The 144179-nt window shown below is 44.0% G+C and overlaps 1 protein-coding gene across 3 annotated transcripts; it reads left to right on the top strand.

Annotated features, from left to right (window-relative positions):
• The first annotated feature begins 46228 nt into the window (after window positions 1-46228).
• On the top strand, window positions 46229-138442 carry LOC147427500 (uncharacterized). Of its 3 annotated transcripts, XR_015185977.1 has the most exons (7): window positions 46229-46363; window positions 73809-73904; window positions 74519-74601; window positions 74685-74762; window positions 102956-103011; window positions 137133-137284; window positions 137632-137762. XR_015185977.1 is itself a non-coding variant. In XM_086496901.1 (6 exons), exons 2-6 carry the CDS (start codon window positions 73865-73867, stop codon window positions 137867-137869), a joined length of 495 nt encoding a protein of 164 aa, XP_086353027.1. In that variant the 5' UTR covers window positions 46229-46363; window positions 73809-73864; the 3' UTR covers window positions 137870-138442. The 3 variants fall into 3 exon arrangements, 2 of the variants coding, with proteins under 2 accessions (XP_086353027.1, XP_086353026.1); XM_086496901.1 differs by lacking the exon at window positions 137133-137284 and having other exon boundaries at window positions 137632-138442; XM_086496900.1 differs by lacking the exons at window positions 46229-46363; window positions 73809-73904; window positions 74519-74601; window positions 74685-74762; window positions 137133-137284 and adding an exon at window positions 102050-102622 and having other exon boundaries at window positions 137632-138442.
• Window positions 138443-144179: the final 5737 nt, after the last annotated feature.

Below are 144179 nucleotides of genomic sequence, written 5' to 3'. Positions count from 1 at the left end.
CACCGTTTGTTTCCGAATGCAATGTTGTGACCTTCATCGTCCAATTGTCATGTAGAGATCAAATTTTGCGAAGAGAAGGAACATGCCTAACATCTTTAAGCTTCCATTCATTTCCGTTAGCAGTTTTGACAGAAACTGTACCTTTGCCGACAATCTCACAAGCTTCATCATCTCCCAAGTATACATACCCAAAATTACCTTTGGTGTAGTCTTGGAAATGTTGCTTGTGTGGTGTCGCATGGAATGAAGCCCCGGAATCTACTATCCAGGAATTAGACACATTGTCTAATGAGAGAATTAGAGCATCTTGCTCTACTTTACGTGCCACATTGGCCTCCGATGTTGGCTTGTTATCTTGAGACTCTGTCTTCTTCTTCTTCTTGGACCAACAATCCTTCTTGACGTGGCCCTTCTTGCTGCAGTTCCAACATTCAAGAACTGACTTTGTGCGTGACTTGCTCCGCCTTGAGCGATCACGACCCTTTTGGTTTTTTGAACCTCTCCTTAAGCCTTCCTCTTGTTTCCACTAATAGTGCAGCACTTGATGATTCTCCTATGCTTCTCCTTCGCATTTCCTCGCTTAGGAGAACACCCATAACATCATCAAACTTAAGAGTATTTGTGCCAGAGATAGAATTACTTACTGCCATCACAACGCTGTCCCAACTATCCGGTAGAGATGATAGTATAAGGAGAGCTTGCACTTCGTCATCGAAATTGATTTTCACTAATCGAAGTTGACTTATGTTTGTGTTAAAGTCATTTAGGTGTTCTGCAACTGAACCATTCTCTGCCATCTTTAGATTGAACAAGCGCTTCATAAGAAATACCTTATTGGATGCCGATGGTTTCTCGTAGAAGTCGTCAAGTGACTTCATCAAGTCCTCCGTGGTCTTCATCTCCGAAACATTGAAGGCCACCGTTGACGCCAAGCTTAACCGGATTGTTCCCAGTGCCTTTCGATCAAGGACAATCCATGCTTCATCTGCCATTGTTGCGGGCTTCTTCGCAAGACCGCCTAGTGGCAAATAGAGGTCCTTCTGGTAGAGATAGTCTTCAATCTGCATCTTCCAATGTTGGTAGTTTTTGCCGTTGAACTTCTCAATCTTGAGCTTCCCTTCCTCCGCCATAACTCCCACTCAATTCAAGGAATCCTTTCCTTGAGATAATTTAGCTACGAGCAAACCTTGCTCTGATACCAGTTGTTAGGAAATAAGACGTAGCTAAATAGATAATTGAGTAGATTACTTAAATGGAGAGAGACAGATTTATATACACGAGATTATAGAGTAGAGAGAGAGAGAGAGAGAGAGAGAGAGAGAGAGAGAGAGAGAGAGAGAGAGAGAGAAAGTACACACGATATACCTGGTTCACCCAATGTGGGCTACGTCCACGGGAAAGCAGCCACTCAATGGCTTTAGTACTTCAAAACAAGAAGTAGTTTACAAAGGGATTATACCCTTAATGGAGCTCCCGCTTTGCTTCACTCTCACCACCTCACACTCACCTTGTTGCATCAACTTCACACTATGAAATGTGTGTAGAAATGGCCTCCTTTTATAGGCCAAAAGGGCTGCCCTCTCTTATGAGAGACAACCATGTGTAGCCGCCCTTGTGCGAATAAGTCCAAATTGGACCCTCCAATCCGCCCATGTGTGGCCGCCCTTGAGAAGACAAGTCCGCTTTTGAATTCGGCCACCGGCCACCGGCCATTGACTTCCGACCACCGGCCACCGGCCATTGAATTCCGACCACCGGCCATTGACTACCGGCCACCGGCCAACCGACCGGTTGTTTTCCGACCACTTTCCGGCCGCCGTCCGGCCATAATATTCTGGCGAAAAAGAATATTCCGACGGAAAAAAAGTATCAGGGGGCCTCCGCCCCCGAGGCCTTTAAAGTTGCCCCTGATTCTTGTCCGTGAAAATTTTGGTTTTTGGTGAGTGATTTTCCTTCACGCACGATGGCTTCTGCTCATAATGGGGGCCTTACAAATGTGCGCTTTTACCACAGAATATTACAAGGGTAAATCAGGCTCCATACTTAACAGGCTTGGTCGGTCATCACGCTTCCTTGTTCTCAGGGAGGGCTTGGGATCATTGATCCAACACAGTAGAGCAGAGCCCTTCTTGGGAAGTTCATAGTCAGAGGACTTCTTCTAGGTGAGGAGCCCTGGAAGGAGTTCTTGTTGCAGAGGCTGCGTGCCAGGGTGCTTCAGTCAGGAGTCCCTTGGCAAACTTCGACCAGATGGATTTTTAAGAGATGCGCCGAGTTGGTTTGAGCAGGAGACTGGAGGACCGCTTCGCTGTGAGTTTGCTTCGTTCTTGGGAGCTCTTACGGCGTGGCCTGGAGCAGCGACAACCGATGTGCACGGAGGAGCGCCTACGGCATCCCCTCGTCTGGAACCCCATCGTTAGCACTCAGAGAGGCCACTGGGTTGGTAGTCGGACTCATGTTTCCTGGGGTCGCATGACAGCAGGTCTAGCGCGCTCTCTAGGTTATTGGCTAGAGTTCACAGGTTTGTCAGAGGAGGTGCAGGGTTTCTAGCTGCAGGGCATGAGAGGGGTGCAGAGCATGTGTCAGGACATCTCAGAGTCAGTTCCAGCTGAGTGGCTCATGCCTCTCTAGCCAGTAGCACCCCGATGGATGGGAGCCTTCAGACGACTGGAGGTTCTCATTTCAGTCAGGGCCTGCTCAGAGACTGTCCCAGTCCTGTTCTTCGAGCTTCAGGGTGGGGGACGATTACAACGAGTTGTAGTAAAGGCCCCGGAGGTAGCAGAGTGCTGTTTCCAGAGGATCCGAGTTGTGGGCATCTGTGGGAGGTCTTGCATCATAGACCCTGACCTAGTAGCTCTTCAGACTGGACACTGGAGGCTATGGGCTTGGGAGTGTTGTCCACTGGCACGAGTACAGTGGGATCCTGGTGAGTGGCTATGGAAGGACCCCTTCTCTTCTGCAGACCACCCAAGAGTCCCCTTCTTTCAGTACACTGTTCGAATTGGACATCATATACTTGCAGCACAGAGAGAGGCCCGCCCCGCTGCAACACGTCATTGGCAGGAGGAGGGCCTCACAGTAGAGTTCTTGGCAACCTTTTGGCAGAGGCTGTGGGACTCCAGACAGCCAAGGCGCGTCACTTTGTTTCAGTGGCTGGTTGCACACAGAGCTACAACAGTAGGAAGCTGGCTTGTGCACAGTGGTCTCTCGGCTGCATGTGCAGCCTGTGACCAGTTGGTGAAGAGTCAGCGTCATTGTCTTTGGGACTACCCCTCGGCCCATCAGGTGTGGCTACAAGTTCTTTAGCTGATGCCTACTCTCTCCACGGCTAGACAATACAATTGGGGGGCAGCGGCTTGGTCCACTCTCACGGGCCCGGCACTTCAGTTTGAGCTATCTTCCACCAGCAGGATGATAGTGATACAGGGGGGGCAACCTACACTCCAGCCTGCTATAGAGCTTACTCCACAAGAGTGGTGTAGTGAGAGAGAGAAGTGTTGGGAGCTCATCAGTGGCCTGACACTTTGGTTCATCTGGCCGGCCCGCTGTTTCCGCATTTTTGAGGCTCGCTCTGTGCCACCAGCAGAGACTGTTCGTGACTTTTGGCTAGAGCTGATCCATACTCTCAGAGGATAGCTTGAGGGACTACATGGTAGCTCCCACCGCATGCGGGAGCGCCGCAAGGCTTTCTGTGAGGGCCATACCAAGACTCGACCCTACTCACCTCCCTCAGTCCTCCAGACCATTCCAGGGAGTGACGTAGATCTATCTGCAGGTATCCCTCCCACTTAGGACCTACACTCAGACATGACTCCAGTCTATCTCGAACGCCAACCCAATGTGAGGGCCATACCTAGACTCGACCCTACTCAGCTGCCTCAGTCCTCCAGACCATTCCAGGGAATGATGTAGATCTATATGCAGGTATCCCTCCCACTTGGGACCGACACTCAGACAGGACTCCGACCTATCTCGATTGCCAACCCAAGGGGGTACATCCCTTCATTCAATGATTCTATCCGCTTCTCATAATCAATCTGTCCTTGACAGCTTTCCGCACTCAAAATCGTGGTCCTTAGTCTTGATTCTCTTTATCTTTAACTTGAGGATCTGCTCTTGCTTTCTTTTTCTCCCTTGGTTCATGGTGATAACCCCTTTTTCCCGACAAGCAGGCACGGCAGTTATCACTTTCCCCTAAGAAGAGGGATCTTGCAATCCTACCTGGTCTCGCTCGTCCCCGATTACCCATTTTTATCCCGCGTAGTTCTAGCGTTTAACATAAAAGTTCTAAATCAACATCCGGCCATCTGACCCTCCGGATCCGTCCACCCACCGAACCATTTCATGAAAATCCAATCTCGAGGTAGTACTTAACTACTACGAAATCAAGAAGACAACAGTCTATCAGACATCATAAAACAACAAGCAGCATGCAATCTGTTGCATACACTCGTTTAGGAAAATTCATCTGGTTGTTCCCACTAGATCTTTATTTAGAAACTTTTAATTCATTTCTTTCCTTTATTTGCTATAATTAGCTTGTAACTAGTTTTATTACTAATCATGCAACACATTTAGTTTCAACCAATTCATCTTACCTCCCCATTTAGGCCAAGATAATCGGTTACAGCCATCAAAATGGCAACACCTTCACAATATTCCCAGAATTAAGTGTTTGAGAAAGGCTCATCAAGTAATTTAATCATTCCTTCCTAAGAATTTTATTTCGAGAGGTATAGCACCATTTGGTGATAGATGCACAAGATAGCCCCTATATTCCTAGCCTTTCCAATTCCTTTTTAAGCAACCATGTCGAACAAATTTCCTTAATTAAATTCACATCATCCTCCCTGAGTATATACTTCTCATCCAACCATTGGCATCAAGCCATACCCAGATTATGGCCGATTTCCAATAAGATACCGCGGGTACTTCACCCGGCCGGGCAAAAATAGAACAAACCCATTCATCCCTTATCCCTCGGGCATGAATGACCTAGGTATAACAACTTGCCGCTTACGCTGCCCTAGCCGAAAATGGACCAATCTCCGACAAGTTCCCCAAGAGAATCCTCTCAATGGGCTGGCTTTTCAATCAAATTGACCCCAAGAAGATCCATCTTGGTTCCCGGTCATTTCCAGACAATCTTCAAAACTCCTAGTTGAATCTATGTTTTGCAATGGGCTATCCCTATCACCTCTCGAAATTCCTTTTAACTCCTAGTTGGTAATTTCCAGGTTCATTCATTTATCAACCTTAATTTCTACTTTCCTTAATTATCTACCAGCCAAGTTTATTTAGAAAATACAAGCGAGTTTTTGCCATAGGCATTTGATGGTTAATGTCTCTTCGAAAATGCTAACTTTTTAAGTTCAATCCCCGTTTTTGTCGATTCCCATGTTTTTTTGCAATCCTTTCCCATCCAGGGGCATCTCCATGGAAGCTGGTAGAGTTTTCGGTTCAAATAACACGGAGATCAATTCCGCGAAGTTATCCCCTATCTCCCCCATCCCGTATTTGCAAACAAACTTGAAATTGAAAACTTTAGAAATACTCTTCAATACCAAAAATTGAACTACGTCTATCGAGCTTAGACAACTACTCTTTTCTTATGGTGCCTAGCTTTCTATTTTAGGAATCTAGAAGGTTATCCTATAATTTATGAGTTTTCGAGCTTTCCATTAAAGCTTAAACCTAAAATGCAAGGTAATCACTAAAGCTTACATCTAAGTGCAAAGTTACCATTAAAGTTTAGCTTACGAGAGCAAATCTACCTTTGAAGCTTAACTTTATGATCCGTAGATACTCTTATCACTTAATCCTAATTGGAAGGTTTCCATTAAAGCTTAAAACCTAAAAATGCAAGGTAATCACTAAAGCTTACATCTAAGTGCAAAGTTACCATTAAAGATTAGCTTACGAGTGCAAATCTACCTTTGAAGCTTAACTTTATGATGCGTAGATACTTTTATGACTTACCCTAATTGCAAGGTTTCCATTAAAGCTTAAAACCTAAAAATGCAAGGTAATTGCTAAAGCTTACAATTAAGTGCAAAGTTACCATTAAAGCTTAGCTTACGAGTGCAAATCTACCTTTGAAGCTTAGCTTTATGATGCCTAGATACTCTTATCACTTACCCTAATTGCAAGGTTTCCATTAAAGCTTAAAACTTAAAAATGCAAGGTAATTGTTAAAGCTTACATCTAAGTGCAAAGTTACCATTAAAGCTTAGCTTACGAGTGCAAATCTACCTTTGAATCTTAGCTTTATGATGCATAGATACTCTTATCACTTACCCTAATTGCAAGGTTTCCATTAAAGCTTAAAACTTAAAATGATGCACATAAACCTTCCAAGTATTAAAACACATTTAATTAATCCTAATAGAATGAACATTACCTTCTTCTAAGCAAGAGGGATGTAGTGTTGAAGTCCTTCTTGAAGAGATGTGAGGCTCAAGGAGGAAGGAAAGAGATTTATGGTGAAGAGGAAGGAGAGAGGAGCTTCTTCACAAAACCCTCAAGGGTTTGGCCTTCAAGAGAGGGAGAGAGCAAGCGCAAGGTTTAATGGAAACCTTGAGTTACTTAAGCATAGTCTTGAGCATGGCAAGTATGCAAGTAGCTTAGCAATATGTGCGTCAAAAATACAAAGGAGAGGGGGTGTTTATATAGGAAAAAAGTGGGTGTAATTTTCTTCTCAATTCCTATTGGACCCCAATTCTCTTCTCAATTCTTATTGGACCCCAAATTTTCCTCTCAAATGCTATTGGACCCCAATTTCTCTTCTCAAATGCTATTGGATCCCAATTTTCTTCTTAGTTCTTATCTCTTAACTTTACCTTTCAATTAAGTTAGTCCCTTTTTCTCCTAGTTCTCGATCTAGATCAGTTTTCACTCGGATTTTCACGAGGAAGTATAAGAATATAGGGACGACGTAATTTTTTTATCCAAAGTATCATTTTCTTTTCATTCTGGAGTAAAGTCTCATTGTCCGTATAACTTCTTTGTCGGTCTTACTTTTTCTAAATTATTTTCTAGGCCGAAAAATTTCTGAATGGATCTAGGGTTTAGGGAGGGACCTTACAAACTCCCCAACAAAAAGAAAGAGCTGTCCTCAGCTTGGGACAGGCTTTAGAGAGTAGACTGACTCCATCTTTGGTCAACTTATGATTTAGGATGGTCAGTAACTTTAGGGTATTTAGATTAAAGGACAGCTGGTATGGACCTTGAATAATACACTTTTCTTCCGTTTTTAGCGCTGACTCAAAAGTCTTAATCATAAACAAGTCTTAATGACTCGGGGTTACTTTAATTACTGAATGTGATCTTACTCAACTAGGTACTTTTCCTTTGGTGTGACCGGATTGTCTTTCTCTTGTGATGTCTGAAGATCATTTCTTCACTTTACTCTCTATATGCTTTGTAAAAATCTTACCATTCTTACCTAGACTTTAACTTTTTCTGTTTTGAGTGTTGACTCACTTCTCTATTGATATCATCCAACTTAGACCATGTTCTTGACAGTTAAGGATTTCATACTGATCTTTCAATTAAATCTTGCAATATCTTCTCCCTTGTGTACCCAATTTATTTCATCCATCCTTATTTCTCTTATGTCTATAGCTTATTACCCCATCTTTCACTTGGTAATCAGGTATTTCGCGTATCATAACAATTTAGACTTGTAAAACACCATGGACGATTTGAATCTCAAAAGAATTGACTGACTAGAGATGCTTAAATTGGCTGACTAGAGATGCTTGAATTCCCTGAATCTGATGATTGATTACATTCGCATAAAAATTACATCAAAAGTGCCATCGACATCTTAAAGAATAATTATAAGTTGTCCCGAAGATTCAACCAAAAATATGATGAAGGGTTTGGACAAAAGGGAGATATTGATTTGATTCCAAAAGGTCCACAATATCTGAATGCAAGCTTACAAAATTTCCCTAGTTTTAAGAGCTATGTTTGAGTTTGACTCTGAGGAAAACTTGTTCACCTTCGCTAAAGCTTCTAACGGATGCGGTGAAGATCAGCATAGCTCTTCTGCCTATCACTAGCTCCCTTCACGTTGTCTCTAATGACTAGAAGTTGATGATCTATCTCTTCTAGGGTAGACTAGCGGCAGGAACATGAAGAGCTGGGTCAGCTAATCGAAGAGGGATTAAACATTCCTGACCATACAAGGCTTTAAAGGGTGACATTCCGAGGCTGCGATGGTGAGAAGAGTTGTAAGTAAACTCAACTAGGGGAAGGAACTTGATCCATTGTTGGGGCTGTTGGTTGCAATATGCTCGAAGCTATCTTCAATGACTTGATTCACTCGCTCAGTTTGACCATCAGTCTCTGGATGATATGCTGAGCTAAGATTCAGTGGGGTACTCAGAGATTGAAACATGGCTTGCCAAAACTTAGAATTAAAGTTGGCATCCCGATCACTGATGATTCTTGTAGGGATTCCATGTAATCTTACTATCTCTTTGACAAATACTTGGGCTATGTACTTGATGACGGTGGCTGTCTGCTTGACTGAAATTAGTTGAGCCACCCTAGTGAGCTTATCTACTACGACAAAAATAGAATCATAGTTTTCAATTGTCTTTGGAATACCAGTGACAAAGTCCATACTCAGACAATCCCCACTTTATCTGAGGGATATCTAGGGGCTGAAGCTTTCCAGGTAGTAAAGAAAACCATCAGCTAAGGTATAGTCAGTTAAGTGTTCCCTCGGGATCTAAGCTTGAATCTCTTGCAGAAGAGATCTAAAATAGGGGTCTACCTGAATTTCTTGTTGAACTCCTCTAGTAAAGAAGAGCTAAGGAGTGAAATTAGTCAAGTTTGATGAGGACAAAACTGCTAGTCAAGAGGTTTTTGAGTCTATTGAAGGCCGCATCTCTCCCCAACAAAAAAAGAAAGAGATTTCCTCAACTCAAATAAAATACAGAATTGATGAAGCTTCTTGGATACGTCTTGCGACTTAACTTCTTGTTAACGCTTTCAACTTGACTTCTCTCTTACACTTCTTCATCCCCAAAAATCTTGCTAATATAATATTGGAGTCATGGAAAATCTTTCTTAATAAGACATCTTCTTGAATAAGTCATCGTGTTTTTGGCTTCTTCGATACGCTACTTCTTCTTTATAAGCTACTGGTAATCTCTTCTTTATCAGCACTTGTTATCCTCTTATTTTTGCGATCTTCACTCTCTTGTAACTTAGTAATTTTCTTGTCTGATGGCGTCTTGGCAAGAAGACTTGGTTCTTCCTGTATGCATCTCTCACTTGCAGAGTGCAAATGAGGCAGCTAAAAGACAGTTTTTAGAGCGATACAAAGATCTCCTCTTTCCTCAGCCAGATTCTTGTGTCGGCCAGATGATATGGAAGGCATGGAGACATCTCACAAGAGTGACTCTCTGGGGTAGAGATCATTTCCGCAACAATACCCGACTTGCTAAAGTTACAGAAGCTCTGGGACTTGGCCCTCAATACTACTGCGTCAAAAGGACACAAGATCCTGGGTTCTCCGCAAGGTTATTCTTACTTGTGCAGTTCATCCCCCATTCCAATATTTGTCTAGATACCATCTAGAGTCTTTCTCTTAGAGGTACCTTTCTTTTCTCAATTCATACCTGAGAAATTGCTCAAGTTATTTCTCGTAGAAGCATTCCATAGGGTGAGAGTCCTAACATGTGCGGCACTTGTGATACTTGGTTATGTGACCATATGTTAGAGGATCTTCATGAGTTGTAAACTTTCTTGCCTCTCTTTGTAATTACTTCCTGCCTCCCTTGTAATCCTCTTTGGTTTTAATTGAAGAAATAACCTTTTTTGAAAAAAATTGAGTATTGTCAGTATTTCCTTTTCTTCAAATGTCAGTCTCTCTTCTTCAATTGCCAATGAGTTTTTAATGACTTCTCTTTACTGTGTACTTTTAATTTTTGCAAATGGTCTTTCGCCTACAATAGTCTTGATAAAGATTTCCACTTTAAAGTTCTTGGCTAACTTATAAGTTTGCTTTCTTATTTCTTCTCAAGTTTTTGAATGATCCACAGAATTTGTGAGCTTATCTCTTGCACTTTCCCAAGGGATTTCTTTTGGTTGGACTTAAAAAAAACACTTGGTCATCACTTGTACTCTTAAGATTCTTTCTTATGACTTGCAATTTGGCAATCCAATTCTTCACTTGATCAAAAAAATCCTTCAGCCTGAAGATTATCTTGGTACGATTTACAGTAATTTTGAATTCTCATGAAGTCCTAACAATAGAAAACTTGAAAAATCCGTAACTCTTGTGCTCAACAAGACTTCTTCAATTCAGTGGATAAGTACTCAATTTTCCATTGTATTGATGTAAACAAAAATGCCATCCTTGCCATTACATGTAATCTTTCAATCCTGATTAATTCCAACCTTCATAAATCTCTCATTTATGAGCTTCTTAAAATGTTCCAGCATAGCGAGCCTTTGCTCTAGCATGGCAATTTCCATCCTCTCATAGATAATCCGTTGAATTTCTTCTCGCAGATCCCAAGCCATCTTAATATTTTTTGAATAATTTATGGAACATCAAGACTTCATTTGGTAATATAATTGAAATATGGGTGCTACACTGAGTTGTTTTTCTCTCATGCATTAATCTTAAATCCAAAATTTCAAGGTCCAAGATTCAAAATTAGGCTTTGATACCACTTGTGAGGGCCATACCCAGACTCGACCCTACTCACCTCCCTCAGTCCTCCAGACCGTTCCAGGGAGTGACGTAGATCTATCTGCAGGTATCCTTCCCACTTGGGACCGAAACTCAGACAAGACTCCGGTCTATCTCGAACGCCAACCCAATGTGAGGGCCATACCCAGACTCGACCCTACTCAGCTCCCTCAGTCCTCCAGACCGTTCCAGGGAATGATGTAGATCTATCTGCAGGTATCCCTCCCACTTGGGACCGACACTCAGACAGGACTCCGACCTATCTCGATTGCCAACCCAAGGGGGTACATCCCTTAATTCAATGATTCTATCCGCTTCTCATAATCATCTGTCCTTGACAGCTTTCGGCACCCAAAATCGTGGTCCTTAATCTTGATTCTCTTTAGCTTTAACTTGAGGATCTGCTCTTGCTTTCTTGTTCTACCTTGGTTCATGGTGATAACCCCTTTTTCCTTACAAGCAAGCACGACAATTATCACTTTCCCCTAAGAAGAGGGATCTTGCAATCCTACCTGGTCTCGCTCGTCCCCGATTACCCATTTTTATCCCGCGTAGTTCTAGCGTTTAACATAAAAGTTCTAAATCAACATCCGGCCATCTGACCCTCCGGATCCGTCCACCCACCGAACCATTTCATGAAAATCCCATCTCGAGGTAGTACTTAACTACTACGAAATCAAGAAGACAACAGTCTATCAGACATCATAAAACAACAAGCAGCATGCAATCTGTTGCATACCCTCGTTCAGGGAAATTCATCTGGTTGTTCCCACCAGATCTTTATTTAGAAACTTTTAATTCATTTTCTTTCTTTTATTTGCTATAATTAGCTTGTAACTAATTTTATTTCTAATCATGCAACACATTTAGTTTCAACCAATTCATCTTACCTCCCCATTCAGGCCAAGATAATCGGTTACAGCCATCAAAATGGCAACACCTTCATAATATTCCCAGAATTAAGTGTTTGGGAAAGGCTCATCAAGTAATTTAATCATTCCTTCCTAAGAATTTTATTTCGAGAGGTATAGCACCATCTGGTGATAGATGCACAAGATAGCCCTTATATTCCTAGCCTTTCCATTTCCTTTTTAAGCAACCATGTCGAACAAATTTCCTTAATTAAATTCACATCATCCTCCCTGAGTATATACTTCTCATCCAACCATTGGCATCAAGCCATACCCAGATTATGGCCGATTTCCAATAAGATACCGCGGGTACTTCACCCGGCCGGGCAAAAATAGAACAAACCCATTCATCCCTTATCCCTCGGGCATGAATGACCTAGGTATAACAACTTGCCGCTTACGCTGCCCTAGCCGAAAATGGACCAATCTCCGACAAGTTCCCCAAGAGAATCCTCTCAATGGGCTGGCTTTTCAATCAAATTGACCCCAAGAAGATCCATCTTGGTTCCCGGTCATTTCCAGACAATCTTCAAAACTCCTAGTTGAATCTATGTTTTGCAATGGGCTATCCCTATCACCTCTCGAAATTCCTTTTAACTCCTAGTTGGTAATTTCCAGGTTCATTCATTTATCAACCTTAATTTCTACTTTCCTTAATTATCTACCAGCCAAGTTTATTTAGAAAATACAAGCGAGTTTTTGCCATAGGCATTTGATGGTTAATGTCTCTTCGAAAATGCTAACTTTTTAAGTTCAATCCCCGTTTTTGTCGATTCCCAGGTTTTTTTGCAATCCTTTGCCATCCAGGGGCATCTGCATGGAAGCTTGTAGAGTTTTCGGTTCAAACAACACGGAGATCAATTCCGCGAAGTTATCCCCTATCTCCCCCATCCCGTATTTGCAAACAAACTTGAAATTGAAAACTTTAGAAATACTCTTCAATACCAAAAATTGAACTACGTCTATCGAGCTTAGACAACTACTCTTTTCTTATGGTGCCTAGCTTTCTATTTTAGGAATCTAGAAGGTTATCCTATAATTTATGAGTTTTCGAGCTTTCCATTAAAGCTTAAACCTAAAATGCAAGGTAATCACTAAAGCTTACATCTAAGTGCAAAGTTACCATTAAAGTTTAGCTTACGAGAGCAAATCTACCTTTGAAGCTTAACTTTATGATCCGTAGATACTCTTATCACTTAATCCTAATTGGAAGGTTTCCATTAAAGCTTAAAACCTAAAAATGCAAGGTAATCACTAAAGCTTACATCTAAGTGCAAAGTTACCATTAAAGATTAGCTTACGAGTGCAAATCTACCTTTGAAGCTTAACTTTATGATGCGTAGATACTTTTATGACTTACCCTAATTGCAAGGTTTCCATTAAAGCTTAAAACCTAAAAATGCAAGGTAATTGCTAAAGCTTACAATTAAGTGCAAAGTTACCATTAAAGCTTAGCTTACGAGTGCAAATCTACCTTTGAAGCTTAGCTTTATGATGCATAGATACTCTTATCACTTACCCTAATTGCAAGGTTTCCATTAAAGCTTAAAACCTAAAAATGCAAGGTAATCGTTAAAGCTTACATCTAAGTGCAAAGTTACCATTAAAGCTTAGCTTAGGAGTGAAAATATACCTTTGGAGCTTAGCTTTATGATGCATAGATACTCTTGTCACTTACCCTAATTGCAAGGTTTCCATTAAAGCTTAAAACCTAAAAATGCAAGGTAATCGTTAAAGCTTACATTTAAGTGCAAAGTTACCATTAAAGCTTAGCTTACGAGTGCAAATCTACCTTTGAAGCTTAGCTTTATGATGCATAGATACTCTTATCACTTACTCTAATTGCAAGGTTTCCATTAAAGCTTAAAACTTAAAATGATGCACATAAACCTTCCAAGTATTAAAACACATTTAATTAATCCTACTAGAATGAAGATTACCTCCTCTAAGCAAGAGGGATGTGGTGTTGAAGTCCTTCTTGAAGAGATGTGAGGCTCAAGGAGGAAGGAAAGAGATTTATGGTGAAGAGGAAGGAGAGAGGAGCTTCTTCACAAAACCCTCAAGGGTTTGGCCTTCAAGAGAGGAAGAGAGTTGAGGGTTTGGCCTTCAAGAGAGGGAGACATCAAGAGCAAGGTTTAATGGAAACCTTGAGTTACTTAAGCATAGTCTTGAGCATGGCAAGTATGCAAGTAGCTTAGCAATATGTGCGTCAAAAATACAAAGGAGAGGGGGTGTTTATATAGGAAAAAAGTGGGTGTAATTCTCTTATCAATTCCTATTGGACCCAAATTCTCTTCTCAATTCCTATTGGACCCCAAATTCTCCTCTCAAATGCTATTGGACCCCAATTTCTCTTCTCAAATGCTATTGGACCCCAATTTTCTTCTTAGTTCTTATCTCTTAACTTTACCTTTCAATTAAGTTAGTCCCTTTTTCTCCTAGTTCTCGATCTAGATCAGTTCCCAAATGCTATTGGACCCCAATTTCTCAAATGCTATTTCTCTTCTCAAATGCTATTGGACCCCAATTTTCTTCTTAGTTCTTATCTCTTAACTTTACCTTTCAATTAAGTTAGTCCCTTTTTCTCCTAGTTCTGGATCTAAATCAGTTCGCACGCGGATTTTCACGAGGAAGTATAAAAATATAGGGACGACGTAATTTCTTATCCAAAGTATCCTTGTCTTTTCATTCTGGAGTAAAGTCTCGTTGTCCGTATAACTTCTTTGTCGGTCTTACTTTTTCTAAATTATTTTCTAGGCCGAAAATTTTTTGAATGGCTCTAGGGTTTAGGGAGGGACCTTAAACATTCCTTCGACTCTGGCGCCCTGGGCCTTTCTGCAACATTGTCTATGGTGTGCTCAGATGGCACTACCGACCACCTATGTGGCTCTTCCATCCTCCCATCCCTTGATTTAGCCTCATTGTATATATGTTGTTCTTTCATTGGGAGAGTCCTCATCATGTTTGTTGTAGCCCTCTCTTGTAGAGGTGGTTGTAGCCTACGGGCAGCTTTCATTAACTAATAGAAGGATTTTTTTCTCGAAAAAAAAGTAGATAGATATATAATTGTAATATATATGCACATAAGTAATAGATACATGAACAAACAAAACAACACATAAAAAAAGATAAATCATATGAAAATATGGCAGTAGAGTCAACTAAATAAATAGATTCAATCAAAATGCATAGATAGACATAGTGATAAAAATAAAAATCAAAATTAGCTAGTGGCTTAGTGTTTTCTTTTCCTTTATCAATGTTATGTAAAAATAAATTAGTGATGTTTGCAATATCACCATAAAGATCTTTATAGCAACTGATTTTTATCACTTTAAGGAAGGTAAAGGCATCGAAATTTTACTAGCATGAAATGGAGTAGACTAATAGTTCATCATCCCAAAGATTGTTATATAGATGAAAGAAGGATAGACAGGCATTTAGATAGATGCAATCAATAGATAGATCGACATGCATCCCACATGCATAGGCATAGATATATATCTAATTAGATAGATAGATAAATAAGATGCCAATAAATGAATAAATTTTTTTTTAGAACAAAAGATAGAGAAATAGATTACATCCTAAAAATTATGTGATTTGCATACAATTAAATGGTATTTACTTGAATAGTATTTTTACGAATGATTTGGTCAAATAGTTGACTATTCAGGTATTATTCAAGAAAATGCAAACTTTTATCAAATATCTCTCTAAATATGATCTTTTGGGAGCAACATATCTACGTAGCCTTAGCATAGTTGATCGCTTGCAGGTTTTTAAGTACCTTCATTTCCTTCTCCAAGATCCCCCCCCCCCCCCCCCCCGCCCTTCTCTCTCTACTCCATCTCAAGCACAACATCAAAGGCGGTTTTATCGAAGGGGGTTTTTCGCCATCGTCTTTGGAAGCACAACATGGAAGGGGGTTTTCCGCCATCGTCTTTGGAAGCACAACATCGAAAGAGGTTTTTCACCATCGTCTTTGGAAGCTCGACCTAGGCGACAACCGTGCTACAAGAAAAGAGGTAAAAAAAAAAACAACGCTCGTCCCCCCTCTTTCCCTATTGTTCTCTACTACACACACACACACACACACGCACACACATGCATAAACCCTAAAAAAATTAAAAAAAAAAGAGAATTCATAACATACCTCGTTCATTTGGTAAATGGTTGCTTTGCTCGGCTTATTTGGAAATGATTGCTTTGCTTGGCTTGTTTGGATAGAATGTTAGATAGAAATGTTAAGTTTGTTAGATAGAAATAAAAAGAAGGAGAGAGAGAGAGAGAGAAATTTAAAGAGAGGGAGATAAATGGAGAGGGATGTATAGAGAGAGAGATAGATGGAGAGGAGAAGGGAAATAGATAGAGAGAAAGAGAAAGAGAGAGAGAGAGAGAGAGAGAGAGAGAGAGAGATAGATAGATAAAGAGAGTGAGAGAGAAAGAGGGATAGATAAAGAGAGAGAGATAATTAAAGAGAGGGAGATAAATAGAGAGAGAGATAGATAAAGAGAGAATGAGAGAGAGAGAGAGAGAGAGAGAGAGAGAGAGGGATAGATAAAGAGAGAGAGATAATTAAAGAGAGGGATAAATAGAGAGAGAGATAGATAAAGAGAGAATGAGAAAAAGAGCGAGAGAAATAGAGAAAGAGAGAGAATGAGGAATAGAGAGAGAGAGAGAGAGAGAGAGAGAGAGAGAGAGAGATAGTTCTATTATCGTCCTCGGAGGTCAAATATGACCTATGGGACCAAATGAACATGTCACATGGTGTGAGTGGAGGTCATAAGTGACTCTCGATGCTCAAAAATGGCTGAAACGAGCGTCGCAATAGAGAGTCCACATCGTGGTTAGGCGAGGAAGGTATGTAGGGAGAGCTCATGGCTCAATATATGGAAAAAGGAGGACCTAATGTGGTCAAAAGCTGAGCACTCAAGTAGTGTGTGGTACTCACTTTCTCGCACTTGACGAGGGCATAAGGTGCAAAGTCCATGAGACTCCTTGCCAATGTCCCAACATCCTGTCTCGCAGCGTAGAGAATGGGAGCTAAGACAAATGGAGGCAATGGTGCAGATCGCACTCAAAGGGCAGATCGCAATAAAAGGGATGGGCTCAAGGATGTAGGGATGGGTTTGGTTGCTGCGCTCGGAGAAGAAGAGAGATTTGTAGTTTGGGGCAATGTGTGTGGTGTAATGGTTGAAGCGAGAACCTCCGGATTTCTCCTAAGCCGTGATACATTGGCGATGTAAGAAGGCTTCATTAACTTGGGACTCAATCGACGCATCCTTGACCAAGTGACATGCATCCCATCTTCCAAACCATTTCTTGATGTCAAGCATCCACCCCAAACTTAGTATTTTGTTGTTGCATGTCTTTTGGACCTTTTGACTTGCTTCATATGCGATTCTAGGAAGTCGATACAAAGGGCTATGTTGTGTCTTAAGCATGTACTCCACAACCCTTTGCATGCCCAAAACCTCAATGGGAAGCGATCCGGACACAAGAAGTAAGAGCATGTAGGGTGTTTGTGTCTTGACTTGGAGAAAGTTGGTGAGAAAACGCTTTTGGACATTCTCAAACTCTTTCCAAGTAGACTTCCCGATGCGACCACCCCACACCTCCACTCCATAAAGAAGCACCGGTGTCACCAATGTGTGAAAGAGGTATTTTTTGAGAGCCCAACACTTGATCTCTCGAGGATTGCACATGTTCTCAAATGCATAATAAGCCCTCTTTCCAGCCTCCAAGTGACGCATTGCGTAATCCTTCCATCTATGATTGGATGGAACCTCAAGGCCAAGGTACTTGAAGCTATCTACCACTTCAAGCTGCTCATTGTTGTATATAATGCATGGATTTTCATCATTGAGGGTCTTTACAAGCATACCTTGGTTTTGGATCCGGTTTTGGATCCATTCACGATCAGCCCGCTATGTAGGCAAAAAGCGTTCCAAGACACTCATAAGCTTTTGTGCATCTATTAAGGTATGTGCCAATAGCACTACATCATCGGCATAAAGCAAAAGCATGATCACCGCATTTCCAATCTTAACCTCTTCTATGCCTTCTTGTTGCATAAAATCAAGAACTATGCATTCCAATACATCAATGAGTAGCCCAAAGAGGGTTGGGGAAAGTGGGCATCCTTGTTTGACACCAATAGTGCTTGCAAAAAATTCTGAAATTCCATCTCCCATACGTAGTCGACATATCACTTTTTGGTAGATGCAAAAGACTACATGCATAAATTCTCTTGGCACTTGAAGGCTTTGCATAAGTTTCCAAAGATTTCCTCGCGGTACCATGTCAAAAGCTTTCTTGAAATCCACAAAGCAACATACAAATTTTTTCCTTTCAATCGAGACGCTTCCATAAGAACTCGAAGAGTGACAAGGCGATCAATAGTGCTATGATGCTTTCGAAAACCTGCTTGGCCTAACGCATGTTTGCCTTTCTTTTGAGACCATTCACTTATCTTCATCTCCATGATACATCCAAATAACTTTGCCATCAAAGAACCAACCATTATAGTGCGATAGTTGTTCACATTGTTTACATCTCCTCCTTTGTGCAAAGGTTTGATCCAATTTTCACTCCAATCATGAGGCATGCCATGATGAAATGCAAGGTTAAACATATCGCATTTTCAATATCGTGTTTTCTTGCTTGTCCATTTAATCATTTCAGCCTTGACACCTTGAAGGTACCCTGCTTTGCGGGTAGTAAGTTTCTCAAGCGTGCAACATACGTCTTCAATGGTAAAGAAGGGAGGCATAAACGGAAGGGAGCTACAACACTCCATCTTATTAACATTGGGTTGCTCATAGAAGTTCTTGCAATGCGTATACGTATCCTCAAGAGTCAAGTCAAACAAAGCTCTCAATACGCTTGCCTTTTAGATTTTGCCAAAACTTGCCACATGCACGTGCTTTCTCTTGCGCTAAAAGAAGTTGTTTTTTGACTTACCACCTTCTCCTCTTTTTTTGAACAAGTGCTTTGTATGTGTGTGAATGTTCCAAGTAACCTTCCTTGTCTTTGCTTGCATCCAAGCTTAGCAAGTGTTTTCGGGCTTGACTACATTCCATGTCGAACCCTTTCTTCTTGGTGCTACCTTTCTTAGATCTTTTGCAAAACATGTGTTTCATCGAAAAGCATTCCCTCACACAAGAGCAAATTACTTCTTTGAAAACTTTCCACTTGCATTCTAATGTTGGGCTCTCTTGATGCTTTGCCATGCTTAATATTTGGTCCACCATATCAGCATATATAAGTGCTCGTTTGAAGTCTAGACGTAGGTACAAATGATTCACATCATGATTGGAGGCTACATGCTCGGGTCTTTTACCACACTTGAGGTCAATACATAGCATCCTATGATCCGATTCCGGATTCCATTCACCAAGTGTAAAGCTTTGTATGTATTCTAGAGTGGCTTCCAAAAACAACATATAGTCGATCACACTATCAGCATTGTGCTTTCTACATGTAAAGTCAATGGTGCCTTGCCATAAAGATACACCATTTGCAATGAACATTCCGGGACTATTGCACATATGTAGAAGTGACTTTTCATAGTGATCCGATTCTTTTGCATCATTAGAACTTCAATTATACATGTATAAGTCATCCATTCTTCTTGAGACATGCGGCATGTCAACTTATTGTGTGTCGTGTTGTAACATATTTGTGCGAGCATTCATGTCTCCAAAGACAATGACTTCACCTTGGTCCTTGTAATGAGAAATGTCTTCCTCTAATTCAAGAAAGGGCTGATCTCTATCCATATCCAAGCCAGCATAAAAGTTGGAGTCATAGTGAGGAATGTAGCAACCAACCACAAACATGACTTGACCATTGGGTGGGCTGATTTTCAGCCATAAGTAGCGTTTATACTTATCTTCTTTGACAATGGAAACATTTTTCAAACCCTTTTTTATCATACATGCTACGCCTCCTTGGCCTCTACGTTGCTTTGCATTTTTGGTCCACATCAAAGAATGCACATCATATTTGTCAAATCCAAGAATTTGTTACGCATCATGCTCCCATGTTTCGACAAGAAGTATCACATCGGAGTTATTGGTAAGCTCACAATGCCAATTTCCGCATTCCATGGATAGCCGTTACAATTCCAAAAGCTTATTCGCAAGCGTGATTTGGTCTCATAGATCATGTATCCCTATTTGTGGGGTGGACTTGCATCCTCCTCGAGTGACCATTCTTCTTAAGATGACACCTTGACCTTCTTAGTTCTTTTCTCATATGCTTTGCGACGTACATTTCGTTGCATAAGAGTGCGATCCTCATATACATTAGAACCCGTTCCTTTGAGGTAGATCCAACTAATATTGTGCAGGATGATCTTTCTCTTTACCTCATCAGCCATGGTACATACAATAGGTCTTTCCCCTGAGCGAGGTATTACTTGTTTTCCAACTCGAATATGCACACCATAAGCCATGATTCCAGACATGCCAAAGTGTGTAGCAAAAAACTCTTCAATAGCAACCGCAAGAGGTTAGGGTGTTTCCATGCTTTCTTCCTTGATTCCACGAATCACGATGTTCTTTAAGCGTTTTTGCCGTTCTTGCAATTCTTGAGTGTCCACATTCTCTACATTCTTTGCTAGGACAACGGCTTGTGTGATAGGAGATGTAGTAACCACATTATCCTTACATATATGAGCCCATGCTTTGGATGCATTTCTCATCTCACATACATCATGTCGTATTGTATCTATTGTTTCCTCTTTCAATACGTGATCACTCTCAACTTTGCTCAAGTGCTCTTTCAATACATTCATGTCCACAAGAGAACGCTTACATTCTTGAACTTCATTCTCAAGATGCACCAAGCGTGTTGCTTGCATTTCAAAAACCTTCTTGAGGTGCTTATTGTCCATAACAAGAACTCTTAAAGTACCATTGTCCATTGCAAGTGCGCGCAACTCTTCAGCTTTCTTGTTGACGGTTTCTTGTAATGAAATCAAGTAAGCCCTGATCATTGCTTCTGTGATTGTAGACGATGTGGTTGGATTAGCATCCAAATTCCTTGGAGATTTTGCATCATTCTCCGTGGCGAGTGTGGATTTTCCACCCTTGCAAGTGTTGTCCGACAATGCCTTTATGTTGGCAACAAAAACGCAAAGTTTTGACAGTTTTTTAAGTTCTGAAATGCTGTTACAGCAAAACCTTCCATTGCTCAAAAAAAATCTATCTTTACAACGATGCGTAGAGGGCTTTGTGCTCTTCGGTTGAGGCTATAGATCACGTAAATCGAAGTTCAAATGAAGAAGTTATGATCAAAAGAGAGAGAGAGAGAGAGAGAGAGAGAGAGAGAGAGAGGGGTAAAGAGGGAGAGAAGAAAGAGGAAGAGAGAGAGAGAGGGAGAGAGAGAGAGAGAGGGAAATAGAGAAAGAGAGAGAGAGGGAGAGGGAGATAGAAATAGAAAAAGAGAGAGAATGAGATATATATATATATATATATATATATATATATATATATATATATAAGAGAGAGAGAGAGAGAGAGAGAGAGAGAGAGGGAGATAGAAAGAGAAAGAGAGAGAGAGAAAGAGAGGAATAGAGAGAGAGGGAGATAGAGATCTAACATTGCTAAATTTAGTAATCCACTAAAGCATCAAGATGTACAATACATCCCTCTGACATGTGCATTGCGATTATCCATCCCATGTCGGTGCGGAAGAATTAAGAGTAGCGTCCCAAATGCATTAAGGTAAAAGATTGACATGAAAATTTATAAATAAGGCTGCATTGCCCATTGAATGTATGCACTAGTTCTCCGTCCTTCAACATCCTGTGCCGGCGCGGAAGGATTTGGAGCATCGGCTCCTTTCTGAGGCTACATAAAGCTATGCATTCGGACATGGTCCTTAAACATACCGCGCCGGCACGGAAGGGTTTACAACAGATTCATCACCCGAGCGGGGGGGGGGGGGGGGTGGGGTTTGCAGTTGACGCAATGATGAAGAAGGTCGCATACATGGTCCTTAAACATACCGCGTCGGCGCAGAAGGGTTTACAGAAGAGTCCTCACCGGGGGGTTGCAGCTGACGCAACGACGAAGAAGGTCGCGTACTGAACAAAAGAAGGTTGTATAGTAAAGTATGGAACTTGTGAGTAGGTGAAAAGGGACCTGCAGATAGATTCAGGGGATGTCCCAAGTAGGAGGATTGAGAAGGGGGCTCGGCCCAAGGATGATTGATTAGCTCCCATCTCAGGAAATGACTAGCAGAGTCAGAGTCGACATTACTCTTTGATGTTGTGTAGAACGAGTCGCTCCTTTTGTTGTGTGCCTTGCTTTAGCTCGATATTGTCTAACCTATGTTGCTTTCCCCTGCAGTACTTGGAAAATCCTAGAAGACTTCGGACTATGCTGCTTGCCCTTCTGCGCCGGCGCGGGATGTTGAAGGGCTAAAACGGGTGCATACGTTCAATGGGAATTGCATGCACTTGCTGATGCAGCTGCTCCACTAAAATTGCAGTATCTTTGCTTAATTACCGTTTTATGAGTTGCAACCTACTTGATACCAGGTTTCCTAGGTTTAGTAGGATAGTCGACATGCACGACTAGAGGCTCCAACTGCATGCCCGCACAACACTCTAATTGCAGCACTGAGTAGAACTTGGAGCAGCCGAGGAGCTTCAATTGCAGCGGCTATGGCGGTGACAACTATGGAAGACAGGAGCAGACTGCGTATTGAAAATGAGTGAAGATGTATTGGGGCTGCAGCAAGCCATGAAGAAGACGGAACAGAGCGGGCAGCAGCAGCAGGGCTAGAAAAAAATCATAAGTTGCAAGGCGGTGGCAGAAACGATCAGGAAGGGTTGAATGGGCCGATGTTGATGATCTGCAGGTAAATGGGAGACATGGAATGATTGAAGAGGTGAATGTTGTACATCCCCATGATAGAAGGCTTTGAAATAAATGGAGAAAGTGTTGTCTATATAATACAATGAAGTATTAACACTTGCAAGAAGCTGATCGCAGCAGAGAAGGCCGAAGCTTGCTGCAACGGAGGTCGAACCGAGCGCGGCAAGGTGGGATTTGAGGTGCCTCTTTGTGAAAACGAGGGGTAGAATGTCTAGCACTCTTGTCATCTCCATATCTGGTGTGAGACACCAGTTATCTCGCCACCCCTCTGAACAAAACCCATGCATGTACGTCGCATGATTACTCGCCGTCACTGATCAGCATTCTGCTCTCTCTCTCTCTCTCTCTCTCACTCACTCACACACACACACACACACACACACATTTTCTCTCGTTACGCCCCCTCTCTACCCCCGCTTCCAGCTCTCGCACACAGACACTGCCCTGCTTTCTTCTCTTGCCCATAAACCATTGATCTTCACCAGAACCTCTTTGCATTCCTCTCTGCAAACGTAGCCACTTCCAAGTAATTGAGATTTTGGTGTGGAGTAGATCAGCAACGCTACATGAAGCAAACCTATTAACCTAATTCACAAAATGGCCTTCAATCCTGCCAAAATACCCCTAATGAACCTCATAAACATCTCTAAAAACAATTTTTTTGCAAATCTTCATAGGAGGATTGGTTTTCCTCAATAGAAGATGATAGAAGTAGGATTTAAATGGTATTAATTGCTCCTCATATGAAATCGTTCATCATTTGTGAAAACAGATGCCTCTATTTGTGAGCTCATTGGCGAAGAATTTTGTCTAAGATGCTAAAAGATAGATCTCTATTTTGTTATAAACATTAGACTACATAGAAAATGGGGCAAATCCATCCCAAAATAATGCAAGGGTATGTTGGGAACTTTAAAAATTTGAGGGGTATTCTGGGAATTTTTTGTTTATTTTATCCCCCTGCATGGTCAAGTTAAAACATGGTTTTCTCATCCGTGTCTTCTCATGTGCACCCCTAACAACGCTTCTCAGTGCCTTCAGAGAGATGGTGTGAGGAGGTGGGGTGGCGATGTTATAGCAACAACAGCAATTGTCCATGGTCGTATTCACACCTAGTTAGCTCCAAGAGTTGCAGTTCCACTCTCTGATCTATCTACTGATCTACAAAGACATGGTTTGCGGTGTGAATCCCCTGAGCTTGTTCTTCTCGTACATACAAGCGTGAACTCTCTCGATGGCATGATGATAGTTGGTTTTTGATTCCAAGGATTGGGTGGGCCCAAAGTTTCATCATAGCTACGGGATAAGGTTTATGGTCCTCTATGGATTGTCCATTTTTTTGGATTCCCTGCAATTTCCATCATAGGAGGGGTGCTCGGAGTTTTGATAGCTTATATTACTTAATCAAAACGAATTTATATTGTAGCAATGATCACCTTCATGTGTTGAAGTTTTCAATCCTCTACTGAACGACCATTTTGTTAGACTGCATGCACTTAATATTATGGCAGGCTAGCTTAAATAATAAAAAAGCAATGTTTGTTACATGAATTCTCTTTACTTTTGCTCGAAAAAATGGTGCGCTTGGTTTTTTTTACTCGGTGTATGGATTTCCTCCTTTTGAGCAAGTGCAAGCTTTATTGGAGAATTAGTCCTTCTAGAGAAATAGTGGTTGCAAGACAACCTAATAAATGAAACCATCTATAAAGGGGCTCCTCAACACCTTTGCATTGATAGCACCTACTACCCCATTGAAGAACACAAATATGGAACACCTTTAGACATGGAAGGAAAGGAGGAAGATGGTTCTCTTGGTCCACAACCATGCATAATGCCCAAGAAACACTATATGTTGACCATTTTGAAGCAAACCATCGAGAGATGCTCAAGGATGTGGTGTATTTGGAGTGTCAGATGCTTTGCAAAAAGTCACATATGCTAGTCACTATAATAGAATCTTTTAGAGATGCTGACCAAATTGGCCATCCTTGGATAGTGTTCTTGGAGGGTAGCAAAGGAATTTGCTATGATCTAAAGGATACCCTCACTCACAACCTACTCCTGGGTATATATGCAAGAGTCATGTTACTCCCATCCCACTAAATGCAGACCTTTGCGGAATGCTTTATTACAGGTTTTTAAAGGTCAACATCACAATCTTCCATCAAACGTCAAAAAATTTGTAAGCTAAACATTCTTGTTATCAAAGCATAATGCAAGAGCACCCACTGTAATTTATTGCCAGCTTGGTTCAGTATCAGGCGCACACATCATGCACAAGTGTGCCACCCCAACCCGGTTCTGGATTAACTTGCAGCCTACTACCACTCTAAACAACACAATAGGAGGGGGGATGTTGAGGGTTGGAAACTCAAGGAGAAACCTTGCCAATTTTTTTTTAAAGGCATCTATTTTTACAGTAGAGAATAAGAAACACAGTAGTCGTAATTTTACAATTACGTGTAATTACTCACTTGTAAACCATATTTTCAAGGGAAATTGGGGTAATTGCACTACAAGAGGCTATTCATATTAGCGACGCTCACACAGCGACGCTCAAAAAAAAATTCCCGACGTCGCTATGAGCGTCGCAAATTTACAAATTTCTTTGTAAATTTGCGACGCTCATAGCGACGCCGACTGGGCTAAAAAAATAACAGAGAGCGCCCAAAAACTCAGATCTCAAATCTGAGTTTTTCGGCGCCCTCAAGCAAGGAGCAGGTAACGCTCTCCCTCTCTCTCTCTCTCTCTCTCTCTCTCTTTCTTCTCCACACACACACACACACACACGAGGAGAGGAAGGAGAGCCAGGTATGCTCCTTCCCTCTCCTCACTCTCATGTTCCCTTCCCCTCTTTCTCTCTCCCTCTCTCTCTCTCACACACACACACATACACACACACACATAGTGTTTTTGAGAGAGAGAGAGAGAGAGAGAGAGAGAGAGAGAGAGAGAGAGAGTACAAACATAAACAAAAACGCACACACACATACATAAACAAAGAATGCACCCACACATTGAGAGAGGAAAAGAGAGAGAGAGCATGCATAAACAAAAAACGCACACATTGAGAGAGGAAAAGAGAGAGAGAACATGCATAAACAAAAAACGCACACATTGAGAGAGGAAAAGAGAGAGAAAACATGCATAAACAAAAAAACGCACACACATTGAGAGAGAAAGAGAGAGAAACTAATTTAACGTCGTAGGAAACTAATTAAAATTAAAAGACCTAAAGATCTAGCCGACGAGGAGTTGAACTCAAGACCTATTATTCAAGAGGGAAATGGCATAACCAATCTATCATACTTGGCATGGGTGATAGAAAGGTTATACCATTTATCTCTTTTTATTGGCACACACATCCACACACGCGCACACACACACAAGAAGAAGAGAGTTATAACGTCGTAGGAAACTATCCTAAAATACGTTAAAGATTAGGTTAGATGTAGACTTACGTTAAATTAGATTTAGGTTTATTTAAGTTAAATTAGATTAGATTTATGTTTATTTTTAATTAGATTTACGTTTATTTACGCTAGATTTACATTTACGTTATATTAGATTAGATTTAGGTCTCCATAGACTACGATGCCTGCATGAAGCGGGTGAAGAAAGCCCTCAATGGAATATAGGGTATTGCTGCCTTCACTCATGGTGGGCTCCGTCGATCCAAAAGTACTGGTGAAATGTCTTCAGAAGATAGGGAAGAAGGTGGATCTTCAGGGCGGCAAGTGTCACTACATCCCCGACACAATGACCATCTAGGCAACCTCTAGTCATTCAACAACAACTTCAAAGTTAGTAACAAGAGCAAGAACGGTCTAAAGGGCCAATTGCTGTCGTCAGATGTGGATGGAGATGAGGCAGCATCACCGCCGGAAGTTAACTCTCACATCTTTAGTGATGAGAATGCCAACTCTTGCCGAGTTATGTGAAAAATTATGTGTTAAATCAGTTTTAAGGTTCATATAATCCCTGTTAGTTTAGTTCTTTGTTTTTAATATAACATAATTTACGTTAGATTTAGAATTATGTTATATTAGATTAGACTTAGGTTTATTTAGGTTTACCCACACACACACACACACACACACACACACACACACACACACACACACACAAGAAGAAGAGAGTTTTAACGTCGTAGGAAACTATTCCAAAAGACGTTAAAGATTAGGTTAGATGTAGATTTACGTTAAATTAGATTTAGGTTTATTTTTAGTTAGATTTACGTTTATTTAGATTTACATTTATTTACGTTAGATCGAGTCCACGCAAGAATTACTTACGGTTTAGGGTTTAGAGTTAGACGAACAGTGAAAAGATCTACTGTGAAAGATGTTAAGATGCTGTGAAGTGCTACAGCTAGAGAAGAGGCAAAGGGGTTTTGTCCACTACATGCAGTATCATGTAGACGTGGGTCTGTAGATTTCTTGTACCCACAAATATAGGTATTGACCAATAAAGACGAGATTATAACCCGGTGGTTCTGATCTCTATGCACCTCTAGACCGAGGTGTGTGGGGATTGGACATGACTAGAGAATGCGAGGTAAAGAGAGAGAGAGAGAGAGAGAGAGAGAGAGAGAGAGAGAGAGAGAGAGAGAGAGAGAGAGATAAGACGAAGAATTCCAATAGAATATTAAATTTGTTGTCCAGGTTATTAGATTTAGGTTTATCCTCATTATGAGTAGTGACGAGGATGTGGGACCGTCCAACCGAAACACCTATCTCTCAACGAGGGTCTTATGTCCTTGTAATCAATGCAAGCATGCTGTGCGACAGACAAGACGTGTTTCTTTGCAGCACGTTCGCAAATTTGGCGAGTTCGATCCATCTATTATAGATCGAGTTGTTGCCAATTATAACTCATCGGACTCTGACGCTGGCCAACAAGCAGCAATCTTGCAACCCAATAGACGTGTTCGCAGGCGCTTTGGTCAAGCAGCATATGTGAGGCCACAAGATGTAGCCTCTGACAGCTCGGGGGATGATCATGTAGAGCACATTCCCAACGAGGCAATGTTTGAGCCCGAGATTGATGAAATGATCGAGACGATCATGGATTCAGAAAGGCTTATCTATGATGATATGAAAAGTGAAGCCGATACGCCATTGTATAATGGAGCACGTATGTCTAGATTGAAAGCACTCCTGGTTCTTCTCAACATGCAGGCAAAGTTTGGATGGAGTGACACTAGCGTCACAGCGCTTTTCAGGTGATCTATTACAATTAGTTTACTTTAATAAAACTCTAAATGTATAATGATCTGATAGATTTTTACACAACTGTATCGTATTTTTATGTTGTGTAGATTGCTTAAAGAGCACATACTACCAGCTGACAATGTGATGCCAGATTCCCGAGATGAAGCAAGAAAGATTTTGCGAAACTTGGGGATGGATTACAATTCTATCCACGCTTGTCCTAATGACTGCATTCTTTTCAGAGGGGAATACATAGACATGGAGAAGTGTCCGAAATGTGATTCCGAAAGATATCGAGTAGATCTCCACGGGACAAAATTAAAATTCCACAAAAGGTTTTGCAACATTTTCCTCTGCTTCCTCGCATCAAGCATTTCTTCGAATGTAAGTCCATGGCCGCCCTAGCATCATGGCATGAGGAGAATAAATCTTCGGATGGTGTGCTACGAATTCCTGCAGATTGCGCAGCCTGGAAACATATAGATGGAACATGGTCGGATTTTGCCAGGGAAGCTCGAAATTTGCGCTTAGGCCTGGCTATGGATGGCGTAAATCCATTTGGTCAAAGATCAACATCTTACAGTGTATGGCCCGTTGTCATCGTCAACTACAACATTCCCCCGTGGTTGACTACGAAGAAGGGGCACCTATGGCTAAGCTTGATTGTTTCAGGGCGATATAAAGTGGGGAATATGGATGTGTATCTTCGTCCACTATTGGAAGAGCTACAACAATTGTGGAAGAGCTCCAAACGTGTTTTACTAAAGAAGGAAAGCTTACCGGTTTGAAGTCACACGATTGGCATAAAATGTGTCAGGTACGTTCATAGTGGACTTTAATATCATTGCATAAAATGTGGACTTTAATATCATTGCTGCACATACTTTACAGTTTATTTTACCGGTTGCCATTGAGGGATGTTTGTCTCTCGACATCCGTAACACAATCTACAAACTTGCAAAGCTAGTGCAATGGATCTCACAAAAGGAGATCAACGTAGACTCCATACCCTTCGCCAAACTAAATGCTGCGGAGCTTGTGTGCATGTTTGAGAAACATTTTCCTACTACCATGCTAACCATTCAGGTGCATCTTCTTGTTCACATAGTTGATGAGGTGGAAATAGCTGGCACAGTTCATTCCAGATGGATGTTCTTCTTAGAACGTTTCATGAAAACGCTTAAGGGATATGTGCGTCAAAAGGCACGTCGGGAGGGTAGCATGGCAGAAGGTTGGTTGGTATCAGAGTCCCTAGTGTACATTGGAGAGTGGCTAGACGGATTTGATAAAGCCCGGGACACGCTATGGCGAACCATAGATGATGAGCGCATATCTGGGATTGTCATGTGCAATCTCGGTGTTGAGAAGAAGATGACGGAAGATCTAGAGGCTAAAATCAACCGATTTTGCATGCTTCACAATCCAGTGATGCAAAAGTGGATTTCACAATATGAGGATGCAAAGCAAGAGCGACAAAGGGCACGAATCGAGTGGAGACGGGGAAGACGACAACCGATGCACTATCCGACGGTTCTGGAGAGCCTACCAACCTTCATGAGCTTAAGATGGTTGCACAATCAATTGAAAAGCGCACAACAATGCGGTGACGAAGTGACTGAGGAAGAGTGGGAGTACTCTCGGGGTTGCGCGACCGAGGTAAGTTTGCAATGTACGACTAGCTAGTGACTTTATTTCTAAACGTTTGAACGGCCACTCATAATCTTTGTTCGTTGTAGTATAAGTCATACACAGCAGCATGGTGTAAAGGTCGAAATTGTAGGGTGGAACGAATCGACAAAAAGCGTTTTACTCAAGATTGTGGAATCATGGCAAAATTTGAACAGTCTAGTCGACGACGTTCCTCTGATGCAGATCCTGTGGTGGCGGAACTCACTTACTTCGGCACGCTGCAAGAGATTTTGAGGATCGATTAAAGAGGATTTTTTGTCGACTTGTTCGACGTGCAATGGTTCAAGATAATCATGGAGGGTCGCAACGCTCCTGTGCGTAGAGGAGAGTCTGGTTTTCTTGAGGTGGATTCTACTAAGAAATGGACCGACCTAAGAGACACTTTCGTACTACCCGAGCATTGTGAACAAGTAAGTATGTAAATAGTTAACATCCCCCTTTTACAAGTTATGTGCTTGAAAGCTCTCATGTAAGTTATGTGGCTCTGGAAGGTAATATTTCATCCTACAAAGTCTACATCAAACTGGTGGTACGTCATAGAGGTAGCCCCTCGTAGTGCAAGGACGTATGAAGGCTACCATGTGCCAATCACAACGGCATCAATGGAGGAGATCAGAGAAGATGCTCAATCAGAAGCGGCTGCGATGGTGCCAGACGAGCATCAAGATGCTACTACTCTATATGGGGTGCATGCAGAGGAGCTACAAAATGAAACAGAGGATATGTGTTTAAACAGAGAGCTCTATATAGATATAGGAAGTTATGATGAGTTATGCGAGGATGAGAGAGAGATCTCTTAAAGCCACAAATATTGTATTTGAACAATTTTGCTCCGTGTTGTAAAAGCTCTGGCTCTCTAAGTACCTTCCATGGTGTATAACGCTCTTTTCTACGCGCGCTCACATCTTTTGATTGAAAATTCTGAGTTTTCGACTTGCCTCTTCTATCACTCAATTCATTGCGTCATTGTATTTATATGCGTCATTACGTCATTGTATTTAATGGTCTTTGCGTCATTGTCTACTCTATTCATTCAATATTAAGTTTAAATATTTGTGTGTTTAATGCAGGTATGGATGATGAGGAGTTTCTTTCTTCTTTGGAGACAGTGGTACGTGGAGCGTCATCGCTCTGGCGCATCATCGCGCGTTCCTAATCCATCCGCATCTCCCTCTATTTCGGAGCATTCGGCGCGCTCCGAAGCTTCGGCGTCGACGAGACGAGCTTCACACTCGTCTAGACACCGGCGCTCTAGTGGTGGCGGTGGCGGTTGTTGTGGGGATTCCGCCACCGATGCCTCCACACCGCCTCGTGTTCGACGAGGCTCTTTACCCTCCCCTTCTTTGCCCGCCCCCACATCAGCCACAGCATCGCCATCTACGCCAGGTTTTGCACGACTGACTGTTCCTAGCAGCTACACACCTCTACCTACTCCGCCAGGAGCCACCCCACTCGACACTCTTCGCTTCGAAGCCCAGACGCCGGTGGAGACACCTGACGTCCGTACCCCCATAGACACGCCGCTAGAGACCCCTGTCGGGACACCCAGGTTCACGCGTCACCGGCCAGAGGGCTTGCCTTACTCCGTCGACTTCAGCGGCGGCATCATCATGGATGATGACGGCAAGAAGGTGATCTTGCGCATGCGTGGTCTTTGCTCTCAGCTGTTTAGACACTACATACTAAACAAATGGAGTGAAGTACCAAGTGATTTAAAAAACAGAGTCATCAGCATACTTCATGATGAGTTTCCCGTTCCAACACGGGATCAGCGCTTCAATGAAGACCTGATGAAGATTCGAATGCGCACAAGCGTTCCGAAGTGCAAAAAGCAATCAAGCATGGGTGGAACAGGCCAGATTGGCTGGCCAAAGAAGATTGGAAGAATGCGAAGAAAGCAGCGCGCGAGAATCCCGACAAGTAGAAGCAACAAAAGGATGCAGCCAGAGCGCGAGTAGAGGCAGGGAGCTCGCACCACTTGGGGAGCGGTGGATGGGCATCATTTGAGGCCGATTTTGTAAGTGTTTTCGCATTGCTCTTTATGTTCGATAGTTTAGGATTTATGAGTTTTTTAATTCTAACATAATGAATTCTTTGTATGTTTTGACAGTGGTCGATGACAGGACGTGATCCCACACCGTACGAGCGCGAGTACGCAGGCAGGAAGGGCTTAAACGCCCTGATGGACATTCTCAGTTCTTGTGGCGGCATGGTTAGTATTAGGGTTTACTCTTTTCTATTTTTTGTATTGTTTTATAAATGTCGTTATATGTTTATACTTACTGAAAGCTGTCTGATTGTATTTTTTTGCAGAATCCGACAGATACGCCGCTTGGACGCGATGAGACGTCTGACTAGACGACGTCAGTTTAGCCGTAGCTAGATAGCATTAGTTTAGGGTTTCTCATAGCTTATGTATCATGAGACGGATTTTATACGTCTTTTTGAACCATATATATTATTACATTTGTCACCGCAGTTCATTTTGTCAATCAATTCTTTATGCCTATGATGTTGTACAATTGTCATTATTACATTTGCCAATCAATTCATTTTGCCTATGATGTGTACAATTGTCAATTTTACGCTTGTCAATTTTGCAAACAATGCGTCTTGTGGGTGACTATTTTGGGTCTATTATCTACCCTTGCACTTTTTTAAAAAAGTGAATCAAGTACAATATGGTTGATGGGTGGCAGGGCATTCAATGCCCTGTCACCCAAAAAAAAATTCTCTCGGTCGTCGCTATAACCGTCGCTATTTATGGCTCTGGAGCGTCGCTATAGACTTCTGTGTAAACGTCGCTATGACCGTCGCTATGAGCGTCTCTATATAGCGACGCTCTCGTAGCGACGCTATTAGCGACGGTTCTAGCGACGCCGGGGGTTATGAAAACCCAGTGTATTTCCATCGCTAACAACGTCACAAGAGCACACAACCTCTTGTAGTGTTGGACTTTTAGCTTGGAAATGTTTTAGCTCTTTATGAGTCCCTTAAGCATTACGTCTTTGTTTTCAAATCCCTAACTATAAAGGCCAAATGTAACTCATTTTGAGGGGTCTTTTTCTGAGCTAAGAGACATATATTGTGAGCTTCCAGCAAAATTGAAATTGGAATTTCTCAAGTCCATTATGTTTGCTTGGAATTGTGGATTCATAGTGGTAATCTCATATTTTTGCTCTTTGGTTAGCTTCTTTCATCACATGATTTTTGTTGCTTGGAGATGGGCTTTCTATGGCTCAAATTGTTTCTCTAAGTGGTTTGAATTGTGTTTTCCAGTATTTTTTGGTTGAAGAGGGTTAGAGAGGCATTTTTAGGCTAGTGCAAGCTTGCAGCCATAGGTGTAAACATAATTAATATACAAGTCCTAAAGGCCCTGATGCAAAATCAAGAGGATGAAAAATATGAAAACCCTATAAAAATGGTTCTAATTAGGTGAGATTAATAGCCTATTAGAGTAATATCTCAAATAATATACCATCAAACTCTGCATTAGTCCTAATCGCTAATCCTAGCTATTAACCTTTGGCAATGATACCATTATATAGGACATGAGACCAAGCATGGGAGACTAACACAAACAATACATTAGCAAATATACAATAAGCCAAGATGGATGATATAGCCAAATGCGAGATGGATGCCACCACTTCTTAGGTAATGGATAGGAAGATAGCAAAGAGAGTGTCCCATCTAGTAGAGCTTTTAGATGGGTGGGAAAGTAGCCAACAAATGGAACAACTATTTTTTTACCCCTCTATTTTCATCAATATGTAAAAAACTAGTGCACGCGACATAGTGGTGCTAGTATCAACACCCACAAATGGGGTTTAATACTCCAAGGTGCCAGTATGGACGTTGGTATAATGATCAAACATGCAAAACGGAGATCAAACATGCAAAAGTTCTTTGGACTAAATGAAATGGAATTTTTTGTTGCAATAGCATGGCAACTATTGCATAGAAAATCTCAAGCCATAGCAAACCTGTAAGTAGATCTTGAAGGATTGGATGTAGCAAAGGAGCTTGTCGCCAAGGAGCAAGTTAGACAACTTGGGGATAATGCAAATGAAGTTATTGAAATTGAGGCAACATTTTTTGGCAAGGTAAGAAATATTGAGCACACACAGCCTGTATGTGAAATGGAGAAGGAGAGATGTCCATGTAGAAGGAGATGCAAAAATGGACTACAATGACGAAGATACAAAATTCCCTATGAAGATAAATATTTTTGGCACATTAGACCTCCTAGAGGATGAGAGATCAAATAGTGGTATTTGATGACTCTCTTGTATTTTCACTCAAGTATGCTTCAAATTTATTAAAGGATTTAAAAATTGATAATTGTTCCACTTTTGATCGATTTACTTGTATATTTTTTCTTAGATATAGTTCTTCACCCATGGATAATGACAACAACCCTTCTTTGCCATATAGCGTTTTAACACCATCTTAAGGGGAATTCTCTGTAGAAATTGATATTTTGGGCTCATTGGATCACTCTTGGTGAGTTGATGAAACTGCCATCTTCTAGAGAAGATTCTACTCGAGATTCTACTTGATGCTCATTTTGTGGGCTTTTTGTTGTGTTTGGCATAGCAACTCCATTCCATTCCAAGTTAAGGCATCATTGAGAGTAATTTCTCCGGCTTTATGGGGTCTTCAAGAGTGTTGGATCCCCCTATGCTTTTATATCTTCTATGTTTTGGAGCATTCCAAGCTATGGCATGTGATTAGCACTTGGCTGGGTTTTGGGTTAGCTCTCTCTAGTAGAAATGATTATGATCATCAATGTAGACTTAGCCTTGACCTACATGTTACAATTGCACTATGGTTGGGTGGTCTCTCAACTCGGGATAGGCCAAGCTAGAATTAATTTTAGTAATATCAACATTCTCACTATCCTTAAGTCGTGCTTTTAGTGATTTGGTGCATGACATGTCGTCATAGAACTCTGACCATCATGTGACTTCAGTTCAAATCTATATGGTTGGGCATTTGACCAAAGAATCTATAGAGTTGTAGCAATAGGTACTTGCCCAATGGAATATGGTATTATAAAGCACAAGATTGCTAGCCATTGTGGATACACAATCCATGTGTACTCATAGAGTTTGATAGAGAGTACAAAGAGGCACTTGTGTCACTCATTACAACTCTCACTTGAGGTCCAAACCATCTTCCAAAAATTCTTTCTATGCAAGTTAGTTACCACTATAGAGGTGCTCATGAGCCCCAAGTGTTTGTTTTGAACGGTTGGTAATTGATACTCTTTGGGTAAACATTGAAGTACTCCTAAAGACCTTGGTTGTACTCTTGTTAGTAGCAGTCTAGGATTTCAATCTCATAGAGAATATGTGTCAAGATTTGAGGGACCAACTAGCACATAGTGGTTTTTCATGTATGGAATGCACAAGCAAGCTACCAATATTGACTATAGTGGATCTAACATTTTTTGTAAACCAGTATGTATAATGTGATGCTGACACATGATCCCCACTTCTATGATGGAATTTGTATATCCAGATCTAGATGATTTAAATCCTTAGTCCTTAGCTAAGTCAGCGTAATTGTTGTATGCTCGCTCAACTCTGCATAAGTGGGTGATTCGCTTCAAAGAGAACATAAGAACTAACTCAGTTATATCTTAAAAGTATGCGTGACTGAACAAAACATGAAATTTTGTGGGTCGTTTTTAACATGTTTGTGCTTATTGTTTGTAATTGTCCTTCCAAAATGTTGTCCTTTCAAGCCATGATTTCTCCTTACAACTTTTTTGCTCCAGGAAATCTCCTAGTAATTTTAGCTATGGATGCCATGTATGGAGCAATGCAATCACAGAGCATGCATATTTTAAGAGAGCAATATGAAAACACTAACTTGTAAGCCCGCTTGCAAAAGTTTCAAGGCTTGAGAAACCAAACCCTTGTAAGTTTTAGGCCTCCTTGCCCAATATTTTGAGCTTGGAAATTAGGACCACTTCTTGAAACAAATTTTTTTCTTTTTTTCCACCCCTCTAAAAACCTTGAAAGTCTCACACATGGAAAAATTTAAAGGGATTGTATTTGAATTCTTTTAACCTTGAGGTCATAAATGAATGTTAACATTGCAAGCATACAGATGTAATTGGACTTTTAGCTTGGAAATGTTTTAGCTCTCTATGAGTCCCTTAAGCATTACGTCTTTGTTTTCAAATCCCTAACTATAAAGGCCAAATGTAACTCATTTTGAGGGGTCTTTTTCTGAGCTAAGAGACATATATTGTGAGCTTCTAGTAAAAATTGAAATTGAAATTGAAATTTCTCAAGTCCATTATGTTTGCTTGCAATTGTGGATTCATAGTGGTAATCTCATATTTTTGCTCTTTGGTTAGCTGCTTTCATCACATGATTTTTGTTGCTTGGAGATGGGCTTTCTATGGATCAAATTGTTTATCTAAGTGGTTTAAATTGTGTTTTCCAATATTTTTTGGTTGAAGAGGGTTAGAGAGGCATTTTTAGGCTAGTGCAAGCTTGCAGCCATAGGTGTAAACAAAATCAATATACAAGTCCTAAAGGCCCTGATGCAAAATCAAGAGGACGAAAAATACGAAAACCCTATGAAAATGGTTCTAATTAGGTGAGATTAATAGCATATTAGAGTAATATCTCAAATAATATACCATCAAACTGTGCATTAGTCCTAATCCTAATCCTAGCTATTAACCTTTGGCAATGATACCATTATGTAGGACATGAGACCAAGCATGGGAAATAACACAAAGAAGACATTAGCAAATATACAATAAGCCAAGATGGATGATATAGCCAAATGCGATATGGAAGCCACCACTTCTTAGGTAATGGTAGGAAGATAGCAAAGAGAGGGTCCCATCTAGTAGAGCTTTTAGATGGGTGGGAAAGTAGCCAACAAATGGCACAATTAATTTTTTACCCCTCTATTTTAATCAATATGTAAAAAAATAGTGCACTCAACATAGTGGTGCTAGTATCGGCACCCACAAATGGGGTTTAATACTCCAAGGTGCCAGTATGGACGTTGGTATAATGATCGATCTCATACCATTGGTATATTGATCAATATTGACTTATTTAATATAGATGCTCATACCGACACTATTCCAATGCCCTTATCGACGTGTATACTAAATCTTATACTAATCACTACCATGATACATATTTGCAAGAACACATGGATGACGATTACTACCACACATAAACGGAGATCAAACATGCAAAAGTTCTTTGGACTAAATGAAATGGAATTTTTTGTTGCAATAGCATGGCAACTACTGCATAGAAAATCTCAAGCCATAGCAAACCTGTAAGTAGATCTTGAAGGATTGGATGTAGCAAAAGAGCTTGTCGCCAAGGAGCAAGTTAGACAACTTGGGGATAATGCAGATGAAGATATTGAAATTGAGGCAACATTTATTTGCAAGGTAAGAAATATTGAGCACACATAGCCTGTTTGTGAAATGGAGAAGGAGAGACGTCCATGTAGAAGGAGATGCAAAAATGGACTACAATAACGAAGATACAAAATTCCCTATGAAGATAAATATTTTTGGCACATTAGATCTCCTCGAGGATGAGAGATCAGATAGTGCTATTTGATGACTTTCTTGTATTTTCACTCAAGTATGCTTCAAATTTATTAATGGCTTTAAAAATTGATAAATGTTCCACTTTTGATTGGTATACTTGTATATTTTTTTCTTAGATATAGTTCTTCACCCATGGATAATAACAACAACCCTTCTTCGTCATCTAGCATTTTAACACCATCTTCAGGGGAAGTCTCTTTAGAAATTGATATTTTGGGCTCATTGGATCACTCTTGGTGAGTTGATGAAATTGCCATCTTCTAGAGAAGATTCTACGCGAGATTCTACTTGATGCTCATTTTGTGGGCTTTTTGTTGTGTTTGGCACAGCAACTCCATTCCATTCCAAGTTAAGGCATCATTGAGAGTAAATTCTCCGGCTTTATGGGGTCTTCAAGAGTGTTGGATCCCCCTATGCTTTTATACCTTCTATGTTTTGGAGAATTCCAAGCTATGGCATGTGATTAGCACTTGGCTGGGTTTTGGGTCAGCTCTCTCTAGTAGAAATGATTATGATAATCAATGTAGACTCTGTTGGAATTAGGGTTCCAGAGAAACGCACACAGCTTGGAGAAGACGAAGGAAGCTCAAGGCACACAATAGAGAGAGTGTTACTTAGTGTGCAATGGAAAGATATATAGCCCTAGAGTGATGGGCGTATATACAATGCACGGGGGAAAAAACCTCCTAAAGAGGGAAAAAATGCCCCGGCAGTCCTAGTGTGTTCACACACATCACTACCACATGTATATGGTAACAAATCCCCCTTGGAGTGATGCGTGAACGAGAGCTGGCACATGAGTAAAGGGAAGTGTCATGCCCTGAGGACATGATCAGTCCACAAAGGGGAGTAAGCCCAAAGCTTTGCAAAAAGCTTCAAGCTTCTCACGAGACAATGCCTTTGTGAAAAGATCTGGAAGGTTGTCCTGTGTTGGCACATAAGCCAAGCTGATCTCTCCTATTGAGAGCCTCTCCCTGACATAGTGGTAATGCACCTCAATGTGCTTTGTGCGAGCATGAAAAACTGGCTTCCTCACAACTGCCAATGCGCTTTGGCTGTCAGTGTAGATAGTGTTGGTAGTGTCCTGTCCAACACCCAAATCAGCCATAAGGCGTCTGATCCATACACACTCAACCGTAGCTATGAAGACTGCCCTGTACTCAGCCTCACAACTCGAAGTGGCCACAGTAGGTTGCTTCTTGCTCAACCATGATATACATGAACTGCCAAGCATGAAACAAAAACCACTTGTGGACACTCGCGTGTCAAAACAACCAGCCCAATCTGAGTTTGAAAAAGCATGTAAGTCTGGCGGCAATGATCCACCCTTGGGATAAAACAAGCCAAGATGTAAAGTGCCACTAAGGTAGCGGAAAATCCTCTTGACAGCCTGTCAATGCTTAGACCTTGGGCTATGCATAAATCTGTTGACCTATGAGACTGCAAACTGAATATCTGGCCTCGTGTTGCATACATAAATGAGACAGCCAACAACAGTTTGGTAAAGAGTGACATCAGCAAGATCGCCAGCATCATGTAGATTCAACTTCAAACCTGTTTCCATGGGAGTGGCAATAGGTTTGCAATCCTCAAGTCCAAACTTACATAGCAAAGTCTCTATGTAACTTTTTTGAAACAAGGAAATACCACCATCACACTGCTTAAACTGTATACCCAAGTAATGATGCAACAGCCCCAAATCTTTCATCTTGAAAGTAGCATTCAAATCAGCCTTAAATTCAGCAATATGTCTCTCATTTGGTCCAGTGATCAGCAAATCATCGACATAAAGAACCACAATGAGAAGTACATCACCCTCACACTTTACATACAATGTGCTTTCTGGAGGACTGTTACGAAAGCCTCGTTTAACCAAATGAGTGTCAGCTTTCTCATACCAAGCACGAGGTGATTGCTCCAACCCATACAAAGCCTTCTTACATCTGCTTCAACCCAACCAAAATGAGTTGCCAATGCACATACAAAACACACAGTAGTCATACGACAAGTGGGAGCAAAAGTCTCTTCATAATCTATGCCTTTTTGCTGTGCATAACCCTTTGCAACAAATCGAGCCTTATGGCGATCGATCTCACCATCCGGCTTGCATTTCAACTTGTAAACCCACTTCGTACCAATGGCCTTTTTCCCAGGAGGCAAATCACATAAAGTCCATGTGTCATTTTCTATAAGTGCATCATATTCTGATTGCATGGCAGTCATCCAATTTTTTGAATTTTGTGCTTCATCAAAAGACAAAGGTTCCTCAACATCATGTAAGCTAGACACAGCCAAAGCATAACAATCTGATGTATAAGATGCATGGCGAGAGCCTGAACGAGTACGACTAGACAAAGGTGCATCCAATTTACTGTCACACAAAGTGTGCACCAGCCATTTGGCCATACCTCTAGCCTCATCATTTTCAGCCCTTTCCTCATCAAGTATATCATGTACATCTGCATCAGTAATAGGCTGACCTGTAACATTGTCAGAAACCCCCATAGGCTGTACATTTGCCTCATTGGAAATTACGTTCGTATTTCCACCACTGAAAAGAGGTAACAAAGTGTTATAAATGTTCTGTGAGCTTACATTACTGTCTCTAGTACATGACAGCAAGGGCTGAACAGAATCTTCCACAAACACTACATCGCGTGAAACCAGAATATGCTTTGTTTGCGGATGATATAACCTGTAACCTTTGCTTTCAGCACTATAACCAACAAAAATACATTTGATAGACTTATCATCCAATTTTCTACGCTGTGTTTGTGGCACCAAAACATATGCCAAACAACCAAAAACACGCTTGTGCTCAATAGAAGGCTTTCTATCATGCCATGCTTCATATGGAGTAATAGACTACAAAGCTTTTGTAGGACACCTGTTAAGTACGTAAGTGGCACACATGATGGCCTCAAGCCAAAAAGAATACGGCAAAGCTTGACTTTTGACCATACATCGTGCCATTTCCGTCAGTGACCTGTTTTTCCTCTCAGCAACACCATTTTGCTGAGGTGTATAAGGCACTGTATATCGGTGTTTTATCCCACGACTAGCCAGAAATGCATTAAATTGATGAGACATATACTTCCCCCCTCGATCGGAACGGAGGGTGCCCATAGTACATTTAGAGACATTTTCAACCATAGCCAAAAATTGTTTGAAGCACATAAAAAATACAGACTTCGCTTTAAGCGGAAATACCCATGCATGCCTGGAGTAATCATCAATGAAAGTCACGAAGTAAAGGTAATTTCCCAAGGACGGAGTTTGCATGGGCCCACAAATATCACTATGCACAAGCTGCAACCTACATGTGGCCCTGACTGAACCATCCTTACGAAACTTAGAACGCTGCATCTTACCCAAAATATAGCCTTCACAAACATGTTTGACAGGTGCTTCAAGAGGCGGCAAAGAAGCAACCATATCAGATTTTTGCAAACGCAGCAAACTGGCAAAATTCAGATGACCAAAACATGCATGCCAAAGTTTTGCATCTGAAAAAGCCCTTGAATCTGCAACAGCATTTACAAAATTTTATCCACACTTGTCATACAAAGTGAGCTTATACATCGCATGGCACAAAAGGCTAGATGCAACAATTTCATCACCAAAATTAATATCATGAATTGTACATTTATCATCCACAAATTTGACTACAAGTCCAAGTCTAGCAAGTGCGGATACAGATAAGAGAGTCTTCTTGATCCCAGGTACATAAAGTGCATCAACAAGTGTGAAGGAATTGCCATTTGCAGCAATAAGCACAATCTTCCAACTCCCTGAACTGGATAAGAGACATTGTTGGCACAAGTGACAGAATTCCCATGAGGGACATACTCGAGAGAGGTAAACAATTCACGATGTGAGGTAATGTGCTTTGTAGCACCACTGTAACATTTAATGGCCTAATAACTTATGTGTAGCGGAAATTAGCATGAACATAGTGGGCATTTCATTAGAATAGATTCCTAGTGAGAATTACAAGAGTGCTTGGGTGGAGAGAGCAACAAAAATCATAACACCTAGTTAGATAGCATCGACAATACTTTCAAAAGAGAGAGAAATTAAGCTATTGACAACAGTTGAGGACCGGATTTGCATGGAGCCGGTCCCCCCTCCAAAAGGCTTTGTATTATGGTTTCTCCCATCAAGAGAGACATTGTACAATACAATTCTTTGTGTTCCTTCAAGACTAGCTAGTGCAATGAAGATGGAAACTTCATGCACTAAGCAAAACACTTAACAAACACAACTTGAATTATCCCGTTCTCAGACCCAAGACCTCACACACCTTCGAAGATGGTGAGAGCTAGCAGCGTATGAGAGTAGATTGAGAGGAAGGAGTATCTTACGAGAAAGATGTACATCTCCTCACATAATCACTCATATGTAGCATAGATTAGCTTAGTAATTAGCTTGGTAGAGGAGATGAGCATGCATTGAAGCTTGGCTCTTTGGATTTGCATCCACATGCCAAGAGAGTGTTGATGTAGGCTTCTATCTCACAAGCTTGGAGTAGGTGATGAGTTCTCCATTAAAGCTTGGGAAGAGATAGTCTTCTCTTTCTTCACACATGAGCTTGTGTGAGTGTGTGTGTGATAATGCCTTGCAAAAATCAGCCCCCTCTCTCTCTTGGGCGAGCCCTCTTGCTAATTGCTCTTGCTGAAGCCTCATTGGCCCTCCCCAAGTCAAGCCAATTACAATTAAGCAGCATAAGTGATAGCCTTCTGACATGTGTCCCCCTTTCCCCTTTTGTGAGAGCTTTAGGTAATTAAATAATTAAACTAAACTCTCATTGGACCCCTTTGCCTCCTGGCCAATAGGAATCAGGCAAGCCATGGGGCTCCTGAATGCTCATTGGACCCCTTGGGAGACTGTCCAATAGTCTTCTAGGAGACTTAATTCTCATTGGTTTCTTTTATTAAATGTTTTTAAATTAATTAAACTAGATTTACTCTAGCTTAATTCTCATTGGTCCACTTCAAGGGTCATCCAATAGAAATTGGGCACACCTTGTGGGCATTTGGCCTAGGGAGCTGACATGTGTCCGTGATTCCCTTTGTGTAAAGGGAGCCTGTGTGTGTGTGTGTGTGTGTGTGTGGCTTTCTCTCTCATCCCCTACCTTTAGGGCTCGCCCCCTCCCATGTAGGGATGTGCAAAGACTTTTAGGGCACACACAAAGCATCCAATTTTCCCTAGGGTTGACCTTTGGACTCAACCTTTGAATTTTGGAACCTTAGCATTTTGGAAGTCTTAATGGGCTGAACTTTAGGGTCTTTTTAGCCCATTGTTGCACATGGCTCTTTTGCAGATGGCCCCCCCTTTGGATCCCTACTGTGGCCGGTCTGCTAGCTTAACCAATATTCTAGCTTTTTCTCCGCTGGCCTTCCCCACATTAAATGATCAGTTTAATATGAGAAAATCATTTAGGAGAATTAGATATTCATTATTATGACAACCACTGTCAAAATACCACACATGTGAATCTGCAGCAACTGACAAGCATGCATCATGGACAACAAGATTGTAAGTGCACTCTGTGCTAAAAGCCCATTCTGCATCAACATCAGCAACACAGTCTCCTTTCACAAAAGATTCAACAATGGCTGCATTTGTAGTGGAACCAGCACTTGCAGTGGAACCATTCTCTTTCTTCTTACCCTCTTTGGCCTTCAACTTAGGATACGACTTGATCAAGTGATCATTAGCTTTACAAGGTTGAATTGGCAATAATATTGAAAAACGTTTGAGCGGGTGAATTTTGAAGGCCACCCGCTTGCACTTGCAAGCCTTGACAATATATCAAAAGTCAAGAAAACTATGCCTAATCAAGGCAAAACTTCTTGGAGAAGATGTACAAGTTTGACTAGAATCTAGCAGTTTAATATCATCCATCAGGGAAGAATTAATACAAAAATTAAAACTTTCCAAAAAATAAGCGCCAATACTTTTGGTTTTATCTGGTGATCATTAAAAAATTTATAAGTTCATCGAGGTCATACAAAACAAGCTACAGAGAGGCACTGAAGCGTACCTTCACTCATATCATGTTATGCCTAAACAACTATTTTCCATAACTTTAGGATGTGATTCGTTCACTAAATTCAAAGCTCTTTTGGACAGCTTGTGTTTGAAATGACCCTAGGAAGATGGCATGTGCCTTTCCAGAAATTGAGAAGCCTCAACAATTTTAGTGTGTTCAAGTATTGAATCAGACAGAAAAGAACCAAGAACCAGAGTTGATGAGCATATTATTGAAATATCCTCAAATCATTCCAAAGGATGGAAATTTTTTAGTAACCAATGCCCTTGTCCAAAAATAAAATACAAAGCGGAAACGCCATCCCTATGGAATGTACAGTAGTATCTAAGCCATTACTATGAATTTGTACATCCCCCTTCTTGTTCAGAACATTGTCTTTGGTCGGTCTTTAGCATCAGTAGATATCCGTCGATATCCTAAAGCTAGATCAAATTATGTAAAATAAGATGAACCTCCTAATTGTCAATCCTCACGATTGGGAAGATAATTTATATCATAACTTTGTTTAAGGGTCAAAAATCTATACAAAATTTGTACTCCCCGGAATCCTTCTTTACTAAACGTGGTTCGGAAGCCCATGAGCTTTGTGAAGGTTGAATCAATCCCTTTTGCAACATTTCGTCTACCGCTTTGTTTATGATTTGATTTTCCTTTGGAGATCTTCATTGTTGTGCCATACAATATAGAGTTCGACTAGGATTACCCCTTTTCGGGCTTTACATGGTAGGGACCCGATTTTCCCTTCTCTGTTACCATTCTTAGAGATAGAGAAAAAATATCAAGATGCTAACTAGCGGTATGCTCACTTGCAAGCAAAACAACCAATGTTAAATGCGATTTGTAACAATATTGCCAAGGTGCAGGACCGTTACAAGCATATTTACGACGATGGTCAAATTTCGAAAGAGTATACATAAGGACAAAAAGTATATGTAAACTCTAATTCACAAGTGGGTTGACCCATATATAACGCAAAAACAAAGTTGGACTAATACTTATCACCTACGGCATGATCGAAATCAGTCTCAAAAGATCTCCCATGTATCTCGCATCCGACCTCTTGAGTGGCATGGGAACACATGCTTAAATTTTAACTGATTCAAATTCATGGAAAAGGATTTATGAGATCAATTAAATGGGTTAAATTTGGAACCACCACACCTATTTAAACACTACGACCTTGCAGCAACACACTAGCAATAGTGAAGCGTTCCTTCACAAGTGACATGCGCTCCTATCAGACAAGCATGCATTTAGGCGCCGATTACACCCCTCTCTCGCTGCAAGTATGGGAGGAATGTGTAGCACAGAAGCATTATGGAAAGAATTTGAATTTCAGGTGCTCAAGAAGAATGCTCAATGTTGCAGATGTATGGCTAAGAGATTGTGCCCATGAATACCATGTTTCTACCCCAATCGACTTCCTTTGAAGTCTATTGTAGGGGAAGGTGTGTCATGCATGGTATGTGGCTCTCATGTGGGTGCACCAAGCAGCCAAGTTTCCTCTTCATATCTCTTGCACACCCCCTTGACGTGTTTATTTGGATCTCTCTAGAGCTTATAAAACCAATACACGAGAGTGCTTCAGGGAGCAATACATGATGCAACATTTGATTCCTAGCCAAGGCCAATCCTGCTTCCCCTTCTCTTTCCCTCAACCTTCACCCTTCTCCTCCCTCAACACATGAGGCAACATTTGTTTCCTAGCCATTGCACATCGTGCTTCCCCTTCTCTCTCCCTCAACCTTCACCCTTCCACCTTCTCTCTCTTTCGCTAACGAACTTGCTTTGTGACCCTCTGTAATAGGTTCATCTTAGCATAAGAAATAATGAAGTGTAGACGTCATTCTCTCCTGCCACTCTCTTTCTCTCTCTCTCTCTCTCTCTCTCTCTCTCTCTCTCTCTCTCGATAACTTCATCCATTATATGTTAATTATGAGGCATTTCATAGCACACATTGATTATTCCAATTTACAACTCTCTTTAATTGACCAAATTTTCAATGAAATTTTGCAACATAATGGCGTGAAAATTTGAACTAGTTAAATATGTCTATGTGTCCTCGATCCTCTTTCGAAGGGCTCCTTGCCCAGATTATGGGGCCTAAGTCAATCGTAGGTGTACACAAAAGATACTTCCGTGTGGCATTGGATGCCCATGGGAGAAAACCATGGGGTGAAAAAATTCCATTAACTACACTTTGATTTAAGCAGTTTATAGTATTTTCCATCTATATATGTAGAAAGATAAACTTATGTTTTTAGCCATATAGAGTGTAGCTCAGTTGGTTGAACCTTCATGATGTAACCCCAAGGTTGATCATTTGAGGCTTACTAGTTGCGTCCGATGGGTGCTACCCACTTCCCCATGTGGAAAGTTGTTCCCATGGTATGACCCCTTGTGGGTGTTGTAGCAATGTACAATTGTAAGTTCTCCCTACTTCCTTTCCTATGCTAACGGAGAATTTTCTTTTATTAAAAAAGCAGAATAAAGTCATTACAGTAAAAAAATTTTGGGCTTAATTTTTAAGGACAACCTACCAGGCTGGGGAAGCAAGCTTTAGACTCTCTCTCTCTCTCTCTCTCTCTCTCTCTCTCTCTCTCTCTCTCGTTGAAAGGGGAACAATTAAAGCTGTGTCTTTATATCAATTGGTTTTCCTCTTTCTTCGTCGTAGTGTCATTCGTCCCTATGGACGTCTCGTTACTGATTGACACCTCCTTTTGGGAGGTGGGATCAATGGTTCACGATCACCGATTGATTGTGACCGTTAAATTGCCTATGGAATGCCAACCCGCTACCCTCTCCCCCACGGAATTGAGTCTAACCACTAAGCTATCGCGCGTTCGTTGAAAGGTGCATGTGTGTGGTAAGTTTATAGATCACGGCGTCGCGAACAAGTTTACACCAGTTCACATCGAGTTCACACCAAATTTAGTGTGGTGTGCAGACCGTCCCCAGTTCACACCAAGGTCACACTTTGTTCACGTTGAGTTCACACGAATTTCACACCAAATTCGGTGTGGTGCAGATACCGTCGAGTTCACACCTAGTTCAAATGGCGATTGGACGGCCCGGATTGCACCCGCCTCGCGATGCCTACTGTGGGCAATTGATCCCATGTCCCTAGGGAGTTGTCAATCAGTGACGAGGCTATGGACGCCTTGTTATTGTATCTCTTTCTTAAATTTGTTGACTAAAATAATCCACCCTAACAGTTTTTTGAAAACTGCATCTCTCTCGAAGTCTGAAGCAGAGAGGAAAGCATTTCCTCTTCCTGAGTGCTCAGGTAGGCATACATGCACGTCTCTCTCTCTCTCTCTCTCTCTCTCTCTCTCTCTCTCTCTGAAAAACACACACACACACACACATTTTCGAACTTCATATGTTTCCGCATCGTCTACTTCATGAAGCTTTCCATACTTAAACCCTCTGTTTATCACGTTTCCGTTTCCGTTTTCGATACGGTAAAGCCTGTAGCCACCTTGAAACTTTGAGAAATTCTCACATTGTTGTGACTGGATACATCATAAGCACATGGAGATGAGAAAGAAGTTAAGTTTCGGGTTGCACGAATGCATACAAACCGGCAATGCTTATACTGCATGCCCAGAGAATGCTGCAATGGGCCCAGCAGAGTTAATGCAAACCAGCGTAAGGTTAGCATATTCTTATTTAAGCAAGTGGTCAGTATGTCATCCAAATACAAAACAACCATCAGAACTACATCGTCACTCTACGCTTGACATATTAGGTGTTTTCCATTTAATTATTATGGAAATCATGTGCAATCAAGCGAGCATGGATCAAGCATGGGGCATTTTGCTTTAAACAAGACAAAGTTTTCTTTGCACAAAAGCAATGAGGATCCATTACATGCACTCCGTTTGTAGATCACCATCCAAAAATGTTATCTTTATGTCCGGCTCGTGGAGATTCCGACCATTATGGCATTGCACAAATGCTACGAATGGCATTGATGCGACAAGCAAACGCAAATGGTCTCACCAAATTCATTCCCTTATCCTCGGCATAAGCTTCTGCAACAAGTGCCACAAAGCAAGATCGCACAACACTATCATAGTAATGGAGAAATGAACAAAATCTCTTATCTCCATATATTTAAAATAAGAAAGAGAGAAGAATCTAGTCGACACCAATCTAGGACTAAAAGATGAGAAGGTCTCTCCCTTATAGAGTATATGTAATATTGGAGAAGAATTACGAGCACATAGAGACAAAGGTGTCAAAGTCGATGATGTGGAGGCATAGGGTTAGAGAGAGAATGCACAGGAGAGATTGCTATGAACCAAATAACTTGGCAATGAATTAGATGATTATACAATGGGGGCTAAGGTGCTCTTATATAGACACCCTAGTAGTACGTCTACTATTAGAGACACCTGGGATTTGCAACCACCAACTTGTCAACGAAAAGAAAGCCATCTTGAGCACCGATTGCCTCATAGAAAATTGAATTGTAGACCATACTATGTCCAAGAATCCCCATTCGTGAATTGTAAACACATCATGTCCAAGATTTTGTAAGATAACGAACTTTGGAACGCACCGTATCCATAGTGTTTTTTATATGTCGTGTGTTGATTCCATTCCATATACAATGTGCTTTGAACTCCGACACATGAGTTTAAACACCGATGACTTGAACTCCGGCGCACGAGTCCAAATCAAATATTGGGAGCTCCGTTTGCCCCTCTTTCTTAGCTCCCCTGAGAACTTGAGAAGTGTCGAGTTAGCTAATTGAGTAGTAGCCAATGCACTATCCATACCAGGTAGTTGATCACCTTTGTTGCTGTTGATGCGGGAAGCCACTCTCCCCCGATCAAATAGCCAAGTGCTTTGAGACCATGTCAAAGTCGATGATACGGAAGTGTAGAGAGAGAATGCACAAGAGAGAGATTGCTTTGAACCAATCAGCTTGGCAATAGATTAGATGATTATACAATGGAAGCAAGTCAATCAAGTGCAACGCTGCTCTTAGGTACGAGGGATTGTGCCTTGTTTGAGGTGATCTCTATTTCTAGCTATGTTCTAGAGAGTTTTAGTGTGATGAGTTTCAGAGTTAGGATTTCTGTGCCGAGGTCATAGAGGCATCGGTCCAATGTGTTCGTTTGGCCTGTCCCAGATTCGCTCTCCCTAGGAAGGTGGTCCATGCCAATCTCTTGGTCAAAGCCGATATTCTCTGTGAAGTATTTGCATTTGAATGACATTTGCATGATGCTAGGATATCTAAGTGACCTTCAGGTCTAGAACTAACTTGACTGTGTTTTGCAGATTCCGACCGAGGGGCCTAAAACCTAGATGAAAGATTCACCAACTTATGAGTGCTCGCCGAGGGGCCTAAATAATTAAAGAAGAAGAACTAGATACCAACTTATAAAGCCTCGCCGAAAGGGCCTAAAGCCTGGTGTAAATACTGATGACGTGGCAGTGCAGTACAGATTCTCTACGATTTGCGTTGTAGATGACACGTAACAGATTCTACGAACATTTTCGCAATTTGCGGTAACTTGACACATGGCACTGTTGTATGGACTTCCACTTTTTACGTTAGCTGATTTCAGCCTTCTTAAGCGCCAGCTTTTAGTGACAATTGCTTTTGAGTTTAAGTGCTTTTGGGGCTTTGCTTTTAGCATTCCTTGTACTCTTTATAAGAGCCCCTAGGGCCATTCTTTTAGGCATCTGGACACTGAGCTGGACCCAACGAGAGTTGTACTCTTGCAGATCAATAATAAAGAAATACCGAAAGGGGCGCCAATCTTTGGGGCCAATGCGTCTTGGTTCAAAACTCCGTCGCGTCGTGTCGTCTTCTCTCTCTTGTATTCAAGTGTTTTGAAATGCTAAAGTGTTGCTAAATGTGTAGATTGCAGCTTTACCTGTCTTACCGCCTGACCACTCGCCGGAAGTGATTACATTGAGCTCTTGGATATAAGGGACCTTGTCTTATCTTGATTCTATTTTGAATCTAGAGATTCGCAAGTATCGGATCTGAGGACCTTGGTAGCCGACCTACGGTAGTCCAACAGCTGCGGGTTTCTACAGGGAATCTCTTCGACCCATTACAACCAGATACCCTTGAGGAGCCCCAGTCCACCTCAGCTTCGCTGCCGCTTGCTCCTCCTCCTCCGCCGCCTCCACCCCCTCCGCCCACCCACTCCTCTGCTCTGCCCCCACCTCCCTCTCCCTCTCCCCCCCCCCCCCCCCAACCACCACCTTGAGGCCTCAACTTCTTCTCCTGGCCCTTCTCGCACTACCCTTGAGGTACATGGGACTGGACCCATAGTCACAGGGCCGAGGGGGACCTAAACCCTAAGAAGAACAAGCAACAACAGAAGAAAAAGTCCTACCAACTTATGGGACCCCGTCCGATGAGGCCAAAGAGACATAAGGAATTATAATAAAGCCGGACCCACACACACACACACACACACAAAAAAAAGCCAATTGATGATCTGGCAGATATGTATGGACGCTCTGGAAATTGCGCTGACATGATGATGTGGCAAAATTGATTTTCGCGTTTTCGCGTTTTGCAGTCGGGAAGGGTAGGTCGCCAAACGACGATCTCACAAACATAGAGATGTTGTGTGTTGGCATTGTGGTCATACAGCGCATGTACGTAGGTGTTGTTTTTGGCGGATGAGATAGCACAAGAGATAGCACAAGAGGGATGCTATCACTTTGGATGACGTGGGAGTAGACGTAGCGTATGTGGCTATGCATGACATAGATGTCACCTTTGCTTCCATGTTTACTCTTGCGTTTCTTATGTCGGTTTTTGATGACACATTTTTCGCATCGGATACTAGATGCGAGTGCTAGATTTCATGTCACACCGAGTCATGAATGGTTTAGCACATATGCTAGTGGTATGCTTGGACGTGTGTGTCTAGCTGATGGTTCAGTGCATGACTTAGTTGAGCCAGTCGGCACTTGAATCCGAGTAGTAAAAGGGTGTCTAGGCTCAGTTCAAAGTCATTTAGGCCCCACGCTACACTTATAAGTTGGTGGGTACTAGGAAATTAACTCAAAAGAGGCAAACTGGACACTTGGCCGCTTGTGAGCCATTCTGCAAACCACATCAGCTGGGGGCGCCCATTTTTGAGAGAGAAGGCTGGTCTGGGTTGCCATCTTCTTCATTAAGTGACTATAGTGTGGGTGAGTAGTGGGTGCAGATTTCACAGCTTTAATGGAAAGCTTGCCTTCTCCCTTGTCTTATGTAGCGTGATGATTCCGCTCTCGTGCATCTCTCCCCCCTTTGAATACAAAAACGTGATGCCCCGCTCGAGGGCTTTTCATTTGTATGTACAGTTGTGTGGGTTCAAGTGCGATTGCCGCGGCAAGAGCCTCTTACACAGGTATTGGATTAGCTAGTTGCTAATCCCCTGCAGGTACAGGTGAATTTGGAGAGATTTCACGCGAGAAATCTCGTCCGATTCAAAGGGCAAGTAGCCCTACAGGTGCAGGAGCTCGAGGGCTTGCTACGGAGGCACGCGAAATAGAGCCCAAAACAGAAAAATACAGGCTGCTGTGTATTTTTGCAAATTTAGGGTTTTGACCCTAATTGATCCCTAATACCCCCAAGACCATCGGGGAACTGTTGGGACATGCAGACTTCACATTGTGAAGTTTTCGTCTGAGTTACGACGAGTTGATATTGTGATAATTCTTTCTATCTTTTGTGGTGCGTGTGCCCTATCAACTACCTCATTTTTGTGCTAATTTTTTCGATTTAATGCTTCTTTTAGTGCTAGGCTTCATTATGGCTGAGTCCTCGATCTCCGAGTCATGACAGAAACTCAGTACGCTGAACTTTGTGTTGATGTATGCTCATGTGTGTGTGCGTGTGGTGTGTGTTGTGTTTGGGAGCATATGTTAGTACCTAGTTCTACACCCACTATTGGGCACTGACGACGTTAGTGGGGATGTCGTGGTATCCAGCCTAGTAAAAGCGGACATCTCGTAGGAACTTGCATGTTTTCTCCCAAGTTTTATAAGAATAAAGAAATACCGAAAGGGGCACCAATCTTTGGGGCCTACAGGGTGTCGCTATCTGCTTGGTAGCAGTCTAGTTGCCAAGTTGTGCTTTGTTTGAAGTGTTGATTCCAGTCACAGATTTATTCGTGAAGTTTTCCTCTGGGTCGTAATGTCAAGTAAAGTTATCAAGTAAAGAATTGGGTGAAAGCTACAGTTTACCGCCCTACGGGCCAATGTCATGGACGTTGAGTTTGCTGACGACTCAGGCATGTACTTGGAGGGACTGGAGGCCAATCTGCACAGGGGTGAGCAGGATGTTGAGGTGTTTTGTTGTGCATGGGGAGCACTAATCAACTGGAGGTGGCTGGCAGTGCTTCCATGCTCGATTGGTTGCCTGGAGAGGGATTTAGGTGGATCCCCCCAGGGACACCTGTACGGTACTTGGGGTGTCAGGTTGGTTTGTATCTGTCTCCATAGCAGCAGACTACTCCTCTCCTCCTTTCCATAAGGAGGAAACTGTTTCATTGGAGTTCGGCACGGCTCTCTTTGGCTGGCAAGGTTGTAGTGGCCAACTAGGTGCTTTTGGCTACTATGTGGTACATCATGTCTTGCGGGATCTTCTTGAGTTCCTGCATTAGCCAGCAGGAGAGGCTGATCAAGAACTTTTTGTGGTCAAGACGCGACACCGAGTCGGCCCGGGCCAAAGTTTCCTGGGAAGTCATCACTTTACCATGTTGGAGGGTTGGGGATTATCGACCTAGCACGGGAGAGCAAAGCCCTCCTTGGGAAGCTTGTGGTCAGAGGACTTCTTTCAGGGGGGGAGCCCTGGAAGGAGTTGTTGCTACACCGGATTCGTGCCCGCGTCCCACATATGGCCAGCCCTTGGAGCCTGTCCATCAGGTGGAGATGCGCAAAGTTGGCCTGAGTAGGAGTTGGGAGGACCTCTTTGCTGCGAGCCTGCTTAGGTCTTGGGAGTAGCCGCGGAGTGGCCTTGAGCAGCATCAACCCACATGCATTGAGGAGCGCTTAGAGCCCCATGGTCAGCACACAACGAGGCCACTTGGTAGCAGGCCTCATGTTTCTTGGGGTCCCATGGCAGAGGGTCCAGTAGGTACTCTTGGGGACTGGCTACAGTTTTTAGGCCTTCCCAAGGAGATTCAGAGCATTCAGCTACGAGGCATGAGGGGGGCGTAAAGCATGTGTCAGGATATTACAGAGGCTATACCTGCTAGGTGTCATACCCCTCCTGATATTGCAGCTCCTAGTTGGATGGGGGCTTTCACGCAAATGGAGGTCCTCATTGCAGTTAGGGCTTGCTCAGAGTCTGGACCATGCATGCGTTTTGAGGTTCATGGAGAGGGTCATCTTCACAGAGTCTCAGTAGAGGCACCACAGGTTGCACAGTGCCTTTTTCAGAGGATCCGAGTTTGTGGGCATCTGTGGGAGGACTTGTGTCATAGATCTCGACTCGACAGATCTGGTATCAGGACACTGGCGGCTTTGGGCTTGGGAGAGCCGTCCCTTGGTACGAGTGCAGTGGGACCCAAAAGAATGGTTTTAGCGAGATCCCTTCTCCTTAGTCGATCAACCAGGGACCCCTTGTTTCCAGTACACAGCTCGCTTTGGATGCCACATACTGACAACACGGAGAGAGGCTTGCCCTATTGCAGCACTTTACTGGTAGGAGGAGGGTCTCACATTGACAAGGTTTTGGGAGTACTTGCGGGATAGCAAATAACCAAGGAGAGTTACCATGTTTTAGTGGCTAGTTGCGCATAGAGCTACTGCAGTTGGGAGTTGGTTTGTACACAATGGCTTCTCAGCAGCATGTGCAGGCTGTGGACACTCATTGGAGACTCAACATCACTGTCTGTGGGATTGCCCCATGGACAATAGGTTTGGCTTCGGATTCTTTGGCTGATGTCGGCACTTTCCACAGCCCGCTTGTACACTTGGGGTGTTTTAGCTTAGTCCACACTCCGGGCTCAACGCTTCAATTTGAGATGGCTTCTATTAGCGGGATGATAGTGATTCAGGAGGGTTGGCCTACACTCCAGCTTGCCACACAACTCACCCCTAGGAGTTTGTGCAGTGATATAGAATGGTGTTGGGAGCTCATCTGCGGCTTGACACTTTGGTTCATCTAGCGGGCCCGTTGCTTTCGCATTTTCAAGGCTCGTCTTGTCCCTCCGGCACAGACTGTTCGTGATATCTTGCTGGAGCTGGTCCACACTCTGAGATCAGTTTGAGAGACTTCAAGGCAGCTCCGACCGCATGCGGGAGTGCTGCAAGGCCTTCCGATGACTTTGGCGCCTTGGGCCCTTCTTCAGAGTGGTCCATGGCGTGCCTACATGGCACTACCGACCCTCAGTGTGGCTTTAGCCCTCATTGTACATATTTTGTCTTTTCATTGGGAGAGTCTCCCCACTTTTTGATGTAGTCCTCTATAGCAAAGGCTGGTTGTAGCCCTTTCGGCAATATTCTTAACTAATGGATAGATCTTTTTCTTGGAAAAAGAAAAAAATTGACCCAACAAAGCAGTTGTAACCGACACTCACCATGTGATAATTGACAAGAACAGAACAACACAGGAACAAACTTTTACTTCAAACACAATTGGGGAGAGAGAGAGAGAGAGATAGATAGATAGATAGATTTTATTATCGTCCTCGGAGGTCAAATATGACCTATGGGACCAAAGTTACATGTGATGTAGTATGTGTATGGCTGATGAGTGACTCTCGATGCTCCAAAATTGTAGTGATGAGAGTCGCAATGGAGAGCCCACACTTTGGCTGGGAGAGGAAAGTGTGTAGGTCTAAGTTATGGCTGAAAATGTGAGAGAAGCAAGTTCGGATGTGATCAAAAGCTGAGCACTCTAGTAGTGTGTGGTACTCAGACTCTCGAACTTGCAGTGAGCATAATGTGCACAATCGATTTGACTCTTCTCCATTGCCCCAACGCCCTATCTCGCATCGAAGGAAATGGGAGCTAAGCCGAATTGCTGCGATAGTGCGTATCGCGGACAAGGGAATAGGCTCAAGCATGTAAGTGTGAGTACGGTTTCCTCTCTCAGCGAAGAACATGGTTTTGTAGTTGGGGGCAATATAGGTGGTGTAATGTATGAAGCGTGAACCACCGGATTTCTCCCAAGCCGTAATACGTTGGCGTTGTAGAAAAGCTTCATTCACTTGAGAGTCAATTGAAGCATCATGTAGCAAGTGTAATGCATCCCATCTCCCAAACCACTTCTTTATGTCTTGCATCCATCCTGTGCTCAAGATCTTGCTTTTATGCGTCTTTTGAACTTTTTTGCTTGCTTCCCATGCAATTGTAGGAAGTCGATGTGAGGGGTTTTGACGCATCTTTATCATGTACTCCACAACCCTTTCCATGCCCATAACCTCAATTGGAAGAGATCCCGACTCAAGAAGTAGGAGCATATATGGTGTTTGTGTCTTAACTTGGAGAAAGTTTGTAAGAAAACGCTTTTGGACATTCTCAAACTCTTTCCAAGTAGACTTTGAGATGCTCCCACCCCACACTTCAACTCCATAAAGAAGAACCGGTGTCACCAATGCATCAAAAAGATACTTCTTGAGAACCCAACACTTGATGTTTCCCGCATTACACATGTTCTCAAATGCATAATATGCTCTCTTTCCCGCTTCCAAACGACGCATAGCACATTCATGCCACTTGTGATTGGATGTAACCTCAAGGCCAAGGTACTTAAAGCTCTCAACAACTTCAAGTGTCTCGTTGTTGTACACAATGCATGGCTTCTCCTTATGGTTGGTTTTCACAAGCATAACCTTTGTTTTGGATTCATTTACAATCAGCAAACTATGCAAGCAAAAGTTCTCAAGGACAACCATAAGCTTTTGTGCATCTTCTAAAGTGTGTGCTAGAAGCACTACATCATCCGCATACAACAAAAGCATGATTACCGCATTGCAAATAGTGACCTCTGCAATGCCTTCTTCTTGCATAAATTCAAGTACCATTTGTTCCAATTGATAGATGCATAGACCAAAGAGAGTTGGTGACAATGGACATCCTTGTTTAACCCCAATAGTGCTTACAAAAATTTCTGAAATTTCTCTTCCCATGCGCAATTGACAAATCACCTTCTCATAGATTCGAGAAACCGCAAGCATAAACTCACTTGGCACTTGGAGTTCTTCCATCCTTCTCCACAAATTGTTACGTGGAATCATATCAAAGGCTTTCTTAAAGTCCACAAAACAACAATACAATCGCTTGCCTTTCAACCGACTTTCCTCCATGAGAACACGAAGAGTGACAAGATGATCAATGGTGCTATGGCATCGACGAAAACCCGCTTGTCCCTTTGTACGCTTATCATTCTCTTCAGCCCAATCACTCAATTTCATTTCCATTATGCACCCAAACAACTTTTCCATAAGAGACCCAATCATTATAGTCCGGTAGTTACTTACATTCTTTACATCCCCTCCTTTATGCAAAGGCTTAACCCAATTAGTACTCCAATCATAAGGCATACCATGTTGAAGTGCAAGGTTGAACATATCACACATCCACTCATGGGTAAAATCTCCCGTCCATTTGATCATCTCCGGCTTGATACCTTGAAGATCTCCCGCATTGCGAGTGGCCAACTTTTCAAGCCCACCGCATACATCCTCAATAGTAAAAAAAGACGGCATACATGGGAGTGAACCATAAAATGGCATTTTTTCAGTATTTGCTTGCTCATATAATTGCCTACAATGTGTGTACATATCCACTAGACTCAATTTACCAAAATTCTCAACCCGCTTGCCTCTCAAGTTTCTCCAAAATCTTCCACATGCATGTGCCTTTTCTTGGACTTGAAATTCTTGTTGCTTTACTTCCCATCTTCTTCTCTTCTTTTGAATCAATGCCTTGTATGTATGCAAATGACTTTGATAGTTGTCTTTGTGCATAGTTGCATCAAGCTTTATCAAGGACTTTCGAGCATCTTGACATTCTTTATCAAACCACCTTTTGCGTGATCTATCTTTGTTGATACCATGGAGATGCTTTATGGCAAAGCATTCTTCCGCACAAGAACAAATAGCTTTCTTGAAAGCTTCCCATTTAGTTTTCAATGGTGCATCACATTGAAGCTTTGTCATCCATAATTTTTGCTCAACCATTTCAATGTACATTGGTGTCCGTTTGAAATCCATACATAGTGATAACTTCTCTTTTCTTTGGCTGAGATTATCATGCTTAGTTGCTTCTCCACATGAAAGGTCAATACATAAGGTGCGATGGTCGGATTCCGGGGTCCATTGACCAAACATAAAACTCTTTATGCGATACATGATGGCTTCAGAGAGTAGCATATAGTCAATCACACTATCCCCATTATGTCTCCTACATGTAAATCCATTGGTTCCACTCCACAAAGATACACCATTGGCAATGAGCATACCCGTGCTATTACACATGTGTAAAAGTAACTTTCCATAGTGATCCGGCTCTTTCTCATCCATTGAAGTACGATCATACAAGTGAACTTCCTCCAACTCTCTTGAAATGTGTGGCATATCAAATTGTTGAGTATCATGTTGCAATGTTTTTGTGCGAGCATTCATATCCCCAAATACAATAAATCACCATCACCTTTGAAATAAACAATGTCCTCTTCCAAATCAGAAAATGGTTGATCTCTATCCATGCAAGCATAAAAGGGAGAATCATGATGAGGAATGTAGCAACCAGCTACAAAAATGGGTGCTCTTTTTGGTGTCATAATTTTCAGCCATACATAACGTTTGTACTTGTCATCTTTCACAATTGATACAAAATCTTCCAATCCTTTCTTAACCATACATGCTAACCCTCCTTGTCCTCTTCGTTGCTTGAGATTCTTTGACCACATCAATGAATGTACATTGTAATCCTCCAAGCCGTTAATCCTTTGTGTATCATGCTCCCAAGTTTCAACAAGAAGTAGAACATCGGCTTTGCTTGTTAGTTCATCAATGCCAACCCCCGCATTCCATGGGTATCCATTACAATTCCAAAAGCATATTTTCAATTGTAACTCGGTCTCATAGGTCACGCATCCCTATTTGCTTGAGAGACTTTCCTCCTCCTTGGGCACATTTTCTTCATGAGAGATCTCCTTGTTTTTATTATTCTTTTCCTCATATGCCTTACGATGCATATTTTGTTACTTAATAGTGCGATCTTCACATACAAAACATTTTGTATCCCTCAAATAGATCCAACTATCATCAAGGATAATCTTTCGCTTGGTCTCATCCGGCATGGTGCATACAATTGGCCGTTCTCCCGAGCGAGGAGCTCCTTGCTTCCCCACTCTATGTGCTCCATAGACCATAACTCCGGACATGCCAAAGTGGGTTTTGAAGAAATCTTCAATAACAATGGCAAGAGAAGGAGGTGTCTCTAACTTCTCTTCGGGAATTCCACGAATAACAATGTTCTTGGAACGTCGCTCCCGTTCCTTCAACTCCTCCACATCCACATTCTCAACATTCTTTGTTTGAACCATAGCTTGCATGAGTGAGGAATTAGAAAACACATTGCTACCACATACATCAACCCAAGACTTGTTTGTGCATACATTTTTCATGTCGCATACATCCCCGCTCATAGTGTCAAATTTCTCCTCTTTCAATACATGGTCATGCTCTACTTTGCTCATACGCTCCTTCAAAGCATTCAAGTCCACAAGAGAGCGTTTACATTCCTTGACTTCCTCTTCAAGTTGCATCAAACGTGTTGTTTGCATCTCAAGTGTCCTCTTGAGATTCTCATTCTCAACCACAAGTACCCTTAGTGTGCCATTCTCCATTGCAAGTGGTCGTAAGTCTTCGCCTTGTTTGTTTACGGTCTCTTGCAATGATACCAAGTACGCCATGATCATGGTTTCCGATGTCGTTGGTTGGGTGGTTGTGTTGCTATCTCCACACTTAGGAGATTTTGGATACTTTTCCTACAATGGTTGTGGACCTTGTTGAAGAAGAAGAACCCTTGCGAGTGCCAGAAGACATTGTATGTAAAATAGGAGATGAGAATCAATTTTGTTGAACCTGTTCACTTCGGAAATGCTGCTACAGAAACGCCTTCCATAACTTTGAAAATTTCTGTCTTTACATCAATGCGTAGTGGACTTCGTGCTCTTCAATTGAGGCTATAGATCACCCAAATCGGAGTTCGGATGAAGAAGTTATGATCAAAAGAGTGGACTGCTGTCTACTAGGTTAAAAAACGGCTGCGTTTTTTGAGTGTGAGAGAGAGAGAGAGAGAGAGAGAGAGAGAGAGAGAGAGAGAGAGAGAGAGAGAGAGAGAAATGAAATGTTATATTAACGTCTTCAAAAGGGCCAAATGACCTATGAGACCAAAAAGTTACAATTGGTGAATCTGATACCATGTCTGAGTACGGAAATTACCAAGTTACAAAGAACTAACACTAACCACTAAGGCACTAAGGAGAAAGGAAATAAGGGGGGAGGGAAGGGCGGGGGGGGGGGGGGGGGGGGGGGAGAGAGGGAGGTTTGTGGGTTCAGATGAAATCTCTCATCGGTTGCTGTCGGATCTCATCGACTTCCTCCATGGTTAGAACTCTGGTTGGGCGTCTTGCATGTCGAGCTAGAGTGATCTGTATCTTCTGTTGCAACCTTCGTCGGTAGTGGGAGACCCCCCGAGGTCGTGGACGTCTGGATCTGCCAAGTTCAGTGGCTCTGTCAAGCAGTGTATCTCTAGTATGAGTAGGCTGTAATGACTTCTCCGTTTGCTCTCCTCTGTCTGGTGTAAAGAACTCTGTGATTCGTCTCTGAGACTGTCTTTCCCCTGACGTCCTCAGCAAGCTCTCCCTAAGTTTGCGTAGCTCTAGTAGGAACAATCCGAGACACTTCTGATCCTTGTATCTCATGACTCTAGAAAAAGGTCCGAATCCTTCTCTGAACAAGCAGTGGAAGCGTCCGCGTATCTCATATTATGCCGGGCAATGGCATGTGTAGTGCAGTTCTGCCTTTGGCTCTAAGTTACATAGGTGACATATCCTGGCTCCTGCAGGCACCCCTCGGAATCGGCCAGTCTCGATCTGGAGCTGATGTGAGGATGTGCGTATCTGTCCAATAGCGCATCTTATCCCATGAGATAAGTGTGTATCCATGTATGGTGGCCTAGTCACAAAGCCGTCCTCCGTGAGTTGGAGAAGATGCTCTCTGTAAAAGGCCATCTTCGTGCCCAACTCCTGTGTCGGCTGTATCCATGTGCTCCTGGTATTTAGTTGAATCAGATCCTAACATATGAGCCTGGTGATCTCTGTCCGTGTGAGAGACAAGGAGGGTGCATCCAAGGAGTATTGAAGCGGAGGTAATCTATTTATATTGAGACCATGCGACTGGAACCATGATGCCATCTGTCCATACCATAGTTACCGGGGAACGCCCCCTAGCCCCCGTTCCGGCGTTCCGGGGGGCAGTTCCCTTCCCGAACGTTCCGGAATGTCCCGGAATGTCTTACATTCCGGGTGGCCAATGCAAACCGGAACGGCCGTTCCGGAACGTTCCGAAACGCCCCCGGACCGTTCCGGAATGCCCCTGGAACAGCCAACGGCTACAAACAAATTTGGCAAAAATTGAAAAAATTGAAGTAAATGTTTGGGCTTCTTTTGAAAGTGTGTAAGGCCTCAAGGACTCATAAAATGCACCCCCCTTCCCCTTTCTCTTCACAAGCTAATCCTCAAGGCTCAAGCTCTCTCCCTCTCACTCTCAAGATCTCTCCCTCTCAAGACTCACTCTCTCAAGGCTCAAGGCTTCAAGCCTTCAAGCTCTCTTCCTCTCCCTCCCACTCTCTCAAATCTCCCCCTCTCCATCTCTCTCTCTCTCTCTCTCTCTCTCTCTCTCTCTCTCTCTCATCATCTAGTCATAGCAAGGTTGAATAGTCTTCAAAACGAGTTTTTTGTGAGTATTAGAGTCAAAGCACTCTAATACTCCTTGTATTTAAACACAAGGAGCTAAAAATTGCACTATTTGGGTGTTTTTTATACCTCCCGTTCCGCGACGTTCCCGTTCCAGACCCCTAGCCGTTCCCCCGTTCCGCGGGGATCCCGTTGCCGTTCCCGTTCCGCGTTCCGGGTAACTATGGTCCATACCAACATGCTGTATCGCCTTGTAGAGCTAGTTGTCGAGATGACTCCAGGGCAAGCCGAGCGTATCTGTCTCTGGGGAGATCCCATAAACCGTGCATAAAGGAAACTTATCTCGTCAGTGCCTCCACCACGAGGGAGGGGGGCGGCTAGCTCGGCTCGGATAATCTCATGTTGTACTGAGGCCTTAGCCCGAATCATCCGAGCGATCATAGAGACCAGAGGCCTCTCCATACATCTCCATCCATCTGTATTACCAGATCTCCCATGGTGGTCTACTGAGGGTCCCCATACCTGAACTCCATAGAGCATAGCTGGAGTCACTAGAGTGTCAAAGAGCCATAGCTTTGTTCGCGGTTCCTGAAACTGAACCTGCGAACACATCCTCTCCAGTCCTCCCAAAGCTGCATATGCTCTCGTCAGTCTAGTCTCTGATGCTCTCCTTAGTGAAAACACCGGTCCACTGAATACTACCCCAAGATAGGTATATGCATCTGTGTACTCCGCAGTCTCTTGGCCATACATAAATGTGGGTGCCGACCTCCTAACCCACTGTGGTGTGGTGTTGAACACCATAACCTTGGTTTTTCCCGGATTGACCGACAATCCACTGTCACGAGCAAATGTATGCAGAGCATCCAAATGACGCTGCATCCCCTATGGGGAGTCTGAAATCAGCACAATATCATCAACATATAGTAACAGCGGAATCCATGTCCCTGCTAGCTGAGCCCCCCTGTCTCCCTGCCGCTCTACATAGTCTGAAAACTCATCCATATACATCCCAAAAAGAGTCGGGGATAGTGGGCATCCCTGCTTTACTCCAATAGTGGAGTGGACCATGTCAGACATTCCCTTAGTGGTGCGTACCCGTCCCATCACTGTCCTGTATAGAGCCAGAATACCCCATATTAGCTCTGTAGGTACACCCATGTCCTGTAGTCTGTGTATAAGTCTGGCTCTCGGCACTGTGTCAAAAGCTTTGCGGAAATCCACAAAGCTACACTAGATTCTCTTGCCATGGTGTCTACCCTCCTCAATAATAGCTCTGAGTGTCAGAATCTGGTCAAGAGTGGAGAAACCTCTCCTGAAACCTGCTTGCCCTAGTGCTCTTATTCCCTCTCGCTCTGCCCATCTACTCAGCTCTTGCTCAAGGATGGATGCATACAACCTAGCTAATGTGTGGCCAACCATGATGGTGCGATAATTCGCGGGAATCATGGGATCTCTTGACTTGAAAATAGGCACAATCGTAGACATACTCCAGGTCTTCGGGAAGCCTTCATACATGGCTCGATTAAACATCATAGCCAGGAGCTCTGCAAGCATATCCTTGGCATGGATGAAGTGCTCTGCTACCAGACCATCATGATCATGCGCTCTCCTTGTCTTCATCCTGTCAATGGCTTTCCTTACCCTCTCGGTAGTAAAGAAAGAACATGTCTCTGGGCATGTCTCTAGTGGGTCCGGCAGAGGTGGTTGCCCTGATGCTGTGTAGAGAGATGTGGCATATTCCCCCCATGTCTCAGTGGAGGTGACCGCGGGTGGTGGTGAATGCTTGTGGAATAGCCTCCATGCTTCGCCTGAGTCCTGACTTATAAATAGCTGATATAGATCCCGCTCTAGCTGAGATAGATAGGCCCTTTTCTTTCGTCGCACTAGGCGGCGAGAGATAATCCTTGACTGTCGATGTGTGGTAATACCCGTGAGCACTTCCCTCTGTAGTTTGATCCTCGTCTCTTTGCACTCCTCATCATACCAACTGTTCTGGGGTATGTTCCCAGATTGTCTCCGTGTGGGCTGGCTGTGGGGATATGCCTTTGATGCTGCATCATGGAGCGTCTCTGTCAAAATCTGAGTGAGTTCATCTAGTGGCCGTCCCGGCTCCTGGGTGCATAGCTGCCTGTATATATCATCCATATACACAGAATTCCTCTCCCTCATGAAGGTATACCGAGTGTGTATGGGGACCCCACCTAATGGAGCTGTGCTGAACTGAAAGGTTAGGGTGAAAGACACGATAGCATGATCAACTGCTACTTCAACTGGCCTAGTGCCCACCATGAAATCCTGAAAGAATGGGATGGGACCTGGCTGGGCCATAACATAATCCACTGTGCTTGCACCATGTCGGTGTGGAAAGCAATTAAAACCTCCAGCTGTCGAAAATCTTTGTAGGCCATTCACAATCGCCAATCTATGTGCGGTTCCCATATCTATCAAGTATCTACCATACTCAGTGTATTCCTCATCTTGTGATAGTCTGGATAGACCCATCTCTGTGACGTCCAGCTCTCTGAGCATCTCTTCGGAAGTATCATAAAATATTGTCTGGTGGTGGGCAGTCCTAGCATTGAAATCCCCTAGTATGATAATGTCACCAACCTTGGAAAAGTCCCATGTCATTATCCAAAATAGCAAAGGGGGATTGTCCTCTAGGTGATGCATATACTGACGTACTAGGAGGAAAGTAACAAATAGCAATGTAGAGGTATCTGCCCGTCTCTGTCCTAAGCCTCACCCACATGTACCTAGCCTGTTCATCCTTGCGTGCTATATATATCATTGGCTGCAGTTCCTCCCTGAATAGAACTGCCACTCCCCCTAAGCCCCGTCCTCGATGCTCCGATCTGGTCTCTTGTCTGCAGGCTGTCTCCCATCTATATCCGCTCACCTGTGGCATGGATTGTCCCGGTGCTTGATGCGTCTCAGAGTAGAAAATGATGTCTCTCCCCATAAAGCTATCCTCAAAGGCCCCTACATCAAGACGGAGTGACCCGTTACAATTCCAGGTTGCCATCTTTAGTGTGGTCCCATAGGTCTCGCATTGTCGTGCGGGGCGTCGCTCCAATATCACGACCTTTCCATCCCTGTAAAAGGCAATCTTCCCCTTTTCCCTTGCTGCTCTTATTTCCGGCATTACTTCTTGCATATCAGAAATCTGCGAGAGGGTGAGGTCATCTCCAAGAAAGATGCCCGTCTTCTTTAGAGTCTCTCTCTTCTTCAAGAAGTCTTTCTTCGCTTCCTTGGAGGGGAAGCGGAGAATGAGTGCCCTTTCCTTCGAGGTTTCTCCGTTGCTCCCACTTTTCTTAGTGCCCACTCTCCAAGCCCTTGTGTGCGTCTGCTCGTTGACCCCCACCAAGGTCATGAGTTCTTTCACCTCTTTGTCTACATTATCTTGGTCTCTGAGGCCACATACCCTTACGTGTAAGGCCCGCACACGTCTCCTTTGCTCCTCTTCGAGTGTTAGGTTGATGATGGTTGGTGTGGGGGTGGGAGTTATTTCCTTGCCTTTCCCTTTCTTGACAATCTCGATCCATTTTTCGGCCTTTTCTGCTTTCTGCTGGGTCTTTGTGATGACATCTACCCAGGAGGTCGTCATTTCTTTTTGTTGCTCCCCACCTTCTTTGATGGCCCGTACTTGTTCCTTGATCGTGTTAAGCTCTTCAATGACAGAGGGTTGAAGTTCTCCCTCTTCGAGGACATTCTACGATCGCACCTCTGCAAGCTCTTTCTTGAGTAGTGCGATTTCCTCATCTTGGGCCTTCATGCGATCTTCGAGTGTACGTATCGTGCTTTCCTGTGTTGCCACGCGTGCGTCGAGGCCGTTAATAGTACCTAAGAGGTGGCGGTTGATCTTGTTGATGGACTCGCTCAGTTCTTCTTTGCATTTTTGGATGGCATCCTCCACCGGATCATCCTTGCTATTCGGCTTTCTCATGATTGAGAGGCCGCGACAAAGGGGGGGGGGAGAGGGGGTACCGGAGAAACAATTTGCGAAAAGTATCCTCAAACAATGCTCCAAAAGGTGTCTAAATACAAAGAAAAATAAAATCATTCGGGGTTGGTTTCTGTAAGTAGGACGATTGGCTTGCCATGCTGAATGGTAGCATCGTTGTGGTCGCGCCAAGGCATTGCCAAGAGAGCGTCGCAGTGCCCCAACTTCATGATGTGAAGGTCGGCCTTGCTGTGTTACTCTTGAATGGTGATAGGAAGGGCACCACGAAGGGAGGCAAGTGTGCCAGTATCTCTTGTAGCTAATGTCTCCAACAAACTAGTTGTACTCAAAGTCCATGAGCTTGAGGAATTTTGAGTGGATAAAATTTTCGGTGGCTTCGGGATCAAAGATAAGCGCTTTGTAGCCACGGATCTTTCCATAAGCTCTACACAATCCCTTGGAAGCATTGGTTACATACATTGTTTAAATGTTTAGAACAAGTCCCGCTGTGGTTCTAGCTTTCTTGGCGGGAGGTTGCTCAAGAGGCTTTGTGGGGACAGACATAGGAAGTGTGGAAACATTCGAGGCACCCGCCTTCTTGTTAAAGAGTATCTCATTGGTGAGTAGTCAAGCGAGGTCGTGTAGACGGAGTCGAAGTGTAGCGAGAATGCCTAGAATTTCAACGTTGTGGTCGAGGATTCTGGGTAGTCGGTTTGTCCTTAGTTGTAAATTCCCGTTAGTTTGTCACCAAATGTAGCATGGTTCATATGCTTCTTGTATGGTAGAGTCTTGCTTTGACAGACAATATTCTTGAAGCGATGATGGTAGCCCGATGGTGTAGCGCTTACACTGGTCCTCCAAGGTTATCAGTTTGAAGAAGGTAGAGGTCCAAAATCCTTTGGTTGTAGTCATCCATAATTTCAATGGCCAACATTTTCAAGTTACCCCATTCTGGCATAAGCCTTACTTCAAATATTGCGGAGTCCGTGGAGCATGAGGTTTTGTGGCTATACAACTCATTATTGCATAGCAGAAAAGCGGCTACTCCAGAGATTTTGGATTCTTCTGTGTAGTTCCCCAATGAATAGATATTGTCAAACTATTGAACGAAGTGCAGTTCTTTCTTCCAATCTTTCACTCCCGAAAAAGCAAAATAAATTATCGTAGATCCACCACCGTTGAAGTCTTTAGGCTGATTTTCTGCTGGTACTGAAGCTGGATAATAGGGGTAGGCATACAGACTCCAACTATGAAACACATGTGGCAGTGGTGGCAAAGAAGACGGCACCGGTGGTGAGAGGTCAGATTATGCAACCATGTGTCGAAAAACTCCCCCAAGAGGAATAGAAAATTTTGTGGGCTGTCAAGAAGGAGCCCTTGTACTGTTTGGTGCTGGAGGAGGGAAACTTGAGGCATCAGTTGCGGCAACATGTAGTTCAAGAATTGTTGGAAGTTATGCAAAATAGGTAAAATTTGTTGAGGGTGCTTCTAGAGGATGTCGCGAAGTTCATCGAGACTAGAAATTCCATCTTTGTTTGTCCTGGTCAAACCGGTTTGCTTGTCAACATAGCAAACGACTGAAACTTTCATACCATTGTAATTAACAAGCACCACGTGCCAATTGAAAAGAACATACTTTAGCACTTCAAACACAACCGAACAAAGAGAGAGAGAGAGAGAGAGAGAGAGAGAGAGAGAGAGAGAGAGAGAGAGAGAGAGAGAGAGATTTTATTATCGTCCTCGGAGGTCAAATATGACCTATGGGACCAAAGTTACATGTGATGTAGTATGTATATGGCTGATGAGGTACTCTCGATGCTCCAAAATTGTAGTGATGAGAGTCGCAATGGAGAGCCCACACTTTGGCTGGGAGAGGAAAGTGTGTAGGTCTAAGTTATGGCTGAAAATGTGAGAGAAGCAAGTTCGGATGTGATCAAAAGCTGAGCACTCTAGTAGTGTGTGGTACTCAAACTCTCGAACTTGCAGTGAGCATAATGTGCACAATCGATTTGACTCTTCTTCATTGCCCCAACGCCCTATCTCGCATCGAAGGAAATGGGAGCTAAGCCGAATTGCTGCGATAGTGCGTATCGCGGACAAGGGAATAGGCTCAAGCATGTAAGTGTGAGTACGGTTTCCTCTCTCAGCGAAGAACATGGTTTTGTAGTTGGGGGCAATATAGGTGGTGTAATGTATGAAGCGTGACCCACCGGATTTCCCCCAATCCGTAATACATTGGCGTTGTAGAAAAGCTTCATTCATTTGAGAGTCAATTGAAGCATCATGTAGCAAGTGTAATGCATCCCATCTCCCAAACCACTTCTTTATGTCTTGCATCCATCCCGTGCTCAAGATCTTGCTTTTATGCGTCTTTTGAACTTTTTTGCTTGCTTCCCATGCAATTGTAGGAAGTCGATGTGAGGGGTTTTGACGCATCTTTATCATGTACTCCACAACCCTTTCCATGCCCATAACTTCAATTGGAAGAGATCCCGACTCAAGAAGTAGGAGCATATATGGTGTTTGTGTCTTAACTTGGAGAAAGTTTGTAAGAAAACGCTTTTGGACATTCTGAAACTCTTTCCAAGTAGACTTTGAGATGCTCCCACCCCACTCTTCAACTCCATAAAGAAGAACCGGTGTCACCAATGCATCAAAAAGATACTTCTTGAGAACCCAACACTTGATGTTTCCCGCATTACACATGTTCTCAAATGCATAATATGCTCTCTTTCCCGCTTCCAAATGACGCATAGCACATTCATGCCACTTGTGATTGGATGGAACCTCAAGGCCAAGGTACTTAAAGCTCTCAACAACTTCAAGTGTCTCGTTGTTGTACACAATGCATGACTTCTCCTTATGGTTGGTTTTCATAAGCATAACCTTTGTTTTGGATTCATTTACAATCAGCCCACTATGCAAGCAAAAGTTCTCAAGGACAACCATAAGCTTTTGTGCATCTTCTAAAGTGTGTGCTAGAAGCACTACATCATCCGCATACAACAAAATCATGATTACCGCATTGCAAATAGTGACCTCTTCAATGCCTTCTTCTTGCATAAAGTCAAGTACCATTTGTTCCAATTGATCGATGCATAGACCAAAGAAAGTTGGTGACAATGGACATCCTTGTTTAACCCCGATAGTGCTTATAAAAATTTCTGAAATTTCTCTTTCTATGCGCAATTGACAAATCACCTTCTCATAGATTCGAGAAACCGCAAGCATAAACTCACTTGGCACTTGGAGTTCTTCCATCCTTCTCCACAAATTGTTACGTGGAATCATATCAAAGGCTTTCTTAAAGTCCACTAAACAACAATACAATCGCTTGCCTTTCAACCGACTTTCCTCCATGAGAACACGAAGAGTGACAAGATGATCAATGGTGCTATGGCATCGACGAAAACCCGCTTGTCCCTTTGCACGCTTGTCATTCTCTTCAGCCCAATCACTCAATTTCATCTCCATTATGCACCCAAACAACTTTGCCATAAGAGACCCAATCATTATAGTCCGGTAGTTACTTACATTCTTTACATCCCCTCCTTTATGCAAAGGCTTAACCCAATTAGTACTCCAATCATAAGGCATACCATGTTGAAGTGCAAGGTTGAACATATCACACATCCACTCATGGGTAAAATCTCCCGTCCATTTGATTATCTCCGGCTTGATACCTTGAAGATCTCCCGCTTTGCGAGTGGCCAACTTTTCAAGCCCACCGCATACATCCTCAATAGTAAAAAAAGACGGCATACATGGGAGTGAACCATAAAATGGCATTTTTTCAGTATTTGCTTGCTCATATAATTGCCTACAATGTGTGTACATATCCACTAGACTCAAGTTACCAAAATTCTCAACCCGCTTGCCTCTCAAGTTTCTCCAAAATCTTCCACATGCATGTGCCTTTTCTTGGACTTGAAATTCTTGTTGCTTTACTTCCCATCTTCTTCTCTTCTTTTGAATCAATGCCTTGTATGTATGCAAATGACTTTGATAGTTGTCTTTGTGCATAGTTGCATCAAGCTTTATCAAGGACTTTCGAGCATCTTGACATTCTTTATCAAACCACCTTTTGCGTGATCTATCTTTGTTGATACCATGGAGATGCTTTATGGCAAAGCATTCTTCCGCACAAGAACAAATAGCTTTCTTGAAAGCTTCCCATTTAGTTTCCAATGGTGCATCACATTGAAGCTTTGTCATCCATAATTTTTGCTCAACCATTTCAATGTACATTGGTGCCCGTTTGAAATCCATACATAGTGATAACTTCTCTTTCCTTTGGCTGAGATTATCATGCTTAGTTGCTTCTCCACATGAAAGGTCAATACATAAGGTGCGATGGTCGGATTCCGGGGTCCATTGACCAAACATAAAACTCTTTATGCGATACATGATGGCTTCAGAGAGTAGCATATAGTCAATCACACTATCCCCATTATGTCTCCTATATGTAAATCCATTGGTTCCACTCCACAAAGATACACTATTGGCAATGAGCATACCCGTGCTATTACACATGTGTAAAAGTAACTTTCCATAGTGATCCGGCTCTTTCTCATCCATTGAAGTACGATCATACAAGTGAACTTCCTCCAACTCCCTTGAAATGTGTGGCATATCAAATTGTTGAGTATCATGTTGCAATGTTTTTATGCGAGCATTCATATCCCCAAATACAATAAATCACCATCACCTTTGAAATAAACAATGTCCTCTTCCAAATCAGAAAATGGTTGATCTCTATCCATGCAAGCATAAAAGGGAGAATCATGATGAGGAATGTAGCAACCAGCTACAAAAATGGGTGCTCTTTTTGGTGTCATAATTTTCAGCCATACATAACGTTTGTACTTGTCATCTTTCACAATTGATACAAAATCTTCCAATCCTTTCTTAACCATACATGCTAACCCTCCTTGTCCTCTTCGTTGCTTGAGATTCTTTGACCACATCAATGAATGTACATTGTAATCCTCCAAGCCGTTAATCCTTTGTGTATCATGCTCCCAAGTTTCAACAAGAAGTAGAAGATCGGCTTTGCTTGTTAGTTCATCAATGCCAACCCCCGCATTCCATGGGTATCCATTACAATTCCAAAAGCATATTTTCAATTGTAACTCGGTCTCATAGGTCACGCATCCCTATTTGCTTGAGAGACTTTCCTCCTCCTTGGGCACATTTTCTTCATGAGAGATCTCCTTGTTTTTATTATTCTTTTCCTCATATGCCTTACGATGCATATTTTGTTACTTAATAGTGCGATCTTCACATACAAAACATTTTGTATCCCTCAAATAGATCCAACTATCATCAAGGATAATCTTTCGCTTGGTCTCATCCGGCATGGTGCATACAATTGGCCGTTCTCCCGAGCGAGGAGCTCCTTGCTTCCCCACTCTATGTGCTCCATAGACCATAACTCCGGACATGCCAAAGTGGGTTTTGAAGAAATCTTCAATAACAATGGCAAGAGAAGGAGGTGTCTCTAACTTCTCTTCGGGAATTCCACGAATAACAATGTTCTTGGAACGTCGCTCCCGTTCCTTCAACTCCTCCACATCCACATTCTCAACATTCTTTGTTTGAACCATAGCTTGCATGAGTGAGGAATTAGAAAACACATTGCTACCACATACATCAACCCAAGACTTGTTTGTGCATACATTTTTCATGTCGCATACATCCCCGCTCAGTGTCAAATTTCTCCTCTTTCAATACATGGTCATGCTCTACTTTGCTCATCCGCTCCTTCAAAGCATTCAAGTCCACAAGAGAGCGTTTACATTCCTTGACTTCCTCTTCAAGTTGCATCAAACGTGTTGTTTGCATCTCAAGTGTCCTCTTGAGATTCTCATTCTCAACCACAAGTACCCTTAGTGTGCCATTCTCCATTGCAAGTGCTCGTAAGGCTTCGCCTTCCTTGTTTACGGTCTCTTGCAATGATACTAAGTACGCCATGATCATGGTTTCCGATGTCGTTGGTTGGGTGGTTGTGTTGCTATCTCCACACTTAGGAGATTTTGGATCATTTTCCACAATGGTTGTGGACCTTGTTGAAGAAGAAGAACCCTTGCGAGTGCCGGAAGACATTGTATGTAAAATAGGAGATGAGAATCAATTTTGTTGAACCTGTTCACTTCGGAAATGCTGCTACAGAAATGACATGTTATATTAACGTCTTCAAAAGGCCAAAGTGACCTATGAAACCAGAAAGTTACAATGCGGTGTATCTGATACAAAGTCAGATTAACAAAATAAATTAAACTAGGATAACAAAATATGAATACTGCGGGATCCTAAACTAAGCAATACAATGTGAAGACAATATGGGAGGGGAGTAGAGAGAATCCGCATGGTAAACAGAGTGGTGGAGTTCCATGCACTGGCTGGCGCCCCTTTCGGCATTTCTTTGATATTACTCCGACAAAGGTACAACTGCCGGGGAGATGGTGTTGTACACTTTCCACACTCTAGAATGCGAGAGAGGTCCCCCAAGGCTCATATTCAAAGACCCTAGGCCGGAAAAACATCAGCTACAAAAGCTGGCACCCACGGGGAAATTTTTGTAAAATCTGTAATTTCATATTTTTCTGCAATTTACGGCGTGATGTCTAGGATGTCCGTACAGTTAGCTATGTCATCCACCTTTTTTAAGTAAAATTGGTCCACTTTGATTTGGCCACCGTCGTGTGCTTAAAACATGTCTTGTTGAGTTGGACATGCCATGTCATTACTTAGTGACAGCAGTCCTTTGCGATGGGAGGGAATTTGCTACAAGAGTGGTTGGAATTCTGTCAGTAGCTAGGGGCAAGAGGGATCGCTCCTTGGAGAGAGGACTAATTCAACATTTGTGAACTCCGGGTTCCTAGAGAAGAGGGGGGGGGGTTGGTCGCTCTTTTAGGCATGGACGCGGATATCGGGAACAAGAGCCAATTGGGGTTGCCTTGCTTTTAGCTCCCAAGACTAGAGAAAGGGGAGACAGCTTTGTCTGGAAATAGGGGAGAAATGAAATGATATATTAACACCTTCAAAAGGCCAAAATGACCTATGAGACCAAGCCGTTACGACATAGTGAATCTGATACCATGTCCGGAATAAAAAAGAACTGAAACAAAATAGAATGTGTAGTACGATGAAAGAAGGGGGGGGGGGGGGGGGGGGGGGAGGGGGGAAGATATGGTGGAGATCCATCCTCATTTGCACTCTGGACGTCGAGAGAGTATGGATCGAATCCTCTGCTATAGTCTCCGTCGATGTTGTGTAGCTCCTCTCCTCAATCGCGGGCGTCTAGATCTCCCTAGCTCCAATGCTCGGTCTATGAGAATGCCAGTAGCGGTAGTATGAGTGTGGACAGAGCTCTGCAATGGTGTCTGCTCCTCTGGCTGCTGCTCTGGGGGTCCAATATCTAGTGTAAAGAAATCTGTAAATTATCTCTGGAGAGAGAGATAGATTTTGAGAGAGAGACCTTTAATCACCCAGGGCGCCCTTTTTTGGCTTGTTGAAACAAGCCTTAGGGCAGACACCTCAAAGTCATGTTCTAGTGTTTGAGGCCGAGGGAACCAGTGTGAAAGCTTTTTTGAGCGCCACAATGCTTAGTAGTGCTTTTTAATAGCGCTAGCTTTTTGTATCTGCTGCTTTTCGACTGGGGGTCTTTAAATATGAGCCTAGGGGCCCAGGGGACCATTCTCGGCAGATTTGTGCATGTTTGCACATCTGCAAAGTGACTCCTCGATCGTTATACTCTATGGATTATTTAATATAAAAAGAAGAAGCACCGAAGGGGGCGCGAGACTTTGGGGCCAATGCTTTTGGAAGTGGAACTGTGCCACTCCGTGTCTCGTCTCTTGTGGGAGACCTCTCTTTCAAGTTCAAGTGTTTTGCTGTTTCAGTTCAATTCGATGATTGTTGCAATGATTTTACCGCCTTGCCAGTGGCTTGCCGGTTATAGTGGTATCAAAGCTCAGACGATTGTTCTTATGAGAGTAATCCGGTCCAGAACTGCAGCAATTGACTGTTGAAGCAAAAGGTTTTTATAGAAATTGCTTTTTGAAGAACCTTTTTACAGAAATTGATTTTGACATAGAAGCTTTTTACAAAAATTGCTTTTGAAAAAAAAGCTTTCTAAAAAGTGGAAGATCTGTCGTCAGAACTATTCAACAATCTTTTATCTGAGCTGTCAAAAGTCCTAGAATCATCCTCCTTTGAATGGCTTGAATGCCGGCAATGCTCCTGAGGTCTGCTTTTCTGATACTTTCTTTTTCTTGATCTCCCCTTGTCTTGTTCACTAGAACTAGAACTAGAACTAGGAATGGAGTCATCCTCAAATTGAACACTTGGATAGTGTTTTCGTTAAAACAAACTATAATCAAAACACGAAGTGGCGGAGTGTTTTTGTTAAAACAGACTCTAATCGAGATACAAAGTGGTGGAGTTCCACGTCCAGATGCACTAGCCCAAAGTCTGGCTCCCCTTTTGGTACTTCGTTTATATTATCAATACACAGAGTACAACTGTTGGGGGAGTCATTGTACAACCATGCACTGATCCACCAGAAGTGACTCTCAGCACACTTACGTAGGCATTGATGCCCAAAAGCAACTCTTACAGAAGCTATACACCCCCAAAAGTTAATATGCTAAAAAACATGACGCCCCAAAAGCTTTGCAAGTCAATGCCTTCAATGATCTGGCCAAAAAGCACTACCACGTCAGCACCCGCAAATCACGGCATGATTTTTGGTGGATTTTTTGAGCGTTCTGTACATTCCTGCCACATGTCATTTTCGGACGATTTTATCTCTTTTCTATTGAGTCTTTGAAGCCATGTCAGCACTTTGTAACACGGGGCCTGGGGGCTGCTTTTTCTGACATACTTACTGAAAGCGTGTCTTTTTGGACACTAGAGCTTTTGGGCTTAATTTTTGACAGTTTTTGCTTTTGGGTGTGCATGCCTTTATAAGTTTACCAATTGAAGTGTTAAAGTTTTCAAGTTCAGTCGTGTGTCTGCTGTTGATTCACCACTTCCCTTGATGCTTGCTGGTTAAAATAAAATACTGGATGGTGCTGTTGTAGACACATATGCCAATTATTTCCATGACTTGTAAATCCAGCCACGACCAATGAATGAAACGAGAACATAGAACATTACAAGCATATCATGACTGGTAAGAACCTTCTAATCTAGTCAAGGTTCATAATTCTCTGTTCCAACGATGGGTGAGAACTTTTCTTGTCATGTCGCGGGTGTGGTAGCACTACTTCGAGGAGAAGCGATAAATTTTTTCATCGGTGTTTTAAAAAGGACCCGTGATTTGGAATCTTGAATTTCAATTAACAAGTGGGTCTGGAGGTTTGTGCTGACCATATCACAAAACCATAATCACCGACGTACGTCAACTGTATTTGTTACTGATCCTCTCCAAAAACCATCATCAGTCACGTAAATCGACTGGATTTTGTCTCCGTCACTTCCTTGTGCAGTGGTTCAGGTAGTGACCAGCTGTCCTTTGAGGTGACACTCAGCCAGTTCCGTTTGAGGAACAACTTCGAACCAGGCACTGTCACAGAGCCATTATGTGAGTTGACATTGCCTGTAGGCCCCCAGTGTTTTTGTGTGCATGCATGCCTGTTGCCAATTGTTTACATCTCTGTAAAAAGAAAGTAAACTAGAAACAGGATGGAAAGAACTTGTTTGAATTATCTCTAAGCATTACAAATTTTTTCTCTTTATGTGTGTGAGAGCATCTTTTGTTCTAATACAGTATCAATAAATACTTTATTTTACTTGTTTCTTCTGTTTCTAGATTCACTTCACTTCAAACTTTCGGCTAATGGACTTCGTCTGCATATTCTGGTTTTGTTTCAGCACAAAACTGGTACACTGACACTTTTGAGTCAACCAAACAATAATGTAATTCTGGAATGGCTGCAGCCCCCACCACTGAAGAGGGTCCTCCAGCAGGTGAGCTCTATTAGAACATGTGATCTGATTGGAAAAGTTAGACTGATAAATTATACACTTATCCCCTTCCCTCTCTTATACTCTTTGTCTTGCATTTTTCCCGGTCAGTTATAGTTGACGCTTGCATATAACAAAAATGAACATGGCAATACATAATGTATCAGCAGAGCTGCCAGAACTTGGCAATATATTCTTGAGAATTCATGAAAAGCTTGCAACAACCTGTATGCAATTTGATTTGGGTGTCTGAATCATGTGATTAGTTCCTGTATAGATCTTTATCCAGTAATATCAGAACTTACGATTTGACTGATAAATTATACTCTTATCCCCTCCCCTCTCTTGTGCTCTTTGTCCTGCATTTTCCTGGTTATTTATAGTTGACACTTGCATATAACAAAGATGAACATGGCAATACATAATCATTAGCAGAGCTGCCAGATTTGGTGCAATATATTCTTGAGAATTCATGAAAAGCTTGCAACAACCCGTATGCAATTTTGTTTTAGATGTCTGAATCATGTGAATATTTTCTGTAAAGATCCTTTAATCCAATATTATCAATGTGGGTTTTCACTGGTGCCTCCTGTGGTTTATACACATATGCATTCTAGGGGATCAATCAATACCTTCCTCAGAAGCACAAGCTCCTGTAGGCCCTACCTTTTCAGAGGTGTGGTTTGATGATCCTGTGGAGGTATGGCAATGCTTTCGCTTCACAGAGTTTCTGGTCAAAGGATGACGTCTATCAATCGTTCTTTATTAATAACTTTTTTCTAGGGTGAAGCTGCCCAAAGGGCTGCCCTGGAGCTGAAGCACAGAATTGAGATTCGGGCCAAACCTATTCGAATGTATTTGGTACAAAAATTATCTTTTTCAAGATTTTGTGTCACTCTCAAATGGAAACTTATTGGTGTTTTTTGTTGTTGCATCTCCATCTCTCTCTCTCTCTCTCTACATATGTCATTGCACAGTGTACTATGAGATACGAGGTCGTTTTCACTGTCTATTCAGAGAAGGTTTTGGGCCTCTATCTAGGGTAATGAGTTATGAGGATCAAAGATGTCTTGGGATTTATCTACTTGAGATACACAAGCATAGAGAAACCTTACTGAGGAGAGTTGAAGAGAGACATCCCCAGAGACAGATCACAGATTTCTTTACACTAGATACTGTACACCCAGAAGAACAGACAGAGGAGCAACCAGTGACGGTGGAGAGGTCTACCAGTACTACTGGCATTCTCATAGACCGAGCATTGGAGCTAGGGAGGTCTAGACGACCCCGAGGGAGGAGAGGAGCTACACAATTTCAAAGGAGACTATGGCAAAGGACTCAAGCCATACTCTTGCGTCGTCCAGAGTGCAAATGAAGATGGATCTCTACTCTCCTCCCATATTGTCTTCACATTGTAATGCTTAGTTTAGGATCCCGCAGTATTTATATTTTGTTATCCTAGTTTAATTAAGAGCATTGTACACAAAAGGAATAGATCATATTATCAAAAGATGTATTCTTGATGAGGAAAAAACAGTTGTATTGTAGGAAGCACATTTTGGGAATGCAGGTGGTCATTTCTTAGGTGAAATTACAGGAAGGAAAAATTTTCAGGTAGGGCTTGGGTGGCCTACTGTTCTAAAAGATGCTCACACCTATGCTAAAGGGTGCATTTTGTGTGAGAGAGAAGGAAAGCCTTCCAATTCAAATAGAATGTCCTTAGATCTCATATTACCTTTAGAACCATTTCATAAATGGGGTTTAGACTTTGCAGGACCAATCAAGCCAAAGGCAAAGAATACAAGAAATAGGTAGATCTTGGTAGCCAGGGAGAATTGCTTTCTCTAGAGGGGGGAGCGTGATCTTGGAGTGACACACCACATGACAGGGCGAGACCTATGGGACTGGCCTAAAATCAGCAGCATGGAGCTGTAACGGGTCATTGAAGCTTGATGCAAGCGCCTTTGAAGACAACTTTAAAGGAAGAGACATTATCTTCTATTCAGAGATACACCAGGCACCCGGTAGCACCCTACCGAAGGTAACAATGTACCATTGGGAGTCTACTTGTAGAGAGGAGGTGAGATCAGAGCATAGAGGACGAGGATCTGGAGGTGAAGCGGTATTGTACAGGGAGGAGCTACAGTCCATCATTCATATTGTACGAAGGGATGAACATGCCAGATATTTGTGGGTCTACGGTGAGAGCAGAGATAAGTAGATCATCGTACATTGCAATATGTTATTTTGCTCCAAGCGCGTCTCACTATGCATCGCCCAAGGGACAGTTACTTGTCACAAATTGCTTGTCGTGTCAAGCCATTGAAGACTCGGCGGGTTAGGGTTTCCCATACCTAACCCTAGCCGACTTACAGATCCTGGTTGAGAGGCCTAAAACCCTAGAAGCAGTAGAAGAAAAAGTTCTCACCAACTTGCAGTGTAGCTTATACCGACAATCCCTTTAGCGCTAGCTTTTGGGAGATCATATGCTTTTAGAGTGTATGCTTTTAAATACTCTCTGGCATTCATGCGGGAGCGCTTGTATAGTAGAGCCATTGACCTTGAACTGAGTTGAAGCAATATAAAGAAATACTGAAAGGGGCCCAAGGTTTGGGGCGAGTACTCTCTTGGGGTGGAACCCCACCACTTTGCGTCTCGTGTGTCGTGCATCTCTTTCAGTTTAGTTGTTATTGAAGTGCTTAAAAGTTTGTTCTGTCTATTCTTCTTTGTTGGCACGTGGTGCCCTCCCGTTATAGTGGTATCAGAGCTCTAGTTGTGGGGTTTCCGGAAAGCATACCGGTCCTACAAAAGATCAGATAGAGCACAATGGCGTTTATGGATTCGACAGAGTACCTGCAGTTTTTTTTCGACGAGCTTTGTGATATACTTCCGCGACATCCATAGCAGAATCTCTTGATGCTGCAAAGTGAACTACATGTTACCTCCTCTGATGCCCCAGGTGGTACCCTCTCCTTCGGCACTAGAAAGTGCAAGAGCCTCTAACCGGCAACCTTCTCAACCGTCTGTTCTAATGGGGGGACTCTTTGGGGGAACATGGTGCAACCATCCGACCTTGATCTAGTGCAACCGCCTTTGCTACCGCCGTGCCACCACCACCGCCACCTGGGTACAATGGTTGGAGCCATATGGATATCCCTAGTATCCATATCCGAGGTTTGCGGCTAGCCAACCAAAGGATTTCAAGGATGGCAGCTTGACAGTCAAATTTTTTACCTTTTCTTGAGTGAAAGCTCAGAAGAAAGCCTTGTAGTTCCTCCAACAATTCGACAACATCTATGCCTTGGGAATTACACAGAAGAATCAAAGATTTCTGGAGCTGCGTGATTTCTAAAGGATAATGCTATGCAGTGGTAGAGTTCAATTGCGAACCCAATCGCATGCTTCAAGGACTTGGCAAGCTTTCAAGACAATATTACAACGAAGTTATATGACCTCCCTATTTGAAGTCCAGATTTTGTCAGAATGGGGCAACTTGAAAATGTTTGCCACGGAGACCATGGAAGACTACAATCAAATGTTTCTGGACGTCTACCTTCCGGTGTCTTTCTTCAAGTTGATTCCCTCGGAGGACCAGTGAGAGCGATACACAATTGGACTGTCATCACCATTACAGGAGTATTGTCTGTCTAAGAAAATATCCACAATGCAAGAGCTTATGGACCATGCCATGGTCGGTTACAAGCTTATGGAAGGAAAGCTAGAGTTTACCATAGAAGAAACTCCGGCAGAATCCTCGACACGAACAACTTCTCCAGATTCTTGTGAAAGTCAACTTCAAAGGCCTCGTTTGACGTCTCAACAACGAGGCATAATTATTTTAATTTTCCCCTTCGAATCGACAAACATGCTGAGCCAACGCTTGCTCCGACAATCGACATAAGCGCAGGACCACCTGCCATTGGGCTTGTATTTGATATTTATGGCATAAACCTCAAAAGTTCAAATGAATTGTGTAGAGCATATGGAAATTCAATGGCTTGAAAGCCCTAATTCTTTGAATTTCATCCATCCCGAAAGATGGACTTTGACTCTGATTCCCAAGGAAGTCAAATTGAAGCCGAGTTATCTACTGGGAAAACTCAGAAGGTGGTATCTCTGATTGGTGCTCTTCCAGTAACCATCCACCAACGATACCATGGAAAAGCAGATTTTCACATCATGAAGTTGGGCAATTGCGACGCTCTCTTGGGCATACCTTGGCACGACAAGAATGGCGCAACATTTCAGATATGGAACTATATGATCACTTTGATCCAGAAGGACAAGCCAATCATCCTTAAAGTTTGCTTGCCCGAACAAAGTCCCAAATGAATTTTCTAATTGCTTTGTATTTAGATACTTTCTGAATTCTGTTTGAAGTATTGTTTGGATATTGTTTGAATTGGATGTTATCTGTATTAAACTTGTCTTGGTGCCAACGATTAGTGATTTACTCGCGGGAGGAGTACTGAAGAGAATTGATGATTGAGAATGCTCGTGTCACAAATTGGTGAAGTGACTGGCCCTTGGACACACTTTGTAGTGGGGCAACAGATACACACACACACACCCCGGCTGGCAGCACCCGGAAAACCCGTTGAAATGATGACGTGGCGGTAACGTACGGCTTTCCGTGATTTGCGGCTCAAAACACGGCAGCAGGCTGACAGGGCATGGCTGTACGGAAAATGCTTTTACGCAAGCCGAAAACTCTACGCAAGCTAATTGAGAAGCTTTTTAAAATAGATGCTTTATTTTACAAGCTTTTAAAATTGGAAGCTTTTGGGGCTCTGCTTTTGGGCATCCCTTGTAACCTTTAAATACGTGTTTAGGCCCTCACTTCTCAGAGCATCTGGACGTAGAGTCTGAGAGTGAGAATTCTCCCACTCTCTTGTACTTTGAACACAGGTTAATAAAAAAAGAAATACCGAAAGGGGCGCCAGTCTTTGGGGCCAATATCTCTAGGCACGAAACTCCTCCGGGCCGTGTCGAATCAATTGTGAACTGTTTTGAAGTGAATCTCTGTTGTGTCGCGGTAGAATCTTGACTTGGAGTGTCCAAGTTTGTTACAGTGGTATCAGAGCGCGACCGATTTCTTTTCTACTGGGAAATCTGATCCTTTTTTTGCGGCACTTATGGATTCCAACAACGAACAGTCGACTTCCTTTGCATGTGGGGATGTGGGAAGAGATCACAAAGAAGATTCTCACGAAGAGTACGGCCCACCTCGGCCTACTCAGGCGGAGATTGAAGAGATGGAACATTGACAATTGGTTGACAACGCAACAAAGATGATGATCAATCTTGTGAAGGATCCGAAATTTGCAAAATTTTTGACTCAGACATCCTTCGACGAAGTGCACACCCAGTGGCAAAAGGCCACAGAGCCACCCCTCGAACTGGCACGCAAGAAACCTCCTACTCCGAGGATGTTTACAAAGCAAGAATTGGAAGAGGTGGTTGATACACGGATTACTCAGCTTTTTGACGCGAACAACGAAGCCAAAAAGCACGACAAAAAGTAGAAGAAAGGAACTGACTTCCTGGGTTATTTGGGTCGTCAATCTACTTTTGCCTTAGCAAGAAAGCAGAAGAAGCGTGTGCGATTTGAAGGAGTATCCAGCTCCTCTTCTTCTTCTTCTTTTGACAGTTCTTCTAGCTCTTCTGACTCGAGCGAAGAAGATAGAAAAGGAAAAAAGCGAAGCAAAAAGCAAAGCTTCGGAAAGGGCAAGAAAAAGGCAAAGAAGCCTAAGTTTTGCCCAGTTTCTGACAGTTCTACAAAGGACTCGTCTTCAGATAGCTCGGACTCCGACGATCACAAATTTTATGTCAAGAAGAAGCACTTTTATAAAGCCAACCAATATGACTTTCTCGAGGATAAAAGCAAGAAAGTTCGGGAATTTAAAGAAGGTGGACAATCAATTAAGTTTGACACGTTTTCTGGATTCCGAGATGCTTCGAGGGCTTTGGCCTTCATATAGCAGTTGATATAGCTTTCTCTGGAGGGCATTACTCAGAGCACTCCAAGATTCAGAGGGCTACCTCTTACTTCAAGGCAAATGCTCGAACATGGTGGTCCACCGTTCTGTTGAACAAGAAAGCGCCACTTAAATGGCTGAAATTCAAAAGGCTTTTTATTTCTTCTTTGTTGACTCGGGAGTACGAACGAGATATACGAACTGCTTGGAATCATCTTCGGATGACCAACAGAGATACTTTGGATGCATATTGCGAGAGATTTTGGAGCTCTTTTCTACCAGTTTCTTCATTTAAGAAGATCTCGTTTAATGAACAGATAAGCGGTTTTACTGCAGACTTCCTACAGAGATCTGCGATCAGTGCTTAGAACAAAAGTCAGGTTCTATTCAAGAACTGATGGGTCATGCGAAACGGGGTTTTGCCATACATTCAGGCAGTCTGACTTACCCCACAGATGAGATCATGACTCAGAGAACTGAACAGACTTCTAATAATGAAAGTAGAAAGAAGAAGAGCCCGCAAGAAAAGAAAGACAAGGATGCACGACCCAGGCTCACTCTTCGAGAGAGGGTCAACTACATCAAAGAGGGGAAGTGTTTTGGATGCGACGAACATGGGCACATCTCCGCGAAGGGTCCTAAAAAGGCACAGAAAGAACAAGATGAAGAAAGGCCAGAGAGTTCTAAAGCAGTTGAGGAACGTGGACAAAAAGGCAAAATGAAAAGCAGGACTGGTTCCAGATTGCATGGTATTGACCCAAGCATGATTGATGAAAGTACAAAACTTTGCCGAGCTTGGGGCAAAGTGAAAGATCAAGAAACCCTGATTTTCTTGGATGGAGGAGCCAAGGCCAACTTCATTTCACCTGAATTGGCGGCACGGCTCGAGATTACACCCGATCAGATGGGACCACAAGGAGAGGCAGTTCTAGCGGCACCCGGCAGGGACGTGGCCATTACACCTGTCATTGGCAAACTTCGGTTGCATTGTCAGGGGTATTTGGGGCACGAGGACTTCTACATAATGCCCTTGGAAGGTTGTGATGTCCTTTTGGGAGTCCCTTGGTACCATAAGAACAACGCTGTGGTCGATTATCGGGCGAAGAAAGCTACTTTGACTACTGAAAAGGGCCAAAACATTGTACTGGATGTGAAACTTAAGGGCGAGTCTGTCCCTATTGTATCGGCTTCGGCTGTTTCGAAATTAATGAAATGTAGTCTGTTTGTTTACTCGATCTTTTTGAAAGAGTTGAATGATGAACATAGGACAAATATGTCCGAACTTGATAAAGAACGCCAAGATTTTCTCCACACTCATGCCAATTGCTTTTAAGAGGGCCTGCCAGGTGAGTTGCCACCAACTCGTCCTGAGGATCATACCATTGATCTGATACCTGGAAGCACACCACCGAATCGGCCACCTTACCGTGTGAGCTGAGCCCAGAATGAAGAGATTATGAGCCAAGTGAAATACCTCTTGGAAAAGAGTCTTATCTAGCCGAGTACTTCACCTTATTGCTCTCCGGTGTCGTTGGTTTTGAAGAAAGACGGATCTTGGAGAATGTGCATTGATTATCGAGCTCTCAACAAAATCACCATCAAGAACAGATTTTCGATTCCTAGGATCGATGGTATTCTTGACCGACTACAGGGATCCTCTTGTTTCAGAGCAGGATCGATTTGAAGAGCGGATATCATCAGATCCGAATCGCGCTGGGAGATGTATACAAGACAACTTTTCGAACGACATTCGGTTTATTTGAATTTTTGGTGATGCTTTTTGGCCTTACCAATGCTCCAGCGACCTTTAACCGAATGATGGACAATATTTTCAGAGAGTACAAATAACTTTCTTTGATGACATTATTGTGTTCTCCAAGGATGAGGCAGAACATAGAGAACATCTGCTATAGGTCTTTTAGGCATTGCGAGATCACAAGTTGGTGTTTAATGCAAAGAAGAGCAAATTTTTCCTACTAGAGATACACTTTTTGGGATACATCCTCTCAGCAGCAGGAGTGCAGATGGACCCGGCTAAGATTGAGACAATACGTGATTGGCCCGATTTGAAGAATGTCCATGAAAATAGAAGCTTCTTGGGCTTATGTTCTTACTACCGGCGGTTCAATAGAAAATTTGCAGAGATTGCTTCCTCTTTGCATATCTTGACACAGAAAGGAGTCCCTTTCTTGTGGGGACACATAGAGGTGACTGCCTTTCAGACATTGAAAGAGAAATTGGCTACAGGACCCGTTTTGACTTTGCCGGATTTGCAGAAGTCATTTGAAGTATATTGTGATGCTTGTGGTCGTAGTTTGGGTGCGGTCTTAATGCAAGAAGGCCATGTCATTGCCTATGAGAGCTGATTGTTTTCAAGGCCGGAATTGACAACACAGATATATGAGAAAGAGCTTTTGGCGGTTATCCATGCTCTTACTCAGTGGTGACGTTACCTACTTGGAGCCGATTTTACGGTCTTCACAGATCACTAGAGTTTACGCTACTTCTTGTCATAGAAGCAGCTGTCGAAAAAGCAGATGCGATGGGCGAACATCTTGTCACAGTTTCACTTTCAGATTGTCCATGTACAAGGACAAAAGAACTTGGTGGCAGATGCTTTGTCCTGGAAGCCATTGGTTGGCTATTTCCGCGATACACCATAGAAGCTTCGAGGATATGGTCGATCAGTATGCCACAAATACAGATTTTGCAGATGTATTCGGTCGAATATAGAATGGGGGAGGTAGTAGGTGGATATTCCATTCGAGTGGCTACTCGATGAAGAAAACGATGTTGTGCGTTACACAGCCGTTGAGGGAAAAGGTTTTAACCGAACTGTCCACCATTTACGGGTCACCGTAGCATTGATACCACCTTGAAAGGTGTGGAGAAATACTTCTTTTGGCCGAGACGCAAGAAGGATGTGGACGATCTTTTACGTAGTTGCTTGGTATGCCAGAAGGTCAAGTTTGACAGGCATAAGGCACACGGATTGTTACAGCCTTTACCCATTGCCACCATGTCTCCCTTAGACTGAAGCTGCCCAATACTTGGAGAATTCACAATGCTTTCCATGTGAGTCTCCTGAAGGCTTTGAAAGGCGATGTGCCCGATGATGGGGAGCTAGATGAGCAACTGGAAGTGGAGGAAAGCGAGGAGATATTGTTCCAGAATAGATATTGGCACATAAAGATAGAAAGATAAAAGGTAAAGTGATAAGACGGTTCTTGGTTAAATTCAAGAACTATTATGCATTGGATGCGAAGTGGATGCAGAAGGAGGACCTGACAGATACTCCTCAGATTGTGAATCTTTACCTTGAAGCCTTCGGTTTAGCATAGTCTATTCCGATAGAACCCCGATCTCAGCTTGTGCGGAATTTGGTGTAGCGGGTATGCACAAGAGGGAGTTACTCCGCTCCTTTGTCAAAGATTGCCCTGGTTTTTGATACTAAAGTCATTGATGTCCCTATTGGATTTCATGGATACTATGAGCTGACAGTATTCTGCTGTGATGACTTTAAGATTTGGAATTCCCGATAATATGATACTGATTTGCACTTGACTTGTTTAAGTGCAGGAACTAATAAATGAGATGATTGCAGCATTTCGGTCTGAGAAGATCTCTATAGACATGATTGCAATAAGGATTAGTTATGAGAGCTCTCGATTGGATCTAGATGCGATTGCTAAATATGTTGCCGATTAATCATGGTCTAAAATTGGAATGATTGTTAAATGTGATTTGTCATGTGATGTCCTGTGATGTCAAGTGACGTCCTGTGATGTGACTGTCGATCGATACATGTGCTAGATGTGTTGTTCCTAGTGCGTCAGTACTAATAGTCAGTGTTTGCTAAGACAGTTTATGGCTTTTGCCTGTTTTGCAGGCGTAATCAAGGGCGAATACAATGCTTTCAAGAGGGGGGTATGTCACAAATTGGTGACGTGGCTGGCCCCTGGACACACTTTGTAGTGGGGCAACAGATACAGACACACATACCCTGGTTGGCAGCACCCGGAAAACCCACTGACATGATGACGTGGCAATACCGTACGGCCTTTCGTGATTTGCGGCGCAAAACACGGCAGCAGGCTAACGTGGCATGGCTGTACGGAAAATGCTTTTACGCAAGCTGAAAACTCTACGCAAGCTAATTGAGAAGCTTTGTGGAATAGATGCTTTATTTTACAATCTTTTAAAATTGGAAGCTTTTGGGCATCCCTTGTAACCTTTAAATACGTGGTTAGGCCCTCACTTCTCAGAGCATCTGGACGCAGAGTCTGAGAGTGAGAATTCTCCCACTCTCTTGTACTTTGAACATAGATTAATACAAAAAGAAATACCGAAAGGGGCTCCAGTCTTTGGGGCCAATATCTCTAGGCACGGAACTCCGCCGGGCTGTGTCGAATCAAATGTGAACTGTGAACTGTCTTGAAGTGAATCTCTATTGTGTCGCGGTAGAATCTTGACTTGGAGCGTCCAAGTTTGTTACAGCTTGCACATACTTATGGCCCGGACCCTTGTGGTTATTTGCGGGGGGAGTATTGAATGTTTGAAAAGTACCGTCTTTACTCATGGCCCGGACGTGGATGGTTATTTATGGGGGGAGTATTGAAGTCTGAGCAGTGGTTATTCTTAGCACCTCCAAGCGACGCAGGCTATGATCTGGGGGAGCGTTTAATTGTAAAAAGCCTCTATATCTCATAGCTCGGACCTCTTTAGGTTATTTGCGAGAGGAGTGATGAGGGAGTCATTGAACAACTCATGGCCTGGATCGGGATGTTTATTTACAGGGGGGAGTGTTCATCAACCACTATATGTTTTCGTGTCTTGTAACATGCATATGTGAGCATTTGTGTTGCATTGTGATGTGTCAACTGTAACAAACTGCTGACGTGTCAAAGCCTAAAGAATGGAACCAACTTACAGATGCCGGCCGAGGGGCCTAAACCCTAAGAAGAACAGGTAACAGAAGAAGTGTCACAAAGTGATGACGTGGTTGCTCGAGAGCAAAAAACCCTAACCCTAATTTTTACCAGAAACCCTAACTGCTGAAACCCTAATTCCAAAAACCCTAACTTTTGAAACCCTAATTTTGAAAACCCTAACCCTAAAACCTGCAAACCCTAATTCTGAAAACCCTAACCTAAAACCTGCAAACCCTAATTTTGGAAACCCTAACCCTAAAACTGCAGCAGCGTGGCTGATTTCCGAAAATTGCGTTGGCATGATGACGTGGTAGGCTGTACGGATTTCCGTGATTTACGTTGGCAGCTTTTGGCATTGCTTTTTGGCCAGAAGCTTTTGAGTTTGAAAGCTTTTCATGTAAACTGCTTTTTGGACCAGAAGCTTTTGATTTTGAAAGCTTTTCATGTAAACTGCTTTTTGGACCAGAAGCTTTTGATTTTGAAAGCTTTTCATGTAAACTGCTTTTTAGGCCAAGGGCCTTTAAATATGAGGCTAGGGCTCATTCTCTGGCATGCTTCATGGAGAAGGTGCAGAGTATGGAGTACCGGCTTGTATTTTGATGATGCAATATAAAGAAATACCGAAAGGGGCGCCAAGGTTTGGGGCCAATACTCTCTGGGGTGGAATTCCGCCACTCCGTGTTGCGTGTCGTCTCTCTCTTTTAGTTCAGTTGTTATTGAAGTGCTAAAGGTCTGTTCACTCTGTTCTTTTCTATTGGCACGTGGTGCCTGCCTTGTGACAGTGGTATCAGAGCATCAGGCGTGTGCTTTTCTGAAAGCATACTGGTCCTACAAAAGAGCAGACAGAGCTATTGATGGAATTTTATTTAAACCACTCCCACCCTTAATTCATCGTGCATCGGGTGCGCTCCCGTCTTCACCGCTCATGTCTTACAAGGCATAAGCCAATTAAGATCACTTGCAAGAGAAGGATCCATATTTGTTTCAAGTCACTGTTTTTCTCAGAAGCAGTGCCATGCAGATGTTGATGTCTACAGCTACCAAGCAGCATACTCGAAGTACTTGGCAAGCTTTCAAGAAAAAAAATAAAATAAAAAATTTGCCCGAAGTTATATGGTTTCTGACATCTTCCTTCGGAGTGCAACTTCTGGCAGAGTAGGCTATCCTGAAATGCTTGCCATGGAAACCCTAGCAGATTATATCTTGAAATTTCTCGACATCTCTCAGTAGATGTCTCTTCACGAGCAGATGACCTTGGAGGTTCGGTGTGATTTCTATCTCTTCGGACTACCTAGTACCAACGCCGCCAAAGAAACACTGTCTGTTCAAGAGCTGATGGACCATGCTGTGCTCGGCTACGATCTTATGGAAGGAACCTAACCCTAATTTTTGATGCAGGTTTCAAGATGGAAAGTCAATTGACTTTTCGAGCTCGACTGATGTCGAGATTGCTTTTTAAGTTTGAGTTCTGTTTGATCTTGTTTGGTGATCCTGTTTGGAATTTGTTTGAAATGGATGGTATCTGTTTTGAACTTGTTTTGGTGCCGATTTGAATTGTTTGACTCTGGTTTGATACTGGTTTCAATGATTGGTGATTTTACTCCCGGGTGGAGAAGTGAGAAACTGCTGACGTGTCAAAGTCTAAAGAATGGAGCCAACTTACAGATGCCAGCCGAGGGGCCTAAACCCTAAGAAGAACAAGTAACAGAAGAAGTGTCACAAAGTGATGATGTGGTTGCCCGAGAGCAAAAAACCCTAACCCTAATTTTTTTCAGAAACCCTAACTGCTGAAACCCTAATTCCAGAAACCCTAACTGATGAAACCCTAGTTTTGAAAACCCTAACCCTAAAACCTGCAAACCCTAATTCTGAAAACCTTTACCCTAAAACCTGCAAACCCTAATTCTGGAAACCCTAACCCAAAAACTGCAACAGCATGGCTGATTTTCCAAAATGGCGTTGGCATGATGACGTGGCAGGCTGTACGGATTTCGATGATTTACGCTGGCAGTTTTTGGCATTGCTTTTTGGCCAGAAGCTTTTGAGTTTGAAAGCTTTTCATGTAAACTGCTTTTTGGACCAGAAGCTTTTGATTTTGAAAGCTTTTCATGTAAACTGCTTTTTAGGCCAAGGGCCTTTAAATATGAGGCTAGGGCTCATTCTCTGGCATGCTTCATGGAGAAGGTGCAGAGTTTGGAGTACCGGCTTGTACTTTGATGATGCAATATAAAGAAATACTGAAAGGGGCGCCAAGGTTTGGGGCCAATACTCTCTGGGGTGGAATTCCGCCACTCCGTGTTGCGTGTCATCTCTCTCTTTCAGTTCAGTTGTTATTGAAGTGCTAAAAGTCTGTTCAGTCTGTTCTTTTCTATTGGCACATGGTGCCCGCCTTGTGACATCAACCACTGAATATTCCTAACTGGGTGAGATTTCTTGGGTATGAAATCTTAGTGCATCGAGACACCCGTTCAAGATCAGCGCGGTGGTCTGGGTGTGATGTCTAATTTTTCTATGCTGGAATATCAAGAGCTCTGATATGGAATGAGAAAACTGAATGTCCCTCATATATTTTTTGAGCTAACTTGAGTTTTTTTGCAGATATGCTTGGGGTGGAACTCCACATGTGTCGTGCATCTCTTTCAGTTCAATTGTTGTTGAAGTGCTTAAAAGTTTGTTCCATATGTTCTTCTCTGTTGGCACGTGGTGCCCTCCCATTACATCACGCTACATGATTTTGGATGAGGACATATAGGAGTTCTCTAGAGATGGGGATATCATCCTATTGTGATACTTTAATGCGAGGAAAGCATAGTGGCAATCTTCCTTTTTTGACATACTGACTGTCAGGTGCAGTGAAATTGAAATGGTTGACAAGATCTAGACTTTACACTCCACAAATCTTTAATTCTTTCATTGTGCTACTTAGCACAAATGATGGTTAAGTAGCACGAATCATGGTTCTTTTTATATTTATATATATATATATATATATAAAAGAGAGAGAGAGAGAGAAAAAAAAGAAGAAGAAGAGAATTTATAATGTCATAGGAAGCTATATATATATATATATGTATATATATATATACACACACACACAGAGACAGAGAGAGAGAGAGAGAGAGAGAGAGAGAGAGAGAGAGAGAGAGAGAGAGAGAGAGAGAGAGAGATGAAAATGAAAATGAAATAGAATGTTATATTAACGTCTTCATAAGGCCAAATGACCTATGAGACCAAACTGTTAGAAAATTGTGAATCTGATACCATGTCTGGGTACAAAAAGACTAGAAAAAAAATACTACTACTACTAGAATCCATCCTCATCTGCACTCTGGATGTCAAGAGAGTATGTCTCGAATCCTCTGCTGTAGTCTCTGTCGATGCTGTGTAGCCCCTCTCCTCAATCGTGGCCGTCTGGATCTCCGTAGCTCCAGTGCTCGGTCGATGAGAGTGCCGGTAGTGGTCGAATGAGTGTGGGCCGAGCTCTGCAGTGATGGTTGCTCCTCTGGCTGTCCCATATCTAGTGAAAAGAAATCTGTAATCCATCTCTGGGACTGTCGCTCTCTAGCTCTCCCTAGTAAAGTGTCTCTATATCTATGTAACTCAAGTAGATATAGCCCAAGACATCTCTGATCCTCATAAATCATGACCCTAGAGAAAGGACCGAAACCCTCTCTGAATAAGCAGTGGAAACGGCCCCGAATCTCATAGTACATTGTGCAATGACATATGTAATGTAGCTCTGTCTCTGGCTCTAGTTGGCATAAGCGGCATATCTTGTTGTCTGCTGGTATCCCTCTGAATCTACTAGTCTCAATCTCCAGCTGATGTGAGGATGTGCGTATCTGACCAATGGCACACCGCAAACCATGAGACATATGTGTATCCATGTAGCTGGGTCGAATCACAAACCCGTCTCCTATGAGGTGGAGAATATGCTCTCTATAGAAATCCATCTTCGTGCCCAACTCTTGTGGCGGCTCTATCCATATCCTCTTGATATCCAACTAGATCAAGTCCTGACAAATGAGTCTAGTAATTTCCACCCCTGTAAGAGACATCGAGGGTGTCTGAAGAGAGTACTGGAAAGGGGGCAGCCTATCCATGGTAAAGCCATGCATCTGAAACCATGATGTCATCTGTGCATACTAGCATGAAGTGTCTCCTTGAAGAGCTAACCGTCTGGAAGATTCAAGGGCCAGTCTAGCATATCTGTCTCTAGTAGTATCCCACAAGCTCTGCACAAAGGAGATTGATCTGGTAAGCGCCTCAATCTCCATAGGGGGGCATCTAGCTCTGCTCGGCGTGGGGTAGGGTCTTGGCTCTGATCAGTCGAGAGATCATAGATACCAAGGGCCTCTCCATACGGCTCCAACCATTTTGGTAAATAGAAGTTCCCCATATCTGCACCGCATACAACATAGCTAAGGCTACTAAAGTATCAAAGAATCATAACTTTGTCCGAGGTTCCTGGAGCTGAACCTGCGAATACATCCCCTCCAAGTGTCCCAAGGCCGCATAAGCTCTAGTTAGTCTAGTCTCTGCTGCTCTCCCCAAAGAAAACCTCGGCCCAGTGAAGACAACCCCAAGGTAAGTGTATGCATCTGTATACTCTACAATCTCCTGACCATATGTGAAAGTCGGTGCTGATCTCCAAATACACTGTGGTGTGGTGTTAAACATCATAACCTTGGTTTTACCAAGGTTTACAGACAATCCACTATCCTCTGTAAAACTGTGTAATGCATCCAACTGTCGTTGCATACCCTCTGGTGAGTCAGAGATCAAAACAATATCATCAGCATATAACAACAATGGGATCCACGTCCCTGCCAGTGGGGCACCTCTATCACCCTCTCTGTCAATGTAATGAGACACCTCATCAACATACATACTAAATAGAGTAGGAGACAATGGGCAACCTTGTTTCACCCCAATGGTGGAGTGAACTAAATCAGATATCCCCTCCGGGATGCGTACATGTCCCATCACTGATCTATATAGAGCCATAATCCCCCATATGAACACTATGGGCACCCCCATCTCCTGCAGTCTGCGCATCAATCGAGCTCTCAGTACCATGTCAAATGCTTTGCGGAAATCCACAAAGCTACAATAAATCCATCTCCCATGTGACTTGCCCTCCTCAATTATGGCTCTGAGTGTTAGAATATGATCAAGAGTGGAGAAACCCCTCCTAAAATCGGCCTGGCCCTTTGCTCGTACACCCTCACCCTCTGCCCAATTACTCAACTGCGGCTCAAGAATGGATGCATACAATCGTGCCAATGTGTGCCCAACCATAATAGTGCGGTAATTCCCAGGGTCTGTAGGATCACTTGCCTTGAAGATAGGCACAATAATAGACAACCTCCAAGTCTCAGGTAACCCCTCACACATGGCACGATTGAACAACACTGCAAGAACCTCTACCAGCATATCTCTAGCATGTATAAAGTGCTCTGCTACTAGACCATCATGATCATATGCCTTGCTGATCCTCATCCTGTCAATGGCTCTCTTTACCATCTCAGTGGTAAAGAAGGTGCTGGTAGGTGGGCATGGCTCTGTAGGATCTAGAAGGGGGTCCTGTCCAGGAACTGTATATAACGATGTCGCATACTGGCCCCACACATCAGGAGAAGTAATCACTGGGGGAGGAGAGTGCTCATGAAAGAATTGCCATGCCTCTCCTGAGTCTCTGCTCAAGAACAGCTGATACAAGTCTCGCTCCATCTGGGTCAAATAAGCTCGTTTCTTCCGTCGCACAAGGCGCCAGGAAGCAATTCAAGACTGTTTGTAACTGATGACTACTAAAAGAAGATCTCTCTGGAGCTTGGCTCTCATCTCTCTGCACTCCTCATCATACCAACTATTCTTGGGGCATGCTCCCAAAGTGTTGCCTCCGACCCGGCTGAGTGTGTAGCTGTGCATAGACGGCTATAGATCTCCTCTGTATAAACCAAGTCAGTCTCTGGTGTAAATGTATAACGGGTATGTGACCTGCCTCTTGATGTCTGGATTGTACTATACTGAAATGAAATGGACAATGTCAAAAGAGCATGATCCACTGCTACACCCACTGGTCTGGCTCCCACTATGAAATCTTTAATACAAGTAATAAAGCTCGGCTATGCCATAACATAGTCCATTGTACTGCCCCCTTGTTTGTGTAGAAAGCATGTGAAACCGGTTGCTCCAGGAAATCGCTGTAAGCCATTAAGTATGGCTAACCCATGTGTGGTCTTCATCTCTGTGAGGTATCTCCCATACTCTGTCTGCTCTCTATCATCTGAGCATTTGTCAAGCCCCAAGTCACCCACATCCAACTCTTCAAGCATCTCATCTGAAGTGTTGTAGTTTGGAAGACTGTCTGAGAGTTGCGCATTCGGGCATTGAAGTCCCCTAGGAGGAGCGAGTGTCCTCTGGGTACAGCATATACTGACGTACTTGGGGGAAGTAACATATGGAAATGTATAGAAATCGGCCTGTGTCAGCTCTCAACCTCACCCACATGTATCTAGCTGATCATCTCTCCGTACAATATGTAGTAGTGGCTGTGACTCCTCCCTAAATAGCACTACTACTCCTCCTGAACCTCTACTCCCATGCTTAGATCTCGTGATTGTCCTGTAGGCTGTCTCCCATCTGTATCCACCACATGTGGCATAAGCTGTCCAGGGGCTTGATGAGTCCCTGAGAAGAAAACAATGTCCCTGTCTCTGAAACTGTCCTCAAAGGTACCAACGTCCAACCTCATAGATCCATTACAATTCCAAGTAGCCATCTTTAGTGGTCCCATAGGTCTCACACCGTCATGTAGAGTGCCGCTCTACAATCACCACCCGACCATCTCTGTGAAAGGCCGTCTTTCCCTTCTCCCTTGCCGCCATAATCTCTGGCATTACCTCTCTCATATGCGCAAGCTGTGGGAGAGTGAGATCATCACCGAGAAAAATACCTGTCTTCTTGAGAGTAGGCCTCTTTTTCAGGAATTTCTTCTCTTCTTCCAAGGAGGGGAAGCGTAGTATGAGAGCTCTCTCTTTTGAAGATTCTCCTGGGCCACCACTCTTCTTGCCCACTCTCCATGCCTTTGTGTGTGAAGGCTTGTCCACCCTCATCATGGATGTGAGAATTGTGACCTCTTTTTCCACATAGTTTATGTCCTTGAGGCTGGTTACCCTCACATGTAGAGCCCGCATCCTCCTCCTTTGTTCCTCTTCAAGGGTCATGTTAATAAGAGTGGGTGTACAAGGAGCTTCCTTACCTTTCCCTTTCTTGGTGACCTCAATCCATTTTTCGGCCTCTTCTACTTTCTTTTGTGTTGCGGAGATGACCGCGGTCCATGACTTCTTCTCCTCATCTTCCTTGATAACCCGTATTCTTCTCTCCTGGTAATCAATTCTTCCATCATGGATGGCTGAATTGCTCCTTCTTTGAGCCGCCCACTTTTTGCAGCAAGAAGTTCACCTTGGAGAGTTCGGATTGTGGCTTCTTGTGAAGCCGCTTGCTCTTCGACACGAGAAATCCTTTCGCATAGGTTCTTCTTCTCCTCTTTCCATTCCTCCATCTTTTAAAGAAAGGTTGCCTCCATCTCTTTCTTCCACTCTTCACTTCAACTTCAAGTGTTGATATCCGCTTGTTGGTAATCGAGAACTTCATGTTGAGAGGGAGGCGGGCTACAGCCACTGGAGAGGCCATGTGAAAGGGGGTCATTGGGTAGCCCAATGGAGGGAGACCATGAGAGAGGGAAAGACTAAAACAACCAACAATAAATAAATAAAACAAATGCAAGAAACTCTAAAAAATAGCAAGAAATGCTTGTGAAACCCTTAAAAACAGAGAAAATCAGCTTTGAAACTTTAAGAAGCAGCAAAACACATATTTGAAACCCTAAAAAACAGTGGCGAAACCTTAAAAAACGTGAAACCCTAAAAAGCAGCAAGAAACAGTGACGATATCCTAAAAAACAGCAAAAAAACATTGGCAAAATCCTAAAAAACAACAAAAAAACAATGACAAAACCCTGAAAACAGCAAAAAAAGGGTGACGAAACCCTAGAAACAGTGAGAGAGAGTCCAAACCCATATATATGTGAGAGAGAGAGAGAGAGAGAGAGAGAGAGAGAGAGAGAGAGAACAGGACACCAAATGGGATCCCAACAACCCTCTCAAGGGCCCCTCACACCGATGCTAATGTGGCATTTGCTTTTGATTGCGTAAATGAAATTTACACACATGCAATACCTCAAATGAAGACTCTATTGACTCGAAGGGGGAATGTTGCCTCGGTAACTCTTCGAAATGAAGCACCTCAGAGGCGGATTTGATATACCTTTGGATCCGTCTTGATGTGGGGTTGCAGATGACCACCTAGGGGTAGATCTGTGGCTGAATTGCGCTCCCAATGTGAGGAATGAAGGGCTGATGGCTGGCTCAAGAACACAAATCTGGTTGAAAAAATGCAATAGATCCGACGTGCTTAGCAAAAAACGCAGCTGATGATGGAGCAAATGATGGACAACGATGGGAGCACTCAATGCGGCAAGGGAATGGCCGAGAAAGGGCTTGATGGACCGCCAAAATGTCTGGGCTGCAGTAAAGAACTAGCGTTAGCAGATGAGGGGGTTTTCCGGCAAGAAATTGGGCCACAACACCAAAACGCTGGCAGATCTGGGCTCATTTGTGCTTGCAAATCCCAAAACGCTAGGTTGCTGGAGATGGCTGCAATGTGGAGCAGATACGCTAGGGCAGCTGCAAGATGTAGAAAACTCTGGGCTGATCTACAACTTGTGCTAGATAGAACTGATGAGGAATCGCTGGCCTTCGTGCTTGTTTTATAATAAATTTTTTGTTGACAAGTCAGGAGAATGTGCAAATGTGCGCATGTGTGAGTTTCAAGGAGTAGAATGGCCATAACTCATTGATCCGTGAACCATTTGACAAAAGAGTTGGACCAACACGTTCCTCTAGCCTAGGACCTACATGCAAATAATGTTAGATGCCCATTGAGTTTCAATAACACGTGTCAAAACGCATGCACAACCCATTTATGCAAGAAGGTTCCAAAACTGGGAAACCTAATCTAATGAACTCGTTCGGACATGCAGGGATCTGCAAGTAGGCTCACAAAATTTCCGGTTCTAATCCTCCTAAGATTCTAGACACTCCTATTTAGAGAAACGTACAGAATTGGCTCTAGAAGTTGATGAAGCATGGCCACGTGGCACACAGAGCCATGTGCACGTGACGCTAAAGAGAGGTTGATAGAGATAGATACTACAGAGCTCGGACTTGGTCGCAGCTCAAAAGACGAGTACACAGAGTATGGGAGGTATCTAATGGATATAGGGACAACACATGGACAAGCCATTTTAAATGGCTTGGGGAGATATTCGATATGTCACGTGCACATCTAACCCTATGTGCATGTGCCATGTGGACAAGTTGTAACTCCTACTTCCAGGGTTTAGGACAACCTAGGAAGTGTTCAGGCACCTTTGTGAGCCTATATGGCATGTCCAAGGACTTTGAAGTAGGTGCATACCCTTTGATTGCACATGCGCACAACTAGTGTCCTCTAGGTGTAGGCACTGATGGAGTGTTCCCATACAGAGTCATTAGTACCAAGCCTAGGTAATAAGTGCAAACAAAGCACCTCTTATTTGTAGTTCTTAACTTACTAATGACATCTGCTTTAGAGTCGTGGGGGCCTCAATCTGATATTGCTTGACCCAGGCTTATTAGCTATATAGGAGACCCTAGGGGTCTTCTCTCCAATCATATCTAGTACTTGCAGTACAAGTACCAACAGCACAAGCACCCACTAGCGTTTTTCCCATCCATCTCAGCCGTGGCGTTTTAGCATGAGATTACAGTTTTCAGCCGGAACCTCCAAGATCCACTAGTATTTTCAGCATTCTCTTGTAGATCAACCTAGCGTTTCTGCAACAAATCAGCCTTGCAGTTCTCTAGTATCTAGTAGCCTCATCGCTTGTAGATTGCAACCCTCATCATCATCGTTTTCATCGCAAACATTGTCATTGAAAGCTCAAGAGCTAAAGCTGAGAACTCCCCCAAGATAGGAAGTCCCCCTCCCGCTCAATCTTGGGAAAAGAGAATAAGTGCCACCGGAAAAAATTCTGAGATAATTGCTTCCCTCGTAACTGAATAGCAAAGCTTGAGTCTCATGGAACTCAAGACTGAAAGAGAATCACATCATCGGTAAACTTGGATTGCTAAGACCTAAAAGGTCGTCACCTGAGGACCATGTTTGCCAAAGAAGCCGTCAGGGTCCAACAAGAACCTAGCTACTCAAGCAAACTCCCTGGGATCACACCAAATGTCCATCACGTCTCTACACCTGCCAAGATCAAACCTGTAGGTACAATCCAATATAATATGCCAAACTGCATACAGACTCGGAAGAGCACATATAGTCCCACTGTTATAACTTGCTTCCTTAAAATTCTCATCAAAACTGTCCTTTGTAATTGTGTTGAGAAGAATATACCCACTACTGAACTGTGCAATCAATATTCAATACACAACATGACTCCAATAGTCAAGGGAGAGTAAAGAAACTGGCTTGGGGTTGGGCTGATTTATAACATGCCAGAAAGCTGGGCAAAGGACTGCAAGGAAAGAACCTGCTATACTAGCCAGCTGTGGCCAAATCTGCACCTGAAAAGGGTTGCCTCCAAGATTGGAGCTCTCCAAAGGGATGCATGGAAGAAGCATCCAAATGTTGTTGACTGCGGGAGTAGGAACTAGATGTCCCCACTAATTGTCAACACTGTCTGCAAATCTGTCATCCAAAGGATCTTGACAAATTTGTTGTCGATCATCAAGAAAATTGCCCACAGAAGGTTGCAAATCTGTCCCATAATTGGTGCTGACAAGCTCACAAGAGGGCAAAAAAATGACCAAATCTGTAGGGCCACACTACCACCAGGGAAGGAGTGAACATGGAGAAAGGAGAAGTTCAGACTCCAACAAAACTTCTTCGAGCTGTTGTCATTGTTGGCTAAGGGTCTGGCACCACATGCTCCACCTCTAAACCTCATCCAAGGAAGTCAGATGATCAAACAAGAAGTGGTTTTGAAGATAGAAGTATCCCCCTTTGCCTGTCAAAGACAACTCCAACGCATGCACTAGAACATGCACTTGAACTGCTGCATACCGGATGAACAAGAGTCGCCGGAGGCCAGAACTTGAACTTCCATCCTTTGATGGACAACGGAAAATCAAAGAACATCCTTTGCCTCAAGAAGGAAAGAGATCCCTCTCTGTCATCCATAATCCACAATTTGGTACAGAAGTGCAACTGAATCGTCAACCTGCTACCCATCGGATAGGTAGCTCCATCGACAATTCCAAGAAAGATGTGCATTTGCATAAGGCACAACAAATCTGCCAATCCATCTCCTCGACGGAAACATAGCCATAGAATACTCCTCCAGAAGTGATGAAGAAGGTCCTACTGTTGTTGTCCAAACACTTCTCTCGGAAGAAGAAGATGGAAATAAACAGATCCCCCTTTGGATCCAATAACCGCATGCTTGCTCCCCTTGTGGGACGGCACGATAACATGACTCCGTCTGGAAGAAACCAAAGCAATCGAGCATTGCTACACATTCTGAAGTCTCCATCGGGTTCCCCTCGGTGAAAGGAGGTCGGGGTATTCAAGAGTAAAGATGGGGAACTCGTAGACAAGGATCCAAGGCCTCCACATACACAAATCTGCCCCAAACTTGGAGAAAACCAGGAAAAAGAAAACAACAAGCTTCTTCTCTCTCAATCATGTCCAAAACCGCACCGGATCAGCCACATCCGAGCATGCAGGTGTGTATCAGCATAGGCTCTGATACCATGTCAACGGTGCCAGCGGAAGATGCAATGAAGACAAGAACTGGCTCGTGATTTGATGGGCACCTCGACTCCGATCTAGAACACGTGCAATGCCAAACATATGAACAAGGCACACCTGTGGAGAAGAGACATCACTGAGAGAGAGAGAGAGAGAGAGAGAGAGAGAGAGAGAGAGAGAGAGAGAGAGAGATCTGGGAAAGGCTCTCCATGCTGATAAAAATCTGCTCATACAAGTGACCAAGGATGGTCAGGCATAGAACTAACATGCCCAATGGATAGACCCGAGGTGCACACAAGTGCGACTGCTACTGACAATGCCAACTACTGAGACGGTCTCGACATGGGCATCCAACCTGAAGATGCTCCTCCTCCTGACATCAACTCAGATTTGGAGAGAGAAAGATCTGGATAGCCACCGTATGGCTGCCCTCTAGAAGGCAGTACATCTCTCCTCTCTTAGGCCTGCATCAATGACGGGGTGCTCTGCCTGTGATCACATGAGAATGGGGATGTCCTGAGGGGAATCGCAAGGTTGGATCTGCTGCCCATCATCACCTGCATGCTGCCCTCATAACATGCCAAAAATGCTGACCTGCTGCCTGCCAAAAACGGTAGCAGATGAGCAAGGGGTATCCCTTAGAGGTGCCCACCTGGGTTGCACACATGCACATAAGTGATCCCTCCTGCTTCTCATATAGGCCAGAGGGCTGGTTGCCCAACCCACACATGTTTCTCTACGACCTGACATAAACACCCAATAAATGGGAAAATAGGGCAAGAAAGGAGCAACTGGCACTAGTGCTCTGGGAAAGCACTGAATTGCAAGGGGGAAACCTGGTAAGGGCAAAAGGAGCATAGTAGGCCATAGAACTAAGCCAAAACCCAATGGTAAACATGGCTAGACACAACTTGACATGAGAAACCCACCTCACATTGGCTAGGCACAGCCACAAAACAGCCCTCACTCCCTAGGATCCTATGACTTGTCCCAAGGAGAAACTGGGACCGACTGGATGAACCAAGGGAGATGCCTGAATTCTAACAAGACTGGCACCTTGTGAGCCTCTAGAAGGACATGCATGATTAGGCAGGTCATAGTTGCATACTGTCACGTGCACATCTAACCCTATGTGCATGTAGACAAGCTACTTCATGACAAGGGTTCAGTTAGCCTAGCTTAGGAAGTGTTCTGGCACTTTTGTGAGTCTGTTCGCAGACCGTGCATGTCCAGACACTTAGAGTAGATGCATATCCTCTGGTTGCACACAGCATAATCATCAGCATTACCATTAGATTCCATCAGGAGCACTTTACAGTGCAGAAAGCCTATTTTCCCTATTTTAGTCATTTTTCACTTATTATTAATAAGTGACTTTGTTGGGAAACTGGGTAGGGCAATTTTGACAAGCAAGTATATAAGAAAACCTAGCGCTAGCACTTTCTGGCAGAAGAGGCAACAGAGACCCAGCGTATGACAGACACCTTCTCAACAAGACTTCCCGGCAGGCCAACCTAGCGTTTCCAGCACAACAGACCAAAGATCAAGCCTAGCGTTTTTCATCAAGGACAGCTCAGCGTTTTGCAGACAGCAGATCAAGCTTGGCGTTAGCAGATTTCCATAGCAGATTCACAACGTTTTTGCAGTAGATCAGGATCAGCCTTAGCGTTTTTGGAGTTGCAGATCACCTAGCGTTTTGCAGTTCCTTGGCGACAGATTCAGCCTTTGCCTTAGCATTTTCAGTTTTCATAAGCTAGACACCGCAGAATAGTCCCCCAACCTCGCAGATCTCACCTTCCCGCAGCAGAGCCTCGCTGCATGGTCAGATTAGCTAGCGTTTACAGATTCAGCCCGGGAAACGCAGATTTCAGCATCTGCGTTTTCAGCGCGTCATCGTCGCATCGTCGCCATCGCCGTCGTCACCGACATAGAGTCAGAATTCAGCAGATACAAGATTTGCAGATTTCAGCCCTTAGCGTTTTCAGATTTCAGCCCATCTCGTCGCCGTCATTGTCGGCAAGTCCATTGCATTGTAGAGATTTGTGCAATCAATAGTAGACCGCTCTCGCCATAGAGAGTGGGGCCTTCGGAGGGGGGTTTGACAACATTCTGGTGTCGTATTCTTCTCTCTCTATCTCTCAGTCTCAACACCTTCATTCACAGTGTTTATCCACTTTGTTTGTGATCATTTGCACTCTCTCATTAAAGGAACGGAAGGCTCTCCCTTCCGTAAGTAAATGGAACCTTGAGCACAGTTCGAGCACTCATCTTGAGCAAAGTTCAAAATTCACATCCGCTGCACCTTACTCATACCCTCACTTGCATTCTACAGTCACGTAAGCATATAGGCATATGAACAATCACTTAAGTGATTAAATCATTTATTAATAAGTGACTTTGACATGACATTTAAAAGTAGGTAGGGAAAATGGCTAAAAAACCTATAAAGAGTCACTTGGCCTTCAGATTTTAGGACATTAGAACCTATACCCGCAAGGGCATCCAACACCCACGGCCACAACACCTCAGCACCTAGTGTTTTCATCGCCAACACCCGAGCATCATCAGCGTTTTGCATCAGATCAGCATAGCGTTTTGCATGAGATCAGCCCTAGCATTTTGCAGTTCATCGAAGCATCAACATTTAACATTCCACATTTAGCCATTGTATCAGCATTGTGCAAGTAATCTAAACCAAGTACTTCCTTTGCCAACAAAGAAAGGGGGCCTTTGAGGGTGGTTGTGACCTGACATACGGTGTTTACTCTCCTTTCTTTCTGCCTCTCTCTTTCATCGTGTTCAATTTCTTTCAAGTGAAGTAAAGTAATTTTGTGTTTGTGTGAAGTACTACATCAGAGTTCAAATCCTTAAACCCTTCCACATCACGTGAGATGTTAGTCTACTTTCTCTCTCTTCAGTCTTAAAACCTTCACTCTCAATACCATTCTCTCTTTCCTCTCTAGTCTTTTGCACATCTCTCTCACGAAGTAAAAGAAACCTTGAATAAACATTGAGCACTTATTCTCCTGAGTTATCACCATAAATCACTTCCCCTACACATTACATGACATCCACAAATTTCACTTTCCTCACAGAAGTGGAGCGAGCACAATATATTATTTACTAGCCTAGATAGGCTCTGTCCCACGCATCCAGGATCTCACAGTAGGGCCTTGTCCCATTGGGGTGGTAGCAGATCATGTAGTCATATCATTTTTGATGGAGATCACCACAGCAACAGCTATACTGAGGGGTCTATAGATGTAACAAACTTGAGCACCCAAGTCTAGAATCTGTCGCAACACGAGAGAGGAATTCACTTAAAATGCTTCACAGACAGATCACAATTCAATCGAGTCGACACGGCCCGGCATAGTTCCGTGCCAAGAGAGATTGGCCCCAAAGACTGGCGCCCCTTTCGTTATTTCTTTTTGTATTAATCTTTGAGCACAGTACAACTCCCGCCGCGTCCTCAGCTCTCAGACTCTACGTCCAGATGCTCTGAAGAGTGAGGCCCTTGAGCTCCTTTTATTCTTACAAGGGATGCCAAAAGCAGAGCCCCAAAAGCAGTTAAACTCAAAAGCAATGAGTCCCAAAAGCAACTGGCTCCAAAAACAGGCAAAAACAGCCAACCTTATTTTTCAGAATTCCGTACAGTATGCGACGTTAGCATGTCAGCACAAAAAGCGGAAATCCGTATTGCTGGTCCACGTGGCATGTTAGCGTGAATCTCGAGCTTTCGTACAGCATGCCACATCATCTGCCTGTATTTCTGGCGTCCGTACAAAGCATACGATGTCATTTGCCTATCCACGGGTGGGTCATGCCATGTCATCAATTTGTGACAATAGACATGTTCCCAAGATACACTTTTTGTAGAGAGACCAACGGACTCTACACATTAGAGATGTATAGGCTTCCGAGTATGGAGGATCCATGGAGACCTTTGGCAGCGCTCACTTAGATCTTCATTGAGACTATAGACTCAGCTTTGGCGACATTTCTCACCCATAGCCAGAGCCCACAATGCAGCGACATTCTCGGAGCATGTCCCGGAACAGTTGGTATGATGAGGAATGCAAATAGATAAGAGCTCAATTATGGAGAAAGGTTGCTATTGGGGTGACCACCTAGAGATAGTCACGTATCCTCCTCTTCCGACGCCTTGTGTGAAGGAAGAAGCGAGCTTTCTTGGCCCAGCTCGAGGGAGACATGTACCAGCTGTTCTTGAGTCGGGATTTGGGAGAGGCTTGGAGGATGCTTCGGGAGTGTTCCACACTCGTCGCTATAACCTCGCTAGGGACTTGGGGGGAGTATGCAACCCCACTATACATCATGCCACATCAGGCCCTTTGTCCGATCCCCCACAACCATGCCGATCCACTTGTACCTTCTCTACCACATAATTGGTAAAGAAAGCCATTGACAAGCCGAGTACGAGGAGATCTCAGGACCATGACAGACTAGTAGCAGAGCACTTCATACATGCAAGGGACACGGTAGAAGACCTACTAGCTCTCATGTTTAATAGAGCTATGTGTGAGGGATTTCTTGACACTTGGAGTATGTCCACGATCGTGCCGATATTCAAAATTTGGTGATCCCAGTTTGATGAATAATTATCGCACCATTATGGTTAATCACTCATTGGCCAAACTCTATGCGTCTATCTTCGAACATGAGTTGAGCACATGGGCGGAGAGAGAGGGGATACATGGAGGACTTTTTCCACTTTGGATCATATATTCACTCTCAGAGCTATCATTGAGGAGGGCAGAGCACATGGGAGAAGGATATATTGCAGCTTTGTGGATTTCCATGGAGCCTTTGACACGATACCGAGAACCAGATTGATGCATAGACTATTGGCTTTAGGAGTATCCCATGAGCTGATATGGGGGTATTATGGCACTCTATGAGATTGTGGTTGGATGAGTACGGACCTCTCCTGGTCTGATATGGGGGTATTATGGCACTCTATGAGATTGTGGTTGGACGAATACAGACCTCTCCTGGTCTCTAAGTCTCCAAGTATTGAGGTGAGTGGATACATTCTCCAAATAATTTTGGGATAGATATCTAATGTATCTCTACTAGTATACGTGTATTTTATATATAATATGCTCTTAAGTTATGGTTTCTTACAACTGTACATATTTGTACGTACCTTAAAATCCAAACTGTTAGATACAACATATTGTACGTTGTACTCATACAGCACACTATGTTTGGTTCCACCTTGGGTGGTTGGACAACCAAGGCTTTGGATAAGATCAGAGTAAGGATCTGAAAGCTTTGTCACATTTGTCATCCCTTTGCAGTTGCTTCTACTGCAATTGTTGACCTAGAGGTGTTGCAATGTTGGCTAAGTACCGGAGCATTCAGTCATGTGAGCGAACTTGACCGAGGAAGTGTAACAGATTTTTGATACCGCACACACAGGTGTCTTTATGCCTTTGTTTTATTTTCGTTTTTATATTTTTATTTTCTTTCTTTTCACCCAAAGCTCGTGATACGGGCAATTGGACAAGGCTTGCAGGTCCCACTACAATGCAGGGCCGCCCAATTTGGAATCATGCCCCAGAACTGTTGGAATAATGATGAGTGCAGAGCGCTTTACATGAGACTCCTCATACAGCAATCACTAGGGACTATCATAGGTCAGGAGGCTCGGAAAGAAATGAGGAGGCTCACCCACCGTAAAAGGTGGGCCTTTGCAGAGGCATATAGATGGACATGTTTCAGTTCTTGTGGAGAGTGCCAGAAACAACCATCTCTCATGGAGAGAGCTTTAGAGAGTCTAAGACCTCAACACCCATTAAGGATCCACAGCTATGGCACACATATGCTGAGAGCTTGTACCATGTATCGCAACAGCCACCCATATCACAGCGAGAAGAGCCCCGACCTGTCACCTACCGCAGTCAGCTTCTTTACCCCATCCATGGTAAAGATCCAGTTCTTGTATTAACTCCTCAGATGTGTCAAAGAAAGACACTTCATATGTAGCCAAGTCATTAAGTATGTTCACAATTGTTGCAACCAAGAACAATCATGCTGTTTCCTCTAATCTTTGGAAAAAGTAAGTGTTATAGGTTCTCTTCTGTATTCGATTCTAGCTTTGTACAAACTAGTGGACACACATACAATAAAATTTGGTAGTCTTTATGCATCAAAGTTTTATGTAGTACCTTTTTTAAATGGTAACTTTTATGCATCAAAATTTTGTGTATTAACTTAGTTAAATAGAAATTCACTCAACAAACATTTGTTTTTCTAGGAAGAAACTGTGGTGCCATTGCTGTTACAAGGATTGCAACATCTTGTTTTAGAAAGGTATTATTCATTTATGAAGAGTTCGTAAAGAGGCTCCCAAATATATGATATATTACACTCACTCATTACCACAGGATACAACTGATTAATTTCACACTTATTGTGATGTTTCCTCACCCATGCAGATGTAAATGAATTGAGCCTTGTAGTGTTGTAGCTCCATGCAACCCTCTTCCAACCACATACAACCATTAGTTTACTGTGTGTATCCCGCACACCCATCCACATATATATTGTAATGTGCAGCAGAAGTGATTGAAGGTGAATGCTCAGGATGAGTGCTTAGTGCGTACTCAAGGTTCCTTGTACTCCATGAGAGATGTGCGAAGACTAGAGAGAGAAGAGAGAATGATACTGTGAGTGAAGGAAAGAGAGAAGACTAACAATAGATGGGGGCCCAAACCTCCCTTCAAGGGACCCCTCTATGGCTAGAGAGGTATTTTCTTTAAATTGCACAAATGTTGATACAATGGTCCTAGATGCGGAGTTGCTGATGGGATCTTGCTGTAGACGCTTGAATCTGCGAGGCTAAGGGTTGAAATGCAAAAATGCTGGTGGAACTGATGGGATTTGCAAGTGCTGATGAGGTTATGGGCTGAAATTTGCAAGGCTCTTCTGGGATGCAAAAACGCTATGGATATGAGAGGCTAAGGTTTGAAATGCAAAACGCTAGAGGAACTGATGGGATATGCAACCATCGGCAAGGCTATGATGGCTGATTTGCTATGAGGGTGGGCTGAAAACAGAAAAACATTCGCTGATCTAAGGAAGTATTGGAGGCTGATCTGAGTGTGTAAGATGAGTGTAAAACACCAAGCTAAATGCTGAAAACGCCAAAGGTACTGGGTGCTGTTGGTACTTGTACTGCGGGTATTGATATATGTTTGAGAAGTGATGCCTAGGGTCACTTATATAAGGAATTAAAGCTGGTTCGGGCAATGCCAATAAGAAACCCACGACTTTTAATCGGCCGGCTAAAATGTCACTCATTAGTAAGTTAATAAACTGACTTATAAAGAGGTGCTTCACATGCAAGTAAATACCTATGCTGGGTGTACTAATGCAACTGTATGGGAACACTCCCTAGCGCCTACACCTAGCAGACACTGGCTGTGCTTATGTGCAATCAGAGGTTATGCAAGTACACTAAAGTGCGTGGACATGCACGTCTTGCATAGAGGCTCACAAGGGTGCCATAACACTTCGGGTTGTTCTAACCCTAGAAATAGTAGTTACAACTTGTCCACATGCACATAGGGTAGATGTTCATGTAACACCACCCCCTTTTCAAGGTGAGGTATTGGCATCGAGCTGCATGGCTTCCGTGTAGTCTGCCAATAACTCCGGGGAATCTCTGAAGAAATCTTCGTCGGCCCACTTTGTTGCGTCGGTTCTGTGATACTTGATCTTCAAAAAGGATTGCAATGCTTGCTTCTTTGAGCTGCGCCGAAAGCGATGCATGATAAACTGCTTCAACTCTATGTCTTCAACTTTTTCTACGATCTTTGAGAATCTCCTTGAAACAACTTCAACTAAAAAACAAGAAAAATGGTGCCTTGACCATAAGTTAGGTAACCACAAATTCATAGACACTTCTTTTATACCTTTTTCATGACTAGAAATGGACTATGCATCCTAAGGAATGTCGATGAAATGCAAATGAGAAGCTGAATGGAGTGCCAAACTTTTCAAAGAGTGCTTGCTAAAAATGTGACCTAAACTTGACTTTCCTATTGACAACTATCGACTCTGGCAAACCACAAAAGGATTACCAATGCTTAATAGACACTTGTGCTAATGCTTGTGTTGTCACCGTGTCCTGCCAAGGAATGAGCATGTAATTTTATTGATATGATCTACAACGGTGAAACATTGGGTATTCCTTGAATGCAAACTTTAAATCTTCTAAAGTTTCCTATGAGAAGGTAATACACAAAGATGGTGACGAAAATACAAGAGACCGTCACAAATGAAAGACTTAAAAACTGCAGACTGACTTTTCATGCGAACAAAAGATACTTCATGAATGGGTACTGTCGTGCGTGTCTTGTCGTATGTGCTATCGGGTTAGCTTTACTAGGAACATAATCAATCAAACCACCAAATTGCTCTAAAGTCTGGGACCATCTAGCTTGATGGTTGCTCCTAAATGCACCAAATAGAGAATGGAGCCCCTTGAGGGCTTGATGATAAACTAAAATCTCTATCATAAACAAAATGATCTAATGCTCTAGAGAATGAATGACAGAGAGGTTTCTTTTCATGCAAGGATTGATTCTTTTTTGAACTATTTGATTGTGTATTGAGAGATGCTATTGGACTGAGAGTTTTATCCCCTTTGAAAACATGAGAGTGAGAGATCAATGACAAAGAATGAATATTCTGCTAGCAACGAATGACCACGGGAGAGGCATCTTCTATAGAGAGAGTGAGTGGGTTTTCTTCCCAATCAACTTGGGGCTTAAGCTCATGAAACCACTTAATGCCGAAAATCATATTACATCCAGAAATGAAATGAAATGTTATATTAACGTCTTCAAAAGGCCAAAATGACCTATGAGACCAATTTGTTACAAAATAATGAATCTAATACCATGTCTGGGTACAAAAAGGCTAGAACAAAAATACTACTACTACTACTACTACTAGAATCCATCCTCATCTGCACTCTGGATGTCGAGAGAGTATGGCTCGAATCCTCTGCTGTAGTCTCCTCCAGAGAGAAGAGTCACAAAAAACGGATGACGCAAACCGCGTTTTGGAGTGAGACATGTACTTTCGAATATTCATGCGTAATGGAGGAGTGCATTCCAGGAGCAAATCTAGCAACCATTATGGGGTCCACCGGAGTAGCTTCTAAACATGCGCTCTTCACAAGAGAATTGCTAATCACATTATGCATACTCCCAGGATCAAACAAGATAACAATGCACTGACCATTCACATGACCATAACACATCATGAGAGACTCATCTAGATGATTATAAGAAACTTGGGGCACATTAGTTGGTTCCTTTATGACACCAAGAAAAGATGTGGATTCTGTGGGTGCTGTGGGTTCTTTCTTAGGACAATTCTTTTTATGACCTTTAGTGTGACACTTCAAAACATCTTCCTTCTTTTCCATACTCAGCTCGTTCTTCAAAACTTAACTAGCCTCCTACCATTCCTTGAGTAGATTTTTCATCAGGTGTCAACTTAGGGGTTTCCTAAATTTTAGCTTTTCCTTCATTATCGCTGTTAGGTGAAGAGTTATGTGCTTTAGGTGTAGTGGAAGATTGAGAAGAAGAGGTACTGTGGTTCTTACTATCGTTCTTACCATTGTGTTCATTCTATTGGTTATGCGCGGTACTTGACTTGTTCTTCTTTGTTGTGCTTCATTTCCTGCTTGAGAGCAATTCTCATGGTGTCATTGTCGTCAGTGGGGCAGAAAACCCTCACATCGTACTTGATGTACTTGTCTAGACCAAAGAGGAAAGCCTCCTTACGCTTCCCATCCGACTTACGCAATTGGATACCAATCTGCAAGACACGGTTAGAAAATACTGGTGTCTCACGTTACGAGAGAAACATAGTGCTTTGATAAGATCTCTGGCAGCTCTATATCAGACAAACTTGGATCACACTTCTTGAGATGGGCCCTCCCCTATTGTATTGCCCCTCCTCTGGTGTCATCTTTGCTTCACCCCCTGGTGAGCTATTTTTTCAAGTGTTAGGGTTTGCCACTAGCCTTTTTTCATCATATATGTTCTTTCCGGACAGTTGTGACAAAGCTCATATGTTTGTAATTTTTGGTCCCATAGGGCACTATGGCCTTTTGAAGACGTTTATAGTACATTTGTGGCCTTTTGAAGACATTAATAGTGTAACAAATTGCTGACGTGTCAAAGCCTAAGGAATGAAGCCAACTTACAGATGATGTGGCTGCCCGAGAGCAAAACCCTAACCCTAATTTTTGCCAAAAACCCTAATTATTGAAACCCTAATTCTGAAAATCCTAACCCTAAAACTTGCAAACCCTAATTCTAGAAACCCTAAGAAGAACAAGCAACAGAAGAAGAAGTCCTACCAACTTATGGGGACCCCGTCCGATGGGGCCCCAAGTGACATAAAGGCATTAAAAATAAAGCAGAACACACTCAAAAGACTTTGCACATCAAAATATGATGATGTGGCACCTGTACGGACGTCCCGAAATTCGCGGCGGATTTTTAGGGTAATCCCGAAATTTTAGGAAAGTGATTTTTTGGGGTGAGCTTTTCATATTTGATGCTTTTAGGCTTTGGGCCTTTAAATATGAGCCTTGGGGGACCTCTCTGGCACTTTTTAGCGCGCAGAAAGGTTTGGGGCCAATACTCTCTGGGGTGGAATTACTCCACTCCGTGTCGCGTGTCGCCTCTCTCTTTCAGTTCAGTTGTTATTGAAGTGCTAAAAGTCTGTTCAGTCTGTTCTTTTCTATTGGCACGTGGTGCCCGCCTTGTGACAGTGGTATCAGAGCATCAGGCGTGAGCTTTTCTGAACGCATACCGGTCCTACAAAAGAGCAGACAGATCCACTCCCACCCATAGTTCATCGCGCATCGGACGCGCTTCCGTCTTCACTGCTCATGTCTTATAGGGCATAAGCCAATTAAGATCCCTTGCAAGAGAAGGATCCAGATTTGTTTCAAGTCACTGTTTTTCTCAGAAGCAGTGCCATGCAGATGTTGATGTCTATAGCTACCAAGCAGCATACTGCAAGTACTTGGCAAGCTTTCAAGAAAATTTTTGCCTGAAGTTATACGGTTTCTGACGTCTTCCTTCGAAGTGCAACTTCTGGCAGAGTGGGGTATCCTGAAATGCTTGCCATGGAAACCCTAGCAGATTATAACTTGAAGTTTCTCGACATCTCCCAGTAGATGTCTCTTCACGAGTAGATGACCTTGGAGGTTTAGTGTGATTGCTATCTCTTGGGACTACCATCGCTGCCAAAGAAACATTGTCTGTCCAAGAGCTGATGGACCATCCTGTGCTCGGCTACGACCTCATGGAAGGAGCCTAACCCTAATTTTTTGTGCAGGTTTCAAGATGGAAAGTCAGTCGACTTTTCGAGCTCGACTGATTTCTTTTTAAGTTTGAGTTCTGTTTGATCTTGTTTGGTGATCCTGTTTGGAATTTGTTTGAAATGGATGGTATCTGTTTTGAACCTGTTTTGGTGCTGATTTGAATTGTTTGACTCTGGTTTGATACTGGTTTCAATGATTGGTGATTTTACTCCCGGGCAGAGAAGTGAGAAAAGATGTTTGAGAATGCTTGTTCATACTCATGGCCCGGACCCTTGTGGTTATGTGCAGGGGGAGTATTGAATGATTGAAAAGTGTTGTTTTTACTCATGGCCCGGACCCTAGTGGTTATTTACAGGGGGAGTATTGTTGTTGTTACTCATGGCCCGGACCTGCATGGTTATTTACGGGGGGAGTATTAAGAAGTCTGAGCAGTGGTTACTCTCAGCACCTCCAAACGACGCAGGCTGCGGTCTGGGGGGGCGTTTGGTTGTGAAAGGCCTCTATATCTCATGGCCCAGACCTTTTTAGGTTATTTGCGGGAGGAGTGATGAGGGAGTCGTTGAACAGCTCATGGCCCGGACCTGGATGGTTATTTGCGGGGGGAGTGTTCATCGGCGGCTTTATGTTTCTATGTCTTGTAACATGCATATGTGAGCATTTGTGTTGCATTTTGATGTGCCAATTACTGAATATTCCTAATTGGATGAGATTGCCTGGGTATGTAATTTTGTAGTGCATCAAGACTGTGGAAGATCAGTACGGTTTGGGTGTGATGGCTAATTTTACTAGCCAGAATATCAAGAGTTCCGATCTGGACGAAAGGAGAAGCTAACTCCTTGATCAAAAGAGCAGAAAGGAGAAGCTAACTCCTTGATCAAAACAGCCGAAAGGAGAAGCTAACTCCTTAATAAAAAGAGCAAATTGATTGTCCCTCGGAAGGTCCCTCGGAAATTTTTGAGCTAACTTGAGTTGTTTTGCAGATATGCTGTAATTGCGGACGATTACTCTCTTTCGAGAAGGGGAGATGTAACAAATTGCTGACGTGTCAAAGCATAAAGAATGGAGCCAACTTACAGATGATGTGGCTGCCCGAGAGCAAACACCCTAACCCTAATTTCTGCCAAAAACCCTAACTTTTGAAACCCTAATTCTGGAAACCCTAACCCTAAAACCTGCAGACCCTAATTCTAGAAACCCGGCGGAGAAGTGAGAAAAGATGTTTGAGAATGCTTGTTCATACTCATGGCCCGGACCCTTGTGGTTATGTGCGAAGGGAGTATTGAATGATTGAAAAGTGTTGTTTTTACTCATGGCCCGGACCCTAGTGGTTATTTACGGGGGAAGTATTGTTGTTGTTACTCATGGCCCGGACCTGCATGGTTATTTAGGGGGGGAGTATTAAGAAGTCTGAGCAGTGGTTACTCTTAGCACCTCCAAACGACGCAGGCTGCGGTCTGGGGGGCGTTTGGTTGTAAAAGGCCTCTATATCTCATGGCCCGGACCTTTTTAGGTTATTTGCAGGAGGAGTGATGAGGGAGTCGTTGAACAGCTCATGGCCCGGACCTGGATGGTTATTTGTGGGGGGGGGTGTTCATCGGCGGCTTTATGTTTCTATGTCTTGTAACATGCATATTTGAGCATTTGTGCTGCATTGTGATGTGCCAATTACTGAATATTCCTAATTGGATGAGATTGCTTAGGTATGTAATTTTTTAGTGCATCAAGACACCCGTGGAAGATCAGTACGGTCTGGGTGTGATGGCTAATTTTACTAGCCGGAATATCAAGAGTTCCGATCTGGACGAAAGGAGAAGCTAACTCCTTGATCAAAAGAGTAGAAAGGAGAAGCTAACTCCTTGATCAAAACAGTCGAAAGGAGAAGCTAACTCCTTGATCAAAACAGTCGAAAGGAGAAGCTAACTCCTTAATAAATTGATTGTCCCTTGGAAATTTTTGAGCTAACTTGAGTTGTTTTGCAGATATGCTGTAATCGCGGACGATTACTCTCTTTCGAGAAGGGGAGATGTAACAAATTGCTGACGTGTCAAAGCCTAAAGAATGGAGCCAACTTACAGATGATGTGGTTGCCCGAGAGCAAAAACCCTAACCCTAATTTCTGCCAAAAACCCTAACTGTTGAAACCCTAATTCTGGAAACCCTAACCCTAAAACCTAGGTTTTAGGGTTAGGGTTTTCAGAATTAGGGTTTGCAAGTTTTAGGGTTAGGGTTTCCAAAATTAGGGTTTCAACAGTATGGGTTTCTGGCAGAAATTAGGGTTAGGGTTTTTGCTCTCGGGCAGCCACATCATCTGTAAGTTGGCTCCATTCTTTAGGCTTTGACACGTCAGCAATTTGTTACAAATAGTACATTTGATTTCATTGCTCTCTTTCTCTTTGGGCTTCTAGCCATGCTTGAGAGGCATTGTCATCAAACACATTTCTAGGAGCCATGCACAAAATGCTGGTTCTTTGACACACTGGTGACACCCACACCGACGTATGTAGCTCTTGTTTGGACACCAGGTTTATACACTCTATCATGAAGCAGACTAGAGAGGCACCTGATTTTGTTGCTATAATGTACGATTCGTAGCAAACCATCTTGGCACATGACATATTGAGAGCCGAGTTTGATGTATTACACATGGGAGTGGAGGCTCTATTCTAGATCATATCCTTTCTCCATCAAGTCAAGCAGATCGTACCAGGTAGACACAACTGGCAATGTGAGATGATTGGAGGGTATGGTATGCATTAGTGATGGGTTGGGTAGAGGAGAATGCTTACACCATGCATAGAGTACCGATTACCCACATCCATGCACTGTAGAGGATACCACTTGGAGGCGATCCGAGTCCTCCTTCAGCGGGAAAAGAGCGAACCTTGCAATCAAAGCGCTCTACATCGAGACGTGTTTGCTGGTTTTCTTGGAGGTGCAAAAGTTGCTCAACCTGGCAAATCCCGAGTAGAGGCTAATGCACCGATCTGCTTTTATTTTGTTTCTTGGTTTGCCTTTTGGTTTTTGGTTTGTTGGTTTCTTTCCGCTTGCATTTCCTTGCTTGGGTTAACTTTGTCTGTGTATGTGTGTGTGTGTGTGTGTGTGTTGAGCTTGGTTTGTTTTCCTCATGCTCTTAAAACTGACTTTTGGGTAGGTAAGGGTGTGTGTGTGGGTAGATGTGAAGTCTGTTTTTAGAGCATGTTTTTTTGTTTGATTTCATTATTTCCTTTCATTGTATTCCTTGATTACTTGTGTTCTCTACCTTGGGTTGCGGTTTGCTGCACCGATCTACTCTTTCTACTAGGATCTACATCAAGGTCTCTACATGCCTCCTTCACTGTCTGCTTGGATTTCTCTCCCCAACTCTGGTTTCCCGGAGCCACCTTCAGCGAACGGATGGATCTCTACACTGGCTGACAGTGCCTTGTCTGCTCCAGTGCCGCGCATTACTACTCACTTTCTGGTCTCCTCGTGTAGTCGCTTGGTGCTGTCTGCCTTTCTTCTCCCTCATCTTCATCATCGACTTCTCCCTTCTGTTTATCCATCACCTTTTGCTATCGGATGATTCTAGTTGGTGGGCCTATGCGTGACATCGAGATCTCAGAGTCTCCTTGTCCTTTTCACTTCTCGTGGTTCAGGTGAGTAAGCTTTTGGTGGAAGTGCTCATCTTTCAGAGGTTGCTATCATCCTCCTTCCATATAGCTTTCGAGGGCATTTTCACTCTCTTTAGGAGAGGTTTTCCGCTTGTCTCTCAATTTTTATAGTTTGCCCATGTGGCTAGTTTTATCCAGTTTTTATAGTTTCCCGAATGTTGCCTTTGGGCCTGCTTTGTAACAGTTTATGTACTTGCCCTGTGAATTGACACCATTTGGGTGTTCTGAGGGGCTTTCAAGTATTAGAAATCAGTTTTCTTTTGGCGCGTGCGCGCGCGCGCGAGAGAGAGAGAGAGAGAGAGAGAGAGAGAGAGAGAGAGAGAGAGAGAGAAATGAAATGATATATTAACGTCTACAAGAGGCCAAAATGACCTATGAGACCAACTGATTACAATGATGAGTCTAGTACCAAGTCTGGGTACAAACAAGAAAACTACAAACAAAGAACTGATAGGAGTGCTACCGACTCCTATGGGTGGCTGGTAGGCTGAGCAATGGTATCACCATAAAGGTACAAAATGGGGATAAGTGTCACCATGATACAATATAGCAGTAGAATGAAGCCTATCCCGATCGACATTCTGGGTGTCGTGCTAGAATCCTGTGGATCCTCTGCTGCAATCTCCGCCGGTGCTGCGTGGCTCCCCTCCTCATTCGCGGTCGTCTCGATCTCCCTAACTCTGTAGCTCGATCAATGAGAGTACCACTGATGTGTGTATGGGTGGGACCCGATGTGTGTATGGGTGGGACCCGAGCTCTCTGGTGGTGGTGTCCCCTCTGACTCTGTGGTACTCAGACTGAAGAAATTTGAGATGCGTCTCTGGGACTGTCTCTGTCTTTGCCCATTCAATAGAGCGTCTCTATGTCTCTGAATCTCAAGTAGGAATAATCCGAGACATCTTTGATCCTGATATCTCATGACTCTGTCTAACGAGTCAAAACCATCTCTGAATAGACAATGAAAGCGTCCACGTATCTCATAGTAGACTGTGCAGCGATATATGTAGTGAAACTCTGTCTCTGGCTCTGCATGGCATAACTGACATATCCTACTGTTTGCTGGTATGCCTCTGAATCTACCTGTCTCAATCCCAAGCTGGTGTGAAGATGTGCGAATCTGGCCAATAGCACATCGTAACCTATGAGATAGATGTGTGTCCATGTAACTGGGCCGTGTGACAAATCCGTCTGTTGTGAGTTGAAGAAGATGTTCTCTATAGAAAGCCCTCTTCGTACCCAACTCCCGTGATGGTTCTATCCATGTCCTCTTGCTATCAAGCTGGATAAGATCCTGCCGAATGAGTCTAGTAGTCTCCATCCGTGTAAGAGCCAAGGATGGTGCATCAAGAGAATACTGGAAAGGGGGCAGCCTGTCCATGCTGAAACCATGCCTCTGAAACCATGAGCTCATATGTGCATACCAACATGATGTATCTCCCTGTAATGCCAGCTGTCTGGATGACTCGAGAGCAAGCCTGGCATACCTGTCCCTGGTGGTGTCCCATAAGCTGTGTACAAATGATACTGATCTGGTGAGTGCCTCAACCTCCATAGGTGGGGCAGCCAGCTCCGCTCGTATGATGTCATGTGGGACTGAGGCCTTGGCTCTAATCAGCCTAGAAATCATAGATATCAGGGGTCTCTCCATATTAGTCCATCCAGCACTGTCAATAGACGGTCCCCAAACCTGAACCGCGTAGTGCATAACTGAAGCGACCAAAGTATCGAAAAGCCAGAGCTTTGTTCGAGGTTCCTGGAACTGAACTTGCGAACAAATCCTCTCTAAACCACCTAGGGCTGCATAGGCACGAGTCAATCTAGTGTCTGCTGCCACTTTCAGTGTGAACCTTGGTCCACTAAAGACCACCCCAAGATATGTGTATGCATCAGTGTACTCCATACTGTCCTGTCCATATGTGAAAGTAGGTGCTGATCTCCTAACCCACTGTGGCGTGGTATTAAATACCATGACCTTGGTTTTACCAAGGTTGACAGACAATCCACTATCCTCTGCAAAACTATGCAATGCGTCCAAATGTCTCTGCAAACCCTCTGGCGATTCTGATATCAACACGATATCGTCAGCATACAATAAAAGAGGGATCCATGTCCCTGCAAGCTGAGCACCTCTATCTCCTCCTCTGTCAATATAATCAGAGACCCCATCAACATACATACCAAATAAAGTAGAGGACAGTGGGCATCCCTGTTTCACTCCGATGGTGGAGTGAACTATGTCGGATATCCCCTCTGATGTGCGTACATGACCCATCACTGAACTGTACAATGCCATGATCCCCCACATCAGCTCTGTGGGTACCCCCAATTCCATAAGCCGGTGCATCAGTCTGGCCCTCGGTACTGTGTCAAAGGCTTTGCGAAAATCCACAAAGCTGCAGTATATCCGTCTACCATGTGCTCGACCCTCCTCAATGATAGCTCTGAGTGTAAAGACATGATCTAGTGTGGAGAAACCCCTTCTGAAACCAGCCTGCCCAGGTGCTCGTATGCCCATAGTCTCTGCCCAACTGCTCAGCCTATGCTCGAGGATGGATGCATATAACCGTGCCAATGTGTGTCCTACCATGATAGTACGGTAATTCCCCGGCACTGTGGGGTCACCTGTCTTGAAGATAGGTACAATAGTAGATAATCTCCAAGACTCAGGGAGACCCTCACACATGACACGATTGAATAGCCGTGCAAGCATCTCTGCCAACAAATCCCCAGCATGTATAATGTGCTCTGCTACCAAACCCTCATGATCCTGTGCCCGTCTGGTCTTCATCCTGTCAATGGCCTCTTGTACCATCTCAGTGGTAAAGAAGGTGCTCGTATCCGGACATGGCTGTGGTGGGTCTGGTAATGGTGGTTGCCCAGGTACAGTGTATAAAGATGTTGCATACTGCCCCCATAGCTCTGTAGAAGTAATCACTGGTGGGGGAGACTTCTCATGGAATAGACGCCAAGCCTCTCCTGAATCTCTACTAAGGAAGAGCTGATATAAATCTTGCTCCATCTGGACCAAGAAAGCTCGCTTCTTCCGCCGCACTAGTCGTCGTGTAGCAATGCGAGACTGTCTATAGGTGATCACTCCCAATGTAAGGTCCCGCTGTATCTGAGCTCTCCTCTGTCGACATTCCTCATCATACCAGTTGTTCTGAGGCATGTGCCCAGAGCGACGTCTCTGCCCAGGCTGAGTGTGTGGATATGCCTCTGTCGCTGCCCCATGTAATGTCACTGTCAGCATAGATGTGATCTCCTCCACTGTGTATACTGGCTCTGATGTGCATAAAAGCCTACGTATCTCCTCTACATAGACTGAGTCAGTCTCTGGTGTAAAAGTATAGCGTGTATGTCCACCACCCCGTGAGGCCTGAGATGTATTGTACTCAAAGGAGACTGATAATGTTAAAAGTGCATGATCTACTGCTATCCCAACTGGCCTGGGCCCCACTGTGAAATCCTGAATGTGAGAGATAAAGCTCGGATGTGTCAAAACATAGTCTACAGTGCTGGACCCATGTCTATGTGGAAAACAAGTAAAACCTGTAGACAATGGGAAAGTCGTTAAGCCATTCAGTATGGCTAAACTGTGAGTAGTCGTCATCTCTCTCAGGTATCTCCCATACTCTGTATGCTCTCTGTCGTGTGAGCATCTCTCAAGTCCCAACTCCTCTGGCTCTAGCTCTCTAAGCATCTCCTCTGATGTGTCATAGAAGACTGTCTGTGAGCTGCCTGTACGGGCATTGAAATCCCCCAGGAGTATGATGTCTCCATCTCTCGAGAACTCCCAGATATCATCATCAAGTACAGAGTAAGGAGACTGTCCTCTGGGTGAAGCATATACTGAAGTGCTGGGAGGAAAATAGCATATGGCGATGTACAAGAAACATCCAGTCTCTGCCCTCAGCCTCACCCACAAGTATCTGGCCTGATCATCTCTCCGAACTATGTGCAATAGTGGTTGGAGCTCCTCTCTGAAAAGAACTGCTACACCTCCTGATCCTCTAGTCCCATGCGCAGTTCTGGTGCATGTCCTACAAGCTGTCTCCCATCTGTATCCTGATATGTGTGGCATCAACTGTCCTGGAGCGTGATGAGTCTCTGAGTAGAAAACAATGTCTCTGTCTCTGAAGCTATCCTCAAAGGCCCCCACATCAAGTCTATACGAACCATTACAGTTCCAAACTGCCATCCTGAGAGCGGTCCCATAGGTCTCGCACCGTCATGTAGAGCGGTGCTCTGTAATCACTACTCGTCCATTTCTGTAGAAAGCTAACTTCCCCTTCTCCCTTGCTGCTATAATCTCTGGCATGACCTCTCTCATATGCGCAAGCTGTGAGAGCGTAAGATCATCTCCTAAAAAGATACCTGTTTTCTTGAGGGTTGGTCTCTTCTTTAAAAAGTCTTTCTTTTCTTCCATGGAGGGAAAGCGCAAAATGAGAGCCTGTCCTTTTGAACTCTCCCCATTACCTTCACTCTTCTTGCCCACTCTCCAAGCTTGTGTGTGCGAGGGCTTCTCCACCCCCATCATGGACATGAGGCTCTTCACCTCTTGGTCCACCTTATCTGAATCTTTTAGGCCGGTCACTCTCACGTGTAGAGCGCGTACCCTTCTTCGTTGTTCCTCTTCTAGTGTTTTGTTGATGATGTCGGGTGTAGTCGGAATTTCTTTGCCCTTTCCCTTCTTGACAACTTCAATCCATTTTTCAGCCTCGTCCATTTTCTTTTGCGTTTTGGAGAGAACCTCCACCCATGAGGTCTTCATTTCTCCTTCCTCCTTTATTTCTTTGACTTGTGCTCGTATACTATTCAGCTCGTCAATCATTGATGGCTGAATTTCCCCATCTTCAAGGCGTCTTCCCTCTTTGGTTTCGTCGAGTTCCTCCTGAAGGGCTGAGATGCTACTTTTTAAAGCTTGAATTTCATCCCGGAACTCCTTGCGTTCTAGTTCCCTCGCCTGTTCCTCCCTCTTTTTCCACTCGAGAATTAAATTCTTCTCTTTCTTCCACTCATCCATGTGGGCTTTGCATTCTTTCAACTCCTTTTCAATGGCTGTCATCCTCTTGCTTGTGACCATGTAGTGCGCCGCCATTTGTCTTGCCTTATTTGTTTCACTTTCTGAGAGAGAGGAGAGAGCAACCTATACGCACCGCATTATGCATACATATGTTTCCCCACTCAGCCTACATGGCATGTGTTTGCTTTCTGTATGTGTCAATTTGCAATTTCTGTGAGCACTGCAGTTTCCAAATTCCTTGCAAATAAATCCCTGCAGGTCTGCGCTGCTGCTTGCTGTTGTCAATTCCCTTCTATGCTGCCTGTGTAACCTTGGATAATAGAACTGCTGTGTCCAATGACTCTGGATCCTGCGCGTTACTGCTCACCCTGCACGCGCTGTTGCAGAGAGATAGAGAGGGCCTGCTCGTTGCCCTGCTGCCCTGAGACCTGCTCACGGAGAGAGCTTCCCTCACGCTGCCCTTCACGCACTCGCTGCTGCCTTCCCTTCACGCGCGCTGCCTGGTCGCTGCAGTCCGTGTGCCCTCCCCATGGGCTGGTGGTGCTGGGCGTAGTGTTACTGGTCGCTGCAGTCCTGTTCGTGCTGAGATAGACCCGCCACTGCCTTGCTGTACCTGCGCGTGAGCTTACTACAGCAGCAGGACGGGGGGGTTTGCGAGGGGGTGGAGCTGCACCTTGCGCGCTGCCACTGCCTTGCTTCAGCCTCGCGAGAGAGAGAGAGAGAGAGAGAGAGAGAGAGAGAGAGAGAGAGAGAGAGAGAGAGAGAGAGAGAGAGAGAAATAAATGAAATGAAATGATATATTAACGTCTACAAAAGGCCAAAATGACCTATGAGACCAAACTGATTACAATGACGAGTCTAGTACCAAGTCTGGGTACAAACAAAGAAAACTACAAACTAGAAACTCAGATAGGAGTGCTACTGACTCCTATGGGTGGCTGGTAAGCTGAGCAATGGTATCATGCCACAAAGGTACAAGGTGGGAATAAGTGTCACCATGATACAATATAGCAGTAGCATGAAGCCTATCCTGATCGACACTCTGGGTGTGGTGCTAGAATCCTGTGGATCCTCTGCTGCAATCTCCACGGGTGCTGCGTGGCTCCCCTCCTCAGTCGTGGTCGTCCTGATCTCCCCAACTCTATAGCTCGGTCAATGAGAGTACCGCTGGTGTGTGTATAGGTGCGAACCGAGCTCTGTGATGGTGGTGTCCCCTTTGCCTCTGTGGTACTCGGACTGAATAAATCTGAGATGCGTCTCTGGGACTGTCTCTATCTATGACCTCTCAATAGAGAGTCTCTATGTCTCTGTATCTCAAGTAGAAATAATCGGAGACATCTTTGATCCTGATATCTCATGACTTTATCTAACGAGTCAAAACCATCTCTGAATAAACTGTGAAAGCGTCCCCGTATCTCATAGTAGACTGTGCAATGACATATGTAGTGAAACTCTGTCTCTGGCTCTGCATGGCATAACTGACATATCCTACTGTTTGCTGGTATGCCTCTGAAATCTACCTGTCTCAATCTCAAGCTGGTGTGAAGATGTGCGAATCTGGCCTATGGCACATCGTAACCCATGAGATAGATGTGTGTCACCCAGGTACAAAGTGGGGATAAGTGTCACCATGATACAATATAGTAGTAGCATGAAGCCTATCTTGATCGACACTCTGGGTGTCGTGCTAGAATCATGTGGATCCTCTGCCACAATCTCCGTCGGTGCTGCGTGGCTCCCCTCCTCAATCGTGGTCGTCTCGATCTCCCCAACTCTATACCTCGGTCAATGAGAGTACCACTGGGGTGTGTGTGTGTGTGTGTGTGTGTGTGAGAGAGAGAGAGAGAGAGAGAGAGAGAGAGAGAGAGAGAGAGAGAGAGAGAGAGAGAGAGAGAGTTTTTAGGTCTTCCAATGAGAGCATGAGAATGCAACCCAATGCCAAAATCTGGATGTAGTACATAATGCATGGTCAGGTATGGGGTGAAGAGCCCGTGTTGTATGGCACTGGGGCCAGCTAAGGCTTGAGCGTGTCGCTCTGCTCAGGCTCTATAGTAGCATGTACAAGTGACAACACGAATGGGGGCATTCATTTGTACAATTTAGAGTATTTTGTAAAAGTACTCTCATCCTTCGTAAAAGTTAGAGCATCTTGGAATGCTTCTTGTGCTTTGTGTTGTTATTGTTGTGCCTGTTGTGCGAACCATCCACAATAGCTCTCCAATAACAATCATACATGCTCTTGCTTTTGGAGCTAGACATGAGGGCTGATAAAGGATATAAGTCTGAACTCTTCCCTTGCTGCATATGTGCTAAAGATGATTGCCAGAGCTACTAAATTCTTAGAGCTAGCAAGCAGAAGTTTTCAAGCACGAAGTGTCAAGTCAACTAGCGCGAGGTAGTCAAAGGCTGGCTATATTGTATGCTTTCTGACAAAAGGACCTATATAGTAATGGAATGCATGCTCACCATTGAAGTTAATTAGGATGTTGTTATGTGTGCACCAGTTATCGATGATATGTAACCGGTGCTAGTATGGCAGCATGGTTGCATGTAAGGCAAATATCTGGTGCACATGTGAGTCGTGACCAGGCCTGAGGCACAGTTTTCTTAAAAAGGAACTGATAACTAATTGATACTTGTGCATCGCATGACCACTGCCTTAAACAATTGCTTTACCAGTTAGCAATTGCTTTACTTTGAGAAACAAGTTTGTTGAAGATTTGTTAATAGAAGTTAGAACTCTATGCTGTTTGTAGGCCTTCAAATCCCATAGAGTATCTAGAAGCCTTTTTATTGAAGAACGATCCTTATCCTCACCTCAGCCTGAACCAATAGAAGTTCACTTCACTCAAGGAGATGAAGTGGCTCCAGTAGTCGAAGATCAACAAACGACGCTCAATCAAGAGAGTAAATCGGATCAGCAAAGCAAATCCAAAGGTGATCAACAGCAGAACAAGCTGGTTTAGCAGTCTAAAGCCAAGCCACCGCTGAAAGCTTGACATATACATAAATCGAGAGTGGTCTTCCTTGACGTAATTCAATGGTCCTTAACTTGAATCTAGTGAACTCAGCATTTTGGACATGCTTGAGCTGAAAGAAATCTGCAAGCATGCTTTTTTGTGGTTTGTTTATTGGATCTTGAAGTCAAGGTGAACTTGCAATTTTGGCCAGGGCGGTCACTCTTCAAAAGTTCTCTACATTACCATTGTTCTTACCATTCTGTTGATTCTATTGGTTATGCGCAGTACTGGACTTGTTCTCCTTTGTTCTGCTTCATTTCCTGTTCGAGAGAAATTCTCATGGTGTCATTGTAGTCAGTGGGCGGAAAACCCTCACATTGTACTTGATGTACTTGTCTAGACCAAAGAAGAAAGCCTCCTTACGCTTCTCATCCGACTTACGCAATTGGACACCAATCTGCAAAACACGGTTAGAAAATACTTGTGTCTTACGTAGCGAGAGAAACATAGTGCTCTGACAAGATCTCTGGCAGCTCTATATCAGACAGACTTGGATCACACTTCTTGAGATGGGCCCTCCCCTTTTGTATTGCCCCTCCTCTGGTGTCATCTTTGCTTCACCCCCTGTTCAGCTAGTTTTTCAAGTGTTAGGATTTACCACTAGCCTTTTTCATCATATATGTTCTTTCCAGACAGTTGTGACAAAGCTCATATGTTTGTAATTTTGGTCCCATAGAGCACTATGGCCTTTTGAAGACGTTAATAGTACATTTCATTTCATTGCTCTCTTTCTCTTTGGGCTTCTAGCCATGCTTGAGAGGCATTGTCATCAAACACATTTCTAGGAGCCACGCACAAAATGCTGGCTTTGTAACAAACTTGGACACCCCAAGTCAAGATTCTACCGCGACACAGTAGAGATTCACTTCAAAACAGTTCACAATTCACACTTGAGTCGGCACGGCCCGGCGTAGTTCCCTGCCTAGAGATATTGGCCCCAAAGACTGGCGCCCCTTTCGGTATTTCTTTTCATATTAATCTGTGTTCAAAATACAAGAGAGTGGGTAGGTGCTCACTCTCAGACTGTGCGTCCAGATGCTCTGAGAAGTGAGGGCCTAACCACTTATTTATTGTTTACAAGGGATGCCCAAAAGCAGAGCCCCAAAATCAAAAGCTTAAAGGCTTTTCAAAAGTAAAGCAATTCATCCCAAAAGCTGCCAATTCAGCCCGTGTAGGTTTCGGCCAACGCAAAAGCAGGAAATTCCGTACAACTGTCCGTACGCCTGCCACGTGAGCATGTCAGTAGAATTTGCACCGCAATTTTTGGGATTTCCGTACAGATGCCACATCAGCCTGTTGGTGTAGATTGTGGGGAACCGTACTGTCTGCCATGTGTCATGTCCGGCAGTGTGTTTCTGGGGCCGTGCCACGTCACCAGTTTGTGACATACCCCCCTCTTGAAAGCATTGTAATCGCCCTCGATTACGCCTGCAAAACAAACAGAAGCCATAAACTGCCTTAGCAGACACTGATTGTTAGTACCGACGCCCTAGGCACAACACATCTAGCACATGTACCAATCGACAGTCACATCACAGGACATCACATGACAAATCACATTCAAAATCATTCCAAATCTCAGACCATCATTAATCGGCAACGTATTTAGCAATCGCATATAGATCTAGTCGGGACCTCATAGATGCTCGATTAACTAAGCCATATTGCAATCATGCCTATAGAGATTTATGAGACTGAAATGGTGCAGTCATTTCGTCTATCAATTCCTGCACTTAAACAAGTCAAGTACAAATCAATCAGTATCATTTTTATTATCGGGAATTCGAGTTCATAAAGTCATACAACAGATATTGTCAGCTCAGCAGTATCCTCGAAACCCAAAGGGACATCAATGACTCTATATCAAAATATCAGGGCAATCTGTTGACAAAGGAGCGGAGTGACTCCCCTCTTGTGCATACCCGCTGCACTAGATTCGGGCAGTGAACAGTCTCGCTAAGTGATCCGGCTTGACTGTTTTCTTCACTGGAATGAAATGAGCTTGCTTGCTAAATCTGTAAATAACAGTCCAGATACCATCGTGCCCACTCTGTGTCTTCGGGAGATAAAAAATGAAATCCATAGCAATTTTTCCTAGAGGCGGGTGGGAATGGGTAAAGGTTGTAACAATCCCTGTGCTTTATGCCTGTCAAACTTAACCTTCTGACATATCAATCAGCTGCGTACAAAATCGTCCACGTCCATCTTGAGTCTCGGCCAAAAGAAGTATCGCTCCACACCTTTCTAGGTGGTATCAATGCTGCGGTGACCCGTAAATGGTGGACAACGCCATTCAGTTAGAACCTTTTCCCTCAGTAACGCACAACATCGTTTTCTTCATCAAGTAGCCATCCCGAATGGAATATCCCGCCACTACCTCCCCATTCTGTATTCGATCAAATACTTCTGAAAAACCAGGATCTGTGGTGTACTGATCGACCATGTCCTCGAAGCTTCTATGATGAATCACGGAAATAACCAAGACCAATGGCTTCCAGGACAAAGCATCTGCCACCAAGTTCTTCTGTCCCTGCATGTGGACAATCTGGAAGTGAAACTGTGACAAGATGTTAGCCCACCGCATCTGCTTTTCTGATAGCTGCTTCTGTGACAAGAAGTAGCGTAAACTCTGATGGCGAGTGAAGACCGTAAAATCGGCTCTGAGTAGGTAATGTCACCACTGAGTAAGAGCATGGATAATCGCCAAAAGCTCTTTCTCATAAATCTGTGCTGTCAATTCCGGCCTTGAAAACAATTGGCTCTCATAGGTAGTGACATGGCCTTCTTGCATTAAGACCGCACCCGGACTACGACCATAAGCATCACAATATACTTCGAATGACTTTTGCAAATCCGACAGAGTCAAAACTGGTCTTCTAGTCAATTTCTCTTTCAAAGCCTGAAAGGCAGTCACCTCTGTGGGTACTAATGAACCGCCAGTAGTAAGAACATAAGCCCAAGAAGCTTCTAACTGCATGGACATTCTTCAAATTGGGCCAATCACGAATAGTCTCAATCTTGGCCGGGTCCATCTGCACTCCTGATGATGAGATGATGTGTCTCAAAAAGTGTATCTTTGATAAGAAAAATTCACTCTTCTTTGCATTGATCACCAACTTGTGATCTCGCAATGCCTGAAAGACCTGTAGCAGCTCCATCATTCGGTTAAAAGTCGCTGGAGCATTGGTAAGGCCAAAAGGCATCACCAAAAATTCATATAAACCGAAGCTCATCCGAAAAGCTGACTTGTAGACATCTCTCGGCGATTCGGATCTGATGATATCCGCTTTTCAAATCAATCTTGCTGAAACAAGAGGATCCCTGTAATCTGTCAAGAATATCATCGATCCTCGGAATCAAAAATCTGTTCTTGATGGTGATTTTGTTGAGAGCTCTATAATCAATGCACATTCTCCAAGATACGTCTTTCTTCAAAACAACAACACCGGAGAGTAGTAAAGTGAAGTACTCGGCTGGATAAGACCCTTTTCCAGGAGGTATTTCACTTGGTTCATAATCTCTTCATTCTGGGCTTGGCTCACTCGGTAGGGTGGCCGGTTCGGTGATGTGCTTCCAGGTATCAAATCAATAGTGTGATCCTCAGGACGAGATGGTGGCAACTGGCCTGGCACGCCCTCTGAAAAGCAATCGGCATGAGTGTGGAGAAAATCCTTGTGTTCTTTATCAAGTTCAGACATATTTGTCCTATGTTCGTCATTCAACTCTTTCAAAAAGATCGAGTAAACAAACAGACTGGATTTTATTAATTTCAAAACTACCGAATCCGATACAATAGGGACAGACTCGCCCTTTAATTTCACATCAAGTACAATTTTTCGGCCCTTTTCATTTGTCATTGTCGCTTTCTTCGCCCGATAATCGATCACGGCGTTGTTCTTATGGTACCAAGGGACTCCCATGAGGACATCACAACCTTCCAAGGGCATTACGTAGAAGTTTGCCAATGACATGTGTAATGGCCACGTCCTTGCCAGGTGCCGCTAGGACTGCCTCTGCTTGTGGTCCCATCCGATCGGGTGTAATCTCGAGCCGCACCGCCAATTCAGGTGAAATGAAGTTGGCCTTGGCTCCTCCATCAAAGAAAATCAGGGCTTCTTGATCTTTCACTCTACCCCAAGCTCGGCAAAGTTCTGTACTTTCATCAATCGTGCTTGGGTTAGTACCCATGCAATGTGGAACCAGTCCTGCTTTCATCTTGCCTTTTCGTCCACGTTCCTCAGCTGCTCTTGAACTCTCTGGCCTGTCTTTATTCTGTTCTTGCTGTGCCTTTTTAGGGCACTTTGCAGAGACGTGCCCATGTTCCCCGCATCCAAAACACTTCCCCTCTTTGATGTAGTTGGTCCTCTCCCGAAGAGTGAGCCGGGGTCGTGAATCCTTGTCTTTCTTTTCTTGGGGGCTCTTTTTCTTTCTACTTTCACTATTAGAAGTCTATTGGGTTCTCTGAGTCAAGATCTCATCAGTGGGGTAAGTCAGATTGCCTGAATGTATGGCAAAACCCCGTTTCACATGACCCATCAATTCTTGAATAGAATTTGTGTAGCAAGCTACAATGTCACTTTCACAGGACACACAGTTAGTACAGTTGGTCTGGTCAGGTTCACACTGGAGGGACTCTATGGGCTGGCAGTGACACGTGGCAGGAATATGGACAGTGGTATAGTGGACATCGTGGCCAGGTCAGCACCATCACTCAAGTTTGGAGATAGACTTAGGTGGCTGACATTTATGAGCCGTTGGTGGATCTTCTTCATATATGGTCCAACGTTATCGTCTAGAGTAGTGAGTCTATACACACAGCACGTCTACACCATCCCTGCACATTTAAGCCTCAACACCCCCATTGTACCTGTAAGTTCTGGGCTGGAGCTGAGTGTGCTGCCACGCCAGAGTCTGTATCGGTTCTTTGAGATAGTCGAGTCCTATGTTTTGGTCTGCTGTTGTGTCTATGTGTGATCAGTTGTTATCTTTTGTTCCTTTGTTTTCAGTTGTTTGAGTGAGATTGTCACGCATATAGCACTGAGGAGCACCCACTGTAGAGAGCACGACACACTATCCGCGCTACAGGTGCTCTCATTTTTGGCGATCATGGTGGGACCTCAATTGAAGTCTAACTCTCTGTTGAGATACAAATCGAGAAGCTAGCTGGTTTTTACCTAGCTTCGCCTACTTTGCCTTTCGCCTTGCAGCCTGCTGGTCTGGTCCTCTCTCGCCCTTGGTCCAACTGGTCTTTTCCTCTCTCGCCCGGGTCCAACCAGCTCTCGTCTTGGTCTAGGCCTTCCTCGTCCCTGGTCTAATCCTTCCTCGTCCCTGGTCTAGTCCTTCCTCGTCCCTAGTCCAGCCCGGGGCTCTAGTCACTTGCCCTGGTCTAGTTGAGTCTAGACCTGTGTTCAACCAGTGTAAGGTCTTCTTGTCCAAAGCTTGGTTGGGTTTGTGGTCGCTGCATGACACATACAAGGCGGTCATTAGAGCGTCAAAGCGCCCTACTCAGTCCTCTGAAGTACTACAACAGAAGACGACCCTTGGTACCTAGTAGAAGTCCACCAACCTCATCACCCATACCTCCACATACGGCATCAACCATTCCTCCATCCGGCTCCGCATCTTCCAGGTCACCTTCCCCTGTAAAGCTCTCTCCTATTTTGTTACAGCAGGCTATTGAGCAACGGGCTCCTGAGCAAGAGGCCATGGAGACGTTGACCAGTCTTTTGGCCAAGGTAAACATCAAGTTTCCTACTTTCAAGGGACTCTCCTCAGAAGATGCAGACGACCATGCAAGGAGGTTTGTATATCTCTGTAGAGGTCGTGGTCTTAATAGAGAAGATGCTTATTTGGTGCCGTTTCCATCAACATTGGATGGCTTAGTAGACAAGTGGTACAGTCAGTTTGCAGAGAACCATTTTGCAACTTGGGCAGCTTTACGACAACAGTTCTGTGTGGCATTCAAGCCAGGTGACTACCACGAAAAGGTTTTGGATGAGTTGGCCAACATGGTGCTCCAGCCAGAGGAGACTTTTGCAGAACTCATGACTAAAACCAAGTCTCTGGTTTCCAAGCTTCCTCAGCAGCCAGGGGAATTTATGGTTAAGAAGTGGGTGGAGAAGGCTCTTCCCAAAACTTCCCAGCAAAAACTCCGAGAGAGTCTCCGACCTGACGCCACCCTGGAGGAGTTTGTTGCGGCTGCCACTAGGATAGAGGGAGCTAGGAAGCTGTTCACCGACTCTCCTCAGGTAGAGACCCCCTCAGTGTCTTTAGAAAGTCCTGCTGATCCTTTAACTTCTTTACGTAGGGAACTGGAAGCCCTAAAGTGACAACGAGCTCTTCAAGAGGAGAGGTCCTTCTCTCTTAGACAGGAGAAGCCTCCACATCACGAGGCATTGGAACAGATCAAGCGCGAGCTAGAAGAGCTCAAGTCTCAGCAAGAGACTAATGCTACGGTTTGGTGTAGCTCATGCCGCTCTCCAGGGCACCCTCCACAGGAATGCCCCCTTCGGGTTTACTGCCACTTCTGTGAAAAGTCTGGACATGAGGACAAGGACTGTTACTACCTCAAGGGGTTGCGACAAATACAGCAAAGTCTTGGTCCTACTCTTCAACAAGGGTCAGCACCTGCATCCAACATGGTTTCTCCCTGTGGCCATCCACACCATATGCCACCTTTGCTGACAGCCCCTCCTATGCAAGGTATACAAAGTACTTTTCTGTCTCAGAGCTTTTATCTCCCTCATCACCTCAAAACTTCTATGCCTCCACCTCCAACTCCATGCACCAAGAGCAAGGACCACCTCGCCCTTCGACTCGCCCATTGAATCGGCCCATTTTGTGCTACAGATGCGGTGAATATGGTCATTACCAAAGCAAATGCCCTCTGCCCAAAGGGTCCCCTCCCTACCATCATTGCCCTGAAACGAAGGATCACTACAGTAAAGATTGTCCTAAAATTCGTGCATTCACGGCTTCGAATCCAAGTCAAAGCCAGAATGAGTTTACCTTTCCCAAGCTCAATCTGATAGCAGTTATCACCGTTCCTCAGCCGCCCCCTTCTACCCACGTGGTTACCCCTCAAAATAAGCTGCAATTGGTAGAGGAGCCAGCGGGTGTCCTCACTCGAGCCCGGAGAGCCGCTCTCGGTCTTAGCATTCCAACAAGTTCAACTCCCCCACACATTCTCAGAAAAGTGGATACCTTGCCTTCAGCTGTTGACAAGCCATCCCCCAGTGCAAAGAAAGGATCCAAATATTTGCTCTCCGATATTGATGAAGCTTTCTTGGAAGCAGTTTCCGATCTACAGAAGATAAAGGGACCAGAGAAACCACTGGTAGAACAAGAAAAGCTTATAGCAGGGACAGTGTTGAAGAACACCTTCCAACAAGTGTCCCTCTATGACATGCTACGGCTAGATGTGAGTTTTCGAAGTGACACCCTTGCTGTTATTCAGTCACTTTACCCCGGAGCAGGTCCTAGTGGCGGGCACCTCCCAGTGCAACCATCCGAGTCCTATATGATATCCCATTACGCTGCTCCCCTCACGGATTATAGAAGCCCTCGTCTCATCGTGTCCGTCTTGGGGCAGCAAGTTTCAGGAGTAATTGTGGATGGTGGATCTGACATCAATATGATGCCTGAGTTCACTATGATGGCTTTAGGCCTGCAGCCTACTCAACCTGCCCCCTTCACAGTAACATTGGCTAACCAGAGGACAGTATACCCTGTGGGCATAGTGGAAAAGGTGCCTCTACAGGTACAAGTTTTCACTTTTAGTTTGGATTTTGTTGTGGTTCGTCTTCCGCGGGTGGAGGGCGGATTTTCCTTGCTCATTGGCAGACCATGGCTGCGACACAGTAAAGCACTCCATGATTGGGGAAACGATGCCATGTGGATACATACTCCTGGCTCCCTGATGCAACCCATTTGGCTAGAAGGAGCCATGGATCCCGTCGTGCAACATAGTTCTTTGTCTCTAACAACCAGCCTTGAATTGGAACAGCCTACTCCACCTGATGGGTTAGACGAGGATCTGTTGGAGTGGTTGGAGGCTACCAAATCTATGCCTGTTATGGAGTCTCTATTCACTCTTTGCCTGAAGGTACACCCTCTTCCAATGTTTCCACAGTAACTATACCTAGTGAGCCACCTGAGCCAACTCAAAGGTTGAAGGTCATAGAAGCTACTCTTGATGTGCCCTTGGTGGAAGCCTTTGAATTTGGTGCGCGTATAAAGAATCATAGAAGCGGGAAGAAATCTCTCCTACAGGAGTTCACCCCCGCTCAACATCACCCCCATTGGTGTCTGCCTCTCCGACCAGAACAAAGCTCTCCTTTGTGTCTAGCGAACTCCCTTCACAAAGCTTCCTCAATACGTGACATAACAAAAACAATGTTGACTTCAAGCTTGATGAATTACCTGATCATGATATCTATCTAGTGGATAGCCATCTCTCCTCACTACCCCCTCCCTGCCTCCTCGCCCTTACTCACACCCCCTCTCGCCCCACCCTACCCACCCCTAGACCCCCTATCTACCCCTCGCCCCCCTATCTAACCCCTCGCCCCCTACCCACCCCTAGACTCCCTATCTACCCCTCGCCCCTACCCACCCTAGACCCCCCATCTACCCCTCTCCCCTACCCATCCCTCAACCCCCTACCCACCCCTCGCCCATACCCACCCCTAGACCCCTTATTCACCCCTAGACCCCCCTACCCCCCTCTAGACCCCCTATCTACCCCTCGCCCCTACCCACCCCTCGTCCCCCCTACCCACCCCTAGACCCCCTATCGACCCTCGCCCCCTACCCACCCCCTACCTAGGGCTCGTCCCCCACCCACCCCTCGTCCCCCCCTACTCACCCCCTACCTAGGCCTCGCCCCTACCCACCCCCTATCTAGCCTCCCCTCGCCCCTATCTAGCCTCCCTAGCCCCCTCGCCCCTATCTAGCCTTACCCACCCTTCCACTCTGCTCTGCCAGGGCTGCTATCTTTGGACGGCTGAGCCCACCATCCGACTTCCTACAGAGATAGCAAACAAGATCTTCTTAACAAAACCGACTCCGCTGAGCCCACCATCCGACTTGCTCTTTCGCCGACAGAGCAAGCGAGCCTTGCCGCAGAGGTAGAGTGATTGCACGCGACTTCTGTCATCTGCAAGATTCTCGGCACCCGACCTAGCAGAGGAGACCTGCGTGACCTTCTCTAGGCCCGCCTTCTCGCAGAGGTGGGCAAGATCCTGCACGTGCAGATACTCGGACGAGGCTACTACCAGATCGAGTTTGAGACCTCCGAGATGGCATCCAAGGTCATCGCCATGAGTCCACTGACCATCCGAGTAGCACATGCCCACTTTCGACAGTGGAGACATGGTTTCGACCCTGCTTCGGATGTTCTAGTAGAGGAGGCAGACATCCTCTATTTGCTTTCCGGGTTTGCGGAGGGAGTACTTACCACTCTTGTCCAGGATCGGCTCAGCCATTGGGCCTGTCCTAGAGACACCTCGCACGGCAGCCTCAGTAGCTGCCAAGGCGGCTGGCATTCCCTCAGTTCGCGTTTTGGTCAGAGACACTCACACGCTCCCGAAGGTTATCTTTCTGCCTCGGGTGAGTGGGGGTTGGTTTAGATAGAGTGTGGAGTATTTGGGCCTCTCGAACCAGTGCTTCATTTGTCAACAGATGGGCCATCTAGCGAAGGCCTGTCCACGCAGGAGGCCTCGACCTACACCACAACCTCAGCCCCAGATTGCAAGGGCTGGCCAACAGACACAGACACAGACAGCGCGCAGATGCAGAGCCACCCTCTGAGCCTGGGGCTCTAGCGGAGGAGGGATGGCAGCAGGCGAGTGGTAGACGACGTCAAGGGCCACAGCGTCAGCCTGGCACTCAGAGTGGTCCTTAGGTGCCTACTCAGCAGCAGTGGGTTCCCACGGGGAACCGGTTTGGTCCTCTTGTGCAGGATGAGGTCCCTGCTCCAGCCCCCGCCTCAGCTTCACCTTCGACAGCCCCTCCCCCCCCCCAGAGTTCCCCCCCTCTTCTTCTTCACCCTCCCCCCCGCCCTCTGCTCCCGCCGCCTCTTCCCCCCGCCCCTCTACCTTTGCCGTTCCCTCCCGCCCCTCTTCTCCACCGCTCCCCCCAGCTCCTTCTCCCCCCCTCCTGCTTCAGTTCCACAGTCGACCCAGGGGGCAGGGCCTTCTCCGGAGGCTAGGAGATCTCTTGGCAGCGCCTTTGCCACGAGTTGCTTTTCACCCTCCCCCCTGCCCTCTGCTCCCGCTGCCTCTTCCCCCCGCCCCTCTACCTCTGCCGTTCCCTCTCGCCCCTCTTCTCCACCGCTCCCCCCAGCTCCTTCTCCCCCCCTCCTGCTTCAGTTCCACATTCGACCCAGGGGGCAGGGCCTTCTCCGGCGGCTAGGAGATCTCTTGGCAGCACCTTTGCAACGAATCGCTTAGCGAGAGAGGGACAACCTTTCTTGCGACCCCCTCTGCAGGTACAGACATCTTCCCTTGCAGCTATCCCTCGGAGTCTGACGAGCATTGACATCCGGCGCCGATGGGACTTCTTCGACTACGGCTTCACTCGTTTTCGCGGCGATCCCTCAGCAAACCATGAGGCAGCCTGCTTCAGGGTCCACGTTTTGTTCCTTGCTGCTCGGGGGACAGAGGCCTTGGACTTAGCAGTTGGCTTCTCCTTCCCCCTTTGCGGCAAAGACCAGACAGAGTGGACTCTCGACTCAGTGTTGGGATGGTTGCACACTCAGGTTCTCGAGTTCTCTCACCACATGGGAGAACTAGAAGTTACAGACATGCTCCAGACTTTGTGGCCATTGGCCAAGTTTGCAGTGACACCTCCAGATTCAGCAGGATGTAGACACATGGTGGTTTACTTCTTTGCCGATACACAATGCTTGCCATGCTATGTATACATTCATGAGGACTCCTGGACAGAGGAGGTTGCTTTACGCACGGCTCGCTCTACTTGGGCTTGGGCCAGTCACTCGATGCAGTCACGCCTGTCTAGAGGACGCTTGGATGCGGATTACTCCCCATCCAAGCCAGCCTCGAAGATAGCCCGTCTAGCCGCTGCGGCAGCATCTGTTCTCTCTCGCTCCCCATGAGGATCGTCTCATGGAACGTGCAGGGACTAGGTGGGCCCCAGTTTCAGCGTCAACAGCTTCAGCGCTGCCTTGTGGGAGGAGAGATTGATCTCCTTATGCTTCAGGAGCACCATCTGTGTGAGAGCTGCATTAGACGTTGTGGTCAGCTCTTGCGTGGACGATATGATACTTTCTGGTCAGCTGCTTTTGGACCTGGAGGCATCCAGGGTGGGGTATGTATGACTATTGCGGACTCTTTGCAGCAGGCCATTGTGGGCAGAGGGATTATTGTGCCAGGCAGGGCTCAGTGGATTACTATGCAGGTTCAGGGTGGCCTACTGGGTTTCCTGAACATCTATGCGCCCAATGTGGCGAGTGCTCGCGCAGAGTTTTGGTCTCAGATAGTTGAGTCTCTGCCGCAGGCAGAACACTGGTGCATAGGAGGGGACTTCAACATGTTGGAGGACCCTTCTAACAGGATTGGTGGCAGTCATGCTACTGTACATGGAGTTGAGCTGGCAGCTTGGGAGAGGTTTTGTATGACTCTGAGGGTTTCGGATGCTTGGCAGCACACTGTTTTTGTGAGGCCCCCAGATAGCCTTGCCTTCTCTCGGTCGGACCGCAGATTGGGAGGAGTGAATCTATCGCGGATAGATCGCTTCTACACTAGTGACCATTTCAGTGACTTGGGAGGGACAGTGGGCATTCTGGGAGGGACCTCCTTCTCAGACCATGCACCAGTGATCCTCACAGTGGCGAGTGCTCGCGCAGAGTTTTGGTCTCAGATAGTTTCCTGAACATCTATGCGCCCGATGTGGCGAGTGCTCGCGCAGAGTTTTGGTCTCAGATAGTTGAGTCTCTGCCGCAGGCAGAACACTGGTGCATAGGAGGGGACTTCAACATGTTGGAGGACCCTTCTGACAGGATTGGTGGCAGTCATGCTACAGTACATGGAGTTGAGCTGGCAGCTTGGGAGAGGTTTTGTATGACTCTGAGGGTTTCGGATGCTTGGCAGCACATTGTTTTTGTGAGGCCCCCAGACAGCCTTGGCTTCTCTCGGTCGGACCGTAGAGTGGGAGGAGTGAATCTATCGCGGATAGATGGCTTCTACACTAGTGACCATTTCAGTGACTTGGGAGGGACAATGGGCATTCTGGCAGGGACCTCCTTCTCAGACCATGCACCAGTGATCCTCACAGTGGCAGACAGGCAGAGGAGTGGGAGCACGATGCTTCGCATCCCAGGGAGAGTCTTGTTGGACTCAACACTCAGAGAGCAGGTAGAGGCTCTTTGGACAGAGAGCTTGGACAGGCAGGAGTCTCCTGTGACAGAGTGGCCATAGGCCTAGCCCAGATTAGCCGCTTTTTTCTCTAGGAGTCTTTGGCTCACCGGGCTGCCGTGAGAGAGGAGGAGCAGCGTCTCAGACGGGGCATTGCTTCGCTACAGAGGATGCAGGAGCAGCATCCAGACAGTCCTTGGTTGGAGGAGCAATTACAGCAGGCTCGACAGGAGCTTGCTAGCACAGAGGAGAGGCGTCATGAGTTTTCTTTTCACCGACAGGCATCTCAGAGGACCCAGGTGGGTGATAGAGTGACTGGTGCTTTCTTTGAGGCAGTGGGACCTCGGCACTCGCATGCCAAGGTCAGTCAGTTAAGGAGGCCTGACGGGTCAGTTGCTTCTGAGCCCGAGGATATGCGTGCAATTGCTACTGACTTTTACCATGAGTTACTGTCTGCAGAGTCCCAATCAGCGCGTCAGGATGCATGCAGGGAGCAGGTTTGGGCACAGATGCCTTGTCTTGTGACTGAGGAGATGCGTCAGAGGCTTGAGCTGCCACTTCAACTTGAGGAGTTGCACACAGCTCTTAGGGCCCTCCCCCGTGGTAGTTGTCCAGGTGAGGATGGGTTGACTCCCAGTTTTTTCTTGGAATACTGGGACCTGCTTGGCCCAAATCTCTGTAGTGCTTTTCAGTACATTTTGCACACAGGAGTGATGCCTGACATCATGAGTGAGGGCCTGATCTACCTCATTCCCAAGGAGGGTGGCTCCTTGGATGAGATTCGACAGTGGCGCCCCATCACCATCCTCAACTCAGCCTACAAAATTCTTGCCAAGGCTCTGAGTTTGAGGATTCAGCCACTTTTAGAGATCCTTATACATGGGACTCAGCCAGGTAGAGAGGCTGATTAGGAATTTCCTTTGGTCAGGACGTGACACTCAGATAGCCCGAGCCAAGGTGGCTTGGCAGGTCATCACTCTTCCTTGTTCACAGGGAGGGCTTGGGATCATTGATCCAACACAGCACAGCACAGCACAGCCCTTCTTGGGAAGTTCATCGTCAGAGGACTTCTTCCAGGTGAGGAGCCCTGGAAGGAGTTCTTGCTATAGCGGCTTCGTGCTAGGGTGCCTCAGGCAGGAGGCCCCTGGCAACCTTCGACCAGATGGATCTTCACAAAGATGCGCAGAGTTGGTTTGAGCAAGAGATTGGAGGACCGTTTCGCTGTGAGCTTGCTTTGCTCTTGGGAGCTCTTGCGGCGTGGCTTGGAGCAGAGACAGCTTACGTGCACGGAGGAGCGCCTACGGCAGCCCCTCGTCTGGAACCCTATGGTTAGCACTCAGAGAGGCCACTTGGTTGGCAGTCGGCCTCATGTTTCCTAGGGTCCCATGGCAGTGGGTCCAGCGCGCTCTCTAGGTGACGGGCTAGAGTTCACAGGTTTGTCCGAGGAGGTGCAGGGTCTTCAGCTACAGGGCATGAGAGGGGTGCAGAGCATGTGCCAGGACATCTCAGAGTCAGTTCCAGCTGAGTGGCTCAGGCCTCTCGAGCCAGTAGCACCCCGGTGGATGGGAGCCTTCACACGACTGGAGGTTCTCATCTCAGTCAGGGCCTGCTGAGAGACTGTTCCATCCCTTTTCTTCGAGCTACAGGGTGGGGGACGACTTCAACAAGTTTCAGTAGAGGCCCCGCAGGTAGGAGAGTGCTGTTTTCAGAGGATCCGAGTAGTGGGCATCTGTGGGAGGACTTGTGTCATCGATCTTGACCCAGTAGCTCTTGAGACTGGACACTGGAGGCTGTGGGCTTGGGAGAGTTGTCCACTGGCACGAGTACAATGGGATCCTGGTGAGTGGCTATGGAGGGACTCTTTCTCTTCTGCAGACCATCCAAGAGTCCCGTTCTTTCAGTACACCGTTCGTCTGGGGCGTCATATACTAGCAGCACAGAGAGAGGCCCGCCCCGCTGCAGCACCTCATTGGCAGGAGGAGGGCCTCACAGCTGAGTTCTTGACAGCATTTTGGGAGAGGTTGTGGGACTCCAGACAGCCGAGGCGAGTCACCTTGTTTCAGTGGCTGGTCATACACAAAGCTACAGCAGTTGGCAGTTGGCTAGTGCATAGTGGTCTCTCGGCCGCATGTGCAGCTTGTGACCATCTTGTGGAGAGTCAGCGTCATTGTCTTTGGGACTGTCCCTCGGCCCAGCAGGTGTGGCTACGAGTTCTTCGGCTGATGCCTGCTCTCTCCACGGCTCGGCAGTACACTTGGGGAGCAGCAGCTTGGTCCACCCTCACGGGCCCGACACTTCAGTTTGAGCTATCCTCCACCAGCAGGATGAGGCGACCTACACTTCAGCCTGCTACTACAGAGCTTACTCCACAGGAGTGGTGCAGCGAGAGAGAGGAGTGCTGGGAGCTTATCAGTGGCCTGACACTCTGGTTCATCTGGCGGGCCTGTTGTTTCCGCATCTTTGAGGCTCGCCATGTGCCACCAGCAGAGATGATACGCGATTTTTGGCTAGAGTTGATCCACACTCTCAGAGGACAGCTGGAGGGACTACAGGGCAGCTCCGACCGCATGCGGGAGCGCAGAGAGGCTTTCCTACGACTCTGGCGTCTTGGGCCCTTCTACACCATGGTCCAAGGTGTACTACGATGGCACTACCGACCACCTGTGTGGCTTTTCCCTCCCCCCATTTCTTGATCTAGCCCCATTGTACATTTGCTGTTTTTTTTTCATTGGGAGAGTCTCCCACCATGGTTGTTGTAGCCCTCTCTTGAAGAGGTGGTTGTAGCCCTATGGGCAGTTTCAGTAACTAATAGAAGGATCTTTTTCTTGGAAAAAAAAAGAGGTAGCCCTTCGAATCTTGGAGTGCTCTGAGTAATGCCCTCTAGAGAAAGCTATGTCAAACTGCTGTATGAAGGCCAAAGCCCTCGAAGCATCTCGGAATCCAGAAAAAGTGTCAAACTTGATTAATTGTCCACCTTCTTTAAATTCTCTAACTTTCTTGCTTTTATCTTCGAGGAAGTCATACCGGTTGGCTTTATAGAAATGCTTCTTCTTGCTCTTTGACACACTAGTGACACCCACACCGACTTATGCAGCTCTTATTTGGACACCAGGTTTATGCACTCTATCATGGAGCAGACTAGAGAGGCACCTGATTTTGTTGCTATCACGTATGATCCGTAGCAAACCATCTTGGCCACATGAAATATTGAGAGCCGAGTTTGATGTATTACACATGGGAGTGGAATTCTAGATCGTATCCTTTCTCCATCAAGTCAAGGAGATTGTACCAGGTAGACACAATTGGCAATGTGAGATGATTGGAGGGTATGGTATGCATTAGTGACAGGCTGGGTACAGGAGTATGCTTACACCATGCATAAGAGTACCGATCACCCACATCCATGCAATGTAGAGGGTACCACTTGGAGGCGCTCCGAGTCCTCCTTCAACCGGCGGGCCAACAGCGAACCTTGCAATCAAAGGGCTCTACATCGAGATGTGTTTGCTGGTTTTCTTGGAGGTGCAAAGGTTGCTCAACCTGGCAAGTCCCAGGTAGAGGCTAATGCACCGATCTGCTTTTATTTTGTTTCTTGGTTTGCCTTTTGGTTTTTGGTTTGTTGGTTTCTTTCTGCTTGCATTTTCTTGCTTGGGTTAGCTTTGTCTGTGTATGTGTGTGTGTTGAGCTTGGTTTGTTTTCCTCATGCTCTTGAAACTGACTTTTGAGTAGGTAAGTGTGTGTGTGTGTGGGTAGATGTGAAGTCTGTTTTTAGAGCATGTTTTTTTGTTTGATTTCATTATTTCCTTTCATTGTATTCCTTGATTTCTTGTGTTCTCTACCTTGGGTTGCGGCTTGCTGCACCGATCTACTCTTTCTACTGGATCTACAGCAAGGTCTCTACATGCCTCCTTCATTATCTGCTTGGAGTTCTCTCCCCAACTCTGGTTTCCCGGAGCCACCTTCAGCGGATTGATCTCTACACTGGCTGACAGCTCCTTGTCTGCTCCAGTGCCGCGCATTACTACTCACTTTCTGGTATCCTCCTGTAGTCTCTTGGTGATGTCCGCCTTTCTTCTCCCTCATCTTCATCATCGACTTCTCCCTTTTGTTTATCCATCACCTTTTGCTACCAAATGATTCTAGTTGGTGGGCCTATGAGTGACATCGAGATCTCAGAGTCTCCTTGTCCGTTTCACCGCTCGTGGTTCAGGTCTTTGATCTACAATTGGAGAGTGAGCTTTTGGTGGAAGTGCTTATCTTTCAGAGGTTGCTATCATCCTCCTCCCATATAGCTTTCTAGGGCATTTTCACTCTCTTAAGGAGAGGTTTTCCCCCTGGCTCTCAATTTCTACAGTTTGCCCATGTGGCTAGTTTTATCGAGTTTTTATTGTTTTCCGAATGTTGCCTTTGGGCCTGCTTTGTAACAGTTTATGTACTTGCCCTGAGAATTGACACCATTTGGGTGTTCTGAGGGGTTTTCAAGTAGTACAAATGAGCCTTCTTTTGCGCGCGCCGCGCACGAGAGAGAGAGAGAGTGTGAGAGTTTTTATGTCTTCTAAAGGCCAAAATCTGCCTATGAGACAAATCAAAGTACATGGGGTGGATGTCCTCTGTGTATCCATGGAAGGACAAAAGGTGCAAAATAAACAAAATATTGTCAAGGAGTCGGGGGGATGTGGGGGGTGACACATGGTAAGGGGGGGGGGGGGGGGGGATGGAGCTCTACTAGGGAGAGGCAATTCTTTATGTGCAAGGTAATGTACAAGCATGAGAATGCAACCCAAGGCCAAAATCTGGGTGTAGTACATAATGCATGGTCAGGTATGGGGTGAAGAGCCCGTGTTGTATGGCACTGGGGCCAGGGGAGATCTATGTAAATTAGCATAACTCTTTTGCCTGTCAATTGCTCTTTTAAGGTTCTCCCTTATTATTTTGATTTAGCGATCCATTTCTTCTCCCTTATTATTTTGATTTGGTGATCCATTTCTTCAAGTGTATTCTTTGTTGTAGGCACTAGAAGACTTGGATCGGCCATTCTGAGAGGAATGATACAGTCTTGTCCAGCTAAGGCCCGAGTGTGTCGCTCTGCTCGGGCTATATAGTAGCATGTACAAGTGACAACACGAATGGGGGCATTCCTTTGTACAAGTTAAGAGTATTTGGTAAAAGTACTCTCATCCTTAGTAAAAGTTAGAGCATCTTGGAATGCTTCTTGTGCTTTGTGTTGTTATTGTTGTGCCTGTTGTGCGAACCATCCACAATAGCTCTCCAATAACAATCATACATGCTCTTGCTTTTGGAGCTAGACATGAGGGCTGATAAATGATGTAAGTCTGAACTCTGCCCTTGCTGTATATGTGCTAAGATGATTGAACTCTTCCCTTGCTGCATATGTGCTAAGATGATTGCCAGAGCTACTAAATTCTTAGAGCTAGCAAGCAGAAGTTTTCAAGCACGGTTAGAACAAGTTTGTTGAAGATTTGTTAATAGAACTCTATGCTCTTTGTAGGCCTTCAAATCCCATTCAGTATCTAGCAGCTTTTTTATTGAAGAACGATCCTTATCCTCAGCCTCAACCAATAGAAGTTCACTTCATTCAAGGAGGTGAAGTGGCTCCAGTAGTTGAAGATCAACAAGCGACGCTCAATCAAGAGAGTAAATCGGATCAGCAAAGCAAATCCAAAGGTGATCAACAGCAGAACAAGCTGGATCAGCAGTCTAAAGCCAAGCCACCGCTGAAAGCTTGACATATACATAAATTGAGAGTGGTCTTCCTTGACTAAATTAAATGGTCTTTAACTTGAATCTAGTGAACTCAGCATTTTGGACATGCTTGAGCTGAAAGAAATCTGCAAGCATGCTTTTTCTTGGTTTGTTTATTGGGTCTTGAAGTCAAGGTGAACTTGAAATTTTGGCCAGGGCGGTCACTCATCAAAAGTTCTCTACATAACGCGCGTTAAAGCGATTATTGACAATACCCCTACTTTCCTCTAATATATACATGAAGTATACTTTTACGGAATATGTATAATTGTCTCCGGGTAACCCACATGAGATGGCACACGTTTGGAAAAGAGAGTGCCAACATGTATAATCGTCTCCGGGTAACCCACATGAGATGGCACACATTTGGAAAAGGGAGTGCCTTGGTTCTTTTTGTACCTCTTCTTTCATTACACAGTGCTCTATATGTATTCTTAAAACCCTCACCGCCCTCTAATGCATACTTTATGTATACTTTTATGAAATATGTATAATATCTCGGGGTAACCCACATGATATGGTACACGTTTGGAAAAGAGACTCCCTCGTGTTCTTTTGATACCTCCTTTTCATAACATGGTGCACTATATGTTTACTTTATGTTTACTTTTGGAGTACATATAATCCTACATGGTTAACCCACATGATATGGTACTAGTTTAGAAAAGAGACTCCCTTGGGTTTTTTTGTACCTCTTCTTTCATTACATGGTGCACTATATGTATTCTTAGCATTCGCTATTATAGCTTGTTTAGTGTTAAAGTTCAACGATAGAATAGTCATAGACCGAGTGCATGCCTACATAATTAAGAAAGCCATAATGAAAATGGTCATGCCAAATGTTGGACCCATACTCTCTTAAGGTGTAAATACTCTTTGAAAGCTTTGCTTTGATCCAAAAATAGTCATAGGTTGAGTGCATGCCTACATGATTAAGAAAGCCATAATGAAAATGGTCATGCCAAATGTTGGACCCATACTCTCTTAAGATGTAAATACTCTTTGAAAGCTTTGCTTTGATCCAAAAATAGTTTTTTCAACCAAATATATCCAATTTCCCATCTTGCCTAGCTTTCCTCACATCAACAGCAGAAGAGACAAATACTATGAAATGTTACCCACAAGCCCTTAAGAATTAAGAAGGCATTTTGTAATAGTCAACCACAATGTTGAGTGCTTGTACACCTTTACAATGGTCTAATCTCTCATCATTTATGGTTTGCTTTATAGATATTCGAGCAGTTCACCAACTCATCTGGAAATGTGTGGTGACAAGAGCATGAATATTCATGCTAATAGAGATAAGAACACATTAATTAGTATCAAATATTTACACATTTTAAATCACTCAAGCAATTGGAATTATAAATATTTTTGAACTTACAAATTCATTCTTTGTAGTCCTAAAAGCAAAGCAATCTGTGACATTTGAAGGGTCATTGAGAGTACATAGAACCCTACAATGATTCTCTTTGATTGTTAAGAACTTTGATGTGGTTGCCGTCTAGGTGAGGATTCTATGGTTGCCTTATTTGACAAATCTTTGACAAAATTTTGAGGATTCTATGGTTGCGTACATCATCTTATTTGACAAATCTTTGACAAAATTTTGAGATTTGATTATTAAACCCAAAAAAAACAATAGGATAGCATCTTTCAATAGAGCTAGAAAAGGTAATACATATGAGTAGTATAAGTGTATGTGAGTTCAAGCTCACTCCAATCAAGCTCTTAGAATCTAGGGCTGACCCCTCTTTTTAGGACTCCATGTGTCTCCTAGTACACATCACATGTCCTTTGGTACACTTGAACTAGGCACATGATAACGAGCATGATAATCACACACCTCTGTCAAAATTGAGATCCACGAGGACAAGTAGTGATAAACACAAAAGCACGTGGACAAGAAGTGATAAACACAAAAGCATAAAATATATTCCAAATCTTACGTAACCTAACAATTTTTCCCTTGGAGTTTCGACTATAACAAGTAAAACAATGAGAAAAATACATTCCAATCTTGGAGCAAAATAATATCCCCATTTTAGGATAACTAAAGCATCTCTAATCTAAGAGACAAATTGCACATCTCTAATTCAAGAGACAGACTGCAACGTACCTTGCCTTGAACAATTGTATGCAAGATTGAGACCATGCTACTCCAATCAATCTCCAACAAGAATACATGGCAAGAATTAAGGGCTAAATAAAGTTAACAAATGTTAGATGCAACTACAATGCTCTTTGCGTTGATGGTTGATCTTTCATCTACTTCTTTTCTTCACATTATTGTAGGTAATTAATAATATCTTGTATATTGGGTGTTGTGTCTTTTCATTTAATGATAGTGAAAATGTGGTCAAAACTAAATGATAAAGCACCCAGTAGAAGAACAATCTTGTCCTCTTCAAGCACATCACATTTCACATATGTGAGTTTTGTGGTCATGCTCTTGAGGCGGTTGGCAAGACTAGCTATGTCTTTCCCACAATCTAATTTTTACTTTTTTGTAAAATTCCTTTTTATGGCTTACTTTACTCTTCTTTCTTCTAACCCAAATTATTTTCAAATATCTCCAATGCTTAAGGATATATCACATTCATCTATGAAGTGTACATAATTGTCATGCAAGGATGTGATAATGACTTGCTTTCTATTGTGGTAAAGCACCCTTAGAAAGCAATAGATTTCTTGAAAATGCCCTTGGAAAAAGGGAATGCTAAGGCCCAAGGTGTGAGGGCCCTCTTATAAGGAAAACACTATTGCCCTCAACTCAAAAAGTAATGACTGTGTGAAGCCCTATGTCTGGACCTATCTTATAAATATGGTATATTGGACACATTTTGAAGTTGAGTGTAAGACAAGAAAGAGCCACTAGCTTGAGGGAACTGGCTCTATCAAATCCAATCTGTTTATTTAACTAACTGATTGTAAATGAAACCTACTTGCTTCCCCCCAAAATTAAAGAGGGACTTTCAGCCCACAACTCTCACACACCAAATAAAGGGGCTAGCCATAAGGCCCTCGTGGCCTCCTTGTGTGCAGAGGGCAAAAAAGAATACATTAACCTTCTATTAACAGGGATTCACACAAAGGGTACACACACTCAAATTTTGAATCTGCTTAGGGATGCTAATCAAGTCCAAATTGGAAGATTAGGCATTTATCTTGAAGCCTACAATACGGGCAATGCGATCAAGCATTTACACACAAGAAATGGCTTGAAATTGAAAATTTTATTATGCAAAGGAATTGATGGAAAATTGCACAAAGGAGAAGCAAAAAAGTATAATATACTCAACCTATTTCAATTTTGATTATTTCCAAAGGATGTTTGGGTATGAGCACACTCAGTTTCACCTATTGATGCAAGTAGTTAGTGCATAAGATGATGATTTCATTCTATTTGACATGTATGGATGCACACACACAAAATGAAACCTATTCTTCTCTTAATCTAAATCCTAATCACCCACCCAAGGCACTTAGCGTCACTAGGTATATAAACCAATGTGCATAATCACAATTAGGGATTATGCTATACATTAAGAGTCATGACCACTAGTGGTAACTGACTAGAGATTAATGAACTAAGAGAGACTCGTCCTCTTCAATCTCTAATACCACTTGAAAGCTATGGTGAGAAGAGAAAAAATACATTTTTTACTTAAGGATAATAAATATTAGCATCTAATTATACAGTTAATCAAAGCGTGCACTAAGAGAAAGAATGGACACAAAGTAGATTATTGAACTAGAACGAGACTACAGGATAGCACCCTCAAAGAATGCAAGAGAAGGGAGTACAAATGAGTAGTAAGAGTGCATGTGAGTCCAAGATCACTCCAAATCAAGCTCCTAGAATCTAAGGTCAACCCCTCTTTGTAGGACTTCATGTGAGGGACAACCTATCTCCTAGTCCACATCACCTACCTGCTAGTACACCTAGGACTAGCAAAGGCACATGATAGTTATGTGATCCTTGAGAGTTGAGATCCAAGTAGACAACTAGTAGTACACATCAAGAAGCACAAACCATAGGCCAAATCCCACATAACCTAACAACAAATATTTTTATACTATTACACACCCATTTTTTTTAAAATACGAACCTTGAGATACGAACCCTTTTACCAAATCCACATGGATAAAATATTATTGCAAAATTTTGGCAATATTTTGCATGTAAGTTCTCCATATTCTAATTCTCTTAATTGCATCATTCCATCTCACATAAAATCCTCATGTGAGGTTTAAGGTATACTTATCTCATTGTATATGTTGCCCAAAATCTATAGAAACCAATGACCTACTCAGCAAATGAATTAAGATTATTCGTAAATCCAATGTCAATTTGTTCCAAGAACCTACACAAAAACGGCCAAATAGTCATCTATCTTGCAAACATGGTAACCATGCCTAAATATAAAAAAAGAGTATCTCATCTATCACAAAAAAGGGAAATTTTTTGAGACAGAGGGGACTAACACATGCAACTCACCACCGAACCATGGCCTATATAGGCCCTTGGCCATGGTATTTATAGGACCCCATTTACTGTGTATGAAAAGCTACAAGCCACCAAATATTCTGTAAGACAAGGGAAACTAGAACCTGAGAGTCCACCACCCAACCACCCACTATATAGCATAGCCCCTGGCCCTTTGCCCTAGTTGGACTCCCTTTTCAAACTGCCTAGCCCGGCCCTGCTGTAAGACCTAGGGTAATTGAACATAGGATCCTCCTCCCTACCGCCCCTTATATAGGCCTAGCTCCTAGCTCTTGCCCTAAGCGGATCCCTAGTCCGCGCTGGTCCAGTCTAGGCCCTTGGCCTAGGTCCCTGACCCCCTAGGTTGGGCCTTGCCCCGTAGGACCCTTGTCCTGACATTACTCCCCCCTTAAGGAAGAGTTTTTGTCCTCGAAAACACAAGTAGTAATATCTTCTTAAGAATACTGATGTTTTCTTTATTGATGTCCCATTACGTGAGCCAATTGTCTTTATGACCGATAATTGGTGCAGTGAGGAGGTTCAATGAAACCAAGAGCAACATCTTGATTTTCAACATTGTTGTCCTTTTGCAACCACTTGGGTCTAAATGGTAACTCCATTTATAACTCACTTGAGTACTGTAAAGGAGTAACCACAACTAAGAGTCACTTGGGTCCAAATGGTAACTCCATTTATAACTCACTTGAGTAATGTAAAGGAGTAACCACAACTAAGAGTTGTCCAAAGGCATAACCAGTTTTCAAATCTTCTGAAGGTACTGGAATAATGGAAGAAAACCTTGGCTCAACTGTCCATTTAGTTGAGAGCCAAATTTCCAACTCGTGTGAGTATCTTAAAAAGCTTCATAGCTACAAAGAAGTAGAGTAGGGTGTGTCCTTATGTCCGACTATTGAACATATTGGAACACATATGACTACATGTTCATCCCTAATGAAGGTTACTTGCCAACATACTTTGTCAGCACACCTGGTAATTCCTTGACATATGAAACTATTGAAACAATCTCCAATCCCACCACAACAGTTGTTCAAAGTTGAAAAACGTACTTAAGAAAATTCTAGAACAGGGATAAAATAATCTATTCAGAAATGCGTTGTGCTAACGTGTGCTCTTAGTAGATCCTTTAGCAAAAGAAATAGTTGTAAGTTGCCCATCCAACACGAGATGAATAGCAGCAGTAAGAGTGAGGCGTTGTTCCCCAACCATTTACAGAAAATTTTCCTTGACTGTCGATAAACTAGGACTCAATCATTGAGTATCCAACCATATATTTTATATGGAGTGAAGACAACCAACTAGGTTGAAAGCGGGTGGACTGGAGTAAGCTCCTAGAGTTTAGACCATCCAACCCATAGACACAGTGCCTTGTATGGTAGGGTGTAAACTCATAATAAATCTGCAGGAGAGATTGCACATGCAATGCAAAAAGGTGCAGAGAGAATAAAGTCCATGAATTGGCATGCCGCTCCAAATAAATCAATATTAAACACTAGGGCCCATAACAACTAGTGTGCATGCATTTAACACAAGTTTATCCAAACCGCAATTCCAAGACGAGACTTTCCACGGTACGTAAGTGAAAGACTTTCAACAAGAGTTGGACCATAATAGAATGTGAAAAATCAGTCACACCTAGGTACCAACCATGAGACATTCTCAGTAACTTAGCATACTTGGCTATATGTAGAAACGACCCTTCGTTAAGGTGGTTTCACAGTACTTGTCATTGTAACAAATCTGAACGTAGTACCCGACAATTTTTGGCCACTGAAATTGTTCCTGAT

This window comes from Adiantum capillus-veneris, chromosome 23, assembly GCF_014529385.1.
Source record: "Adiantum capillus-veneris isolate H3 chromosome 23, ASM1452938v2, whole genome shotgun sequence".
In the NCBI taxonomy this organism is placed as follows: domain Eukaryota; kingdom Viridiplantae; phylum Streptophyta; class Polypodiopsida; order Polypodiales; family Pteridaceae; genus Adiantum; species Adiantum capillus-veneris.
This window is presented reverse-complemented; position numbering and strand designations above follow the sequence as displayed.

Bases quoted from the DNA above. Each gene is read 5' to 3' on its own strand.
- LOC147427500 (XM_086496900.1), top strand. From the start codon at position 102,251: ATGCCCCAGAACTGTTGGAATAATGATGAGTGCAGAGCGCTTTACATG. The intron at 102,623-102,955 runs GTAAAGATCCAG...TTGTTTTTCTAG, and splicing joins GCTTCTTTACCCCATCCATG to GAAGAAACTGTGGTGCCATT. The intron at 103,012-137,631 runs GTATTATTCATT...TGCTCTTTGTAG, and splicing joins CAACATCTTGTTTTAGAAAG to GCCTTCAAATCCCATTCAGT.